Source organism: Pseudoliparis swirei, chromosome 15 (genome assembly GCF_029220125.1).
Source record: "Pseudoliparis swirei isolate HS2019 ecotype Mariana Trench chromosome 15, NWPU_hadal_v1, whole genome shotgun sequence".
NCBI classification, from domain to species: domain Eukaryota; kingdom Metazoa; phylum Chordata; class Actinopteri; order Perciformes; family Liparidae; genus Pseudoliparis; species Pseudoliparis swirei.
The window spans coordinates 15,093,802-15,237,980 of record NC_079402.1 but is presented as its reverse complement, the minus strand read 5'-3'; the positions used below and the strand labels follow the sequence as shown (position 1 = coordinate 15,237,980).

Here is a 144,179-nt window from a genome sequence, read left to right as displayed (position 1 = left end):
GCCATATGCCGTCACCGGAAGAGCCATATGTGGTAAGGGTTCCCGACCCCTGATCTAGGGGCTACTCTTATCAATACGCAGTCCTTCTACATGATTAAATAATTGTTTTGAAAAAAAGATGAATTATATTTATTTATAATTTAGATATAGCTAAATATTTTTTCTAGAACAGAAACAGTTATGTTTACAATAGTAAAAACATATCTGTCCACCTGGTTGCTTTGTCCTAGCCAGCAGAGTTTACAAAAAAGCATTTCTCTCGCTAGAGCCAGTGTCTGTTTTGTAAAAACATGTCGGTGCAAGATGGCGGCCTCCATGGAAGATGACCCGCTCCCTACGTAGATAAGTATGGCTTTTTCTAAGGTCAGGAAAATATAACGATTCTTAGTTTCAGCCATTTAACCCTTGTGTTGCCTTTGGGTCATTTTGACCCAATTCAATATTTAACCCTCCTGTCGCCTTCGGGTCAATTTGACCCGATTCAATGTTTAATGTCGGTGTTCTTTCGGGAGTCAACAAACAAACATAAAGTACCTCACACTTAAACTTGGAAAACAATATTAATTCTAATAATTTTCTGGAGATTTTAATAGCTGGGGTCATATTGACCTCAAGGGTAAAATATGTTAGTAAATATAAAGGCGACAGGAGGGTGAAACATTGAATCGGGTCAAATTGACCCGAAGGCGACAGGAGGGTGAAACATTGAATCGGGTCAAATTGACCCGAAGGCAACACAAGGGTTGAATATGGTTATGAATATTATATTTAATATCTGCCAATGAACCCCCCAAAATGATACACACTGTCCCTTTAAGTTATCCTGCAGACGAGTTAAATTGTGTGACCATCTCTTACTTTTGAGTTATTGAGTCTATAGATTTTTTCTTCAATGCCAATTTGGATCCTTACTCGAAGTAAACACCTTTTTTCTTCCAGTGACGTTCCTCTGGGCCCGGCATACAATTTCTACCACTAACAAGCATAAATTACATTGGGGACTGAAACACATTTGCCTCTTCATGAAATCTTGCTTTGGGATTTTTGAAAAGAGAAAATTGCAGAAGCATGTCTTTAGTCATTTTGCATTTTGAAAGGTAACACTCAAGGATGCCAGCTCTGTCGGCATGAAAAGACTGAGACTGTGAATGTTGAATAGTCACATATGAGACAAATCATTTCAATTCTGTATAAATGATGTGCGTAACATGACTGGTGTATAATTCTCCATCTTCTGGAAGTATTTCATGTGAAGACGCTGAGTCAGACGTAGCACTTAACCAATCCAGTGGCATGAGGAGGGAAAGAGGGGGAGGACGCAGGACAAAAAACAATAATAATAACAGCGTTAGAAAGTTGTGGGTCCACAAGTCAGGGCAAGTTTTGAATTCGCACATACATATTTTATGATTTCCTGTGTCGACAGGGAAAGAAACTCGATCATAACTTTTCAAATAAATCAAGAAATATAATCTCGATCATAACAAAATGCACATGCTTTTTTTATGGTATCTCTGAATCCATATGTTTGTGACAATTAACCACATATATTTTCTGAAACATAAAAACATTACTTGTCCAAACATTTTGTCTAATTTCTATGTCTCTAATCCAACATTCAGATCACGCCAGTGTTTCATCTCTGTTCCTCATCTTCCCGAAGGTATATCTTAATCCCTCAAAGCCTCTGTGCTACCTGTCTGCTAGGAAGGCAAATGTTCCATGATTTCCATCCTGTTTCACACACTTTGCAAGTACTGCAGTTACGTGTGCAGAATTGGAATTGTTGGATGAGGCTAGGGACATTAAATACTTAGCTATTATATACTGTATACTCAGTGGCGGGCCGTGCATTTTCTATCTAGGCCTTCAATGCCGTCTTACTACAGCTGAACAACCTAATGTAAGATATTAGTTCACCAGTGTTCCGGTGCGGGGCTTTTATTGTGAAGGAGCAGACGGAAAAAGATAAAATTGTCGTGTTTCTTGTGTTATTAAGTAACGTAAAACCCTCAGTTACACTGAGAATTCAGAGAATCGTATCGTACATGTATATGTATATTTCTATCGATGTATGTGTGTGTATTTAATAAATACACACACATACATCGATATAAATATGATGAAGATGAAAGTTCCTGTTTACCCAAACACATGACACAAGTAATGAGTCTTTTCAATATGTCCCTCTTGTTCTTCACCTGTTCATTGTGCAGCTCCGTTGCCGCTTGTTCGTTGATCTGTAGATCCGCTCCGTGTCCCCAAAAGTTGTCAAAGCACCGATGCTTGTAGGTGCCGAGTCGTACTCTAGTGTCTCGTTGCTGCCTCGGTTAGACAACTCAAGTTTGCAAAGCCAGTGTGGCTCCCAACACCAAATCGATCACTTGCAACAGGCATCCCCAGCAGTCCGGTGTGCAGAGCTTCTCGGAGCCTGAGCCATCGGTAGCGCTCGTAGTTGGAACTTTGAAAGTGGCGAACGAACCCCTGTCCCGCCTGTGACGTGCTTTGTAGCGTCGGCGTCGGTCTTAAAGTTCGTTGAGAATGGCCTTATAATTATATCCTCGACCAAATCGATATCTTCTCCTCCTTCCGCCATTGTGGGTTGAACAAACAGCTTAGTAGTACGCGAATTATTTCGTTTATCAAATTCATTTTCCTAGTTCTGAGGTTCTGCATCTACCTGCCCATAGGACCCGCCTCTCAATATTGGTAATCCAATCAAAAGACGTGCAGCACTCCGCCGGTTCCGGGGCCTTCTCGAAGGCCTAGAGGAGCCAACTCTAAAGCTGATTGGTTGACACAACATTGTCATTCCCATTCACTTGAAGCTACCAGCGCCCGCAATGTTGATTCTGAAGGCCTAAGGGCAGATGTTAGCCCCCTGGCAACACACGATGGCTGAATATGATTGGATAAAAGATCTAAGATAAAGACCAGCCCTCCAAATCTCAACCTGGCGCTGGCAGCAGCGCAACCAAGAGGAACGCTATGAAATTAAGAGAAAAACTCTTACTCTGGGAAATAATTGAATACATATTTGTGGGCAAATATATTTAGAAAAAAATATATATTCTGATGATGTTTAGGCCAGCAGAGAAGGCCTTGCTGGCCCTGACGGCCCGCCACTGTGTATACTATACCGCGGCAACGATTTAACATATTTCCCAAATTCCATTGAAATCTCTGCATATTGGTCAATTTTGTTGTCCTTATTCACCATTTACTTTTTTTAAAGAAAATTGCAACGATTGAATTTTAGAATACATATTAAACAAAGGAAAAGGACTATACTGAGGACTGAAACAGGATTTACTTCTTTTTAATATTTTTTAAAATGATAGATAGAATCAAAGAGGTAGCTGTGAATCATGATTCACTGCTACAATAAAAGTTTACAGCTCCAGGTTTATTACAGGTTTATTAATGTCAGGGGTCAATTCCATCTCCAAGCCCCAATTAAATACCTCGATGCTCAAATGACAGACCCTTAGTCCACATAGTAAGCACACTGCAGTGCAGCGCAGATTGCTCGTTGTTGTTGAATAGACCATGAGGGAGATGGCTTTTCCTCGATGACTCACCAGAGCTTGTGTTGTTTCTCTCTGCATCCTTAACAATGCATCTGTTATAAGCCATCCATGTGGACCAGGACACTCAGGGGCAGTCAGTTAGACAGGCTTCCTGTACTGTGGCGCACACCGGCGCCTTCTTCAATGTAACCCCCTCCTCCACCTGCCATAGATTACATTATAGTCTGCCAAAAGGCGTAATATATCTGACAGTGTTCAACTATGACATGAAATGTTGTTTTGCCATTCATTTGATTTGTGCATTTATGCAAAATGGCATAGCATCGCATGCCCAATTCTATCTGCAGTGTGGCGTTTGTGTACCCCTTTTTTTTTAGGCACAATGCCACTGGCAATGCTTTGGTCAATTTTAAAGAGATTTCTCACCTTCAGATTTCTTTGTGTTTTCCAGTCTGCATTTTGCAATCAGACAGTGTTGCCTTCATCTTGTTAAAAGTGCACAACTTTGAACTTACAGAATCCACAGTCTCACTGACCGTCTGTCATTCTGCAGTTTATTTCATCAGAGATCCCCAAACTCAATCCTCCAAACAATATTGGTTTTCTTTTGCCGTTTTCATTTTCAGAGGTTTCAGCCTCCCATCCAGTAATGTTGCATTTATTCTGTCTGCACTCAAATCTTTATTTCAAATGTGCAGTTCGGCTGATTGTCTTCATGCTGTGATTTTGAAATGACACACACGGTGTACATGGTGCTTTGTAATTCTCGGAGTATGCACAGGTACACAGAGACAGGGAATTGAGAATATATCTTTTACTTAAAAGACAAGGCAAACACTGGGGGAAAAAAAATCTTCTAACACCTTAATATATGTGGGATCATGTGCTAAACTTCTGCCAGGCTTAGGCATCTGCAAGCTCTCCTTTTGGTTTGGGTGATTAAAATATCATCACAGCTTGAATAAGCACTTCATTAGCAAAAACAGTTATTTCACAATGGAGCAACCAGAACAGGAATATACAGGGTTTTAGCAAATGAAAGAGCAGGGCATGAAATGAAATGTCGAAATGATTAAATGAATTTGAAAACAAAGTGCCACAAGTGTAGCCGAATATTGTAATATGGTTTAGAAAGTTCCCAGAGCTGAGACATGCACAGTGCTATGTAGAATGATGAGTGGGCTCACACATGAAAAAGGCAGAGAAGCAACATATATTCTGAAAAGGATTGAAAGCATGTAGATATATAGTTATAGGGAGAAAGGGAACACCAGGGACAGTCGGAGTAGCTGTCAAGTGGAAAATGGAAAAGTGGGAGGCATGACATTTCCTCCCTGCTGGCTACAATAATGCATATTTTAAGAATTGAGAGCTTCAGCCCAGTCCACATCATGCCACCGAGCCCATCAGACAGCCTTTGGCCACATCCTAATCACTGTTTAATTATTTAGACTGAACAACTCCTCTCAAGGCTCTTTCTTTTCTTTTCCAAAGCAATCATATCGCATACGTTTATCCTCTTCTTCTGTCTGGGACGAGAAACAAACAAAGCCCACATTATGTGTTTAAATTACATTGTTTGCCAGGAGCAATGAGAAAGGAGCGAACTCTCAGGAGTCAGCAGTCGCAAGGTTTCGATTCTTCCTTAATTTGGTGCACGTTTCTTCGGGAGATTCTATGTGATAATAGCTGTCTTGCATTATGTCGGTAAATGAATGGTTGACATTACAACAGGAGGCATTATGGAGTGTGTCTTAATCGCAAAATAACTTCACTGACAGATGTAGCACCTGAAACATTTTTGTATTATTATTATTTTTACACCATTTATAGAGGGTTCATAGGGCTGATTCGATGATACAAACACATACATACTTCCCTTCTTAAAATAGATTTTTACCGAAATTACAGAAAAATAGTTTTGGGAAATATACTATGCACTGTAATAATGAGTTATGGCCGTTTCAAATATACACATATATATAACTTATACATATTTAAATACGATTATGTAAAGACTTCCTGTGTGGATGAACATGGTGTATATAGCTTCTTTCAGTCAGTGTTTTTGAATGGAATGAGACAATGGAATAGTTTCCCCAATGAACATGTTTTTTTCCTGCTGAATGTTTACAATTCACTTTTACCACCTATTGCCAAAAGCAGGGTCATCCAGCAAAAAAAGTTTAACTGATTCAGCTTCTGCCAGAAAACATCCCGGAAGAATACTTTTCAAAGCACGACGTACACTACCTGGTTTTATGATTTAGCATTTGTACTTCATATTGTGAACGATCTCTCACTTTTACAGAAGACAAGGGGATGTGATGATACGGCCAGACAACACTTTGTTGGTGAAGTGTTAATGAATCCTAAGAAGAAATATTCCAGAGAACAAGTACTCTCCTCAGTTAAGTGTCATTCAAAAACACCGAGCCAGGTTGTTGGATCTCGCGAAGGTACTCAAGAATGTTTTCAAAGACAGCCTCAAACTGTTTTTATGCTCTCTGAAGCATTGTGATTCGGTGTGCACCCTCTTTCTGCTTTATCCTTTTTCTTTTGTGCCATATGGGCAATTAGAAATATGGTTACTGCATGCTGAGCAGCCACCCACGCGCTGTCTGCAACATTGCCACGTGTGGTGAGATTACCTGTAATACAGCTCATATTGTATACCCCATTCAAACTCCTTGTCACTAAGCTTAAAATGTGCATTGCCAATCGAAAAGCACAGCGGACATCTGTCACAGGTTTAGTTAATTCACAACATCGAAAAGTCTTAAAATGCTGCCACAAATTATTCCTACTGTCACTATGTCATTGTACTTAAACTGGAAAATGTATTCCTCTTTGATGTACATTTTAAGAAGCATATTTGATTAAAACTAATTTACAATAATCTTTAAAGGGGGTGTATTTAACAATGAGAGCATTAATATGGCAGCCAACAACTATTTGCTATGTAAAGATAGAGAGTAGGAATATCTACCAGAGCAGCGAACTAGGTCACTCTCCCTCTGTGTGTGTCGTTATCCAAGCTTTTATTTACTTTGTTGACGTAGCCGTCCGGCCGTGCTTTTAGTGCACGTGACCTTGCCTCACTGGTTAGCTTGTCTCTTATAGCCTATATGTCGGTTACAGCTGATAATGCTTCCTGACAGAAGTGTTCCCCACCGAATAAACATGATTAGCACTGTTAGCACTTCACCGTAGTTTGCACTGTTAGTGCTGTTAGCACTTTTAGCGCCGTTAGATAAGACCCGCCTGAAAAGCCGTCAACATGTTTCGGGCTGTTCAGAGGCAATTGAAATTCTCCCCACCTGCACATTTGAACATGGCTTCTCATTTATATTGGCCGTTTTTCCATCTCTTTGTAGGAAAAGCATCTACTCTGAAGGCGGCACAGGTTCTGGTCCAGGCGCTCGTCATTTCACGCCTAGACTACTGTTACTCCCTCCTGGCAGGTCTACCTGCTAAACCACCCGACCTCTGCAGCTCATCCAGAATGCTCCCTATATTCACCCACACTACTCTGCTCCTCCGCTCTCTTCACTGGTTACCAGTTGCCGCCCGTATCCGCTTTAAAACATTGGTTCTTGTTTACCGTGCTGCAAACAGATCGGGCCCCGTCTACACTTTCGGGATATGGTCAAGCCTTACACCCAGCCCGTTCACTCCGCTCAGCAACAGCCAATCGACTTGTGACTTCGTCACTTCGAGCTAATCACTCGAAATCCAGACTGTTTGCTGTCCTGGCTCCTCAGTGGTGGAACGAGCTCCCCACTGGCATCAGGACAGCAGAAAGTCTCTACATATTCCACCGGAAACTAAAAACACATTTCCGACTATATCGAGAATAAAAAAAGAGTTGCACTTCAGTGGCACTTGAATGGCACTTAATTATGGTATTACTTATGGTACTTTTGTAGTTTTACTTTCTTGAAGAAATATTACTTTCTTGATTCTTGTTGTTCTGAGTTTGTACTCATGGCTGAATCCACATTGGAAATCACTTTGGATAAAAGCGTCAGCAAAAGGACATGTAATGTAATGTAATGTAAGCTCCCCTCCCTCTTTTTCTGTAGGTACCGTCGTCCCCAGAAGGATGACGTCATCCGTCGTTTGAGCAATTCCCTGCGAAATGACTGAAGTTTATGTTCGAGGGAAAAAGTCTTCTAACCGGAACAGTAATTATGATGGAGCGAAGGTGGAAATAAGTGACCTTATTAAAGACTGACAAAGACTGTTGAGAGAATATGTCAGTGTTGATAGATGGGTCAATAAAATGTCTGATTTTTAACACGGGAGACAGCTGTTTGTTTCCCATTACCAACCGATAGTCAGAATTAAACATCTTTTTTTTAACGAAAGCATCCCCCAAATTTCTCAACCCATAGTATTTCAGTATCCCAAATATAACAGCACTAGCCATGTTTACTGCATCACATACTTTGTAAGGCGAGCTGCAGTACGTGATAAAAGTGAATATAATAAGTCTGTGATTTACACTTAGGAACACATCCTAAGTGCCTGTTTTATCCCGCATAATAACCTTCTCCTAATGCTAGTTTTCTTTGTGCTTAAAACCTAACCAAACGTTTACCATAGTGTTGTCAGATCGTAATACCAGCATGACTATTTCAAGAGTGATTTTGAGCGCTAGAGACAAATGATGTGGAATTGCGGTTCCGGCTGTCACATCAGAAAATGCTCATGATGTTCCACAGTGCAAAGACAAATGCCCTATTTTGTCCTTTATTTATTTGGAGGAATCTTGCCATTTTTCTTGGTCTTTTCTTGCCTTTACACTAATTGCATGAATCTAATTTAGCTGCATTTTTAAAGCATTGATCAACAAATACACTGAACCATGTCAATATAGCTTGCAGAAATGTTAAATGTTTGTTTTTCCTAATACTCAGGAGACTTCAATTAGCTTGAATGAGGTGGCCTCGATGTTTGGGAAATACTTAACATATTTAAAAATACTTTCAAGTTATTCTTTCTATGTTTAGATCTAGTGGGCTGGCTGTCACGTTATGCAAATAAAATACCTAAAAATGAGTGAGTTTTTCATTAGAGTAGCAGACTAGAATGGTGTCATCTTCATTCATCTGTATCTCCCCCACTTGACCCTCCTTCCCTCACCCTGCAAAAGAAAACATCCTCATGACTGATGGACCTGCTGCCTATTTAGACATCTGTCTCCTTCATAGCCCTGGCAGGGAGAGGTCTGGGTACAGTGTGACAGGCTTTCACAGCAGCGTGTACTAAGACCAGGTAGTAAGTATCTCCGTGGCCAAAGCCTCAGAGATCAGCCATTAGTAGGCTGTCAATCTAGCAAGCACTAACAGTCTTCTGGGCAGGTAGGAGGGAGATTCAGGCCATGACTTCCAACAAGGAGGTATATGTGAGATCATTACATTCCAGACAAATGTAACTCCTGGAAGGGCTCATGGTGCTGAATATGGCACAATTATTGTAGTTATGTGGATAATGGAGTCAAATCTGCACAGTGTAACAGTATATATATATATATATATATATATATATATATATATATTGAATTGACAGGGCTATTCCCAGAAGGCTGTAAGTTATAAACTTGGGTCATATTTGACATTAACGAACACATTCTCACCAATTATGAGATTCTGAATGGCATGCATGTTCGACTATTGCTCCTTAATTCTCTTTTTTAGGATGTTGATGCACATTTATAGTCGGATGTGTGGCTACTAAGGTGTTACACCTTACTATCTGAAAAACTAACACTCTGATGTACCTTGAAAAAAGACTTTCTAAAATTAGCAGAGCACTAAAAGTAAACAAAGAGCTGTTAGTTAATTAATGATAACTTTAAATACAGTCACGGAAACACCTCCATTTTTTTTCTCAATTATATTACACCATGTTACGTATGAGCAGTTAAGGCTTGTTTTTTGCCTCTTTGGGATGAACTCTAAAGTTTTCCTTTGGCAAAGTATCTCTTTACATGTTGTATGTTGTGTTTCTATAGTTCTAAGACTTGATTGCAAATAAAGTCAAAACATCTTAGATCAAAAATTGTTTTAATATCTTTTTTTACTGAAAGAAAGAGAAATAAGCAGTGTTACTGTAGAATAAAGAGGTCACCATTAAGTATCTAGTATGTGAATAGTTGCACTTCATATTTAAAGCTGATCAATAACCTACAGCTGACTACATCATAGTTATCAAGCCATATCGAAATAATTCTCAGGAAGTATGTCTTGGAAGCATTCACACATTATTAAAAAATAATTCGACTATAAGTAACCTCTATAAGTTGGACTATAACAGTTTGATGTGTGTCTTAATTGTATTTATTCAACTTTTATACATCTGCAAAACTGCTGTCTAGTGGCCTGTGTTTGGGGCACACAGTCCCTGAACTTAATAGTCTGTAGGATTATAAACGAATCAGAACAAGAGAACACCTTATTTGATCTTTAATATCCAATTTGGCAAATGCCCAAGAAGTTAGTTTGCTCTGCAGTCAAACAAGTGGACGTTGCACATTGTCTGTCGACTGTGGTCTTGAAACCTCAAGAGCTTTTTGTCCGTTGCCATCTTGTTCTTTTGCCGTCGACATCTTGATTTTTGCAACTAGAAGTGAGAGAAGAGAGTGAAGCTAAGTTACTGTAAATGGTAAAATGTGAACGTTTGAACACAGACAACACTCAGACCAGACAACGCCGCTGTGGCAACCTGTCAATCACAAGGTAACCACATCATAAAGCATACCCTGCTTCATGGTCTATTTGACTCTATATGGGACCATCATTTACTAAAAGAACATCACAGTGTATTGAAGAAGACTTACAACTAGCCATTGAGATCATACAAGTGTGTCTACAATATTTACTGATGAATAAAGTACAAACTAGGGTCATTTTCTCAGACTTATTAAAAAATCATAGATATTTTTCCAACCAGATGAGCTGCCCCCTTCTGGCTATTTGAATGAATAGAAGTTTAAGACACTCACCTATTGCGTTTACTTTTCAGACTCGGAGGTGGTGCCTGGACATCACCAGCGATCGAGGAAGCACAAACGATTAAGATATAGTGAGCTTGTAATCTGTAGTTACCTGTTTAGAATGTGCTTGGTGGTCTTGTAATACAGGATATTTGGTTTAGATTTGATTGTGTGTTACACAATAGATGTCGGGTATAATTAAAAGACCTCCATATAGAATTTTTTTTGTGTATTTCTAGTGCTTTTAAGGCTCCTCTTTTCTTTGAGTTTGTCAACAGTACCTTACCTACACTTTCCCTCTGGAGATAGGACATTTCAAATATGCATTCTATCAACACGCAGCTTGTTATCACCCACACATAGTCATACTCAATGCTGCACATGCCATCAGACCGGTGTACCCAGTGCAACAGTGGTATTGATGGTTCCCTGTGACATTCTTGGCTAGCATGCTCATAACACATCTATATATTTTTCTATTCCCGGTACTTCTGCACCAGCTTCAAGAAAGAAAGATGACCTAAATACAGTATATACACAAAGTACTCAGCTTGCTTTGGTGTGCTTGATGAAGCTTTGACAGACATACAGAACAAATTCAAGTAAGTTTACAATTTCAGTCTGAATGGAAATCCAGTTATACCTCATATACTGTCGTAGCTTATTTATCATAGACTGACAATGACTGTTTTAAGGGTCAATTAAGCTTCGATAAAAGGTGTGAATAAGTCTCAGAAAATGTTTATGAACAAATTTGAAGGGACGTTTCTAATTAACAGCTATGACCAATAGAATTATAGAAAGTAAAGCCTTCAATGATCCCTGGAGTATTTTATTGCAACGGCAACTTGTCATGTGTCAGCACCACTTCCATGTTAATGACTCTGTAATGGCCCCATTTTTCCATTTAGCCTCATTGAGTTATCTGCAATGCTGGTCCCGCCAGGTTCTTTGCCTGTTGGTGGATGCTTCTAACACCTGACAGCAAGTGGACCATTGGAGAGCCAGTGGAGTTGAAAAGCTGTCTGGCCTGCAGTCGATGTAGTGGTGTCAAAATCGATTAAAAAGTTAGCGTTAATACATACTTGTTCTTTGAGCTACGATGAAGATTTGTAAATGAACTTGGCTGCTGTCAAATATGCTTGTGTACTTTTTTTTAATGGGAAACTTACAAGGGATTACATTATGTTCCCTTAATAACTTTCATTGTGATGATAATTAATGTTAAGTTGCATTGAAATGTTTGTTTCATATTATTGTGTTATATCATGCCAGAATATATATTACTGTACATTTAAAGAGGAAGAGAAACAATGAATGGTGGGTTCAATTAATTTAAACTGACGTAGTGACACTCATCCATTGCTCATCAGGTTATAGTGTGCTGTGTGTTAATGAGCATGAAGCCTCCAAAGGCAAAGGAACAAACGCCACTAAGTTCAGGCTTAGAGGAATATAATCACCTAACTATCACAACTTGTCACGTTTTACTATAATACTGAAGTATATATGTAATGACAAGTGACAGTTTGCACTCGTATTCATAATTTTTATATACTAAGGAGGGTAACAATCTGCAAACAAAATCCAAACCACATCCAAAATGTGTTATCAGCGTCCTATAGATGCGTCACAGTTTGTCCAAACTAAATGGATTCAAAGTCCATATCGTCATTAAAGGTCCTGAGGACTCCATGTTCCCACCAAAGAGCAACCCATAAATATAGATTGGGGATGTCTGGACACACACATCCAATTTGATTACCTGCAAATAAAAGTGGTGAAAATCTGTCTTCAAGATCTGATTTGAGAAAATTGTATTTGCTAGTTAGTAATTGTCTGCTGCATTGTAATACTTTTACAAAAGGTGACATTTAAGAATAGTAATATCCACAGTGTGTGGGCTTTCCCAATGTGTCACTTTAGACAGTTCACAGTAATTTTACTCCCACAAGAACTGAAATTGCCGGGTCTCTTGTTTAGTTTTGCTTGATATGGATTTCAATATATTTTAACTGTAATCACAGCAAAAACATCTTACTTAGAAAATTGCCACCTTGCAAGCTGCACATCATGTAAACCAAGTGGTAAGCTAGTACCACGCATATGATTAGGCAAGACATGAATAATGGATGTATGATTCATAAATTGCTTCAATTATGACAGGTGTTCAACTAACTTAATAATATAAGATTCCAGGCTGTCACATCATTATTGTTTTCAAGATTCTGCTGTTTTTGGAAAATCTGATATCAGTTTTCTTGAGCGCCCCTAGGTAATCTACAATTTTTCTCAGATATTAATTGACATGTAAAGGGGTATTTTCTGTTGAATAAGTATGTTTCCCAAGCCTTCCCTTCAATGCCCAAAACATAATGGTGAAACATTTTTGTGTTCCTTCTATTTTATATTCAATTGTATTTATGTATTTCCAAAAGGAAAATATTTAAGAGTTTGTACTCTAGTAATATTGAATCACAACTTAAAATCTCACGAAAATATATGTACCTGTATAAGGCATATTTCAAATTGGATGAACCCCCCCAATTTCAAAAAACAATATAAATGCTATGGCCCTGTCATTGGTAAATGGACTTTGAAAGGGGATTTTTATTGAGCCATGAGCCTTATAGACTTCCTCCCATCCAAAGCGCTATACAGTACATGTCAGCATTCATTCACATACACATTCATACACAGGCGACCTTTTCTGCTTGTAGATTGACGTAACATCGTTTCAGCGCCATGGACAGCAACCAACAGTGCCTAACTTCAGCGGTGTTCTCGGATCACAGCAACGACACGAACTGTACCCTCTGGTTGTGTTTCAGCACCATGGACAGCAACAGACAGACATTCAGCCTTTGGTTGTGTTTCAGAAACCAGCATTGCTTCCATTCACTTTTAGCTGGAGTTATTCAGACTCCACAGCACCTGGTATTTTTTTTTTTTAAAGAGCGTTTCACAGAGTCATTCCAAGTTTACAATAACGTGATACAGTCACGTTGTATTTTATGCAAAGTACACAGCCTACACCGTGTAGGCTGTGTACTTTATTGTAGGCTACACGTGGCATATGCGTGGCACCTTCTGTGCCGTTCACCGCCTTCACTTTATTTTTTTTCGTTTTCCACAAAATCTCTCACGCCTAAATCATGAAGCGTATCTTTCCCCCATTTGGCCCCATTGATTAGTCACGGTCAAGCTGCTTTATGGCGGTCAACCTGCAGCCTTGGTGTTTACCCATCATCAAAGAAAAGTCACGACACGGCTTCTTATCCTTATCCACCCTCACTTCCCTCGCCTTCCGCCTCATCCAGTCCAGACCCACCCCCTTACTGTCTGCCATGACCGTCCTCTACAATACGAGACTGTATTCGTTGTACCTCCCCTTTCTCGCCCTCAGTCTGTGCATCCAGCCTCCCTTCCTAGATATCCATCCCACACCTCTCCACCCGCAAACGGCTCCTACGGGGAGAACAAAAAAGGAGAGAACAGAACAGTTTGAAACACGTCGGCATAAATCTCACACCCAGAGCTCCCTTTTCTCCTTCCCCTCCTGACGGACTTCATTACTTTATTCCTCTGCGCGCCAATGCCCGAGACCACGCCGAAACGAAGGATTTTTTTCCCTTGAGCATGAAAAGGATTGCCAAATCATCCGCAATCCAACATCACCGACTGAGCCACCAGCATGAGCACTGGATACATATGCTCCAGCAGAAGTTGTTGGCTAGAGAACTAACACATCTTGGACCACAAATACAGCTAAGAGGGGAGAGTCAGTTTTAGGTGAGTACGGTTATCCCGTCTTGGACCTCTAACATAGTATGAGGGTATATTTTATGTATACGGTGTGCATATATATTAATAAATATCATATATTATTGTTTTTGTTCATCACAGACCACGAGGTAGTTGTCGGGTAGGCAGGGCTATATTGTGGAACAATTATGGCGATGTTGCGTGGTCAGCGTGTTACTGATGTGGCCGGTGTCCTTTTCAGGATGGAAGCAATTTGTTCCTCTCACTGTGCGGCTACCTTTGAAATAGTCGGTGTGCAAGTCCTCTCAAGCTCCGCCCGGGCCGAATGTCGACGGAGCGTTCACAGGCTATTACACATAATACCATGGCTCAAGTAATCTTATAAACCCATCATCTCCAAACATTATGCAAATTCGTTATTCTCTTGATTATGTGCACCCGACTGCGTTCTCTCCGCTCGTTGTGAGACCCGCATCTTCCCGCCGTGGTGGTGGTGGTGGCGCAGAAGTGTGGATGAAAAGGAGCATTTTAAAAACACCGGGAGAAACAATGATCCCACAATTTTGAAGGGTTTCGCATTTTACAGAGACCTGTCCAGTGAGTGGCATTACCGACATTACAATTAGAGTGAAGGAGCATGAGCAGGCCTTCAGATCCCCGTGCACTCAGCATCAATAGTTGTATTCAAGCTAATTCCGTTTGCAGTCCACTCGTGGCTTTTTACACCAACGTTGATCAATTCATCCCGGAAACGGCATGGTCCATTAACAAAAAAAAGTGTCATCCCAGCCGGGATATCGGATATGGAATGAGTTGCGGTCACGCTTCCCGTTCTTGTTTTCATTATTTCTGTACATTGCGTGTTTTTGGTTGAATCACTGTCTGTAATGAATTCAGTGAAAGCAGATCTAGTCAGCTGTGTCAGTGTACGTGCCGATCCATGTTGAGTGCGCGTGCAAGAAAGCAAGAGCGTACATGCTTGCTTTCTTGTATAAGTGCGTGCGTGCTCGCTTGCACGCGCGTGTGTCACCAGTGAGGTAAAGTTGCCGTTCCGTGTTCCCTCAAGTTGTTTTGATTGCTGTTCCACTGACTAACTGCGAGGGGAGCTCATGCTCTTTTACACTAGATGTCATAATGTGGCTAAAGGCAAGATAACTATGATGCTGATATCCAACTCTATGAAATTAGAGACCCGGCTTCTGTTTGAAATGAGTCCGGAAGCATTTATCTGCACTTCCATGCAGATGCCACTGCAGTTTTTTTTGTTTGTCATTGTTTCTCTTTGGGAGTCCTAATTAGCTTCATTCATGTAGTATTTAGATATGTATGCAGACAAATGAGACTTGGCGCATTTATGATTGCAAGGTTCAGAGCACAAGATATCATTCTGTTGTGCACCGACAGATATGCTAGAGAGGTTCAGGTCATTTATGTTCGCTTTCTCTCATTCCAGGCTTCCTGATTGTTTTCACCTGTCATCACACCTGTCTCCTATGCTCATCAGTGTCAGCCCCGCCCCTGATTGGTCCCACCTGTGTCTTGTTACCATGTGCTTAAATTCCCCTGTCTCCCAGTGTTCCTTGTCAGTTCGTCTGGTCTTTTGCCATGATCAGGTCGGGTTATGTTGTGCTCTTGAAAAGTTTTTGATCCCTCACTACGTGAGCGCTTTCATTTTGTTCACTGCAGAACCGAAAAATAAAGTACTTACAAATACTTTATCTCTGTCTCCCGGGTCGTGCAATTGGGTCCTACTTCCTAAGTGTCTGAGATCGTAACAGAACGAACTGACCAGTCAAAAGGAGGGCGCTGGTGAGCAAGTTTCCCGCAGACTTCCCTTCTCGACCTGTTACTCAGGTAGACATTTGTATTAACAATCAGACCATTGACCAGGGTGTGTTAATAGACTCAGGGGCTGACGAAAGCCTTATAGACTGGGGCCTAGTCAAACAGCTAAAACTGTCTCCCGCTATAACTCCCCGCTATCTCATCCTGTTAGTGCCAGTGCCTTAGACGGCCGCTTGTTGTTCACAGTTACCCATTGCACTGAGCCCATACAGATTACTATAAATAAGGACCATACCGAGAGCATGCAATTTCATATTTTTGAGTCGACTCAGCACCCGATTATTTTGGGGTTTCCTTGGTTGAAGATCCACAATCCTCACATAGACTGGCCTTCAGGAAAGTTAAGGAATGGGGAGGATGTAAAAAGGCAGTAAAACTTTCGCAACCTGTTAATGCACCAACAGACTCTAGTAGGATCATTATAGATCACCCTGACTATCCTGATCTACACAAGGTACCTTCCTGTTACCATGATTTAAAGAAGCGTTTAACAAGTCTAAAGCCTTGTCGCTACCTCCTCACCGAGATTTTGACTGTCCCATTGATCTCTACGGGAGCCCCATTCCCAAGGGGAGACCTGAGAGAACAGCAATGGATGAATACATCTCCTCTTCACTCAAATCAGGGATTATCCGTTCTCATCGCTCAGCCGGGCGGGATTCTTTGTGGGAAAGAAAGACGGGTCTCTGAGACCTTGCATAGACTACAGTCCACTAAATGACATTACGGTGAAGAACCGCTATCCTCTGCCACTCATGTCATCTGCTTTTGAACTGCTTCAAACGGCCAAGATATTCACCAAGTTGGATTTAAGAAATGCATATCACTTGGTTAGAATAAAACAAGGGATGAGTGGAAGACTGGATTCAACACTCAGAATGGTCACTATGAGTACTTGGTAATGCCTTTTGGACTGTGCAATGCACCGCTGTTTTTCAAGCTTTTGTGAATGAGGTTTTGCGGGAATTCTTGAATATTTCAGTGTTTGTGTATCTGGATGACATACTGATTTTCTCCCCAGACGCTAAATCTCATGTTAACCATGTCCGCCAAGTTTTGCAGAAACTACTGGATAATCAGCTATATGTCAAGGCAGAGAAGTGCGAGTTCCACACAGAAGAGGTGTCTTTCTTAGGATACATAGTCTCACCTAATCATATCCAAATGGATCCTGAAAAGTCGTGCAGTATCCCAGTGGCCCACACCAGACTCCAGGAAAAAGGTTCAGCAGTTCCTAGATTTGCTAACTCTATAGGAAGTTTATTAGGAATTTCAGTTCTGTTGCTGCTCCTCTGCATGTTCTGACTTCTCCTAAGGTTCCAAAGTGGACCCCCAGGCGGATCTTGCTTTCAAACTTCTCAGAGATAGATTCACATCAGCTCCCATACTCACCATTCCAGATCCCCAGCGCCAGTTTATGGTCGAGGTGGATGCTTCCAATGAGGGAATTGGAGGAGTACTGTCTCAACGTTCTGCAGAAGACAACAAGATGCATCCATGTGCTTACCTGTCGCGGAAGTTGACAACGCGAGAGCGAATTTATGACGGGAAACAAGGAATTGTTAGCTGTAAAAGCTGCCCTCGAGGAATGGAGACACTGGCTGGAGGGCCCGTTTTAGTCTGGACAGATCACAAGAATCTAGAATATATAAGAAGGCTAGCGTCTCAACTCCCGTCAGGCCAGGTGGACACTTTTCTTTAGTAGATTCAACTCACACTCTCTTTTCGTCCGGGTCTCAGAATCAAAACCCGATGCTTTGTCTCGTCTTTACGATCCCGAACCACTTGCGTGTAGAGCCCAAGACCATCCTTCCACTTAACCGGGTGATCGGAGCCTTTTCCTGGCAAGTGGAGTCAGACGTTAAAGAGGCAAATGTCATGAATCCAGCGCCTAGCGAGTGTCCCAACAATCTGCTGTTTGTTCCTGAGGCTCTTCACTCCAAGGTCATCCACTGGGCTCACTCATCTGTGCTTTCGCATATCCGGGAGTAGCAAGAACAATGTTCAGGATTCAACAACGTTTCTGGTGGCCATCCATGAAGAAAAATGTGGCAGTATGTAGTGCTTGTGTCGGTGTGTGCGTGTAATAAGACCTCATCTCAAGTTAAGATGGGCTTGCTCCAGCCGCTGCCGATTCCCCATCGTCCTTGGTCACACATTTCGATGGATTTTGTGACAGGATTTCTCATCCAGAGGCAAGACTACGGTTCTAACAGTGGTTGATCGATTTTCAAAATGGCTCACTTCATCCCATTGACCAAGCTTCCTCTGCCAAAGTCACCGCAGAGGTCATGATGAATCACGTATTCAGGATCCATGGATTCCCTAATGACATTGTTTCCATCATTTCCGCCTTCTGGAAAGAGTTTGTCGACTCATAGGTGCCACCGTCAGCCTGTCATCAGGATATCACCCTCAGTCTAATGGACAGTCCGAGCGTCTGAACCAAGAAATAGAAACTACGCTACGGTCTCTCGTCTCCCGGAACCAGACCACCTGGAGTGACCACCTCACATGGGTCGAGGTTGCCCACAATACCTGCCTACGGCGGCCACAGGTCTCTCTCCATTCCATTGTGTCAATGGTTTCCAGCCTCCACTTTTCCCTAACAACGAGGAAGAGGTGATGGTTCCATCGGCACATGCCATGATCAGACGTTGTCGCAGAGTTTGGGCTGGTGTCGCCAGTCTCTTCTCCAAGTTCAGCTCGGATGAAGGCTGTGCGACGACGCTCATCGAGGGGTCTCCCTCCTACAGTCCAGGCCAAAAGGTTTGGCTCTCTACCAAAGACTTACCACTCCATGTCGCCTCAAAGAAACTGGCTCCGAGATTTGTGGGTCCGTTTCCAGTGTCCAGAGTCATCAACCTGCAACTCGCGGGACGCTTGCAACTCCCAGGACCTTGAGAGTGCACCCAACGTTTCACGTTAGTAGAATCAAGCCGGTGTGTGAGAGCACACTTGTTCCCGCCTCAAGCCCCTCCACCGCCCCAGTTCTTTGAAGGACGGCGTTTTACAAGGTCCGTTAGTTAGTGGAGGTCCGAAAAAGGGGGAGGGGCAAGCAATTCCTGGTAGACTGGAAGGGTTACGGTCCTGAGGCTAGAAGCTGGATAGCTGCTTCATTTATCGTAGACAAGACTCTTATCCACGACTTTTACAATCAGCCTGGGCCATCAGGAGTTGGCCCTAGAGGGGGTACTGTTGTGCACCGACAGATATGCTAGAGAGGTTCAGGTCATTTATGTTCGCTTTCTCTCATTCCAGGCTTCCTGATTGTTTTCACCTGTCATCACACCTGTCTCCTATGCTCATCAGTGTCAGCCCGCACCTGATTGGTCCCACCTGTGTCTTGTTACCATGTGCTTAAATTCCCCTGTCTCCCAGTGTTCCTTGTCAGTTCGTCTGGTCTTTTGCCATGATCAGGTCGGGTTATGTTGTGCTCTTGAAAAGTTTTTGATCCCTCACTACGTGAGCGCTTTCATTTTGTTCACTGCAGAACCGAAAAATAAAGTACTTACAAATACTTTATCTCTGTCTCCCGGGTCGTGCAATTGGGTCCTACTTCCTAAGTGTCTGAGATCGTAACACATTCTCATTTTCAAAGTTATTAATAGGTCAACTGAAACACCGTGGAGCTTTACCTTTAAAACAAGAAGTTGAAAATTATCTTTGTGGCACTCAACTCATATAATCATCCGGCATACAGAATTTCAAATGAAAGTGAAACTTTAATGGTTTAAATCGATATTATATTGACATCATGTCAATACATACTGCAGTGTTGTTCTGCCTTTGTCTCTATGTGCAGAAAATTGCATTAGCAGCGGAAATAGCAGAATAAAAGTTCCCTTTTTCAGTATGCCTCATTCCATCTTGTGGCCTTTTCAATGGCAAAAAGCCTGGCAACATGTAATCATGTTCTGAGGGAAGGCATTCCACATCACATTGCCAGAATGAAAATGCCAGAAGTAGCTTAAAGCTATATTTGTGTCATGGCTTAAGATGACCTAATGTTAATGATGCTTTCAAGGACCGGACAAACAGCATTCAGCAGCGGAGGTCTTTTTACAGACCTTGACATTGCAACTTACTGATGAAATATCTCTAAAGCATGTGGCATTGATTCTTGAATGGCGAGGAAAAAAAGTATAATCAAAAGGAATGGCTGATACAATATAAGCGTTTGCTGCTCACAGTGTACGTAGATAAGATATTATTTACACACGGTCTTTGTATTGGAGAGCAGTACCAGTTTTGTACTGGCAGAATCCACTAGGGCATTCTCTCACTGCCTTTTTATTATTCTAGTTTTGGCATTAAATGGTTTTGATGGGGGGGGGGGGGAAGGCCGCCTCCCAAGACGTTTGAAACTGTAAAAAAAGCTAAAAAAAGACCAAAAAACAGGGTTCCAGTAGGACAAGAGGCAACATCTTACAGAAATACTGGTGTGCTTACAATATTTTGGAGTGACAGCTGATCATTTGAGCTCTGTGAGGGGCTCCCTAACCTATGTGCTGCTGCTCTCAGTCCCGCCAGACCGCATGGAGCCGAACTACCCTCGTAAAGGAATGATGTTCCAAATGAATGATCGCGCGGTATAGGCTCACAATTAAAGTGTTGGTATTGATCAAGTGGTTAATTACATTCTTAAACGGCAGGAAATGCAAACCATGTTAAGCCTTGATTAACAATTTCAGAAGAAAATGTTGTCTTTTTTTTTTAACAATGGCCTTTAAAAAGTTAATCTAAATTTCAGCCCTTCACCCCATGCAAATATCATAAAGTGCATGAAAACACAGCCCGAAGGCAACCAATGATTTAAAATGCATTGTTGCATCTACCGCATCTTCGCCATCTTCGTTAGTTACTGGAGCCACACACAGTGGGCTCTTTGTGAAGCCTCGGGAAGCTGAAAGCACAGAGAGTTAATTGTATTGTTAGAAACTATTTTGGCATTCAACACACACAATTCATCATTTGAATGGAGTGGCTTCGGTCCAGTCTCTTGCGTCTCCCTCTTTCTCTTCCTTCACAGCAGGGGACTGCAGTCTGATTGTGTAAGCAAACAAAAACACCATTTTATGATACAATCAAGAAATCAATTGCAAGCAAATTTCAATTATCTGTCAGATAAATATGTACATCCATTTTTAGTTCCTGGAATTAAAGCCTATCCTGACTTGCCTTTTTCTTCACTGCTGATGAACATGAATATGATGTTACCTAAACAAACATTAATTATAAAGTCAATTTGCAGGAGCCACATTTTCTTGTCGATTGAGTTTAGCAGTGGTCATAAAAAAGAGGATTATCAGTATGAACTGGAATAATATATCTGGTATCTATCAGCAGTGGTTGCTAAATGTTTGAGTAAAACCAGAAAATCCTCCTACTTGTTCCTTAGATTTCTATTTTTCAAATGTGCACAAGCAGACCCACGTATATTTGCTTAAACACACAGTCCTCTGCAAATTATTCATATTGACCTTACATTTGGAGGTCGTCAGGTAGGAGACACTGGATAGAAAAGTGCTGCTAAATTCAGCCCGTACAAACCGGACCCCTGTGTCATCAAGCGCTGCCACAGTGCTCCGTTATTACTCTTTAAAATATGCCAACTCTGACAACACAATAATAACTAGAGTCATTTATCCTAATTGACACAGCCTCTGTCTCTGCTGGCTTGGTGATAGCTGTGGTTGCACATCCATTAGTCTTGTCTGCCCAGTGATCCTGAGTGGGAGAGGGAGAGATATGTTTTGATTTGCTGTGGTCTTTCACATCGCTGAGCAATAGAAGATTGCACTGGCCAGCGATTAAACTTAAAACCTTTTAACTTCATTTACTTCACTGTTGCCTCCCACATTCTCTCCAGCCATGTAATGTGATCTGCTCCAGTCTAGAAGGTCTGTCTGAGATATTCTAGAGTGCAACTTCCTCAGTCGTCAAATATCATCGGGCCTCAATTTGTATGGAGCTGAAATGCAGCTGCAAATCGGTTGTCGAGATTTTCTTTTACACCCTGCATCTGTTTGGTAAATCTTTGGGTTAACACAATATAATACACTGTGGATTATGTTGTATATCGGTGGATCATGTTGCTTCATCATACATGTTGAATACATCTCCAAAACGTTCACACATTCATCATATGTTACTATTCACTTAAAAAAAATGTCAGCGATATATCGATCCACTCATATCCAATTGAGGTAACTAAAGCAGGAGGACGATATTGTTAAAGCTGCTTCAACCATGAGCTATATAATAACAATGGGAGAAATTAATACCAATAATGTGAAAGGGGTCGTTGGTTGGGATGAACCCACAGAGACTTACCACCATTCTCTCCAGCTCCCCTCAGCTTTACGGGGCTCATTGTTTGGGTTTTAGGGCCGGCAGCTTTACTGTTTCTGTTCAGTCTAAAATAATAATAGTAATAAAAGATGAGCACTAAATGACACTGTATGCTATCTGCACCAACACAACGAACTGGGAAACAAAGTAAGACCACATGTCTGCTCATTGCAAAAAATATGTTTTTTCCAAATGAACCTTCTTCAATTCAATTCAGTTTATCTTGTATAGCCCAATATCACAAATTATGAATTTTCCTCAGAAGCTTTACAATCTGTACACATATGACATCCCTGTCCCAGGACCTCACATCAGATCAGGAACAACTCCCAAGAAATAGAAAAAAAACTTTCACGTGGAAAAAAGGGAAGAAACCTTCAGGAGAGCAACCGAGGAGGATCCCTCTCCCCGCTTATGAGACCTTGTGGAGTCCCAGTCCCTCTCGGCCATCCCGTTTGGCCCACTAGAAGTGTGAGGGGTCTTTGGTGCATTCATGGAAAACAAACTATAAGCAACAAAACAATGCCAGCGCTGCAACAGTACTGGATGAGTCTTTGTTTTTCATATTTGGTTCGGGTCCCTTTGGACGGACAAGGCTGTGATGGGGATTTCACATCTAAAGAAAGTTGAGCTTTCCTTAAAAACATATTTGCAGGTTTGAATGCCAATGAACAATTGTCCGTGTGTTGTAGTAGAGAACACACTTTTAAATCGAATAAAGGGGTTGAAAAGATTCGATTGGAACATAAATGACCAAATAATTGTCCTTTTTATGGATATGTTGAAGTGCACGAAACCCTCAAACTTGCCCCGGATCTCAAGTTTTGTTTCATGAAAAATAAACACTAAAATGTAACTTTTAGGCTGTCTTGTCTTCATGACTGAAGCACACAAACTGAAAATATATTTTTTGTTATACTTATTTGTATTGATTGCAGATTGTGACTAATCCTGAACTTAAACATGTACTGCTAACATTTGTAAACAACTCTAATGCACTACTTATTTCTACGAGTCAGCTAAATGTCTGCCAGTGTAAAAAGCCTCAATTTGGGATGTGAACAATCATGGGATGATAATCTTTCTGAGGAATTTAAATGAGGCTTCTCACAGAGCAGGTTTAATCTTTTCCAATCATCCTCGTGCTGTATAGGAAGCGAGAAGAACTCCATGCTGAAACATTTTAAGTACCTCCAATTATTCCTTAAGAAATGGGAAACATTTGCTAAAACATTTCAAAATCGTCTGGGATTCCTAATATGATGCCTGGATGGAGATGAGAAGCGTCTATTTTGAGTACAAACGCCGTGTCTCAATTTTGAACAACTCAACAGCTGAGCAGTCATTTGGGCGAGAGGGTGGATTCATAGACTGACCAATGTGATGCTGGTGAGTCAATGCACCGTTGGCTAATGCCAGTCGCTCTCAGCCTCAGTGACCTATATTGCAGCTCAGAGCAGCAGCCTACAATGCGGCAAATGACTGATCAGATTTGATTATTTAAATTGGACTAAAATCATGTTGTGAGCGTGATCGTCAACGCTTTCTTATCCAGCAAAGCTGCTGGGGATGGATACATTAACTCCACAATTGGAGCTTTCTTTGATACTCTTATTGCAGAGAAACTGCCATTGGATCAGCATGTTTAAACTGTTTTTTGTTTTTGTCTATTAGTGGCAATTTGTGACCTCACTTCTAATCCAATTTTAGATCAGTAATGTACCCTGACGCACTGATTACGACAAAGATGAACCCAAATGATGATCTTTCCTTCAACCTGACCAAGTTAGTTCTTAAACTTCACCAAAGCAGTCACAATAGTGTTGTCATGTCATACAAAACAATAAAGAAAATGAACAGTGAGGGTGATTGAACTTGGAGAAAGAATGTATTTTGTTTTATTTGGAGGAGTTGTTTCTTAGGATCATGAATGTTATTGTCACTGTGTGTCATCTGAAAGACCAAAAGGCATCACAAGTTTAAACATGATCACTGTCTGTTTACAATATTAAAGAAGTGGTTTTAGCTGATCAAACATAATAATCCTCAATCTGACGTTAACCATTCTCCATTTGCGCGATAATTTCGGCTCCATCTTTTAAAGCCACTGGTCGTGAATGGTGTTCAGTACAATACGGAGCTAAACCTTTTGCCTGAAAACATAATCCAAGCAGCGATGCGTCTCTTTTTAAATGCGACCGTAAAGTTGATTCGGGCTGCACTCTTTGTCTATTGCTGTAAAAGGCTACCGACGACAGAAGTAGCACACGAATGGCCTGACACAGCACTTTCACGGAAGTACCAACCTATAGATTTTTCCTTGTACCTGACCTTGCTTTGTCTCCGTATGTATGTGTCTCTTGCACTTTGTGAATCGTTTGAGTGGCTGAGGCTGAACATCTGCCATGGCAGCAGACATGTATATAAATAAGTATTTAAACATACATCCGTCATGTTCACTAATGTCAACGTTGCATGTCCCACTGGATGAAGTTTTACGACATTTGCTCTCCTCGTTGTGTGTGTTACTGCCTGAGCACGGCATCCTGTCACACGTAGCCTGAGGAACACGGACAAGAGATCCAAACATATTTGTTACCATTCGGCTTTGCCTTCAGGTGTGTTGCTATGGTAACTATTATTACCTTGCACCGTGTCTTTAACTGGTGCTTGTGTGTTTGATCAGCTTAATTTCCACTTATCATTCATGCAATCATTATTATATGTTCACCCAGTCAAAAAAAAATCTCAAGTGGATTTCATAATGACCTTTCTTTTCAAATGATGTGGATCTACGGCTTTAATTGTTTTTTTCTTTAAGAGGCACATTCACACCTGACGGCTTAAATATTGTTTCATACATTTTTTTATATAAATTGTATTTGCCTAAGGATAAAGAATATAATTAAAAGATAATAAATAATACATTACATCCAGGCCTGTACATGTTACTGTTATGGCTTGTCCTCGAGATATTCTGTATGTTTTGGAAACTATTTGAAAGTATTGTTATGTACGCAGAAGATGAAAGAAGCAAGTTGATAGAACTGTGCATCTTCAGCAAACTCTGAGAGATCTATTTAAAATCTACAGATTACAGAACTAAAGATTTTAATGTGAAATACATAAATGTAACAGTTACTTTCATTCCCCAATGAAATCAAAATAATGCTTGATCTTGGAAGAGAAACAGAGAAAAGCAGCCCAATCTTATTTTGGGACACTTGTGTATATAAAAGCTTTTCTTTTCTTTAAAATAAATAAATAAATGTGTTAAAAGTTTGTCGGAAATCGGGTTAGGTCAACTGTCAGCATGGTTTCTAAAAACAGGATCAAGCCATGCATATTTAAAAATAGGAAAGGAACTGTTGCCAGATAATTAGTAAAATATCAAATTATCTAGAAATGTATTAGAAGAATTTTCTGAGATGGATTGATGACTCAATGCCAGATTAAAAATTGGTTTTAAGGAACATTTAAATATGTTTTCTCACTATCAGATGGGCATCTTCACGTTGAATTGAATTGCACTAAAGGCAACAATGTACTTTGTTTTTGCTGCAAAGCAATTGAGGATAGTTAACGATGGTTTCAACACCCAAAATCACAAACATGTTGTTTGCATTATTAAACAATGTATATATGTTTCATACACACAGCACATGCGTGGTTGCAGATCTCTCAACCAGCGAACTCATCCTTTTTATCAGGCTAATACAATACAACCACATGGCCCATTTGTTAGCCTGGTTGAGCTCATCCATCCAAGATAAAGCTTTCTGGCACATGTATTACGCACAATATTTGCTTCATAGCTAGTCTGCTTGTGATGTTAATGCCCAGAGCCTCATCACCACCTGGTTGTGTGCTGACTCAAACTAAACATTCCAATTCTCCAATATCACCGCAGCCGAGGCGTTCATGCCCTGTTGGACTCCATTTGCCTCCTCTTTGGTTTCCATGAAGGATGTTGGGATTACTAATAAACAATGGCAGGGGGTTGCCACCTGGCGACATGTCGCGATTGCCTGCTGGAGGGAGGAGAGGAGACCCAACCAGCTGGCCATTCTTAACCACTGGTATCAGCCACTGTCGCTTACACTGCACCTGTGTAGTGTTCAGCGGAAAAGAAAGCGTGCTCTGTTGTTCATCCATCATCTGTGGGTTATAACCCTGTGTGAGACTGCAGGCAAGATGTATTCTGTATGTTGATAATCACAGTTTACCTGTGTTAGGTGGAGAGCATTGCATGGTAGAGTTATGTGCAGTGTAAACTGGGGCCATTGTGCTATGGCTACAGATGCCTTAAGTGAGTCTAGTCCAGAGTCCCTCTTCAAAGAGGGCTCCAAGTCAGTCAATTGGCCCTGAATTGCCCGAACTTACAGTAAGTGCAATATCAGCAGTACAAAAAAGTGGCTGGCGTGGTCAACTTTTCTCCTCACTGTAACTTGCTCAGCCCCTCACATTGACATTGAGGCCAGGTGGATAGGGAGGAAGTGGAAGGAGGAGGAGGGGTGGTGTGCTCGATTTATCAGTAATTACGGAGCGCTATTTTCTCGGTCTCCTATCTATGTCTGCTCCGTGAAGCAGTAGCCACATTCGTTAATCTTGACACCCGGTGATCATGTAACGAAAGGAAGTGGCTATTAGAGGTTGGAGAGAAATTGGAGGGGGCCTGTCTCCTGGTCCTCTTTTAGGGGAGTCGGATTGACGGAGATGATGGGGCATATGGGGATGCATGAGAGAGGGGAGAGGGTGAAAGGGGTTGACGTGAGATGAAGACCCAAGAGGTTTTGTGAGGTTGTGGAGTTAAGGGGGACGTATACGAAATCTTGAGCAAAAAATAAAACTTGCCAAAAGACATTATTATTTGATTTTGTAGATGAACTAAAACAACTGTAATAATGTGAAATTCAGTTGTAAAGCAGTGCAGGTCTTTATACTTCTCCCTCCGGGCTCACTTTGCACTGAGTCAAACGCAATCAAGGAAATGTCAGGGGTAATTATATTATGCTTTGGGATGGTTGTGTATCAGATAACATAAATCAGCTCATGGTGACGCAAGTGAGGCAAAAGGTTGTGTTTTAATACCCCTTTTGATTTAAGTTGTAAGATTATAATTGGCAGCCAAAACTGACTGAACACCTCATTAAAAAAGCATTTTTCACCGCAGATTTTTCATGGACATGCAACATCCAGAACCAAGAAGCCCAACAGATACAGTTCATTATGTCTTTGTTTATTGTATCTTCATTAGGTGAAACTGGATACTTCTACGAAATAAATCCATATGCAGGACATAATTCATAAAAATTATTCACAATTTGCTTCATTCAGAAACACGTCAGTGGGTGACTCATTTGTTGCCTTGAATCAAAACAGAAGAGGCATCGGAAATACATGTTGATTGTGTCTCAAAACATTAATAATTAAATTTTCTCACCCAAGTGCAATGTCGCCAGGGCTGTGCCAACCTGGCACCTCATTCCATTAACAGTCCTATTCTAATTTTGGAGTAATGTGAAATCGCTAAGTGGCAGGATTATTATGATCAGTATTATATGTTGTTCTTCACACAAATAAGACAGATGCAGACAGATCCTGGGTGTTTGAACTATGAATAAAGAATCACAAATCAGCACGCAGAGGGCCTATTTGTTACGGCGAGATGCTGTTTTATCATAAAAATCCTGCAAAATCTGACAAGCATGCCAAAGCCAGACAGAGAAATGATTTGTGTTCCAGTCAGATTTGTGTTTCAATTAAACTGCTCACAGTGTGCTGACTGGGAGAAGATGCACAGCGTGCGCTGTAAATACAGAGGCATCTTATATATGATTTAATAAGCCACTGTATAGTATGTTTGACTGTATTTGATTCCCAGCAAATTGATTATGGAATGAGTTATGGATGTTGATACAGTAGTGTGGGTAATCTGCATACTGGGATGTCAACAATACATCATCGCTTAATTCGTTGCTTGCAAGACGTTTATCGTGTGTTATGGTAACAAAAATACACTCTACTGCATGGCTGCCTTTATATGTTATTTGCACCTCTGTTTCTGAATTGGTATTTTTGGAGGCTGTTGACAATGCCCTCAAAACTAATAACTCAGTGTCGGAAAATAAATGGTTCAACTAAATCGATTAAAGGAGCTTTATTATTACGTAATAACCGTAGTTAAACATATGCATAGTCCATGCACTTAGAATTGTCCAAATTGTCATACTGGTACCTAATCTATGTGGTTTTGTTGAGCCTTCCGTAAAATATGACACATTACCAACGTGTGTTTCATTGATCCCGTTCATTGATCCTGTATCGCTACTTACCCAACCACATAAATACATATACAGCATGCAAACAGAAACAAACATTGATTGAACCTCAGAGGATAAGGACTAGCTCCCATGTACATATGCACGCACATGTTCACACACAAACACACACATACACACACACACACATATACAGTATACCATTCCCAAAGACCTCTGCGCTGCCTTTGCTGATGGAGCTGGGGTTGTTCATTTTAATGACGGAGAGGCCGGTCCAGGTGAAGCTAGCCCGAGCAGCATGCTCTTTGGTGTTTCTGCAGACTCAGCACACTAACATGACACCAATGTAGGGCAGAGAAGAGGCAACGCGGCAGATTCAAGTCACAGCGGTGATCACGGGGAAAAAAGTGCAATGGTGGTAACCTTTGGCTGGATATCCATCCGGCTAAATTGACGGAACAGAGAACAGACATTTAAAAGAGACGCATATAGTGACATCAGATAATGTTCCGCAAGCGGACTACTGAGCTCAGGACGGATGCCATAAAATGTGCTTCATATTTGATGCTTTGTTCCAATGCTCTTTTGTTCGATTGGTTCAACAATCGAGTCTTTTATCCTTGCCTAATGTCTCTAAAAAGGAAGACTACTTCATTTTTAATTTCTTTTACCTCTAGGCTACTCTTTCTTTCTTTACTCTTTCAACGCCACACCTCTTGGCTGCTTTCCATTTCATTCACACCTCCCTTCATCATCATATCACTTTACAATTCAAGAGGCAACCTCCTCTGAGTTCATCAACCAATCAAGTGTGCCTAAAATCACCTCCTCCTCTCTTACCGACATAGGAGCTAATCACTAACCAGTGCACTCCTTATTAACCCATTCACTTGCTTCAGGGTCACTGCTTGCTTCCTAGTGGCTTCAGTCGTCTTGTTGGCTCTTAAATGAAAACCCTCTCGCCACCCCCTTCAGGAGTTGTACCAGAGGGACAATGCACACAGACATCGTTCCACCAAGCCACAGCCTTTTTTCACAAAGGAGGAAATGGATTACAAAAGCTTATTTCCTGACCAGACAAAAATGGTTCTCTCGGTGGGAGCCACACTTAAGCATATTTTTTCAAAACAGCATAACATTACTGTGGAGCACATTATTTCTACATTTACTCTCTCGGAAAGCCACGTCTTTGATCTAGGAGGACCACCCTGAGCTAATACTCAAGAGAATGCAGAGAGACCAACTGCAGCCTAATAATGTATTAACAGAAAAGTAGGCCCACACACTGGCTTTCCAGCTTAAAAAGAAAATATTGACATTTAGATACTCACAGTAAGTAGATGTGATTTACTGTTGAATCAATCAGCTATGAATAGAACATGTGATGGGTGCCTCATTCAATTCAATTCAGTTTATTTTATATTGCCCAACATCACAAATTACAAATTTGCCTCAGAGGGTGTTACAATCTGTACACAAACGACATCCCTATCCCAGGACCTCACATCGGATCAGGAGAAACTCCCAAGAGATAGAAAAAACCCTTTCACAGGGAAAAAAGGGAAGAAACCTTCAGGAGAGCAACAGAGGAGGATCCCTCTCCCGGGATGGACAGACGAATAGATGTCATGTGTACAGAAGGAATCATTTCAGAGTTACAACACATTCAATGAGTATGACAGAGTGTTTGAATAGTTCGATCCAGACCTCCAAAATCCATCAGGCAGATGAAGGTAGAGAGGAGGAGTGGGCATGGCAGCAAGAAAAGTCTTCACAGCAACAACAACAACAACAACAGGCTAACACTTTAAATGTAATTCATATATGGCTTTAAGATATTAAAAATCAAACAGGAGATTTTCAGATGTGCCTGTAGGTATAAAACAGCATCTTCAGTAATTAAGTTTTCACATTGTTGGGAATGAATTCCAATCGCGAGCCTGTGCCTTGTTACAGAAATAAAAACGATCCACATTAATCTCTTTCTTTCATTTCTTGTAAAAAATTATTTAATATTTTTTTTAGACATTTGATCGAGTGAAAGAGTTCAGCAAACTTTAATATAGAGAGCTGAGTGGTTCTACTGTACATTTTGTAAAAAGCCCGTCTTTTTTAACATTACCACAGAGGGCCATCACATGTTTCATTCTACGTACAGTTATAGTGGCTTAAATGTGAAGGACATTAACATGCAGTAAGTGGTTCATACCCTGTAGCTATATAACCTAATTTTACTTTCAGTTTTTGAAGAGGCGCTCGCTGCCTTTATTAAAAAATAAACTTTTGGAGAAGATCTTAAAATACCCCATATGCTAATGTGGCTCAGCAAAAAATGTGAAAAATTATCTTTGGATTATTAAGCATCTGTGGGCATGTTGTTATTGGCGAATATTTGACCTAATGACTATATAAGGACATTGCTTTTTATGTAGCTTATGACTGTTTACTTCTGTCTAAGGAACGAGGCCACAGAAACGCTGAAACATGGGAAATGAAAACGTTAGCCTTGAGGCAAAAGCCTCTAAGCTACAGGATGAAAAGAGGACAGCTTAGTGGAGGAATACAGCGACAGTAGAATTCCAAAGGCAAGAGGTCAAGAGCCCTCTATTTTCAATCTTAACATGGGGAATGGGTACAAGCCGGCTGATATAACCCATATCAAGGGCACATTTTTGCAAACGATAACCTCCCAAGTAGAGGAGACGAAATGTGCAAAAATTCCCAATACTGAGTCATATCGGGCCTGAAAATGTCCGCTCAGGATGCTTTTGCACACGTGGATCTACAGTATATACTGGACTATGTGAGCGAGCTTGTGTATGTGACAGAGCATCCCCCCCAAAAGCAGCTTCGATTTCAATACGTCTCTCCTGTAAGGTACAGTGAGGCACATAACATGACATAACATGAACCATATAAAAAAGATTGTATTGAAAAGAACTGTGGCTCTAATTTGTTTCCTGGATACATTTTACAGATCGTAATTGGCTCATCATATTTGCATCTGCAATGTGACAGTAACAAACTCACAAATACATCCAAATGAACTATTTCCATTCCTTCTGACTTAGTTGTCTTCGTCCTTGGCATTGCAGAAGTATCACTAAAAATGCTCCAAGGGCTAAAATGCAAACTCATCCAATTCATCTGGAAACTGCAAGCAAATAAAACAGCCCATCCTTCAAACACTCATTTTTTATACATCTTTTATTATATATGGAGTGCACTTTGAATATAAAAAGCCAAATATAGAGGCACTTTATGTCATTCTGGTAGAAAATTGCGAGTGACATACTGTCGGTTAATAGATGACACTAAATTGAAGTTGACAGAGTAAGTTCATTCTAACTGTGAGGGAGATTGAGCCAGGCACTGAACACAAACACCCTTAGAATATTGATATTTATGCACAGCTCTGACACGAGGCATACGTAATACAGAGCAGTTCAGATTTCCATTGCTTAATCCTAGGAATTGAGATGGGAGCACTTTTTGTATTTCTATTTCCACCATCTGCTCTACGTCTCTGCGGATTTTGCTGATTTATGGAACCCACTGAGTCTTTGCAAGCTCTTCTGCTTTCCTTCCATTTTCACAAATTTATGGCTGTGAATTAGGAAGAATTGGAGCAGTGACCATCAGTTTAACACCCCCCGTTCCTTCTGTTGCTGGAAAGCAAGACGGTGTGTCAGATAGGGAACTCTTCTTCGACAAAGTCTCCTGATTTGGCGATTTGTCTGCGGGCGAATTGTAAAGTAAAGATCCAATTGGTGAACGAGGTCAATAAATACAGGTACGGCATTGCATCAGAGTGCTCGGAGAAAACGGGGGTAGCAAAGGCGAACGGAAATAACTCACTGCAGCTGGACAAAATCTCTCTCTACACAAAGCCAGTGGTCATGGTCTCCTGAGACGGCAGCAGCTGTTATGTATTTCTTTCACAGAACCCTCCCTAAAAAAAAAAGGTGCAAAAATAGAAGGTTGCTGTGAAAAGGTTAGGTGAAGCAGCATTAACACTCAGAAATGTGCTGGCCAAACATTTTACTTCATCTTTCCTTTTTTTCTGGGAAATATATATATAAACATCTAGCAGCAGAAATGCATCAAGCATGACGGTCGTTAGGAGTGGAAGTGGAGAATGACGAGTTTTAGTAAAACACTTGGTTTTTTTCAAGCCTCATCTTGTGCACACGCTGATAAAATCCATGATGAGAAAATGAGTAACATTTATTTTCCCTACCGGAGTCCTGTGCCTCGGTGACTGAAATAAGACGAGCAAATCATGCTCGCCCTGATGAGGCGATACTTCTCTCACATATGTCAGTAAAATAAAATGCAGCCCTGCAATCCAATTGCAGTCGCACAGTTGCCTCGCAACAACACTTCATCACACTCTGCCCCCTCGCACTGATAGTGAGATGTGAATACAAAATTTCAGACGCAACCATTTATGACAGATCAGTCACAGGAGGAAGGAGTATCTGCTTTTTAATTCTGCTGGTAATTACACTGCCAAAAAGGAAGAAAAAAAAGCATATTACCGGGGCCTGAGGTGACCTTAACAGCAGCTTTATTAAATGGCTGTTATACTGACGTTGTTGTGTTTCAGCTGAATGCACATTTGCAAATGCGACAAATACAAATAAATGTGTACATGCAGACACTTTAGTGAAAAGCAGCACCTTGGGTGCATTTATATTAGACGTGTACTTATCTTACATGTGCTCTCTTGGGTATAAATACATTTAAATACCCTCTGAGACATTATTATTCTCCCTGTTCATTCTTTCCTTTGGTGAAAACCTTTTTTAGTCCATTCAGAAGAAACCATACAGTGGAAAACATCACTTGACATGTACATGAATGGGCGAAGTAGGTCTGCCGTGCGAACAGTGTCATTTACATCCTTAACTCTGATTCAGGCTCTCAGGGGCTCCTCTGGGTGCATTTGGAGTGTGACCAGCTCAGGGAATGGAATTTTTTTCTGGCCTTTTTTCCCTTTAATCTCACACACATTGTTCAGTGGAACATTAGAACAAGAGCTAGCATGCAAAATATGTTCAGCATTGTGCCTCGTTTTATTTGCTCCACAAATGCCTTTGGAGAAGAAGTTAGGAAACAACATATTCAAAACAATGACGGGACCCAGTGAGGTAAATCGAAGGAAAGCATTCAGTTGTTTCTCATCAATAAAACCACAGCAATTAGAAAAAAAACACTTGAAAGCCAATTTGCTAGTTGACAAATAATCAATCTTCATCTGTAACGCAGCCACAGTAGCATGCAGCAGCAGTGGTAGATGTGGCGACAGATGGCTTTCCTGTTCCAGCTCGCATCTCATTCTCTTTGGTGAAAGACTCTGGTTCTGGCTAAAGGAGAAGAAGACGTCTGCTTTTCCGATCAGTGGAAAACACCTTCTCCTGGAATGAGATGAACACAAGAGCAAATCACTACTGTTATGCTCTTTTTAGTTTGAAGGGATCGTTCAGATTTTTTTAAACGTCAGGCTCTGTGAGGTACTTATTCATAGCCGGTGTATACCTACAGCATGGCGGTCGGCTCGCCATCAGCCTAGAGAAGCAGAAAGTAGTGACCACACTGGAGCGAATAATGTACTGCTGTGAGCTGGGGCAGCATCTACACATATTGTAGCCACCTAAAAGAAAGGTCCACCTCAAAAAAATCTAATCTTTAGGTGTCCAATATATTTTCACTTCTTTAACTTGCTGTCAGACAGACGTTTACAACGGAGAACGGAAGCTGCAACTGTATCTATACTCTCTTCAAAGTCCAAAGTCACCGCACTTGTTTGACAACATTTTTTAATTTTACCACAAAGAACAAAGGAGTCGCTACCTCAATCACTACGTTTGTTTGTGTTCTTGTGTAACTTTAGTGTTTCACAGGCTTAGTTTGGGATCACCAAAGTCACACAGTATCACTAACTAACTAACCAATCTGGGCAGCTTGGTGACTTTGAATAGATAACCACTTAAGTTCCCTGTCAGAAAGGCCTCTTTGATGGCAAGATAAAGCAGTGAAAATAATAAAAAGAAAGCATACGCTGATATTGATTTTGTGCAAACTGGGGAGATGCCGTATGGAAACTACTGTTATCCGACTCCATACTAATGTGAGATATCCGTTGAATGTGCTAAAGATACGTATAGATAGATAGATAGATATATACTTTATTAATCCCCAAGGGGAAATTTGTCGTAGCAGTAGCAGCACCAATAAACCAAACACACATGAATAAAAAATTAAAAATGAAATATAAAAACAGGGATGAAAGATATAGAAGCATACAAAGCAAAATATAAAATAAAATATATATGTATATATACAACATATATGCATACACAATACACAATACTAATGACAATTAAACTAAATATAAAAACACCAATATAGACAGTGTGCAAAATGCAAAGTGTGTGTATGTGTGTAGTGCAAATGAAATGTGTGTGTATGTGTCGTGTAAATAAAATAAATGAAATGTGTGAAGTGCAGATCAACATAGTGTATGCTACTGATAATCGTTTCAGCTGTCCTATTCAAAGCGCTAATGAAAAGGTGAGTGCTGTGGAATAAAATAACATATTGAAGGGGAAAACTTGCCTGGGGCAAAAAAATAATCCAGGTGTCCCATGGTTCTTATTTCCATTGCTGCAGAATTCTTCATGAAGCAAATCAAATAAATCTGTTTTTTATGCTAAATGCAATTGCCCGTTGGCTAGCGAATGATTTATCTAAGTCACATGCCCAAAAACCGTATACCTTTACCATCCACAGTGTTTGAGACTCTGAGACCTTATTAATTAGTTTGTTTTATGACATAGACAGTGCCTGTTTAAAAAGCGTGTTATAAACCGCCCCCGCATCGCTGCTGTTCAACTAAGCAGCTATCAAATAACCCTTGCAGCACACTCCTTCCACTGCTTCACATCACAGATGCACCCAGCTCCCCAATGCCGCTCCTCCTTTTCTCGGCCTGCATTGATCCTCCCTGAATAGATTTGGACACAATAATTCAGGAAGCAGGTAAATTGGAATAACTCTGACCATTAGGGAATTAGTTTGCTCTTCAAAATTAGCAATTGATCCTCGAGCTGAGCTGATTGGTTGCAACTGACCAACCAGAGAATTTAATTATCAAACAGAGTGTTGCTTGCTCAGCCATGTTTTCTGAAGGTCAGGGTGCCTCTGCAGTTCTTTTGGAAAATAAACGACAGCAGCAAGGCGAGAGATTTTGTAGGGAGAAGGAATCCACTACAAACCAAGTTAGCCACGGCCAGCCTTCCCAATTGCTCTGTTGCTTCCCAGAAATTGCAACTGGCAGACCATTACCACGCCTCTCCAGACATGGCTGTGAGCTGTGCAAAACATAATTATCAGAATTCATATGACACTGGTTTGGCATATTTAGATGCAACTCTGCTCGATCCCTCCACATTCTGTTATTTCCGGGCTTCAGTCTCACATAACTCTTGAGTCTCATTGAGGTCATGTTAATATAACCCAGAGGAGTATACAAATGCATTTTTAGGCTGCATTTTTAGGATGCCAACCGTCCATAACCTTAAGTCAAAGGTTTTACTTCACTACCTGCATTATACCTGTATCACTGGAAGTGAGAAATCTCGGAGGCAGTCATGCTGATAACAGTTAAGAGAGAGCTCCATCAGCTTGTATCCATCCATACAGTTCAAACTACAAAAAAAATATTTTTCTAAAAGGAATTTAGAAAATCAATATTAGATATTGGTGTCCAGGAGTCATGCAGGACCATTGGATGGATGGATTGTGCAGGAATACATTATATCTGCTCTAATTCCCTAGACTCTACCTGCTTCCTCACAAAAGGCTTCATTCTACCCTGATCTCTTGCCTCACTGGGATATAGAATACAAATAAGGAGGACAAGCCTCGCCATTCTTATGAAGTTTATAGAATAAAGAGGGACACTTAGGCCCCCTCACAGGGGAGGGAGGAATTGATTGGCAAAGCTAGTGATGAGACCAGGATGGAGATTGAATCTCCCTGAATGAACCAGAATGGAGGAGGAGTTGCGGCATGAATGAGGCTGTTTAAAAAGGGGATGAAGAAAACAAGCCTCCCTTGTCCAGTCTTGTGATTTCCTGAAGCAGACATCCTCCCCGTTTTACCCTGCTTATTCAAGGGTAAATGTGATCCACTCTCTCTCTTCCTCTCTCCGTTTCACTAATCCACTCTTCAAATAAACACAATTTGCAAATAACACCAGATAAAGAATATTCCTGACGGACTGATAAACAAACAAATATGTGGAACCGAGATGTGAGATGTGGGATCTGTGTGGGTTATGATGTCATGCACCAACAGGACACAAATATCTTAAAATGGAGAGGGTTTGAAAAATATTAATTTGCCATCAAGTTGATGGATCTGTGTGCAGAACATTTGATGAATTCTTTAAAAATATATATTTATAAATAATGAAACAGGCACTGTCGAAATGTGAAAAAAGTGTAATTTGCTAGCAATAACACATTAGAATGGATTGATTGGAACAGCCCTGCAAATTAAGGCCCTTAACATCAGGGTCGATTTGTCAATGCATTTAATTTATGCACACGGTTACAATGACTGTTTTCTTACCAAATGCTACATTTTTATGCATGGAATAAAATAGAATTTGCATTGCATGGGATGGTTCAGTAATTACGGCAATCTAAAACAATTAAAATAATCTCTCTCTCTCTCTCTCTCTCTCTATATATATATATATGTCTATATATGTCTATATATGCATATATAGACATAAATATAATAGGTCTTTTGGAAATATTCAGAAATTCTCCTTTTCGTTCGATGTCTGTGAGTGAATGACAGCAGCTGACAGAAACACCGAAGGGAAGGAGAGACAAACCTGCCCTGAAACTCACTTGTCATGGGCAGACAGTATTTCGTGGTATTGAAGAGTAAGGACCACATCAGCATCTTACCGGACACCCAAGTGACACTTGCAGATATGTTAATTAGCTATCGAGTGCACTTTTTTGTGGTGAATCTTTTTTTTAGTGGCTCGTTGAACTAGCTGAGGTGCCGGACAAGGAGTGTGTTCATGTTTTAGAATTAGATAAGAAGGAGACTTTAGCAGGAAAAGCTATTGAGTCCGTGTAAGCGTCTGCCCTGCCATTGACAGAACACTGATGTTACTGCTTCGTTTAAGATGTGATTGGTTGGATCTTTTAAAAAAAAGGAAAACAAGATGAGTGATTTAGAGAACAAATGTGTATGCTGTAGCAGATGAAAACAATATGCAATGTAGTATTAGTTAGAATGTAAGCATCACTCTCAAGGAAGCAGTGTCCTTTTTCAACAAATAATATGCACTACATTGGAGATCAGGGAAGAGCAGATCACTATCATCCTTTCAATGCAGCCATGCTCAATGTGTCCAATGTCAGTACAATTGAATAAAATCTCATTAAATCCAGGATGTTTTTTATGTTTCAAGTTTATATTTGTTCGAGAGGGACAATGTACATTGATGAACACATTAAAATGTAAATGCACCCAATTACAGCCGCAAGGATGTTTTCTATTGTCTGTCCCCCCGCCAGAATGTACAGGCTGAGTGTCTTATAGGAAAAGGTCATGCCAAAGTGCAGTAGTAATAAACTACAATCAATTATAGTTTATAGCTAATAATACACAGCAGTTCGGTAATAAAAAGTTAACAATGGATACAAAAAGAATCACATACATATATATAAAAGAAACAAGAGAAAATATAACAGTGTAAGGAAGACTTTTCACATGCATCATATTGTAAATAGATATATTGCACATAGGGGCATTAGATAATGAGCACATTTTAAGGTTTCATTCATTCATATCACATAAATCCCATATCCCTGAGAGTACTACTATCTACGAGCACAGGTTTGGGTGGACAGCAGCCATCCCTTCATGTGCTTTATAAAAGTGCTGAAGGTTGGGCACTCCCTTATGCCGCGTTCACACCAAAAGCTTTCCTCGCGTACGTTTACTCGCTCATCCATTTGCCGTGTTGACACCAAAAGCGTTGCGAAGCTCGCAAGGGGCGGGGCTTATCTCTGTGGCTTTGCTTCATGAAAACCGTTATATTTTCCTTCATCCACCACGGAAGAACTAACCACTAGTTCTGCTTTATACTTGTTGTGGACATCCCACAAACGTCGGAACATCTAACGCCCTTGTGTTTGGGTTCATGACATCACCCGGAGGGTCACACAGCTCGGTCACTTTCACCGATTAAGTGAATTGTTATGTCTGAAAGATTTCAGTTTCCAGCGCTACAAGAGCGGAACATCTAACGCCCTCATGTTTGGGTTCATTACATTAATATCACATATATTTATCTTTATACATAACATCACCCGGGGCTGATTTATTCTCTGCGCGTCCGGTACTCATAAGAGGTATTAAAGAGCTCCGGCTGCCCACAAACCGCAACGATGACTGTGTCCTCCATCTTGTTCTGATTCAACAACAGCGGGACAGTGATGACGCGCGGAGCAACTAAAGGGCTGATTGGCTTGAGTTGCAAAGTTTTCGGCAAAAGTGGAATTTTTTCAACTAGAGGTGACATTTTACAACGCCCAAAATTCTTAATAGCCTGGCGGAATTATCGCAACCACACGCGTCTGTACGTTGACTTTGCATGGGATCTCGTTGTGCGAAAATTTTACGGCGCTTTTAGTGTGAACACACCATAGCAGAGGATGGGAATGTGTTCCAGAGTTTGCCGCCTTTGACAGACAGAACCGTCCGACCAAAGGTGGAGCGCCTGTGTGGGATGGCACAGTCCCCTCTGGAGGAGGCTCTGGTGACTCAAGGGTCGCAGACAGGTCTCTATTTGATGTACTCGTTCAGCGGAGGAGGTGCCAGACCATTTATCACCTCAAAGATACAATCTCTGATTTTGTTAATGGCACTCATAGGTCCCCAGATTTCATCCCAATTTGAGCTCTGTGTGCAGAAGCATTCATATCATCAGTACCAGTGAGGGAATGGCTATAGTGGATGGCCCCATACAGTTGTTAAACTGTCCCCGTGGTTTTTTTCCACCAAATGATTTGGCTCTCCTTGAGATGTCATTGAACTGTTTTCAACAGTTATCGTATGACCTGGGCAGCAATTATTAACCAAATGTTTTACCACCCCTCATTTAACATAATCTGCCCTCAGTTGCTTATCTACAGTGCCGCATATTTGCTTTTGGTGAGTCAGCACTTTATGCAAGTGAACCGATTATTCCTAAGATAATTTATTTTTGTTTTTTGTTTAAAGGCTCCCGACTGTTCTCTGTGGCTTCCATATTTAAGCTGAAAAAGCAGCGTGGTGTAGAGTCGGCATATTATAAATGGAAGAATACTGTAAGAGTGCACTGCACCACATGGCTCCAACCCCCTAATCACCCCACCCCATGTAGACAGTGTTTTTGCCAGAGTGAATTGATTCAGTGGGGCCTTCATATTGTGATGGGGGCATGCAGCACGTTCATTTTGATCAAGCCTATCTTCTAGTTATGAGTTTTTAATTGCAGTACGAAAAGAACATTCCTCACAATTTTCGCCATAACCTTCGGTCTTCATGGGATTGTTTCTTTATCACAATACCGCTTTTCACAATACTTATTTTCACCAAGACGAATGAGATCTTTTAAATACTGAGAAAATATCCAACATAACATATAGATGACAACATCATCATCAACGTCATATCATTATGACAGCTTAGTTGTCACGATGACACATATTTGTCCACGGTTCCTTTTTATCACTGTTTTATGGCAGTAGAAGAAAGGCAGATCTTAGCATGACAATAGAAACCATCGGTGGCATTACAGAAAAATAGCACTCAGAATGACTTGCATCATGTGGCCGTATGAATGTCAATGTTCTCACTGCGGGAGGGAGGGTTCAGGGATTCAGACAGAAATGACACCTCAGGTGATCGAATTGACGAAGCCTCCGGGTCAACGGCAGAATAGATTTTTATGGTGATGGGGCAATGAAGAGCACACAATAAAGCCAGGGGTTAAGGTTCTGTATGGGATGTAAAAGTGAAGATCAGAGTTAGGGTTATAGAAATGATTTGCTCAAGGGCAAGCAAACCATAAAATAAAATGTGTGTCTGTTCAGTGACCTAATGTGTTTGGTGCTGCCTCAAAGTACAAAATAAAATCCCTGTTCACTGTGCATCACTGTTAAAGGTTTGTGGTTCACCGTAAAGCCACCGGAAAGTCAAATGATACATAACGTATAGTTGAAGTATTAAAGCTAGAAATTTATAAAAATAAATGAAAATACACCAACTTACTTAAATTATACTGTCCAAGATTGTGTTAACTTTATAGTCACTTGGTCTGTGAAACATCTATTAACTCACTGACACATTTCTCATACATGTTTTGTTTTCTCACTCACTTTTTTTTGTCTTTGCACAAAGGCATAATGACATCCATTCCCTGCTAAGCATCGTCCCTCCCGATCAGATTATGTATTGTTTTGTTTTGACAGCCAAGCTCAAATTAGTTTTACATAATTAGCCTAAAATGGGCCTGTTCATGAAACTGTCATATGTTGTTATTGCTACTGAGTATCTGGTTGATAGGGTGAAAGAAAGGCTTGTTTTCCTCCTGTCAGATGTGCAATTATAACTGAAATACAGAATGATCTGTTGATAGCTGAGATTTCATTACAATCAGTCCTAAGGACTGAGAACAGTGTTATACTATAATAAATAGGCAGTATAATGATAATATAGTTAGTTAATAGTGTTTGATAGAATACTCAAATAGTTCCAGATTGATTCTGATCCTGTGGTGAATAATGAAACACTGAATTAGTTTAAGGTGTCAGAAGAAATGGACACACTTATTTTACCCGTGATAAAACACACAATTTCCCCTCAAGTATGCCACTGGGATTTCTTTAACTTTTGCAATCAAGTAGTTCATCATCTATTTAACAGGAAAAGATTAGGACCATTAAATTTGCCCAGCTCTTTTATGATGCGTTATTGTTAATAACCCATGAAAGGGGGACGATTTTTTGCACACAGTAGCACTTGACAGCTCACTTTTGGGTACTTCAAGGCCAGGGGCCAAAGTTCTTTAATGTAATTACTGATGAAAATTATTTCTTTATCAGTAAGCAAGAGACATCATTCTACTTCCGAGTGGATAATAATGTTCTCAGCCAATGCAAAATGGGGAAATGGATCATTTTAATGTTCTTTCTGAAATTGTAAAATTGTTTTAAGATTTTTTTTTTCAATTTCTTCCATTAAACAGGATGTAATGGAGCTGTAACATTTTACTTTCAGATCAATGCAACAGGAAATACATAGGAGATGATTATGTACTGTTCAATACATGTAAGAATAGTATTCATGAGTTGCCCCACACGGACAATGTTAGGTGTAGCCTGTATTCTCTGCTGCCTCAACCATTAAAAAGATAAACACCACAATCAGGCCACATTTGAATCTGTTTTTACAAAACCCGTCCTAGCTACTTTGCTGATCTGTGCCCAGTTTAAAAAATGAAAAGCATTGTTTATAGAACCTAAAGTCACATTTTGTATGTTCATGATATTTTGTAAAGCTAGGATAATAATCCAACTGCAATAACCACCCTTAGCAGCTTTAGTGGAACCAAATTAAGTTTGATGAAAAAGGCAATATTGTGTATCACATTAGTTTTAACAATTCATGAAGTCACAAGTCAATAGTCGAACATTTACTCCAGCAGTAATTGACACCACTGGGTAAAGGGAGATGTTCTTTCACATTAGCGGGTGGGTGTCATAACATATCATAAAGTAGTCTTCTAACCTTGTCAGAAGTTATCATGACACCAATTATTTGTATGGAAAAATATATAAAAATAACAAAGGACAGCCACACAGATGAGGTTGTGCTTCATGCTCATATGCAAAGGGAGGCGGAACAATCTATATGGCTCTCTGAAAAACCCCAGGGATCCATGAAGGGTGAACAATCTGAGAAAGAGCAGAAAAATAAATACTCATCACGCCACAGTAAAGTGACGACGACAAGGGCACTTTCTTACGTGTTCAGTACAACACAATTAACCCAACTCTATGACATCTTCTTGTACTGCTAAAATAGACTTTGTCATTTAACAGCTCTCTATTTCTGTGTCTCTCCCCCCCCCCCTCCCTCTCTCCCTCCCTCCTCTTTTCTCTCCCATCAGGTCTCCACATAATGGAGCGAGAATGAACAGAGAACGGCTTAAGAAAAAGCATGAACTGGAGGTTTACTGAGGTCATCTGCTTCCTGTTTATATGGAACCATATAACAGTTCAGTCTTCCCGCCAGGATCCGTTGGCCACTGAACAACATGTCACCAAGCAATATGACTGGCTCATCTCTGACCGTGGACCTTTCCACCACTCTCGGAGTTATCTGTCCTTTGTGGAAAGATTCCGCCAAGGATTTACGACCAGATATAAAATGTATAGGTGAGTTCACTTTCAGCCTGTGTACTGATGCCAGCCAGGCTTTTTAAGAATCTGTCTGTTTCAATGGTGTTTCTATTTCATTTCTATTTTGGTTGCAAAAAAGCTTTACTGTGTACATTTTTAACCGATGAAGTGTGCATCTTTTATACTGACTTGCAACCACTCTCAGCACTGTGAACTTATTTTTCTAATATGAAGGTACTCTGTTTGGACTTTCACGCCACTTTAAGTCACTGATCACAATCCCAAAATACTGGATCCTACACTTTGCATTCTCCAGTTTAAAAGTGTCACATGCATAACGGAGACTTTGGTTATACATTTTTATCCCTCAAGCCCAATCCAAGACTACACCGATGACATCACCAGAGTTATTTTTCATCCTTTAGAAAAACACAAAATAACTGTTTTTACAGGCAATTAATCACAATGTTGAATAATAATATACTACGCTAGCTTTGATGTGTCAAACAGTTGTTTTCACATTAACAATTAGGACACCCCTGACCATTGTAACTGGCTATTGATAGACCAAATATTAGTTTGACACGTAAACACATTAGAACATGCATACATTATTCACTACCAACAAAGTAAAAAAAGGATCAGTGCCTAAAACAAAAAGTAAGTTAAATCATATTGAATGGGTATTCTGATTCATCAATTCCTCTACTTGCACACATATCACAACAAATAATATGAACCAAATATACTAATAGTTCTGAATTGTTTATGCTAACAATAGCTCTATCCTGTATTAGAAGCATTATAAATACATTTATCTTTCAACCATTGATCTGATGAGTGCTCAACGGTTATATTCATATAGCTTAAATATTTATTTTCATTACACATCCTTTGTTGCGCACAGAGGAAGTGGTAGAGAAATTAAATAGAAAGCCTCTTCCTCAGAAAGACGTTCCCTAGCCTTCTCGCTCAGAAGTGTGGAAAGACGAAGAGAGTAAGAGAGTCGTTTGCTGCATTCCTTTGGCAGTTACTTCACCGGGTTTGTTCACTGTCTTTCTTGGTAGCGTGCCACAGCCCCGGGTCCCCACTGGCTTCCTTGCCTTGATATTGTCACATGAACAGTAAACATGCATTTGCATAATGTGTAACTTGACAGAGCGGAATGTCGCACAGAGACATTAATCTCCGAGGCAAAACTTCTAAGGCCGTTTTCCACAGACGCTGCTCAACCGTCGAGTGCTGACTGCGATGCTGCAGTGATTTATTAAAATACAGAGTGTGTGTTTGCCAGTTAGGCCTGATGGGAATGTTCCTGAGCCCTGGTGGCTTCTGTTTCTTAATAAACCATCGGTGGCGTCAGATTCCACCACATATCCTTTTCTTTATGGCATTACAATTACACTTCTTGTTAAGAGTGTGACGGATTTGATGTTAACCATCCACATTCACATCTGTCAGACATCTGTAGACCTGTAAAGTGTGTAAATGTCAAGTTTAATTGATTCCACTTGTTCTGAGTGATCGTCCATATATAAAGCCTTTAACCCTCCTGTCGCCTTCGGGTCAATTTGACCCGATTCAATGTTTAATAATGTTTGTCTTTGTTTCTTCAACAAACAAACAAACATACCTCACAACACTTAAAAAAAAAAAAAAAAATTATAATTTTAATAATTTTTTTTTTTTTTGGGGTGTATATGATACCTCAAAGGTAAAAAAAAAAGTAATATAAATAAAGGTAACAGGAGGGTGAAACATTGAATCGGGTCAAATTGACCCGAAGGCAACACAAGGGTTAAACATACCTATTACTTTACCATACAATTTACATGGTACAATACAGTGTAGTGTACTTTACTGCTGTATTGGTGAATTAAATAAAAGATGCTTTTGAACATGGAATGCATACTTAGTAAATAATCAAATACAGTATTAAGGTCAAAGATGTGAAACATTTTCTCAGAGTTCCAAGTGTTTAATCCCAACCTGGACCAACAGTTAATTTCAATGTTTAGTACATCTTCAACCAGAGAGCAGGGGTGACATCAGGGACATCAGCTGGTGCTAGTGTTTGCTTGGAATGAAATCATACATACTCTCGGTCCTCCTTGGCACATGATTGCCCAGCCGTGCTCTACTCTAACCAGCAATGAGAACTGAATCGCTTTGTAAATTTCCCCGGGGAGCTTCTCTGCCTCGACGATTTAGTGGTGGAAAGTGGTTGAATCAGATTTGCCGATAGACAAAGCATCCATTCCTTTCGGGTTCTCTTATCAAGAGAGATTACCCCGGAGGCACGCTGCGCGGACAATGCCAACCTGATCACCAACAAACAAATCTGCCCCGTCTTTAATGACATGGGCATTGCGCCTAATTTGAAGGATAAACAGAGATTTCGAGAGTGCCAGTGCACTGAAAAGGTCACTGTTACTTGAAGGGGAAATACACACCACAAGGCACCAATTATCCTTTCCCTCTAGGCGTATGTCTCCTAAAGAAATGATTGGAGTGTGCTTTGCATCAGTAATCGTTCCCACTATGTCACTGCTGATTGTAGTTTTCAAACTGAATCCCTTCCTTTTTGCCCCCTTCCCTGTTATCATATGCATAAGTGTACATTTCCTATACGTTATTTATCAGTCACCAGAAAGCCACTTTCACTGCTGGCTGCCTTCTGCTGCTGTATCAGACCTGCAGTCAAATTATGTGTGTCAATGTGTGCGTCAGTTAGTGGTGAAACTGGCAGGCCTGTTTTGCTCACACTAGCATCTCTCTTTCTGTTGCTTGTACTCTATTATGGGGTCGAATGTGTCTCAGATAATGCGTGTTCTCTCTTTGGTCTTTGTTCGCAGAGCTCCATCTCAGGTTCTTGTGTGCCTGGGTGAAAAACCAATATAAATGCAAATCTGGTGGCCATTAATGCATTTTAAAGGCCTCAAATCAGCATTGCTCTGTAATAAAAGAAGCAAGATTGGGGTTGTTATTTGGAGTCGAAATATTTATAAAAATGAATAGTTCTGATTGTTCATACTTTGAAAAGACATGCTGAAGTGAATAAACAGAGAAAGTTGATAGAGCCACTCTTGTCATTGGACCAGGGCTCATGAAAACCTCCAAAATTGAACAAAACCTTGTAATGTCCTGTTGATAAGTGATACTTGAAAATTAAATGAAAACATGTTCATCGTAATTACAAAAGACCGACAGAATCAGTTAAAAATGCTACGCTCTATGAGTATGATAATGAAAGTGTCACACACAGTCATCAAAAACGAAATGTAGCTATTGTATGTTTTACTGCACTGATTAAGATAATTGCAAAGCCAGTATGATATGTTTTATATCTATTCTCCATTACTGACTTACAGTATGTTACCAAAATGGTTGAAGCTCTTCTCAAAGAGAATTTTAGTTTTTTGTTTTATATTGATAATTCTCGTCAAATGTCTACCTCTCCTCATCTGAGAGGAATTATATTTTAGCTTCTGAAATACAGTTTATTTATTTCAGCTGCTCTGTATTTGTGTCTCACTTTATTTAATGTTCCTCTATTAATAGAACTGTGTTTAAAATGACAACATTTGAACACTACAGGACAACAAAGTGTTTAATATTTCCGTAAATACAAGTATTATATAGCTTTAATAAAGTATGATATAAAGTAGATCCTTTTTATATTTAGAAATGATCAATATTATGACTTTTTCAAAATATGCCAATTTGGCGCTTTTTTGCTGGGTTGACATTTTTTGAAACGGACATTTTGGGTCACCTCTCATGAATATAAAGCTACTGTAGCTATATATACTGTCCAAAGGTATACACAACAAACAGTGAGCACCCATCATTAAATTGTATGTTACTATGGTTACGGTGCTGAATGTAGAGGCAGCTACCGGTAGCTCCCATGAACTTTTCTCTATTTTTCTTCCTATTTCTTGTCTTTTTGTGTGTATTACTGGAGCATGTATGGCCTAATGGAAGATATATGTTCATCAACATTGGAAAAGGAAGCATATGGATTGGATAAAGTGCAATGGACCTTGAGACAATCATCGCCCACGGCATCTTTCACCCAGCCGGACCAGCCAGACTGAACGAAGTCCATCACCCCAGGATGAGAGCCAAGAAGGAAGCTAAGCCAACCCAGAAAGTTCCAGAGGCCATTTCACTTTTCAGCCTACTCCTGGCTAATGTCCAGTTGCTGAAATCTAAAATGGATGAACTGAGACTTCATGCTAGCCCAGCGAAGGAAGCTGGTGATTGTTGTGCCCACATCTTTACATAGACCTTGCTCCGTCAGGGGAACCTCGGATTAAACTGCACTTGCTGGATGCGGTGGGAGGAGAGGAGGTGCAGGTGCTTGGATGCTTGGTTCTCAAACAAATTCAAAGTTTATGTATATGTTTGCTTAATGTTGATTTTTTTTTAAATATTAAGACGCTGGCCCTAAGAACTACCCAGAGATTATGACAAGCGGTGTGACAAAAAGGAAGTTGTCAAATGTTGTAAATGTTAAGTTCTAAGAAAATGAGGGCAACCTTTTATTTTTTATTTTTTTATAATGGTTTATTTAATAAGGGACAGAGCACATTGATAAAAACTTTGCAGTAAATGTGCCAGAGTTAGCCAAGAGGCTATTTTTCATCTGTAGTCCCTTTGCCTGGAAAAAAATCAAGATTATAATTACAAACTGAAATATTCACTACTTGGCACAACATATGTGCCTTATTTACACAATGTTTGCTGACAAGCAGGCTACAAACTATGTTAGCCTGTTAATACACCCACAGTGTTCACGTAGAAGTGGCAGAAGTGGTTTCTCCACTACCGATTGGTCTCCACCATGAGGACATATACATTAATATAACTGTGTCCTTTGAGGTTAAAACATTCATTCTTTCGCACTCAGCTCTAATACCAAGTTTGACAAGCACAGCATGGTTATATTAAATTCAAGCACATTATGCATATCTCCTACTGAACATTTCCTTCATAATATTAATTATTCCTAACTATAATCAGTCCACAGGCAACCGCTTGATCAGCACTTGATTCAGTCTCTAACTTAAACTGTTCAGCAAACAGATAGCCCTGCAACCCCTCCTGTTACCTTAGGGTCAATTTGACCCCATTCAATGTTTAATGTCGGTGTTCTTTCGGGTCAATTTGACCCCAGGCTGTTTTTCACTGTGTCAAACATATAAGAAATATCAACTTTTTTATATATTTAAAGGGCTATTTAGGTAGTCAACAAACAAACATAAAGTAGCTCACACTTAAACTTGGAAAACAATATTAATTCTAATAATTTTCTGGAGGTTTTAATTGCTGGGGTCAAATTGACCCCAAGGGTAAAATATGTCAGCAAATATAAAGGTAACAGGAGGGTTAAACATTGAATGGGGTCAAATTGACCCTAAGGTAACAGGAGGGTTCAAGACTCACTCATTTTTTTGTTTAATCCCCATTTTCCTTTAATGTTATATTAGCGTAGCATCATATGTTGCCTACTTTGTAAAAGCTCTCTGATGAGCAGTGACAAAAGGCACTTTTCATGAGCTTCCTCTTTGTGTTCCGTGTGGGTGCATCTGTCACTGTTGATCTGGGCCCCATTTGTTTTAAACAGAAACAAGGTGTAACATTTGTCCGAATCAGGTCTGGAATTAGTTTGGATGAGCCATCTGTAATTGGATAGAGCGAGAGAAGGCGGATTTGATGTAGTCGGCAGATTTGCTGAGAGAGGCTGCAGTAATGTTTAATTCAGCAGGCAGTAGCCAAAGGAAGAGAAGGAGGGAGGCAGTCAGGAAGTCAGGAGAGATGAAACAGACTGTAGAAAGCGGACCGAGATGGGGTCTGAGATGCATCGGCAGTGAGACAGGAAGGTGCTAAAAGTGTGTGATAACGAGAATGTATATAAGTGCTTGAGACAATAAAGGCGCTTGGCTGAGTTCATTGACAAAACAAGGATTCGGAAAGCAGACAGGTTTGCTGGCAGAGAGGTCATTGTCAAGGTGATGAAGAACTGCCTCAGAAGCCTTTGAGTAGCTCAGATGACTCATGTACTCAGGTGCACCTCTTTCTCTCAAACCAAAAACTACAACGATTTTATTATTACCTTCACTGTACGTCATAATAGCTGTGGCTGAATCTCATGTTTATCATCTGTCAACATGATTTCATCCATATCCAGGACATGGACAGGGGATGCTGGGCAAAACAGGAAAATTGCCTACTTTTAACTTTTTCTATTCATCCATGCACTTATTTACCAATGCTCAGTGGATGACACACATTCATTTTATATATGTATAACTTTGTCATATTATCTTCATTACTATTATTTTTCATAAACAGTTTCTTTAGGACTAACACTTTGGTGGAATAATAGAGGCGATGACACAAATGCAACTAGATGTATAAAAGTAGAAACAAAATAGCTTCGTACATTTTCTTCTTCTACCAATCTACAATAAAACTGTTCTATGTAAATTGAAGGAAAAAAAGCACCAAAAAATATAAAAAAGTAATTTACTTTAAATAAAAAACATTAAGTTATTTCCCTTCAAAAAGTGTAAATAGTTTATACTCAACAAACTATTTCTCATGTATGAAACACTTTTCAGCATTTCAACTTCCAGGACGAGAGGTCTTCCCTCCAGTTCTTGAAAGCAGCACACAACACAATTTCTGTGAAATAAATACATTTGGTGGAGTTTCTAAGTGACGCTATTACGAGGCGATCATCCTTTTCATCTTAGATGACTCATGAAGATGCCGTCACCATAGAAAATGTTGGCTGTCACCTCACACTTTGGCAGCAGACGTGAGTTTTTATTTGCTGACTAAAGCAGTAACCACTTTCAACCACCACTGGGCTCAGCCAATCAGACAGGCTGAAATTCCAGCACAGCTTGTCACTTTTGAGTTTTTTCTTTTTCTTTCCAAAACAAAAAATGTGAGTTCCAAACAGTGTCAGTGTTGTTTACTGTGGAGCGCGGGAAATGTCACGGACTGAGACACATGAGGATCAACTCAAACTTTATTATTGTAAGACCAAGTGTGCAAGATGATGAAATTGCTTCACATAGAAATACAATGTTTTATTTCCCTCTGTCTCTTCTATTACACACATGGAAAACAGACACACGTAGAACATGCTATCCTTGGGCTGCACTGCAATTTCAATCACTTGAGCAGTGCTGGTATTTGGTGCTAATCTGCATTTCTCAGCTTTATAAATTTGGGAGACTCAACATAGGCTGATCAAGGGAGTAACTCTGTGCCACTTCCCTTTTAATACCTAGTGGTAAAAAGCCCCCGCTGTGGGACGACTTAATTACTGGCAAGGAATGGATGGTAATTAGAGGAGAAACAGGAGGCTAGAAGAAACTGTCAGGGTTAAGCACTGACTAATTCACTGCGTGGGACGCCTGTGCAGCTCTCCCTTGAGAATGGCATTGCAACATCACCAAGTGCAACAAGCTCTGAAGAGATGCAACTGGAGCAGCCATGTCTCATATTACAATTTCTGTGATACAGTGAACCAAGTTGGAAATTCTATCAAATAGTCTAAAATAAGGCCTGCAATTTAAGAGAAAATATGAAAGGTTAATAATATAATGATAAAAAAGACGAAGGAATACAAGCAATTCAGTGACTACACTCTGCAGTTGTTCACGTTTAATCCACATGAGTAAAGTCCAAGGAATCACCCCATGTGTTGGTTCATTTTTAGTGTAGACCACGTAGACATGCTCAGGTGGAGTTCAGATCAGGTGGAGTTTAGATCCCCTAGCTCTATCAGAATCAGAATCAGAATCAGTTTTATTGGCCAAGTAAGTTTGCACAAACAAGGAATTTGACAAGGTAAAGTGTCTCTCAGTGCTTACACAAAATATACATTACAACACAATACAATACAGAACAAACGAAACAAAACAGTGCAACGGTCTAAGAAGTTTAAGAATATTATATTTTCAACATAATCAAAAGTGTTATTGTTGACCTATAAGAGGGATACTAAAACTAATATTGAAAGGCCGGGGAGATGTCAGTCAAGCATTATGTCTAGAAAATGGTCAAACTAACTGAAAGCTATGTAGATGCTTTAAGACAGAAAAGTAGGCAGATATACTATTAATCTAATTCTAAAATATATGGGCGAATATATATATGCGGTGTTAGAACACTTAGCTGTGGAGAGGGACGTCTGGAATTCCCAACTAAGTTTGCTGCCCCGGCAAACCACTAGCTATGGAATGGATGGATAGACACTTGTTAGGCTATGACAATGAGAGGTTGGTCATTATGCGGTTTTTTTGTGGTTTTAGTCAGAGACACTTGCAACAAAGCATTGACCATGAATAGAAAATGGATATAAAGTTAGATTTGGTCGGAAGGGCTCTGCTTTTAGTAATCTGCAAGGAGAGCTAATTTCCTTTAATCCACACATGTATAAAACTAAGTTTAGTCAACAATTTGATGCAACATGATAAATTGGGTGTTGTGGAGGGAGCTCATGCACCAAACAACTTTGGTTTGATTGCCAGGGGCGGCCCTAGGACATTTGGCGCTCTAGGCGAGCTTCACTCGTGGCGCCCCCCCCCCTGGGCGCATTTTTTTGCGCCCCTCTCTGAATGGCACCCTAGGCGGCCGCCTATACCGCCTGTAGGAAAAAACCCCCCTGTTGATCGCATTCATCAGGGTAATGGGACTTTTATTTATTGCACACGTAATTAAAGGATTCCTTGCTATCACAAGTCAATCTGAAAAAGAAAATCCATCACAAATGTGGGTTGAGATATTTACAAATTCCCAAATAATCTTTACAAGTCTAAAAATATACCCGCTCGGAATATGTACTGTCCCAGCGTCAATGTTGCACACACAGCATCTCTGCTGAACACCTCGTTAGACATTTTTATTACTCTCCGTCCTACCACCAGTACACAGCTTTGGAGGTTTGTGTGACCTAAACAAAAACACTGATCTTTATTCTCGGCGTCAGTTCACTTCAAGCGAAAGACTTGAAACCTTTTCGGAATGTTATCCCAAACACTTTTAGGACAAAGTCTCCTATACTGTTGAAATTCAGTAAAGTTACCTATCCAAATTTAATTAAAGGTGATATCTCCCATTTGAGATTGTTGGATAAATTGAGATTGAATTGAAAATCCCCAAAATCAACTGAGGTCTTTGACATTGAGCATTCATCATAACTCCAACAGAATGTGGCGTCCTTGTTTTTCTGAGAGGTCAGTATAGCTTTAAAATAACTTTCCAATGAATAACACTTACAATGGGTGTCAAGGATTTGACCTGCATTCATTTGCCGCATTTATTTGCAACATGACAAAACATTTAGATTGTACTTGTTTTTCTGTTTTGACACCAGACAAAGTACCAGTCTTATGACACCACAGAAGTCTTTTAGGTCTCCCTGAAGACACTGAAGTTAATTTTAAGAAGCTTTGTTTTGGGTAGATACAGAGATAATGGGATTAGTGAATTGACAGAGATGACACTTATTGTACGTGTTACACAAACAATAAATACAGTTCATAGAAATCATCGACATAATGCTGTTTTATTTTCGTTATGACTTGCTGTTATTATGGGGCAAATTGAGTTCAGCGGAATATAGATGGGATACAATGAGCAGCATCTAGGGCGCTGGCAATAGGAGTTGTTTCTTTTTATTACATGAATGCCTTGACCTTGGTAGGTTTCGTGTTTTATGTAGATTGGGAAAGCATCGTTGGTGATTTCATTACAGGATGCAGAAGGTGATGGAGTTTTTCATCAGCTGTGAACTGTAGAGAGGAGGACTGAGATAGAAGTATATGGGAAAAAATGAAACCATTTCCTGAATTGCACTGCATTTTATGAATGCTCTGTCATTAAATATTTTTCTATTTGTTGCGCGGGTCCTGGGCTCATTATTTCTATTCAGTCTTTGCCCATATAGTCGGACTAGTTCATCAAATTACACAGTTAATTAGATTTAAACACATGCTCATGTCACTCACCCCTGCATTCACTTCTGGCACCATTTCCCATCAAATTCTTGAGATCAAAGTGCATTAAGAGATTGTTTTTGATTAGATCCATTTTCGTTTCATTGCCTCCTCACAATTACAGAGTGCACTAACAAAGCTATTATGCCGGCAATCATATTCCATCCAGGCAATTACGTTCCATTTCCTGAGATGCTCCATAATGGGTAATAATTAAGAAACTTACATCTAGTAAGAAAGAGGAAGTAGGAATTTTCGGTATCGAGTTAATCTCTCGAACAATTTTCAGTTGTAGTACAGAAGTTATTTTGGGAACGACTTTCACTGTTTAAATAAGAATCTGAAACAAATAGCAGCTTTGAGAATAAAAAGGAGAGACAATTACATTGACTGTCAATCTGGCGGTAAGTCAAATAGATTTATGCTGTTTATTTCCCCTTCGCCTTCACTTAAGTCTATCGAGTATTTCTTGTCAACATTTTGCAGACAGAACATTAAATGAGATGATGAACTATCCCAATTATGTTAAGAACACGTATTACAAATACCAGTGCAGTTAATGAAAAGACAATTGAATTACAGATTAAATTCTTTGGGCAGGTGTTTTTATTTCATTCTCTTCAGGTCTCTCTATCTCTGGTTAGACCTCACCACTAACTTTACTGAATGAGTTCAACCTTATAAAAGAGAAACTGCTCATACAAAAGTTGGCAAAAGAAATAACAATTCTACACAAACTCAGCCCACACACTGCGAGATTCATGGCAGCCTTATTTATTTATGTGTGTCGGTTTTGTACATTACAGTAACCTTGAAATAATCCTGAATACGCAAGTGATTACCCCTCTCTCTCTCTCTCTCTCTCTCTCTGTATATTGTTTCTTCCGTTCCTCTGGAAAGAAAACAGCATCGGCCAAATGCCACCATTTTACACAGATGGACTCTGCAGGCATCATGTTACATGATCTGATGACTTTGAAAGATGTTGCAATTTGCAAATTAAACAAATGTGGGGGTGTGGGGGTGGTGTGTGTGGGGGGGGGGGGAGGGGCTATGTTCTTGAAATGTTGGTTTCCAGTGAAATGTAAAAATAACTGCAGTTCAGTCCATCAAGCATGTTGTACTTTAAAGGCCTTCTAACTCAAGACTATTACAAAATATATCATATAGAATATGTCATTATCGGAAGTCATTATGTACTACATCATTTCAAGTGCATGAAAGGACACTTTTCAAGCATGTCTGTTGCCTGAGTGAATGTTTCTAAATTTGATGAAAGATATGCAGCTATCTCTGTTAGACTGTATACTGTATGATCATTATGTTGACATACATGTGGGAACGTTGACAGTGTGTCTGACACGATTTACTGTTGGCACGCACCTCGTTGTATCTAAACCCATCATCTTGGAACAGCCACTTGGATATTTGTACATAGCCTTTCTGCTGATGTATTGACTTTTTTTAGCAGCACTATAGCAGAATTTCAAAATGGCCCCTTGGATTTCCTGCAGTATTTACAGTGCTGTTTTTAGAAATCAGGCCCGTGCCAGTATTGAAGTGAAAATAAATAAAAACAAGCACAAACAAACAGCTCACGCCATCCAAAATATCATCCCACCTCTTTCTGCTTCAGTGTGCACTGGTGCATAGGATTAAGATTCATTCTATAAACCTTGAATGGTTCTTGGTGGTTGAAATTCATACAGGATTTCAATTGTATCTCTGTCTGTTTGATTTATTACTGGACCTTGCCTCCTTATTACCATGAAAGTCTCAGCATTTTCTTCTCTCTTTCATTCCTTCAAGATGCAGCATAATACTGAGGCGGTACAGGAACACGGCTTCTATGGTCTCAGATCGAGGAGGCCTTCCCCAAATAAATAACTGTAGATTAGTTAGCATATTAATACTTCCCATTGAGGGCTATAGAATGATGTTATATATTTCTGCATAGCCGCCTTGCTATGTAGCTAATTCCATAAAAATGTGAAATAGAAAAACAACGAGACAAAAATAGTAACAAGCATGGATGGCATAGAAAAATAACTATTCTCATTTAAATAAAAATATAACTGCTTTAAGGAATTACTGCTGCAACTTCCATGTTAGCCAGAAATTATGTTGGCAAGGCACATAAATCCCTCTCCTGATTGGTTTTGGTAAAACATTTAATAGTATTCCCCTAGCAACCATATTAATAAACTAATTCACAAGTAAATGTCAGACTAAATCAGAGATGAAATGGAAATTCTGTCAAACGATCAGGCTCAAAAAAGTCTGCATACAATAGGAATGTAATCTTTTCAGTGATCTGTTGGTGTTATTTATGAGCTCTTCACAGACTAGTTATAGCTAGCAAGATACCAAAGCATATACTGTTGCAAACTGTGTAAATGTCACGCTAGATATATTTAGAATGGAAACCTTAATGTCATCCACATATTAAAATTCAAAGAAAGATAATGTACACTAAGAGACCAATTGATGAACACAACAAATTAAACATTAATTCAATAAAGTCCAACAGAGGCTGTTCCCCATTCAGTGTGTTTACATGATGGTATAATTTGAATCTTGCTTTCGTCGGACTATGCTATCTTTTGGGGGATCTGCTATTATCCCAATATACATGGCAGTGAGTAATTCGAATCATTGGCCGAAAGCATGTCATATCCGATACGATAGGTGGCGCTGTTTTCATTACAACTCGTGGTGATACAGCCATTTCCGCTTGACCTCTTCACCACTACCAACAACAACCAACAACAACAAGCATGAATTCTGTCTGCTCTTCGGTCCAGAAATGTGTGGTGGCTCTTGTGTTCTCAGCGTTGTTTGTTTGTTTTCTGCCGGCCAGTGACAACTTATCGTCTCTTTCGACTTCCGGGTCACGACATGGGAGGGAGGGGGGAGGAGGGCGGCGGGATCTCAAGCATGCGCAAAGACGCAAAGTCCAGTTCCTAATCCAATTCACCGTTACATGCCGCGATAGTCGAATTATCAACTGGATCGGATCGAGTTATCCAGGGGTGTTAATCGGATCGTAGTCGGACCGCACATAGTCGAACAAAGGTGTTTACATGAAACGGATAATTCGTTTTCAGTCCGACTAAGCCAGTTATTCGAATGCATGTAAACACGGTCATTGTAAGGGACTATCTTCGGCAAAATCTGCTTTCAAGAACTATTATTTTGACAAATGGGTCAACACAACCCTTTCCAATGACTTGTAAGGAAATGTATAGATATGTTATAATAAGTTTATTATAATGATTTGTTTTTAAATACAAGCAGTGCATTCTCTGTTTATCTTACTGTACTAAGCAAGGCTCAATAGTATGCCATTTGTTACAGCATTTCCCTGTTAGGTTAAGGGCAGTCTTAATTAGGTTTTGTTTACCATGTGTTTGCCCTCATGTGTTCATCTATTACTGGCACATACCATGAACTGGATAAATGAAAAAAGCTCCTGGAACATGATAATCATGAAAGCTGCTTGTTGGTAGCCATGACAAGTTTTTCTTCACAGGAGGCAGTTTCCGAAATGCAACGCGTATGGTTATTCATAAACCCTTCTGGGCCACATGGTGATGCAGATGTAACAACATTTACTCAAATCCCTGAAAATATATGTTATTCAAGTCGATGAGATCATGCAGCACTGTTTCTGTGTGGGAACACCATGTCCAGAATGAAAGGGAATACGTCAATACTGTGTGGGAAGACAACATCGCTTCACAAAGTCATTCATGGGGGAATTTCCATTATTGGATCAAAGTCTCCCCCAGTCTTTGCAGCTTGCAAGCATTTTTCTATTGAGGCCATGGTGGTGCACCACCATCAGTCAGCTAAGTATGGCTCCACAAAGAGCAGTGTGGCAAAGATTCAATCAATGATGTCTCAGGAATGTTTCATGGTCTTTTGTAAATAATGTAGAATGCTAGATTGCAAAATCTCAATGTGTAAGATCATTTGCTAATTCCTTTTAACAAGATAGTCTAATGGCCGTAGACAAATGAGATCATCATGGATGATCCCCCCCATCCACAACATTTAGTTTACAAATAGTTTTGGTCAAGGGTTATTTGTGACCACACATCTATCCCATTATTGTGAACATGATATTTCAGGAATGGCAGGAAAATAATTCTTCAAATATGGTAAAAACATACTCTTTGAGCCGAAGGCAGGAAGGAGGCATACAACCGTAAAGCGTACAGGAATTAGACTTCCTCACCTTTCTTTCACACACACACACATGTAAGAAAGTGGAGTGAACAATATACTGTATACAAGACGGGAGCTTATACGATGCATTTGCACCACTATAAACTACACTCTTGCACTGATTACGCTTCCATTATCTGCTATTTCTATTGCTGTTCTTCTTTTTTAATGGTTGTTTTGATCGATCATTATGTTAATGTCAATCATAGCAATAGTGCATTAGCATAAGCACAGCTTGTGTGTCACAATGTTATGTTACAATGTAGCTTTACAAGTAAATAAAATAATTCCGATATTTTGAATTTATAAATGACCTTGCAGAACTGTAAGCAAGCCTACAATTTGTTTTACTTGTGTCAAATTGGGGTCATGTTAGCATGAAGCTGCCCTGTGTACAATCCCAAACTCAGCTGAAGCTGATTTACAGTTTCCAGGATGGGAGTAGAGCGACAGCGGTTAATGTGTCCATTCCTTTGATTGGTTGTTTGCAATGGACTTTTACCCTCTCCAGTGTTTTGTTTTCTGACAGTAAATTTGACTAAAGTAGATCAAAATGATGTTGTGGTTTTGTATCATTTTCAACCAGCAATTGAAGTATTAGTCAAGTCATCCCGAACGAACGAGTCGTGGAACAAATGACTACAAATGAAAGGTGTATTCTTCATCAAAACAATACAATTGATGCTTTCTTCTCAGTGGCACCAAATACTTGCAGTTTATTGCTTGAAGTTGTGTATTACACAGGCACCATGAAAACAAAAGAAATATTAAATATATAAATAATAAACAAGTTTAATTTGAAAAACAATCTTAATTTAAGTTTTTGTTTCAGATACAGCTGTTGTAATGTCTGCTCCAGTCCAACATTACACTATTTTGTATCACTTCAATAAATAACAACTTGTCATAGAGAGCATCCTGTCCATGCTTCCATTTCTGGTTTTTATGAGTTTATATTATTAGTTTTCAGATACAGGTAAAGCCAAGTTGATACACAAACATTGTTGTTCTCCAATTTAGTCCTTTCATCCAAATAAGTATCATGGGAATATGGGCAAGAATAGAACAACACACTTAGAACTAGATCCGACACATGTCGCGAGTGAAAGGTGAAGACTTCTAGAATTCTACTTGTTGTATCTATATTTATAAATCCAAACCTTGAAACGGAGAAAAAAAAACGTCTTATGGGGTATTCTTTGCATAAGAAGGATTTAAGATATATATTTATGTATTTTAGAACATTAAGACACATTTCATGAGTCACACTAATCTATGAATAATCATAAACCAACAGACTCTCTGTCTCACAAATTTTAAATTCACAATATGTAGTGTCATTTTTAAAAACATAATTAACAAAGTGTTTGAACTAAGTCAAACATGTGCTTACATTTTTCCTCACTCGTTGAATATGTAAACATATTGGTGTGACTTTGTGTCCCTGATAAGTTCATTCAGATTTGGTTTTACTGAATGCAAACATTATTGCATTATAGCATCAATGCAATCGTATTACATATTTAAAGCAAATGCTACATACAATGTACAAAAATAATCCTTGTACTAAATAACACTTGCCTGTGACAAGCTTCCAATAAATCATGTAGCCAACACTAAAACATACTGTAAGTCAGTTCAACATGAACATAAACTGCAGCGACAGAAATTATAATTGAATTACCACCTCTCTTACATGATGATCATTATGAACTCACATGTGGATCATAAACAGATGTTGATTTGTTTACTGTAACACTGGGGATCACACATTGTATTTTTCTGAAAATAGTACTTTAGACCTGCCGATAAATGACCTCAAACTATTTTAGCGCAATTTTATTTACAATTTTATTGACAATTTTATTTACAATTTTATTTACAATGTTATTTACAATTTTATTTACTATTTTATAAAATGTGTATATACATTTGTATTCACAATTGTATTTAAATTTTAAAAACATTTTTGAATAATATTTGAGCTCAGTAATTAGCCAAAATGTTCATCAATTTAAAGAAATGTGCAATTATCCAAGATACATTATTTGTCTTTTACAAGATAAAGCACCTGAAATAAAAATATTAATAAATAAGTGCATATTATTATACAATATCTTTGAATATTTTCTATGTAATTAAGTGTATGTTCATTGCATTAGATGCCCCCAAAACAAAACATGTAAATATACATTGCCAAAATAATTATTTTGGCCGTTCTTTGTTCATACATAATATTTTGTAGAGGCTACAGCCGGTGCATCCATTACATTTTCCTTGTAAAATGCTCGGTGCCACACTGTTGCCCTTTATGACAGCATCTTGTCTGCTTCAAATAAATTCAGCGTGTTTCGATAACACTGACATGTTTATTGCAAGGTGTGACAACTACATTTAGTTTTTTCATCATAAAGACGTGTTTGTGTGCCTTTCAGAAAATGACACATGCTTTTTGACAAGATATTCATGTTTCTTACCACAAGCTGACAAAGGTCAAGCTGTATCTGAACAACATTGCCTTCTGAATATTTATTTTATTTAACTGTGAGGACTTTGATTCAGTATGAAAGGAGGACATAGGTGAACAAGAAGCCAAGTTCGGTAATTTACAAAATGTACTTACACGCCTGCTTTTATTGTTTTCTGGTGTCATTTCTGACGCATCCAAGAACATGTTGTCTCTGCTCAGCCAGTTTCCCACTCAATTAGTTAGAGATTGTCTTTCAACAAAACTGGCCTGCTCTTTCCTCTGGGCGGCCACACTACCACTTTGAATGCCTGTCATGCCCTCTCAAGGTTTTTAATCTGGGCTTTAGTGCTAGGATCAACAAAGTGCCTGTGGTGACACACTGTATGATGGTCGTTTCCTGCTCCTGACAGAGCTGTAGGGAATATTCACTCAAAGTCAATACTACCCAATTCTTATTGAAGCAGACAATATGCTGCTTGGAAGGTGTGATGACATGCCATGGCAACACTTTACAGCCAATGTGGTTACACAGAGCCCCGTGATATTCATAACACCTTGTAGGATGAGTCAAATAATTGCTGTCTTAGCAATCATGCTCAACTTAGAAAAGTATTGTGATCATATTTGCCATATCTTGGAACTGTTGTTATAAGACATCGTTGTCAGTTTTATACGGATGTATTCACTACAATGCTGTATGTATGAAAATTTGCTTTGTATTGTTATATGATGTGTTATACATTTTGTTTTATATAGGGGACTTCATGCATGGCAGATTTGTTTGTATTTGGGAGATGATATTTTTCTGAATGACTAAGAATGATGAAAGGATTTTAGGTAGTTTTAAATATGCAGTACTGTGGATTCTCTGGTTTAAAGTGTAACGTGATGGTTAGGTGATTTGGCAGACATAGATATTTCTAGCTGATTTCTCAATAATGCAAGAGAAGAACAACTTTGCCACCAGTGGATGCGTCACGTCAGCCAAAACAATCAGCCTTTTTTTCATGTAACAGCTTAATGTGACTTGGTCCATCTTGCTCCATTACTAGCTGCAATATTTCAAACTGCATTGGATTTGTTGCACAATAACATAACAAAAACACCTTGTGTTACCCAGTTGAAAGCTTTTAATGTGAAGCAGTGCCATTAGGAGGTGGATTTATTCATGTGACAGAGCTAAAGTGTTAGGGGACCGGACAGTAATGCTGGACTTACATTCTTAATCCAGTAATATCATAGTAGCAATACAATACAAAATACTATACAGAGAGGTAAATACTGACTTTAGATTAAAATGGCTATTTCAGAAGCAAGGACAACCAAATACTAACTAAAACATGTTTCAATCAGATGATTACAACTTCAATGTTTCGCAGCACAGTTTGTATCTCCTGGTTATCAGCATGAACAACAATTTGAATTGGCAAATAGTTGAGTTCAAAGCAATTCAGATTAATTACTGATGTCAGAATAGTTTGTCTTGTTCATGTCTTTTAGCAGAGTGGTGCAGTTGAATTGTCAGAATTTACAGTTGGTGAAGAATGATTTGTTACACCCCTGACATTATTTTTATTCTGCCAATCCTAGTTATACATCGCATTTTTACATTCAGTTCATTCTCAAAAAAATCCCTTTCAAGTAATTTGGCTCAGCAAGATGTTTTTTCTCGATTAAAGTGATTTATTTCCTAGCAACCCCTGTCCATGTTTATTGGACTCAACTGGGCTGAGATGAACATTTGAAAGGAATCAAATGCAATGGTGGTTTAAGTGAGAGCACAGGGGGATTTAACCAGAAGAAAAACAAACTCCTGTAGCATCGAGGAAACTCTAAATACGCGAATGTCTGTGGGGTCGATGACTGCATATTACAAGAATAATTAAGGAGTGTACAGTATGTCTTATGGGCCTCCCCAACCATTACATGTTCAGCAGATGTAAAAGGATGACAGTACCATTTACAGTAAGTGTTTGTGAATTAATTACATATTTATTTAAGGCCCTTCATGTCCATATAATGTATTCTGTATTTTCTGTAACTCATAGACACTTCCAGAAGGAAATGTAATGTGCCCAACCTCCCACACAAGTTACTTGACCACCATAAAGCAATAATCACCCAGGTTTCCATTTTGCTCCTATGCAGCTGCAATGCAATTTATCTCCTCTTAACTTCCCTTGAAAGGTCATTAAACCGGTCTTGGAGCTGTGAAGTAAGGCAGTGAATCATGTTCCAGCTTCCATCTTCTGGCATGCCTAATCTGGGGCAGAAGGGCTCAAGTACATATGGCATGGCATATGAAGTTTCATATTTAAATTGGCAGTGACGAAGCCATGAGGAGGATTGAAAATGAATAGATGTCCAAGAGAGGGACATGGCAGCACAAGGATACCTTGAGGGAGCTGGGCGAAGGACGGAGAGGGAGACATTTTAGTACATCTGCTGCAAATCTGACAGTGTCTCTTGAACGTTTGCTCCAGATTTCAGAAATACCTTCTTTCCAAAGTGTAGTTTCCATGAAGCAAGATCAGGGAATACCCCCCCCCCCCCCCCCCCACACACACACACACACACACTGGATGGGAACTTGTGTCTTTGCCATGTTGAGGAATTGCAAATCTCTCAAAGGTATAGCATTGGGTCAATCGCTTGATAATGTAAATGTGTACATTTCCCTCTTCTTTAAAAGAAGCTGTCATGATATTACCTTTGAAATGTTGGTTACTTTATGAAGTTGTGTAATCACGCAATGGCCGACTGACCAAGAGAAATGAAACTTTCAATGCTAATAAAGTGTGCTGAATAAAGCATTAACAAGTGCTGCCGTCAAGCCGTGCGCAGGCAGACTGACACAGTGCTGACTGCATGTGAAAGAATTCAAATTAAGTAACTGATGATCTATTTGATATTTAATAGAAGCTTGACATGTATGGCACTGTATGCGGCTGAACCAGCTCCTAAAACGCATCTATTAACATGACCTCTATGTTTCTTGGTTTGTTTTGATGCAATCAGGACGGTGTGGATCATGGGATCCTTTTTTTCTACATAAATCAGAACAACTATTGCTCTTTACAGTGCAGAGAAATATGGCAACAAATAAATGAATTACGCAGACATTGAATCTGAAAAAAAAATTGGTTCGCAACAGATATTTACTTATTCAGTTTACTAGTTCAAGGAATTAATCTCATTCAACTTGAAGTTGTAGACTTCCTTTTAACATCATTTCTGTATATTCTTTAAAATGTTTCCCTGAAACATCAGTTTTTATCACAAGAAAGGATGTCAGAGCTTTGGAAGGGGATGCAGGATGTGTGCACAAAAACAACCTTGAGGGTCTATCTCAAAAAGGCATTCGCTTCTATTTACATACTGATAACAAGGCAAGTAAAATAAATTTTTCGCTTTATGTATTGTTCCGGTTTATTGGTGGAATGAAAAAGTGGAAAAGTGGAAAGCAAGCAAAACCCCATTGGAGATTGTAATGTTCTCTTGCATTATCAAAAAAGTCAAAAGAATAGCTAACATCTTTTAAACATGGACGGTTTGTATTGTAGACTGTGTGTGCGTGTGTGTGTGTTTACAAAAAAAGATTCTATATGCATTCATTAAACAGAAATGAGATTTCAATTAGAGCTGGCTTTTAGGGTGAATTTATCGAGATGATAAAGGTTTTTGTTTGTGCATCAAGCACAAAAAAAACGTATTCTCTTGATGGATCTTTTATTGCACTTTAAATCACACACTCACTGTAATCGGGCTCATCGTTCATCGAAAGTCTGCATCATTAAACCTATCTAAATTCAATCTAAATCCAATTTTGAGGAAATGCTTTTCAAAGTAAGTTTGGAAATTACATTTCCACCCATCTAAAAACTATGCAGTCTCAGCAGTGTGGAGAGTGTACACCATACTATGCGTTTGACATCTGAATGTTTACATTACACTTTTCAGATAAAAGTGTGCACATAGTTATCACACATCCAACCCCAATAAGAGATCAGCATGCACATACTCATGTTTGATAGTGCTGTGTGAGAATGTGCACAGTCCATATGGAAATAGATACATTTCTGTGATTGTCAGAAAGAACAGATGGTGATACAAATTGCAGTTTCCAACCTAATTTGCATTAAATGATGCCTCTTTTGACTGAACCAATACATCAGAAATCCTCTTCTGTTGTGTCTCACACATCTATAAAAAGATGTATTGAATGACATCTAAGAATGTTTGTTTTTTAATAACAATAACACAATTTGTATGAAACTCTCTCACAAACAGACACCTACTTGCATGTATACCTAATCGCTGGCTTTCAGTACCTGGGTATGCCAGACATTAGCCACTGATTCAATAACAGCCCAACAAAACCCTAAGGATGAGGATATGTGTTTCTTTCTGGACCCCACAGTGAAACTGAGATGCCTTTAACATCTGTCAGTGGGAATATTTAGTTGATATATGTCTCAGCGAAAATGAAGCAAATATCATGAACATCAACACAAATATTTCCAGTACACTGCAAAGTGCATCTTAAGCTGCAGCAGTAAAGAACAAGACTGGAATGATGCGCAGTTCAGCAGATTATACTGTTGGCTCAAGTAAGAGCGTTATACAGAGCAAAAGACCTTGAGAATATTAAACAAAAACCAATAAACATCACAGAACATATAATCCATTATATATATATATATATATATATATATATATATATATAATCAGAGTTTAGTGAGCACAGCTGAATGCAAAGCTTCTGCATCACCAGATTCATGACAGATGTGTGCCATTTTGCTTTAAAGGAGCTTTATTGTGATTTTTTAGATCTGGGATTTCTTAACTGCTCAATATATTATTGAATAACTCCAGTCTTTATTTTCATTACTTCATGGTATTCATTATTGTTCGATTAGACCATTTTCACAACCAGATGTGTATTGTTTTCCCTTCAAATGCATTTGGTGGGATGTGGTCAGGCGAATTGTGGGACCACTCTACTACCATTGTTGAAAGTGTGGTTTTACTTTGTTTTGGTGTGAACAGTTGTTTTTCTCATCGACAGGGAATTTGCACGTTGGAAGGTGAGGAACACAGCAATCGAGAGAAGGGACCTGATCCGGAACCCCGTGCCACTCATGCCCGAGTTCCAGCACAGCGTTCGCTTGCTGGGCCGCAGACCCACGACTCAACAGTTCATCGACACCATTATTAAAAAATATGGAACCCACATTCTCATCTCAGCCACTCTTGGAGGTAAGAGAGGTTTCGTTTGTTCACATCCATGTTTGATTAACTGCTTTTTTGCACACGGTTTTAAATCAATCCCACACATGGGTTGTGGGCTGCTCACACGTTTCATGAATACATAAAAACAAAAACAAGACAGAACCCTTTCAACGAGTTAAGAAAGAAATATGTCTATCTTCATTTGTACAAAAGAATATCCCCCTTCAATGACCCCCATATGATGATTCTTTGAAACTGCAACGTCACGGTGTTCTGGATTGTTCATCTGCCTGTTTGCAACAAAGTCAAAACAGCTCGGTCAAGCAGTTTGGGGCCATGTTTCTCTCCAGGGTGATGGAAAACCTCTCCCACAGCAAATATTCAGCTACTTTACAAGAGGGCAGGACAAAGCATACTCGAAACATTTTCACGGACCAAATGACTTTTTCTTCTCAGCAAGATTAGGGCAATTTAAAGTGACCGCAGTTAAAGATTGGTTGAACCATTTCATGAGACATATTTGCACCAGTGCAGTACTTGCATCCATAAAACAAAGCCAAATGAACTGCATTGATGAATGGGTAGCAGCTTCCGATCCATTTACTGGATGATAAAGTGAGTCTGAAAGTTGTGCACCGGGCAAAACGATAACAAGATTTAAAAGCTACAATTTAAGTCAGATTCACGTTTGTAAAGCTGATAGTAATGGTATAGTTAATGTGATGAGTCTGCTTCATGATATATTAAAGCAACAAGCGTATACGACCTGCATTTGAATATGTAGTGATGGCTACAGACAGGTGTGTGGATTTGTCAACTGTTCAAGGGTGGTGACTTGCACAGGATCGACTCCGCTCTGACCGAAGTGAAGCACAACTCTATGCTGAACACGTACTCCATCTGATCTGGTTTAAGTGGATTTTACAGCAGGACAGTGACCTGAAACTAGCATGAAAGCTATGACAGGACTATCATAATTCCACAGTCACTAAACTCCCTCCCCACTGAACACGCAAGGATATTTGAACAGCGAAAAGGCAACAAAAAATTGGACAGCAGAGAAATAATGTGATTTCTCACAAACATAAATAATGTGGAAGCAAGGTGTCGCTGCCAGATAGAGGACTCACAATGTGTGAGAAATGATCAGTATGTATCTCAGACAATACATGCATCTTATTCATCGCCGTATTTACTGCTCCAGCAACATTGAATGCAGATAAGAGCATAATGAAATTAGTAGTTTTTACATTTACATGTTGTGCATATTTGTTAGAAAGACCAAGTGTGATAACAAAATGCTGAATCCAGGATGCATTAGAAATAATTTTTTGGAATCAGCTCTCTAAATGCAAGACACAGCTTTTCTTCCATTCGCAAAAAAAACCCAAGACCATTATAGTCATACATAATACCGGAGGATAATCCACTTCAGTAGTTACAGAGCTTTCAGGTAGATGGGAGAGGATGATTATTATATGTTTTACTCTGATTAATCTACAAGCACTGACTCATTAGAGAAGAATAGCAGAGCACATTTCATATTAGGGAAGAAGCACTTTCAGAAACTAACGTGTACAGATACACTGTTTTTTAATCAGAGAAACATGATTCTTTAATGTTATGAAGCCTTGTTAGATGTGCTCCTGTTCCACCAGGCAGATGTATATCAGTCCATCCCATTCATGTGAAAGCAACATCCCAGAATATCTACAAAATTGCGCAAACTATCCATTTGGATTAATGGTTGAACTAATTAGATCCGGGTGGTCAATTGTCAATGTGACCTCAACAAACACGTTTTTGGCCAGAACTGCAAAAGTTCATATGCTAATAATGACAATTTCCCAAAACTGCCGAAGAGGGTAAAACTCTGAAGTGATGACATTTTGGACGTACATAGATTTAAAATACTACTTGACCAGAATTAATAAACCACCACAACCAAAAACCCTGCAACTGTTGGGAAATATAGTTCAGTCAAATTACTAAGTACCAAAACTCTCTGTGGAAAGATAAATTAATGCCTCTAATTGATGATTTCAGTATTTTGGATATGCTTCCCAAAATAAAAGTAAAGCACCCCTGCTGTCGAAGTCTAAATATAAATGGCTTCTCCCTCGAATCTCGTATCTTATCTTAAGCTCTGAGGGACATATGAAGGCAACTAACTGTGATTTCTTTGCCAATTGCATTGGAAAGATATAATAAGAATGATTATTTTCTGTTTTAGTCAAACTTCTTCTCCTTAGTATACAACTGTACAGAGCATTATTGGAACTTGGAAACACATGCAATTTAAATGTGTCACCTCTAAGAAGGGCTTGAATCGCTTTTTGAGTGCTGTAACTGGAACAATATCACTGTTATTGGATCAATATCACTGTAAGTAATACAAATAATAAAGTTATACAAGTAAAAAAAAAAAAAAAATTGTAATAAAAAGTAATTAAAAACTAATACAAAATTAAAAAAGGATTTGGAAAGTAAAAAAGTAATTAAAAGTAAAAGAGTAATGTAAAAGTACAAAAGTAATAAAAAGTACAAAAGTAATGACAAGTACAAAAGTAATAAAGTAAAAAAAAGTAATGAAAAGTACAAAAGCGATAAAAAAGTACAAAAGTAATAACAAAGTAATAAAGTAATTAAAGTAAAAAAGTAATAAAGTAATTAAAAAGTATAAAAATAATAAAGAGTACAAAAGTAATGAAAAAGTACAAAAGTACTGAAAACTACAAAAGTAATACAAACTACAAAAGTAATGAAAAGGTAAAAAAGTAATTAAAAAGTAATAACAAAGTAATAAAGTAATTAAAGTAAAAAAGTAATTAAATAATTAAATAATTAAAGTACAAAAGTAATAAACAGTACAAAAGTAATGAAAGTACAAAAGTAATAAAAAATGCAAAGGTAATGAAAAAGTACAAAAGTAATAAAAAGTTATGAAAGTAATAAAAAAGTACAAAAGTAATGAAAAGTACAGAAAGTAATAAAAAAGTAAAAAAGTAATAAAAAGTACAAAAGTTATAAAAATGTACAAAAGTAATAAACAGTACAAAAGTAATGAAAAAGTACAAAAGTAATTTAAAATTACCAAAGTAATTAAAAAGTACAAAAGTAATAAAAAGTAAAAAAGTAATGACAAAGTAATAAAGTAATAAAAAGTAAAAAAGTAATAAACAGTACACAAGTAATGAAAGTACAAAAGTAATATAAAGTACAAAGGTATTGAAGTAATACAGTCTTAAAAAAGTAAAAAAAGTAATAAAAAGTATAAAAGTAATTAAATAGTAAAAAAGTAATTAAAACGTGTTTAAAAAGTAAAAAAGTAATACAAATTAATAAAGCAATACAAAGCAAGAAAGTAATACATAGTAATAAAAATAAGGGGAAAAGGTAATACAGTACCAAGCTTCATTCTAAACTACTATTAAAAACAAATACAGTTACTAACCAAGTAATTCAGTTGGTATGAGTCTGTGTTTATCTTGCTGCATCTGGTCAGGTCACAGTCAGGAGAAAAGGTGGAAAGACGACAGAGAGCATGAGATCTGGCACATGTCCAAAGGATAGTCCCCAATTAAACACATTTATTTGGGATTGATATGCACACCATCTAACCTAAATAAATCTAATGAATGAGAAGGTATTCCGACACCTTGTGTTACACCCATTAAATATAAATATCTTCATTTGTGTAATTGATTTAATTAAATGTATCGAACCATATTTAATTGGGATATCTTTGTTTCAGCAGTTAGCACGAAATATCATTTCAGCTTAGTAATGAGTGTGGAAACTATGGTTACTTGTGAAGACCTTTTTTAAACATAAATATATGGATATCCTTTGTATTAAGAAAATAGTCAGTCATAATTGTCCGGTTCTCTTTATGAATAAGTACAGAAAAAATTAAAACAGGTATTCTATGTTGACCTATACCTGGATACCCAGAACCATTGATGCTAAAACTGTTGGAAGAGAAAATAAATTCAGAAGGACACATTTATTTTATTTAAAAATCTTGCAATCTGCTTAATGTCAGACAAGGTGTAAATAATTTAGCTAAACGGTGCAGAGGAATATCAGGTTTGAAGGGTTAGAGTTGCAATGTCATATCCACTTCTCTGGAAGGTAATTCATACGAAGATACTCATTTTGGAAATTGGAAATACAATATTGGTCTGAAAGATTACATGGAGGTAAAATGTAATTAAGTGTGTCTCAGTTAGGGAGGATGCCACTGCCACAGAATACAACAATGGGACAAATGAGCCAAACAAATGATCCCAGTATTGTTTTCCACCACAGCATCCTTCTTGATATCATCATATTCCATCACCTTATATTTGTCCTCTTTTTCTTTTCATGTTTTGCCTTTCATTTAGTTTTAACCTCTGCCTCCTCTTCTCTGTCTCTGAGTTATCACCATATTATCTACAACCTTGAGGCCATCTTGTTTGAAGTTATGGGTCAGTACACTCTTATCTCAATCTTGGGATTGCCCATTAAAGAACACAGTTATATGAAGCAGTGAATGTGCACACCCGTCTCATGATAAAGTAAGAAGAAGAGGCTAATTCTCTCTTTAGCGACCTACACATTTGAGTCTCTAGATCCATTATAAACTCGAGAGGAAAGAATTGAATGCTCCCTTTCCCATCCAACATAGAGTTGAGTGGTCAAGTGTGAAGAGCCCCATTAAAGGTGTCCTCCTCTGAACTGAGTGGAAATTGTTGTTCCGAAATCCTTTTTTCTTTTCTTTTTTTTTGCCTAATGTTTTTTGCAATACAGCTGATGTGCATTATTGTGGGGATGGTAGTTTTCTTTAAGTGCCACATCTTGATTTAACTGAGTGAAATACTACTGACTGAGCTCATAAGCTCTTATACATATGAATTGTTATTGTCATATTTGGGAAGGCATCATATCAAGATAAAAGCTGCCATCTTATCTTGCACTCTAGCTTGTTATATTGTATTCTATTGTAGACTGCCATATATCACTTGGATAGTTTGCTGTTGATATATGATTGATACTAAAGTGACAAATGTAACACCCCAACAGTTTAAGGTATTGTGTGGAATAATTAACCAGTAGTAGTGGTATGGAGCAATGTTTTTGTACTGTGCATGCACACACACAAATATACCACAGTCTCCTGTGTTCATGTCATGCACTTTTTACGTGCAACCATCAATCTCTTTCCTTTTCCATGAGACTGCGACAGTAAAACTTGTCACTTCCTTTGCAATTGCATTGACCAACAGCTGACCAGTACTGTGGTTTATGGACGAGAATACTCAAATTTAACCCGTTCCACTGATTATTTAACCCCCGTCCCTGAGTCCATTTTTATACCTAAAGCCTTTAAGTTCAGAGGAGTATTATTTTTGGATTCGACAAGTAGAGTGTTACCTTTTTCAATGAATCTTTTTGTTTGTATTAATTGTTTGTTGGCTTCTTTTCAAATCACAAACAATGCTTTATGTGGAGTCTGTAAGCTCTGGACTCCATCACACCGTGCTCAGAGAACATACAAACTATTTCTGACAAACCTTTTGTTTATGTCTTGATTCATGCAGATACTCTTTACTGAATATATAGGTTTGGATATATTTAGTCTGCATTAAATATTAAACATGATTATATCTGATGTATATACAATTATAAAAACACAAACAATAATAACACCAGATTTAGCTTTAATTAGTAAATTGGACTATATTAATTCAAAACTATCTTTTGGAGTTATTAAATGTGTGTAAATAAAAAAAAATGGTTGTAATGTCAGGGAAAGGAAGATCAGGATATACTTTCTCTTGACACTACTGACTGACAGCATCTGCTAAGGATGTTTGATGAAATAATTAGAAATCGCCTGCTGCCTTACAGCTGTCTGAACATGTTAACTACCTCATTGTCAGGTCTCTGGCATATGTGGTGTCTTTGGGCATTAGGGATGTGTTTTCTGAAGTGCGACATAGAAACTCACTGCGACCTGGGTTCACGTTGTGAATGGAAAACTGAAAGCTCTGCTGTCTATAAATACTAGAGGAAGGAAGGTACTGACTGCATAGGAAGAAAATTGTGAAGGGCAGATTTGCATTTTTGCTAAAGTTATGAGAGACCTATTTCACCACATCTGTCATCCTCTCTCCTTCTTATGTTGGACATGTTTACAGTTTTACACTTGGAGTGAGACTACTGCTGTTGGTATTTATAGAGAGGGGCCAGAGCATTTGGGTCGAGAGAGAGGGAGGAGATGCAAATGTGTAGGAAGAAAAATAAGCTATTAAAGCCACTGGAATTTTGAAAAGGCCATATATATATTTATATATATCCCCTCTGGTTGACACTGAAAGCTCTGTCATCACTATATCACTATTGGCTTATATTTGCTCTGTTAGCATTGTTAGCTGCTATCCACCAGCTCAACCGTCTCCATGTTGAGAGCCTTTTGGATGCACAATAAATGCTCTCGACTCATAATTTACCACCTCTAGGTCAGGCAGACCTGAACCACAACTAACCGATTAGATTGAGATTTCACATGGAGGAGGGGCTGTCTTGGCTGGGAGAACTGAGTCGCCCTCGTCCTCCACAGTGAATACACATTCTTTATGGCTGGATCGGAGACCTTTCCCCTGCAACAGTCTCATATGTTTAGCATTGAAGAGGAAGAAGTAGTTTATTGAAATGCCCTGTGTCCACTGAAGGCTGAAGCTGGGGTTCATGCAGAGCACTGGCTGTGCCTCGGGATGTGGTGGAAAGCTGTCAATGATACCTCCTTGCCCGGAACTTTAGTAGTTTCTGTTGTTCTGCTGCCAACATAAAAAGCACAGGGCACATTTGGGCACTGAGAGCGTTTCTATCTCAAATCAACAGCCCCACTTTTAGAATATCTCTTTGCATAAAGCAAGAACAATCGTATTATAGTCGAGTAGAAAATTCATGATAATAATTTCTCTACACGTTTGAATGTGTATGTGCAGTTATTATGTGGACTTGAGAAAGTATATCCGCCTGTGTTTAAGGAGAAATGATTACATCAATTAGTGGTCATTTATCTGTGATGTTTATCATATGTTTTCTCTTTAAACGTAAGAACAATACATTTATATATTCTATATATTGCCCTGCTCGGGTTTTATTGCTCTCTACCGGGTCTGTTCTGAAACACACGTTCCTCATATCTAAAACAGACACAGTTTATTTGCATAAAATAATAAAGCAGGATATGTTGTAACATTCAATTTGATCTGTATATTCATGCTATGAATGTGGCTTCTAAGGGTATTATAAAAATACTAATAAAAAAAGAAAAATTCAATTAGCTACTTTCCCCTGAACAAAATAAAACAGTGTAGTTTTACCACTGTCCATAAAGTGACCCACACATGTACCATTAATACCATATGTAGCACTCCCAGCAATTCCATTACTTTAAAACCCTACTTGCCCTCCTAACCTGACATCCACCTGCACACGCACACTACAATGGAAAAAAATAACAAGTAGATGCGTAGGAGATGCCTTTTCACACATCCTCCTTTGAGGTGAAACAGTCCGTTATTTTTAAATACCTCTCCGCCTCAAACACTGAATCTCAGCGTGAGCTGATTTATTCTGGCAGAGTGCCAGCAAGGCGCCCCGTATTAATGTCAAACAATGTATTACTTACAGAAAGGTGCACGCAGATTATTTTTTTAAAGCCACAGAGGTCATGGTTTTGCCTGACCAGCAGCAGTAACCACTTAGTATTTATGTACAGAGGACCTCCTTAATACCACACTAATTTTCAATGGAGATTTTAGAAAAGGGGGCAGAACAAGGGCCTAATGTAGGAGTGTTACTACTGTCCAACAGTGTAAGTCAAGTGTGTGTAAGAAACTTTGCCAACCCTTGAGGGGGAGAGAGTATAGTATCATCAGAGAATGGGGACTCGTCCCCTCAGTGCTTGTATTCTAACTAGGCATGAGACATTGGCCCCAACTGCCACCCACCCCTTGTCCCGGCCACCACAAGTTAAGTGACCAATTCCAATGCAATGCTGGGGGCCAAATAACCATTCACATCACTAGAAAACTGAACATATGTGACATGCTCTTGAATGAGTTCCAGGCATATGGTTTGCCATTTGAACAGTAATCTTCAAAGGCACATTTGTGTGAGCTTGCGGCAGTAAATTGGTGTTTGCTTGTTTGCTTTTTATGCGTCAGTTTTTGCTTGTCGGAATGAGAGATGTGAAAAATATGATGTGTAAATGATGAGCAGCTCAACCCTTATAAACGAGTCAACAAACACATGATATGCAAATCAGGGGGATTATCTGGTTCTCTGTAAATATTTGGCCCATTTACTGATTCGAGTGTCCTTTTGTGGTAGACACTTACAGAAAGGTCAGTGGTTCATTCTAATACAATCTCCCTCACACTGTTTTCTTGTGGACATTCAAACTTGACATACAATACATACTGTGCACAAATACAGTGAGGGTGTGTGCTATGTGCTTTCATTTCTCACTCCTCAAATATTAATGCTGGGCATAGTGCTGAATTTATAGGGAGAAATTAGAGACATGCTGATTTTGTGTGTGCATTCACAGTAGTTGTGACCTTTTGACAGGGGAGATGATTTTTAATATCACTTCACACCAGAGGTGGTAGCACGGCTTCCTTACCTCAGCAAATGAGTATGAAATTACACTCCCAAATCTACAGCAAACTATCTCAGAAATCACAGCAACAACAACAACAACAACAACAACAAGAATAATGACTCAGTCATTGGCTTAAGTCTGGCAGATAATTATACCAGCAAGACACCAAACAGATGGTTGTTGATTTAAGGGACAACAGCTTTGCTATGTGGAGTATTCCTCTGTGGTTTAAATGCATTGTTGGAAAGAATAGAAGCAGAAGTATTCAGTACAAAACAGTGAGAAAAATAAAATAAAAACATGTTCTAACACCTCTCTAGGCAGTGTTAGTATCACAAGACAGGGTCACTAATTTAATTAAATCATGCATGGGTAATTCCTTTTTTTTCATCTCGTAGAAAGAAAGAAAAAACAGTTGGACTCTGATAATCAGGGAACATGCCACAAAATGCCACAGGAGATAAAAACAGGTGTGAACCTCCTTTAGTAGCTTAACACCAGCCTCCTGTACTCATTCAGATGATACTAATTTTATCTGCACTAATTAAATATCTGCAATCAGCAAAGTTAATATGTATTTGTGTTTTCATAACAAATTTGACTTTTCCTTGCCCGGAGTCGCTGAAAAAAAGGAAAATACCGGATGTGATATATTTGTTCTTCACGGGATACAATTCCTGTGGTATTGAGTTCAGAATCCTATACCCCTAGACCTCTCCTGGAAATAATGCCATCCCAATAGGGGTGAAACCGGGGACATTTCCGGGGATGGTGTTAGAGTTGGAAAGCGACACACCACCTGGACGACACTCACTGGAAGAAACTTCGAGCAGACTTACATCTATAAGCGTTTTATTCAGAAATCAGGATACAAGTAGACATCATGCATGGACCCTTCTCCAGAGCTCTGACCAGTGGCCTCAGCCCTGGAGAAAAAAAGACCACGACTTAGAGTATGCGGCCATTTTAAATAGCCGAAAGGAACAGTTCTGATTCGTCAGGAGATAAGGGGGCGGTGTCTTCTCATTGGTTCTTGTTGCCAGCTCCCGCCTCTGCCGCTCCTTCATTGGTTCTTCTCGTCTGCCAATGAGTTCACATGTTGTGAAAAGGTGGGGGAAGAGGAGATAGTTGATTTAATAAACCCTCTCTTGTAAGAAGACTTCCCGGGCCTTATCTCTTCAGGGATGAGGCCTGGATCTTCTCAAGGTCGTCCACACACGGGGGCTTCTTCCCACGTGTGAGTGTGTGCGTGTGAGGGGAATAGGTGAAGGGGGGCCAGTGAGGAGAGACAGTGAGGGTTTAAAGTGTCTAAGAAGGAGAATAAATGGCCCCATCTGGACCCTTGTTATCTATCCTCCTGACGAGGTAAGGACTGTGATTGCTCTTTCTAAACAATGAATACAATGAGCTCTTTCTCTAGTCATCTTCTTTGATGAGTGCAGTGCAGAAGGGTTTACATCAACATTCCTTAGGTGTCACTGTTATCTTTCTTTAGATCAGCTCAGACACCAGAGTGCTCCGCTGGAGGTTTTAACTTCCATTCAGTGTTTTCCATCTTACACATAATCTATATGCAAACAATACTAAGCTATGCTAAACTATAATATATATTCTTTAACAATCCCTCTTTTCACATCTGCTGGATGTGAACCCTTTCTCTGGGAATATTTATTTCCCTTTCCATGCCAGATCTTCATCTTGGCCTGGCGGCGCACTATGTGTTCTGGTCTCCTCGTCCTGTCTTAGCTCTGTCATTTGACGTGAATGAGTCTCCTGAAATATAATCTTTCTTTGCCTAGATTAAGGTCCCATAAGACCTGTAAGATACCTATTTCTCGGGGAGAGAGTCTCTCTCTGTTAGGGATGGGAATAGGGGCGTGGTTTCTGTCATGTGGTACTCCGATCCACCCTCTTAGATCTTTCATCCTAGGGAAGTCAGTATGTCTGTGTGCGTTAAATCTGTAGTGTGCAGGTGTCGAAGGAAAGAGGTGAAATTGAGAGTGGTCAGGCAGGGGGGGGGTCTTGCATCCTAGCGGCTGGTGAGTAGCAGGTTGGCATCCTGATAACCAGTTGACGATCCGGTCCCCGCTGCAACTTATCTGCTTCATCCTGGTCTGGTCTGCGTCATCTGCTTCATCCTGGTCTGGGTCCTGGAAGTCCCTCTGGTCCTCTGCTCCTCTGCTGTCGATGGGGTCTTTATCCGGTGGTCTTGAACTTGATTTCGTCTGGATCGTCCTGGTCAGGCTTGTTGTTCTTCTTCCACTGGTGTCGCATGGGCCCTGGATTCGACATGACTCCCATGTGCAGCATCGTGCTCTTCATTGGCTCCCCTGCTCCCTGAGCCGGGTGATGATGGTGTCCGATGCTCCTGTGGGCAGCTCCTCATGGCAGGTCCTCTCAGCAGGCAGTCAGCACACGATGGAGGTCGATGCTGGAGCGTCAGGTGTAGCTGTTGAAGAGAATGAGAAAACACAACACAACAGCCACTAGGCTGGATCTATACAGAATGTGACACTTGACTATGAAAAATTGTATTTTAATTTCCATATTTAATAAGTATCTAATACTTTCTAGGCTTGAATTCGCAATCTTTAACTGAGTCGGAGGAACAGCTTCTCACCCCGTGTGGGAGGAATCATCTATTAAATGGCCATCCGTCGTCCAACAGAGTCTTAATTACTTATCCAATCCAATCTAACTTTATTTATCTTTACTGGTTATGATAAATGCAATTGATCCTATCTGTGGCCCTTGACTAGGGCATAGAAATATTCAAATCCTACTAGGATCTGATAGCAGGCAGGTATTCGTCCAGCACCCTCCTCTCGTGCTCGAACCCTAAAACAGTTTATGGGAAAAACAAAACCTTTGCACATCGAGGTGCCATTAATGACAGGAGACGGTGAGCAGTGAGAGTCAATGTTGTCTGCACACATCTTCCTATGTTGCAGTCCTAACTCTCGCCTAATGTCTCAGGCAGAAATGTGGAAGTGACCTCACATCTGTTAGTCAGAATTATCCTGATGAGGCAACTATTCAGCGGCTGGTTGTGATTCTCCGGCTGATCTGCAAATGTACAATGTGTTATACGGTGCTCCTCTTGGTGAAGCCTCTCACCTGAGGCGCCAGAAGTCCTATGACTTCAAAACACCCTGTCCACCTGGGCTCAGTCCACTTCCCATGTGAACCTCGAGTCTTACCCAGTCACCTGGTTCCACTGATGACTCATCAGCTGGCTCCTAGTGGGCTTCAGCAACCTACTTGGAGAAAACTTAGATCTGGTCAGTTATTATTATTATTTTTTCTCTCAGAATATTCTCTGAAATATGTCAAGTCTAGGACTGTCTCCTAACTCTGTAGACCCGCATGGGTCTTCATGTCAATAACTCATGGGAGAGATGTTCTCCTCCTTTGAGGATAACTTAGCCATCATTGTCTCAATTGCTTCAATTGTTGATTAGCTCGCGACTATCACCTGTGATTGGGCAATAGACTGCTCCGTGTGAATGTGCTCTCTAGAAATATTTCTCAACTTCTTGTAGGTGTTGGTTTGCAAAATGTGTGCCATTGTCAGATCTGATTCTCCTTTATCACCATATCTCAGTATCAGTTTCTTCTTTAGACAATTCACCACTGTCTTTGGATCTTCTGTCTGCATGAGCTTGATGTCCTCCAATGCAAGTCTGTCATCTGTTTAACCCAGCTGCTGCTCTCTCCTCTGAGAGGTCAGCTACTTTATTGCCTCTGGCGACTGTGGTCTGTAAGTTATGGTGTCTCTTCATGACTGTTGCTTCTTCATGGTTCCAGGACGACTCTTGGTAGCTGCTTCAATTGGCTGAGTGATTAGGTGAGTGTGTTTTGAAATGCCAAGTGTCTTGTTTAAGCCTTTTCAATGTAGTCTAATTTCAGCTGCAGTACATTAGCGATCTCCTTTACAGCATATCAGCATCTCAGTTCTACTCCCTCCTCCTTATTTCTGAAGCAAATTCCATTTGATTCATAAACAAGAACTCAACACAGCCATCACTGGTCATTGTCACGTTTGTTGTCTCAGCATTCAGCACCTGCAAACCTCTGGTGGTGGTTGGGGACATCCTGTTTGAAACCTCTTCTTTCTGTTAGAAGTTTCTCATTCAGGATGCTTCTTCATTGGCTCCTCTGCTTCCTCAGCCTTCCAGCATCGAGATATCTGTTGATGAGACTGCCATCTCTAATCCCCAGAGTCTTAGACTCAAAATCAGCCAATCCTCACTCAAAGGTGAGTCCAGCCTTTAACACCTAGTGATTAGTTCAAAGTTCCGCTAGAACAATGGAGGGGTCAAATGTCACTAACCCATGGTCAAAACGCTACTCCGGTCAAGTCGCTTAACCAAGTATTTTCACAATAAGAGTCTTATTTCTCTCTCTTTTCTGTCTAGTTCTTCTCTCATTTGTCTCTCTCTGTCTCCTTCTTGTCTCCTTTCTGTCTCCTTTCTTTCCAACCTTTCTTTGCCTGTCTTTCCTACTTTTCTTTTCCTTCATGTAATTCAACTGGCTTCAATCTATAATATTAACATACAGTCACTCTCAGGCAACATACATTAATAACAATATTCTCCCTAATCTTTTCTATTATAATGTCTTTTTGGCAGGTTCTTCTCTAACCCTCAAATGAATAATCCTACGATAGTGACAAGAGTCAGTCCCATGACTATTAGAACAGTTTGTCTGACTTCCAGCTGTTCCTATAGTGGTTCAGGGGACCTTCTAGCTGGGCTATCAGGATCCCCGACACACCCACGGAACGACCTCTGTGGCATCAACATCTTTAGATCTGATTGTGTTTCTGTCAATGTCCCTGTTGGACAGGTGGCTGGGGCACAATGTGTCAGGTGGTGTCAAGGTGCCTCTGCCTTACCCTTGACCTGGACCATGTGTGAAGTAACCTCCTCCACTTCGTACAGACCAGTCCACCTAGGCTCAGTCCACTTCCTCTTGTGAACCCTGACCCTGACCCAGTCACCTACTTTTACTTTGGTTGGCTCTGCTGCCTCCTGCTCGATCGTCTGGGCTCGAACAACCTGGTTTGAGAGAGCTTTGGTGAGAGAGAAATTAGAGCTGTTATGTATTCTGACAATTCAATTTTACAGACATCCAGAGGTGGCATATGACCTCCATCTCTGGGTGGCTCACATACTTCTTCCTGTTAACAACTCACTTGGTGACGTCTTCCCTGGTACTGCTCTCATGGTCATCAGTACCTAGTGGGCGCTTCAAGACATTTTCCTTTTAATAATTTGATTGGCTCTCTCGACCAATCCTTGAGACTGAGGGTGATATATATACCCAAACTTGTAGGTTATGCCCAGTGCATATCAACTTTCCCCAGCAGTTTGTTAAAATGTGTTCCGTTGTCGGACCTGATGCGTCTTGTAACTCTGTACCTTGAGTGTGTGCATGTGTGCACTATATGGGGTGTGATCAAACACTCGCAAGTTATGTGTACAGGAGTGGCGGCTCTTCTTCGAATCTGTCGACGTTGAACCCCATCTACTATCACCACAACTATGGAAGGAACACAAATAAGATTACATCTTTTCATTTATCAAGCATATTTATGATTTCAAAAATTATTTTTTATGATTCTCTGGGGTCCCTGATTCTAAACCTGCTGCTATCTGATCTATTAGTCTGTACTTGTCTGGCCCTCCTCTTAATAGTCTGTCCTCAACATAGATTGTTATCCCTCTTTTGAAATAGGATGGAATTCCTAAATCCGTCCTTTTCAATAATAATAATCTTAATAAACAGTCAACCTCTAGAAGAAAAGAGAGAAATAAAATAAAACTTTAGCATCAGACAAATAGGTGTCAGTTTCTTAACAGCTCATGAGAAATCCAGACGTCCAACGGACGACTGTAATAATAACCACTGTTTTTCCAAAAAACAGTAAACCCAAAACTATCCTTTGAAACCGACTAAAATAAAAATAAAACCTCAGTTTTTTTAAACGGTGATGAGAAATCAATTACTCGTACGCCTAACGGCATTACTGTAATAATAACCACTGTCTTTTCCCAAGAAAAAACAGTAAACCCAACACTATTCTCTAAAACTGTCAATCAAAAAACAAAAACAAAAAGATAAACAAATAAAAACTCAGTACTGAAATAGTGATGGGAAATCAATTATCCTAACGGCATTACTGTAATAATGACCACTATTGTTTATCAGAAATCAATAGTACCCCAACACTATATCTTCAACACTGACACTACAATCGAAACAGTCAACTTCTAGAAGAAAGGAGAGAAATAAAATAAAAACTTTATGCCTGTCAAATCAATGCAGGAGAACCATGTCTTGTCTGAACTCAATCATTGTGCTTGGGTAAGGAATGTCATAATAAGTCGGCCTAATTATTAAAGAACGGGTTACACATTTATTTATTGGCCCCAAATCAAGGCCCATTTTCCAAGTTTGAAATTTAATTAATTAATGTATTCCAGGCCCCTCGTCCTCTCCAGTACACCTGCCTATAACAACCATTCTATGATTTAAAAAATATCTAGTCTGTTCCATCCTTAAGGGATGCTGGTGATGATTAAATTGAACAATTTAGTTTTAACTCTATGGGAGCTATCAGAATCAGTCACACATCAGTTCACCCTTTAGTCCTAAAAGTGTCTGGAAATAAGTTTCGCATGTTGTCAGTGTCCCCATGATCAGTGTTCTCTCTACTATGTGTGCATGTGTCTCTAATACTAACTGGACCTCCGATGTGTGTGCAGTTCTTTACATATCCTCAAATGTGGAGTAATGCAAGTGTTAATTTTGTTTGTGCACCCAGTCCGTAGCCTCAACCTCTGCTTTCACCATTGTTCTTCTCTGTGCCTCCACTCTGGACAAACACTGTGATGTGGAGCTGTCAACAACTGCATTCAATCTGCAACTCTGGTGTTCATTCACCCGCTGCTACTCCTTGTTCAGTGCATAGATCTCCAAGCCTCCACAGTTGGGTCTTCATGAACCTCAATCTCGTGTTGCAGGCAGTCCCTCAGGATCTCAGATCTCATCTTGTATCAAGGAGGACAATGTCTTTGGTCCCCTGGTGGCGAGTAGGGATGCAGGACTTTGAACCAAAGTCTCCACTGCTGGCTGTTGTCATGCAGAGGTGTGATGTCATCATCATCTACTCTGTCCCACCGGACACTTTGCTTCCTGTTCAGTGTCTCTTTAGTCTCCAGTTGAATCATTGGGTGACTAGTGGGTGTGGCACATTTCTGTTCAGTGAGTACAGTTCGCTGTCAGCTGTTGGATCTGGGCACGCCTAATTTTGTGTCTCTGGTCCGGGCCTGGTGCCGTGGATCACTGTTACCTTGTGGCTGTGGCTATGTGTTGGGTGCTTGTTGTGGCGGGGTTAGACATTATGAGAGTACTGGAGTGGTTCTGACTGAGACTGCTAACCCTGTGGTGGATAAGGACAAAAATTAGCCCAATATCCAGCCTGACTATAATTAAAACTTTATTAATACTCGTCTAAAGCCTCCGTTGCCCCAGTTGTTACTCCTCTTACTCCTGAACGGGCTTCTTTTATGCATATTCTCTCTCTGTTGTGGGCCCCATTCATGGGCTGCTGACCCACCTGTTGCGGAACATAAGGTTTGAGGGAACTAAGCTTGAAGCGGTGCAAACGTGGCTTGCTGTGGCTGTTGATAGATCAGTGCTTATGGATTTGGAGGAGGGGCTGGATACAGACTATGATGTATTGTGGTTGTGCTGCTGTCTGCTGCAGAGGGGGGGGCTGTTGTGTGGAAGTCTGCTGTTGTGGCTGCTGCAGGAAGGGGGGCTGTTGTTGTTGAACAGGGGCTCCCTGGGGTCCATTATAACCTCCAGGTCCTTCATAACATCCTCCTCTGTATCTTCCTCTTCCTCCTCTTCCTCTGCCACCTCTTCCATAATAGTTACTTTTTGGCCTCTTACAGTTCTTGGCAAAATGCCCTGGCTCATCACAGTTGTAGCAATAGTACGGGCCTATTGTCCTGTCCTCTACCAGGTATATAGTTGGAGTCGTTATGGTGTCGTGTGTCGTCAGTCTGTCCGTACCACCCGTTATTCAACGGCTGGGGATTCATCTTTGGGGACCGTGTGGGTTGGGGAGGGTAGACGGGAGGAAGGGGGCTAATTGTTGTTGTTGTGTTCTTTTATATTTTATCTGAACTGCAAATGTCCGTTTTCTGTTAATATTATATTAAAAAAAATACGTATTTATTAAAAACTATGTTTCAGACAGAAAGCTGATGGTCACACACTCTATCAATTAATAGTTATCTTCAAAAAGAATTCTTCAGTCACTGTTCTGCTCTGTTATTGTCTCGCTCTGAGTGGCTGCCAGGTGAAAAGCGGCGCGCGCAGCTATGTGGGGAAGGGGGGGCTACTCTGTTCTGTGAAGGCGCGTGCCGCGCAGCAGCTTGTCTCCTCCTCCTGTGTTTACGTTTTCTGCTCTTGTTAAGCGGAGTTTCCTCGTTGTTTCTCAGTATCTCAAACTCGTACCTGCTTTTAAACGTAGTACATAATCGCCATACAATGTGTTCTTTACTCGGCAGCGTGCCTTTCAAAACAATAAATCCTCATTTATCACTCGTGCAATTCAACAGACTAGAGCTTGCGTTGACACCGTGAGGTTTCGACTCTGCTTTGTTGATTCCACTTTGACAACATGTATTCACCACCGGTATTCAACATTCATTCACAGTTTATGCATTACACATGTGTTTAATTTCACGCCCCGGTTTCTTTCAGGGTTCGACTCTCCAGCGTTATTCGCCGGCCTCACTTCTTTTAGAGGGCTTTAAACTACGCGACCCCGGTTCCTTTCGGGGCCGACTCTCCAACGTTACCCGCCGGCCTCTCTTCTGTTAGAGGGCTTTAAACCACGCGACCCGGTTCCTTTCGGGCCGACTCTCCAACGTTACCCGGCCTCACTTCTTTTAGAGGGCTTTAAACCACGCGACCCGGTTCCTTTCGGGCCGACTCTCTGCACGGCCTCACTTCTTTAGAGGGCTTTAAACAGGCCGGTTACTTAGGTTCGTTCTTCTCAGCGTTATCCGCGGCCACGTTTTTCTAGGGTTCGACTTCCAGCGTTATTCGCCGCCTCACTTTAGAGGGCTTTAAACGTTTCTTTCAGGGTTTACAACCATTGCTCTGCTACCATTTGTTAGAGTTGGAAAGCGACACACCACCTGGACGACACTCACTGGAAGAAAGAGCGGTAGACTTCTACGTTACATCTATAAGCGTTTTATTCAGAAATCAGGATACAAGTAGACATCATGCATGGACCCTTCTCCAGAGCTCTGACCAGTGGCCTCAGCCCTGGAGAAAAAAGACCACGACTTAGAGTGTGGCCATTTTAAATAGCCGAAAGGAACAGTTCTGATTCGTCAGGAGATAAGGCGGTGTCTTCTCATTGGTTCTTGTTGCCAGCTCCGCCTCTGCCGCTCCTTCATTGGTTCTTCTCGTCTGCCAATGAGTTCACATGTTGTGAAAAGGTGGGGAAGAGGAGATAGTTGATTTAATAAACCTCTCTTGTAAGAAGACTTCCTTCGGCCTTATCTCTTCAGGGATGAGGCCTGGATCTTCTCCAAGGTCGTCCACACCGGGGGCTTCTTCCCACGTGTGAGTGTGTGCGTGTGGGGGATCGGTGAAGGGGGGGGGTCAGTGAGGAGAGACAGTGAGGGTTTAAAGTGTCTAAGAAGGAGAATAAATGGCCCCATCTGGACCCTTGTTATCTATCCTCCCGACGAGGTAAGGACTGTGATTGCTCTTTCTAAACAATGAATACAATGAGCTCTTTCTCTAGTCATCTTCTTTGATGAGTGCAGTGCAGAAGGGGGTTTACATCAACATTCCTTAGGTGTCACTGTTATCTTTCTTTAGATCAGCTCAGACACCAGAGTGCTCCGCTGGAGGTTTTAACTTCCATTCAGTGTTTTCCATCTTACACATAATCTATATGCAAACAATACTAAGCTATGCTAAACTATAATATATATTCTTTAACAATGGTGCCAGCTGGGGATGAAGCAGTGAATACAGACACTGTTCCTGGAAAACTGGGGCATCTGGTTTCTCAAGCTAAAACTGCTTGCCTTGGCATTTAGACCTCTGACTTATCCTTCCTGTTCAGAGCTCCATTGGCTGCTGAGATACCGGACATTTCTCAGATATCGACATTACACTCACATTATTTATTCACTGAACCTAAATCCAGATCATTTCTTCAATTGAGACCGTAAGTACCTTCTTTTTCCAAGGTAGTAAGTATGTATCATCCTAATCATATTTACATGTCATTGTGCTACCTGTAGGAGAGGAGGCACTGACTATGTACCTGGCCAAAAACAAGCTGGACAGGAAGCTTGTCAACGCTACTCAGAACGTGGAAGCCCTTCACCAACTGGCCTCATCCTACTTCATTGACCGTGACGGCACGATGAGGAAGCTGCATGAGATCCAAATTTCCACCAATGCCATCAAGGTCAGTGCGTATTGAACATGTCCACGCATATACAAACACATGTATTGAGAAATTACTGTATGTATGAGGAAACAAAGACCTGTATAGATTACACTTGTTATCATATGCAGGGTATTCATTTAGCAAATTGTATTCAGTCAATTATATACATACACCTGAAAACTGGATTTCAGAATAAATATAAATACGTAATATTTTTTTCGACAGTAAAATGTAATATTATCATAGATTACCTTTTTCTAGATTCTTTGCTATTTCACCTTAGTTAGACAAAACAGCACATTAGGTTTCTCTGAAGGCAAACTGTGCACATAATAAGTCTAAGAAAAAAATAGGTATTTCCGGCTTTGCCACCTTTGTGAAAAGGTTTTAGGCACGGAAAGAACATTGTGTCTCGTAAACTGTGGTCATTTAAAGTATTGACTTTGTATGCCCAACCTTTCTCATGAAGACTTTTTGCTACAGTATAGAGCGACTTCCACTTTTACTGATGAGAGACTCAGAAAATAGACAGACTTTCTTTTCTGTAAAATAAAAACAGTGAACGGAGACCACTCGAAAACAACTATGTGATTTGAGAGTCAGATAAACATCTGTCTTTCACTTCCTCCAGAGACAGATGGTAGACTATATAAAACAAATAAATGAAACTGCAAAACAGCAATATCTTAAAAAAAAGGATCCCTATGAATCTATACGTTGTGAGGTAACCTAGTTTTTATACACAAACTCATATAATTAACACACAAAAGTACTTGAGTAGAGGAGTAGGTGTGATGAAAAGAAACCGATGCTTTCACAGGATGTGCAGGATATGCAGGATATGAGCAGTTGGATTGCAATCCATTGATGTACAGAGTAGACTGAGTGACACATCCTTCCTGTATATGAATGCATCACATCCCGGGGTCATATGAGTGCAGATAAAAAAAAATGCCAATAGAAGTTTCTGAAATAAGTATACCGTGAACATAGACAACAGTAACCGGGACATCATTTTAGGTTTTAAACAAATAATTGTTTTTGTTTTTTTACTTTCTGTTCTGGCTGTCAGACGACTTTGAAAAAAGAATAATGCTACGCTGCGTGAGAGTACTATCTGCGACTGCCTGCCAGTTGCGGTCATTCACATGCTCATTCACCCAGGGACAGCAAGGTGAGGGGGCCAGGGAAAGTAATTGTACAGTATAAATAACATCAAGTAAAACCACACAGGTCACAGTTTTGGAGTACCCCCTCTCTTGTGACCGTGTTCCAGTAATTAGCCGAATGTTAATTATTGTCTCAGGTGATGAGGGAGGTGGGATCAGCTTGGAATAAGGTTTGGCTTTAAGACTCATGCAAATACAGAACTGAGTACAAAACAACTCTCTATATGGATTAATTATTTGCAAAAAAAATCATAACATTTAAAATAATAACACTGCATTGAGCTCGGCTTGACATTCTACCTCCTGCCAACTGGACTTTCCCTTGTTATCACATTATGAAATGGCAAGTAAACACACAACTATAGCTGCAAGCTAATTATTACAGCCACTCTCATAATGTCAGAATGTAATTACTTATTTATCATATCTACCTTACGTTTCGTCAAATGCTTGCTGAAATAAAAGCATTTTGAGATAGTATTATTATTATTTAATGAAAAACAAGGTACTAAAACAAAGCACGGCCACAACAACCAAGGCCCCACATAGCTCCTGACACTGAATCACTCCTTTACCAAACTGGCAGGGATACGCATTATGATTCCATATGTGTACCTGTATGAGAAATAAATAATACAAGCCGGGACAACATTCCCTGTCTGCTTTGACCTTGCTCGTATGAACCTAGTTCGCAAGGCAATACATGTGCCGGAATGAAAGTTGGAGTGAACCTTGGTGTGCAGCTCTGCTTCTGGGATGATTTGTTGTGTCAAGATGTCAACTTGATTAACAAGTCAGGAGCTCAGCAGCAGGGACTGTTTGCTTCCATTATGCTCCCAGTATAGCTCGAGGAACCCAGATAACCCAGAGGAAGCATGCGTTGATTATTGACTGTATCGGTCTATTTCTGGTGTTATTCTACCAAAGTATGTTAACTTAGAAGCAAACATCACACCTACAATGGAACAGTTGAACGCATACCACTTCATACATGTCACTCTACCTTACAATCAGAAACACAAAACACAGGAATGGACAACAGGTCTGTTGTGCAGCATAAAATATTTTTAAATGAGTAAGCGGGAGAAAATACCTAAAATAACACACGGTGGAACCCTCAGTACCAGAGAAGCTTCTTGTTGAGATGGAAACAGAATCAGAGAAACCCAGAAGGCATGCTGCTCCAAGTGGAATTGTGTTACCTGCCACATTTAAATTTCACATAGACTGAGTGAGTTAGCTGATGTGTATTTCAAGCCCTGGTGAGCATGTGTATTTGGTGGTTTTCTTCTCCGAGTCTCCAATCACACATTTCCTAGCGTAAAGCAGATTGCAGGAGCAAAATAGGATGCACCACAGATAAATTGGAACGCGACAGGATTGTAAAAACTGACATTGTGCAGCAGTGCATCACCTCCTGTAAATATAGCAGGAATAGTGCATCCCCTTCTGTAAATATCCCAATGACAGTACATCACCTCCGGTGCTATAAATATCGCAATAAAGAAAGATAATTTGAACTTTACTCCTTAAGTCTTGCTTCAGACTTTTTCCAAAGGGTGCCCTGTAATGTGACAGAAAAGTTTGGGCTCAATTACATTTTGACATGTGATTAAATATCTGTGGATTTATTTAGACACATCTGATCTGAGGACTGGGAGTTTTATATAATGGGTTTGGTGCAGGAAAAGAACGTTGGTATTTTTCACACATTTTACACTGTTAGCATCAACTTCAAAATACCAATTGCATGTGCAATAATGCCAATAACGTCTCAGCTCAGCACTTGTTATGGACAATACTATTGCACAATCACCATCCAAACTGCGTAGTTATTCCACCCAAACTGCTACTTTTTTGTAGTGCACATCAGCAAGAAAACAGGCTTCCTGGAGCACTACAATGATCCATGAAAACTAATTTAAACGTATCTCTTCCCTCTACATCACCAAACATCCTCAGGACTGCCCAATCTGCCATTCCTCATTCCATGTCTTCATCCAGGACAACAGCTCCATTCCTGGTGCCCTTATTGCCAGTGAGTCTGGCAAAGTAGCATTAATAACATTTATTTAATATTTTTTTGAATTACAGTGAGAAGAAAAACATTGATTAAATGTTTTAACTGCATTTGAAAGCAATGGAATGGTTAACGTGTGACTGACAGTTATTTGCTCAACTGTTAAAAAGTATGAGAAAAAGAAGTATACGGTAGACACAAAGTTAAAGTTGAGCTTTTGATTTTCTTTCATTACTCAATTTTTTTTAACCTGTTAAGTATTAGGCAACTTGTTGCTGACATGATAGGATGATGCCTTATATGTATTTGGAAATGTTTACTGGCTTCCTCTTGGTATAGTTTTTGAATAGTGTTGATATTTTCCATAAGTTTGAAACTCACAGCTGCTGCCATGCACCTGTGCATGACCACATGGCCACACACAAACCTCCATCCAAGTCTCCAATACACCCAACAATGCTCTACCTCCCTGTCTCCATTCAAGGAGCACCTTCCTAGCTTTAAGTTGTTGTGAGTGACAAGTGGATTAAGGTGCTCTGGCAGATGAGAGTCCAGGTAGCAGGAAGTCAACCATGAAAAAAAATTAAGCAGACCTGACAGTGAGTGCTGAGTCAGTTTCTGAGAAAAGGAAGGCGGGAGGTGTTGAGAGGAGAGTGTATCCATACAACACACCCACACACACACACACACACACACACAAAGGTCACTGCAAAGCTGAATGGACTGGATGTCTGCTGATCAGGGCAGATGGAACTAAAGCAGATGTCAAGAGGTAAAGCGTTGCCTGAGTTTGTAAAACAGGCGGGGAATGGATTGGTAATTTAGTCAATTAGTGATTTATTTCATGGGAATGCGGGCATGTATATCATCCTCTGTGAGTTAGTAAAGACTGGTTTGAAACTCACAATTACTTTCTCTTCTAACAGGAATAAATAGAAATGTAATGGGTTGGCTCTATCAAGCAAAACAAACATGACTGTGTACACATATGGCATAGAGGAGGTGCACAGTAGAAAGAGTTGCACACAAAGCCACTTAACTTAGCTTTGTGTCTTCCATTTTTCCGCAGAGGAGGATGTGATGTTGGCCTATAAATTAAATTGACTTGACACAGAAAACCTATGAATAAATTGGATTAAGAATACATGATGATACTGATGCAAATGTTGATGAGGTCTCTTACATTGAATTACATTTTTCCCCAATTTCTGTCTTTAACAATGCACAGTTTCAGTCTCAATTACTGACTAATTCAAGGAGCCAACTGACCTATGCATGGTCCCTGAAAGCTCTAGGTTCATTATGTGTAATTATTTTGTTGCTATTTCTTTTTTTTCTTTCTTTTTTGTAGCCCTTGACCAGCCTTTCTTTATGACAGTCATGAACATACACTCCATTTATGAGTGATTGTCAATGCAGTATTGTATTCAAATTAAATGCAGTTGATATTTGTGCAGGTTGGCCTGGACAATAGATGAGTTGTGATGGTGCTTGAGGGAGTCAGGTGCAGCCTTGAAAAAGGGCAATGCATTGGGGCCAATGGTTCTTTCATGCAGCCTTGATTGCATGGCAGAGATGTCTGAATTGAGAATACTAACTAGCTAGACCCAACCCGGGCTCTCCATTAATATAAATTGTACATCGTGAGTCACTGTAGTGCCAGAATACAATATATCCTTGGACGTAAGGGTGCACACATACCTTGGTGACTACAGGCAGAATACTAACGTGAAAAATAGGGGAACGGGTGAAATAGGGATAAAAACATTGTTCAGGAATAAATTATCCAAGAATAGAGTTGGCATAACCTTCAGTAATGGCCAATCACATTAACTCTTCTCATCTCATTTAAAAGCAACAGACAGTTTTGTAATACGCAGAGATTAGAGTCCAGGGCACCTCCTCTCAAAATAAAACTCTCCCCTATCCTCTCCATTATAATTTGCATTGGTTAAAACATGAGAGCCAAATGCTTAGCAAAATATGACAATTTTGATGTTTTCAAAATGTCTTTGGCTAGGCTGGTTTTATTAGATGATTTCAATGTACGTCTATAATTGTGACGCAATTATGCCACATTTAAAATATGTAATCATCACAACCTTCAAATTACAGTCACTTCATTGATGTACATTCTGTGCAATCATTATGTCTTCAGAAAGCATCATTATGAGAATTTAAATAACACAACATATTGATAAAATGAGAGTTGATACAATAAACAGTCGCGGCAGATCATATGTTCAGATATATAACATATCTTCAATTTGATTTAATTTTAGATTAAATGTGCATACAAAATGTTCTCATTCTGAACTTACATTCTCATATCTGTCAACTGTAAATAATGGCAGCATGAATTGCAGTTCTCCGGTCACGTCTCCGGCAGACAGACAGCGATCAGAATGTGCAGAGGAGGCAAAGTCCAGCAAAAGGCATGGAACTATGAACACAGAACAGGGGCTTTGCTCCTCCAATATTGATTCAGTATGGATGTGAGACTTGCTTTGGAGTGCAAACTTACAATCAGGATAAAACACATGTGTCAATACAGCAGAAATGGTTTATACATTTGGATGTTAAAAGTCAGCGCCACTTTGTTCACTGAAATATGATGTGAGGCCAGTGTAACTTTGGCCTCACGGTGAGCGCTTTTACCAGCTCCTCAACCACTTTGCTTATTCATTTGATTTTTAGACAACAATGTTCATGAAACAGTTTGGAATAGCATCATGATATTCGGAAAAATTAACATGTTTCATTTAGGAGTATTACATTCAATACATTTACTGTAGTAGTAAATATGTTATCAATAATATACTCCTGAATGAATGCGACAGAGAGGGCTCTGCACTACCGCACCTGTAATTGATGGTCTTATAATGATGATGTGACTTGTAGGCTATTTGATGCCGCAACAGTGAAACAATGACACTTTAGTCATGAGTGATTGTTGATTTATATTAAGCATGGCTTATGTTCTGGTTGGATGGAGCAATAGTTGAATTGTGATGGTGCATGGGGGAGTGGACTAGGACAGGGGTAGAACATGTCAGATCTTCGCGGTTCTCTAATGTGCAGAGATATCCGCTCAAATAAAAATGCCCAGACCTGTCCTGTAATACCATTGCTTCTACCTCAAGATGTGACAGTGAGTCACTGTAGCAACCAGTCTGCACCCAGTTGGGGAAGCCTCAGAAGTAGAGCTGCCCCAAGGGCGTATCAATAATGTTGAAGGTACAAGGTCCTTGTACAGTTTCTTTATTGGATCAATCCAGAAAGTGGCAGGAACAGAAAACTTGTTTCTTACTTCCCACCATCAGGAGAATACTTTAGCACGAGGAGGGTGGGCAGTGGCTCCAGGAGAACAAAACCGCCCAACTCCCCACCAGAAAATCATGTCAACAATTCAAATGTTCTCCTTTTACTTCGTTATAGTAATTTATAGTGTTTTATTCATAAAAACATACAATTGAAATTATAAGAAAATAAAAGATTGTATTTTTATTATTTAAAATCAATATTGTAATTAATATTTTTAATGATGTATTTCAAAGATGTTTAGAGCTATAAACAGCTCTTAATAAATCTCTAATCTCTATATGTATCACGATCGACAGTGGTCACGATCGACAGTGGTCCGGTACGCCACCTTTTATTATAGTTATTTGGACCATCTTTTTGAAATGTAGCAGTTTGGTCAAATTGTGCGTGTTCTTGTTCGTTAGTAGATGTCTCTTTTCTTTAACTACTACTACTACTACTACCACTACTACTACTACTACTACTATTACTACTATTACTACAACTACTTACGTACATTTTATTGTATGTAGTAGAGGGGAAATGCTGCCCAGTGTTTGTTTGGAGCGTGTGGTCAGATCATTCTCATTGCGCCTATACATAAAAATGTTTTAAAACCTTTATGCAATACAATTTTTGCAAGCATTATTTGATTAACTGTCGGTATCAGACTACTAATGAAGCAGCCGAACAGTACGTGAACATCAGGGCAACCAGCAGGACATATAACAATCAGTCTTTGATGACATCAGACATCTGTGCAGGCAGTAATGCCAAGTGTTCTCATTATAAACTCAGTCGTCTTTTCATCAGTGAGAAATACAAACAATAGTGTGATTGTTATTGGACTCCTACAAGTTTCACATGCTGTGCAAGCTGCAATGGTTTGAATACTGAAAACACATTTATAGAGTGCTACATATAAAATTGGTCCATAAGGAGGTCTGACTTTATTGCGAAAGAAAATTCATTAGGAATCAAAATCAGTTATTTGCGAAATGTCATACATGAAATATGCTTTGAACAGAAAAGAATAGCTTTCTCTACGTGTGCATATCCTTTGCTTGCCACGAAATGTGTGCGCTGAGAGGCTACGTGCATAGTAGCTGGCTGAATATATCAAACCTTTCATCCTTGATATTCTGTTCTGTCTCCCTGAGTCTTTGCACTACTTAAGTGGTCTTAGCTAAATGTGAACATTAATCAAAACCAAGACATATCCCCATTTTGCTGCTGGTGCCATCAGCAGAATCTTAGCCTTGTTATTTACCTGAAACCCACCTATCCAGAAAAAGATTGTCTGAAAGAAATGCCTTTTGTATACCACTTTTGGATACAAATATTAACCTAAACCGCATCTGTGTAATGAAGACTAAATGAAAGTCAAAAGTAGAGCAAATATACATTTTACCAAAATATAACTAACACATTATGTACATCATTTATTTATGAATGTATTGGAGCTCTTTTATTTGAAAGAAAAAAATATATAACCCATTAACATAGGGATATTATCCTTACTTACTGATTCATAACGATTCATCACTCTTCAGTTCCCCGTGGTGTTAAAAAATGCATACACCAGTTCCATCAATTCTGTTCCAGATACAACTAACCACTGGGCTGCACATCTCTGATGATTTTCCCACAAGTGTACCCATTTTTACTTGTGCCTTCATTTTGAAAATCTTGAGTAAACATAAATAAATAATATGGACATGGTCCTCCACTTTGCATCAGTAGGGATCTCAAACATAAAAAGAAAGAGTATTGTCGATACAAAGCGAGGTCCCTTCCCACTGAGAACAATATCATACCTTGCTGATAGAAATAAATGGCATGTGGTTGTTTTACTTTGTGTGGCTGAACATGATTGCTGCAAGCAAAGACTCAGGGGGGGGAGGGTCATTAGTGATTGAAAATAAGATACCCGACGGGGTGTTTTAATGGAAAAATTAAATAAAAAAATTATGAGAGCGTGCCTTCCTGTGGAAATATATAAGATCAAGTACCATTTTGAATGTTGTATAACAGATTGAATGATATCACAGCTGCACATGAGTCTGCATGTGGCGTGTGAACTGTATATTCAGTCATGCATGAAGTGTGCAAGTGTCCATTCCTATTGGGGAGTGTGCGCACTGGATCCCTCGCAAGGTCACCTATCCATACAGTTACTTTGATTTACACCCGCGCACAATATGCGTTTTTTCCTGATGATGCTGCAGTGCTGTGGGTAGTGTAGCTGCCACAGCCACACTATCCTATTCCTTGTTTCGCAGTCCAGTCAAGTGTGCCTCATGTGAAAGGGAAATTTAACATTTATATGACCCAGATTTGTGTCGACTGCTGTAGCCAGGTTTGGAGTAGTCTACATCTAATTTTCATTTGCCACAAGCAAGAATGACATGCGGTGTTGCTTCAATCGTGCTTTTGAGAGTGCCACAGTTATTCAAAATGCCCCTAAAGTTGCTCATTTTCTTACTATCATTCAAAACAAATGATTTAAATAAGAAATGGCTTCTCCAAAGAATGCCAAATTACAAGAAAGGCTATAGAAATATCAGAGCAATGAGATATTCTATGTGTTCCTCAAATATGTTTGCTTTATCCCTCTAATGGATCTTATAGTATCACTGTCGCCATATATATAATATGAACAAGGCAGACAAAATGTCCTCAGAGATATTCTTCTATCAGCCTTTGAGAATAACTGAGGAGCACGTCTCTTCATTTCTACGTATCCAGAAATAGCAAGTCATTAAGAGAATGGCAGGTGATGTGCGTATTAGGAGGGCTCAGCAGAGGCAATCTGTAATGAAGACAGTTCAACCTTACAGTATTCTTGCCCGTCATACTCACACTTCGTATTCCCTTCATCCATTGTTTTTTTTATCTCACATAGCTTCACACCACCTTTTTATTCTCTCGGTGTTTCAAGTTGAAATGCAACTTGGGCATGCGGTATAATGTGAGGTTTGATGGCTGGGAGATGCAGTGTACTCCTCTCAGTATGGCTGGAAAATCAGAAATGAGGAGACACTGCTCCCATCACAAGTTGCAGGAATTCTAGAAATAATGAGAGCTCCATATGCTGTGATATTTTGAATGAACTTTATGAAAATTGGTTTTATTGCACAACTGAGACAGTTAATACACTTCCAAGGGGAATTTCTAACGGATACACTTTCTCCTTCTCCATTCTCAAAGTGCTGCGATACTTTAGTTTCTAGAAATGGAGAACCTTTTTCTTATACATTATAGTACAATGTTTTTTAATTTAGTCTCTATTACTGAGTTTATTTATTCTGACATGGGTATATGTATCCAAATGTGTAAAGACTTGCATAAGACTTCCATGACACATAGTACATTTTGTGATTTGGAAATTGTTGGGAATATTTTAATTAAGGGACATTTGTCTCACAATTTATGTTTCGAGAGGCCGACAAATATCCCAATAATTCACAGTGCTCCAAGATAATCTACCATAAATCTATTTTGCGATAACTCTGTTAGCATATTTGCATTGCTTGGTCTAGCAACAGCTTGTGTTTTATCTGTCATAAGTCAACCTTTGCCTCCCACGTTGGCTGTTGAAAGTTCTAAACTCTGCATTTAACTAGCTATAAATAGTCAAACTCCAGGATTCAAATGAGATTTTTAATTGCCGTTTTACTAAAGGCAGTTGCATCGTAAAGGTCATCCATACAAGTGAATAGAACTGTGTGCTAAAACACATTCACAGCCCTGGCATCAATTGTAAGATGAATATAGTATATGGTGCATTACATATGCTAGTGGGTTTCTAATGAGACTGGATCGACTAAGCCACTTTGAATAACTTGAAGTGATGAACATTTCTACTCCTCTTATAGGATATTTATAATGAGAAAAGTGGAAATATGCCTAGCTTGTGTACTTCTACTACTGTACTACTGACGATGTACGTAACTGACATGCTCATATATGATTAATTTTCATATATAAATGTCCCAAACTCACATCTTCCCCCTAGACACCACTGCAGCTATATAGCGTGTGTGTCACTAGGGTGAATTTTGCATTTTGAAAAACAAAGAAGTTATCCCAGAACGGAGAAACTTAGTTTTTCAACATTTGGCGTTTGGGGAATCATCAATTTGGTTGGCAACAGAAAATATAGAAACAGGAGAATCGCAGGACCTCATGTGCATCATCTCTTATTTACTTACTTAGATGATTTTCTTCATGACAGATGACAATTAGAGAGGATGTTCCAGAACCGTGCTTTCTGACTGTGGGCTGTGATACAGTCTGGGCCCACTGGGATTCCGCTGTTATGTTCTGCTTAATAATCCAAATCCTCTAAATCCCCCTCGGCCCACTTCAGTCCTTTGATTGCTCCTTGTATTTTTATTGCGTTATACTCCATTTTCATAATCTGGTGCACAGCACTCTTGGTATGTGCTGGAGAGAATAAAAAGTTGGAGCCGAACAAGCATTGCATACTGCCCTCCTAAAGTCATTCAGATTACAAGGGTCAGTCTCTAATCCATAAAGCTGGGGATGTCTGCTCCCAACTTAGAATAATAATTCTTGGAGAAATATTACTGTATGGTAAACTGACTCTAGCAAGCTGCACTCATGTTTATGCACATCCCTTTCAGTGTGTGATTTGTGTGCAACGGCTAATGTGGTTTGTGAGTACGCCTGCTTTGCCACCTGGAAAAATGTCCGATGGTGACAGAGGACAGATAGTCACTTGTCTCAGTCCCCATGGATCATGCAACACAATCTCTAGATGGAAGCAATTCATTTGGCGATAAGCACAACAAAAATGGAGGAAAAAGAGCACCGTCAGCAGCCATCAAGATGGTAGAGTGTGATAGGCAAGTCTAGCTCTGTAATCAATCTGCACATGCACTTTATGCAAGGCCATGCAGTGCATCTCAAAGTTCATTACTTGGCTGGAAAGAAATAAAGAAGGGAACATGGAACGTGTTGACTAGTTGATCTAGTGAAAAATACAATAACATATTCATTAATGTCTTATTATACAGTTCTCAGTCAAATGCGATGAACTAGTTGTCAAGAAATATTTCCCAATAGTTGTTCTAAAACCAGGAAGATATGTCCTTTTATTTGAGTCAAATTGCTTATTTATATAGGCCTGTTTGTGCTGACAAAGTTTTATCGACAAATGAATATAGTCTATTAATTCAGTGGGTATTGTCTTTTATTGCATCAGGGAAACTTTATTAAAGAGCACTTGTTGCATAAAGACATTACACTGACTTTGACATATAATATTGTTTTCTAGTGTATAACATTACATGAGTATTGACAAATAGTTATATAACTTCTGTGGCACTAAAATAAAGATCACACAGTACATACAGCAATCATGTTACAGCATTGTCATGTGAATATTATGTGTCTGTGGATGATGAACATTAGATGAATTTATTCTTGAAACTAAGACTGTAACATTCTCCTATGAATTTGTCTCAACATGATTTTGCTTTCCCGCCAACAGCCTGATGTCACGGGTAATATATACATCTGTCTAATTTCGTGCTTGTCAGCCCACCATCTGGTGCAGAATCAACATTAAAGATAGTTGGAACAATTGTGTCACACTGTCACTCCCACCCACACACACACTGGTGTATAATTATCAAGTTACAGAGGCCATAGGAAGTGGACATCTTACTCACACTGGTCATTTTGGTTTACCTATCAACGTGATGTTTTTGTCAGGTCAAAGCCTGAGATGTGAAGCCTTTTCTCAAGACACCAATGAAGTATTTCACAGATTTCGGTAATTAGTTTCAAGTACAAGTAGCTGGTCAATTGTCAGTGTTGGTGTCAATGGTTGCTCTAATAGCTGATGTACTGAGAGCCCAATGGTTTACATTAAGTAAATAAGTAGTATTATTCAAGAAGTATAAAACCATGGTCTGTGTAAGAAATAGCCCCACTCCCCTCTTTTGGATGTGTTTGGAACACTTTCTCGATCTGTCGCGCCCCGCTTCAAAGGAAGAACATTTTTTACGCCCCACCGCCCCAACATATTTGTCACTAAATGCTCTATGCTGAATTTTTATTGAAATAGCAACTTTTTGTGACTCCTCCATCTGTGCTTTTTTCAAATAATAGAATAAAGAAAATTTCAATCACTTTTAATTAAACCAGAATGCTCCATCAGACAAAAAAAATAAAAAGTGCAATCCCTTTGTGAGAACAATAGCACAATTATTGAGCAAATAGCTTATTGTGGCTGCAATAAAAAAATTGTCATTGAATATCTTTTCAAGATAATAACAATAAAGTGCAACCTTTGAAAATCTAACCAAAACAAGTTCAAATATTTGGCAATAAAGAGTTTTACTGAGTTTTTCACTAAATGTATTTTCAGAACAATAACGTGGAACCAATGCAAAACTAAATTAGTGCAGATATGTGTGAGCCATCAAGTTGTATCAGTATTAGTTCAAATTCACTCAGATTCTCAAAGGAATCAATATTCCCTTGATCGAGTCGCCTGACCCACATCTCAGCTTCAGTGAAACCTAATCTGTCTGAAGCTGAGGAAGGTGCTGCTCTCTGCCTCGAAGATAAAGATTGAATTCATTCAGTTTTCCAAATATATCACTGAGATTTCATCAGCAAACTTGCCTGCAAATTAATAATTAGAATTGAATTATTACATTTGACTCCAAAAAGTATATTAAAGATCAAATAAATGATAAACTGAGTCCACCTCCTCTTTGCAGAATAATGTGCATGGATAATATGTGTACAATTTCAATTGTATTTTACTCTCATGCATATGATGGATGTTTAATATCTCTGAGCTCAAAGACTCACGACCACACGTTTCCTCCATAGAGCCACCGAGCTTCATGTGAAACAGCTGAAGGCTCCGTCTCCTCAGAGTGAAAATAGTGGTGCTTTCAGGGACCTTGTTTTTTTTAAATTGACCACGCTGATAGCATCGGTCAAAACCTTGTTTAGTTCACGGCACATCTAGCGCTTCTCTGTGTATGACAGTGTGTCCATTGCACATATAAAGAGACCCTCTTTACCAGCGCCTACAAGAACTTCCTTTCCCCTAAAATGGTCTGCGCACCATCTGTGCAGAAACACACACAATTCTCCTGTTTCAGCCGTGTTGTCAGGTAACTGTCCAGAAGCCTAAAGAGCTCATCAGCTGATGCCACTTTTACAAAGTGATTTGCCTGCATGCGGTAATCACCAAGTTTCTTCTGAAAGAACTCCCGTGGCTTATCCACGTGAGAGAGGTGTAATGTCGCCAATACATAAATCACAAACTGGTCTCTCCTTATCTGCATCGCCTGCAGTTGATTTTATCGGGTTTTCTTGTCAAATGTCTCTTCGTTGTGTACACTACTGAGCTACAAGTGAGTCATACACGTACTTTTGTAATATGTAAAGTTCTCCGCACTGTCCCCCGCGCCCCACCTATAATATCTTGGCGCCCCATAGTTTGAGAACCACTGCTCTAACTACAGCCAAGCCCTGTAATCATATTATTGTAATGGTAATTTCCTAAAGAAACCTTAAAACATATATTTTAGGAACATTAGTACAGGTCTAAGGGGAGATATGAATGTTAACACCTATCTGTACAGTTCTGTACGGTCAAAGCAACGCCTTTCAGCTAATTGGTTTTATTACCTTCGCATTGAAAATGCGGAAGATTATGTTTTGATCGCCGTGTATTTGTATGCGTGCGTGCGTGTTATTCGTATAAGTAAAAAAGTATTAAACAGAATCGCATGACATTTGGTGGGATGATTGGTTGTTATCCGGGGACCATTTGATTCGATTTTGGATCGCTCGGGTCAAAGGTCAAGGTCAAGGTCATGAAAAGGTCAACATCTTCTTTGAATCGCATGAAATTTAGTGGGTTGATTGGTTATTATCCAGGGACCATTTGATTAGATTTTGGGATCGATCGGGTCAAAGGTCAAGGTCATGAAAAGGTCAAAATCTTATTTTTATCCAATTGGCATGCAACTAATGCCAAAATGTTCATAATTCAATGCCCAATCTTGTGATAAGCGAAGGTATGCGCTCTACCGAGTGCCCGTTCTAGTTTTAACTGTTTTCTTTTTATTGAAAAGCTATGAAAAAAACACAATATATAGAGGGGGTAACAGGTGTACGGCATGAGACAGTAATGAGACAAGAGTGGCTGAGGGCAGGTGCAGGGAATTAACCAATCAAGGAGAAAGAGGAGACACAGAGAAGAAACAGAGGAGACACGGAACAGGGCATTACAATATGTTAGTTACTGGAAAACAAAAACAGCAAAAATATGACTTAATTTTAGACTTTCATAGAAAAAAATACTCTAAATGGATGATAATGCTGCTAACAAATTCACCATATCAATCTAAAAGGTAAACTCGGTAGAGCACATAACTTCGCATATCACATGATTGGGCATTGAATTATGAACATGTTGGCATTAGTTGCATGCCAATTGGATACAAATTGACCGTGCTCTAGTAAAAAGAAGATGTTGACCTGTCCATGACATTGACCTTGACCTTTGACCCGATTGATCCCAAAATCGAATCAAATGGTCATCGGATAATAACCAATCATCCCACCAAATTTAATGCGATTCTAATTTATACTTTTTGTGTTATGCGAGTAACACGCATACAAGTAAATAAATAAATACACGGCGATCAAAACATAACCTTCCGCATTTTCAATGCGAAGGTAATGATAACACAGAATGTCAAAAATGTGATAACATCTTGTTTTCGCTGCCCCCAAGTGGCCAAGAAAATCAGTTTGAACTCCCGAGCCTTCCCGGCAGATCACACATTATTTAGCTCATGAGCCACCGTGTGTCGACAGTACGAAATACAATGCAATATAATACTAAAGAAACTTCTCATTGCTATTATAAACACAATATGTATGTCTGTACTTAAAACATAAACAAAACAGCTGTCAAGAAAATGTCTGCTGGCACATTAAAATTATAGGTCTGTGACTTAACAATGGCATTTATTTATTTTTGGTCCACATGCATGAATTCCTTGAGGCTTTTTGTGAGATTCATTCAGTATCTTCCTTAATCTCCTTTGCTGATCTCTTTAAGCTTTTTGGAACCTTGTAAAAGTATTATTCGGAGCTACAAATTAATGAGCAGAGGCAACTGAAAAGAGGAGATGTTTCTCTCTTTTCAAGCACAATCTTTTCAAGGTATCAAATGTGGGAGCTGTACATTTTAAAGTGGCATCTTCTCAACTGAATAGCATAATTTTTTCTTTTGACAGAGTTCTGTAAACGGGGAAGAGGAACCACTGCTGTAGTCCTAGGCCTGATGTTTGGAACAGATCAAGGACATAGTTATTTTTTCTCCTTCAATAATAAGTAGTTTAAAGTGTCTCAAAAAAATAACATCTTTGCAACACGTTGTAAATGTGACCAGCCGCTACATTACAGGTCTAGTGTGTACGATCTGGCGCCGTCTAGCAGTGAGGTTGCAGATTGCAACCAAATGAAACTTCTCTCACAGGCGTGTCGTAGAGATATGGTGGTCAAATACACAACAACTACTCAGGCTAGGTTTGTCCATTCTGGGCTACTGTAGAAACATGCGGGCCGGCTCAGTGAAGAAGGCACACTCCGTATGTAGATATACAGCTCATTCTAGATTAACGAAAAAACACTGCTTTTTATTTTCAGGTGATACACTAAATAATATGATCTTCTATTTCTGCCAATAGATCCCTCTGAAAGCCATAAACTGTATCTTTAATGGTGCGTCATGTAAAAACACATGTTGTATTAAAGTGTAGTGTGCAGAAGACTGTGAAGACTGAAACGGGAAAATGTGTCCACCTCTATATACACATAATGTGCATGCAGATACTTGCATTCTCAAACACACACACACACACACACACATATTGGAACAAATGGCACACGTGTATTTGTTCGCTTCAAATGGTCATACATTTAATATTATTCTTAATTATATTGCAGGTGACTGAGACACGGACGGGACCACTGGGATGCAGTAGCTATGACAATTTGGACTCAGTCAGCTCTATCCTCCTGCAGAGCTCTGAGAGCAAGATTCATCTGCAAGGTAAACAATCCCAGCATATCAATATTGTCCACATGCGGCCGAGGGTGCTATTGGACATAACAAGGCAGCAGGGGTCAAATTTCCATTTTATCCTCAAAAAGTAAAGGGCATCTATAGTCATACATAGATTACTCTTAGTTCCTCAAAATAAATGTGTGCCTTCACAAAAATGAATGGGAGTGCATTATTTTTAATTGGTCCTGGGACAGATGTGTTCCTCAATCCTCTGAGGACTGCAACTCAATAATCTGTGGTTATAGATATTTGCTGTCTTAATCGTTTTCTTAAGTCTCTCTTCAAGCTTTGTTCAAAGCCCAGCCTAAAAACAAAGCAGTTGCATGAACTGTGCAAACCATTAAGACATAAGCGCAGAAACCTACACTCTCCATCAAGGTAAAATGTATTTTAAAAGGTATAGCGATATTGAACTCTGATATTCTTAGTCCACCAGAATATATCTCAAGAATGTCTTCAAAGCAAATAGCAATTTTTACACATTAGTGGTAATGTTCTTTGAAGAGAAAATGTCTTCAACATTAATACAACGAAGAATTAGCATAAGAGAAGCATGCTTGCAGTGACAGTCGCCCAGTGGAAAAAGGAATGATGAAAGCCTCTGTAACTGAGGTCAAGTGATTGAATAAAGTGATACTTTCTTTTATTTATTGGAGTTTACGCAGGTTATTAAAACCAGTCTGCAAATCACAGAGGCTTATTTTATCATCTGCCCGCCTCTATTTCTTCTCTTTTGTCCTCTAAAATCAGAGAACTAAGAGGTTTGTCAAAGAAACACTTTTAAGTCTTCCGCCGCCACTAACTCGAGGGACTCGATAGGTTTTGGGAAAAGCTTTATTGTCACGCACCAAACGAAATACCCTTCTGCTTTGAAGCCTGTTTTGACACCCAATTGATAGATGACAGGCCTGGAAAAAAATCTTTCTTTTGGCTTGATAATAACCCCAATGTAATGGAAAAGCTTTTTTGATTGGCTTCTGGCTTGGAGTTTTGCAATAGGTTCAAACATATTATTGTGTGTTTATGCATTTTGAATGTGGGCGAAGTGTTATATGAGGTTTTCTCCTGAAAATACATTCTTTCAAGAGCAATTATCGTTTCTGCTTTTAATTAGAAAGAAAACTTATGATGTACATTTTGTAACAATCATAGGGCTCTTCACAGCGATAGCACTTCACACAGCTACGAGAGGCATCGTAATGGAAATATTTTAGCATTAATTCATAATGAGATTCAATCATTTTATTTACCTAAGTTCAAGTGTAACATTCAGTCTTATTTCATCCCTGGATGAACACTGTTCTCCTCTCAGATCAAACCACTCATGTGCATGTATAAAGAATGTGTCCTCCTACGCCTGTAAAATTGTTTAAGATTAAACATTTTGATTCAGTCAGGTCACCAGCTCTGGTCTCAATTGAGTCCCAATTGTGTAGGATTTATGCTGATGTTGTCTATTGTTAACATATATTTCAGTCAGATTCAAAATAGTACTTAATAATACTTGGAAGTGCAATATACAACCAGCACATATTATTCTAGATATTTTCTTTATTTTTAAAGCTGAAAAATTGCCATTTTTCATCTGAACCAAGAAACACAAGTAGATATGACACTGATATGGTCTTTACTTTATCATGTCTGTACTATCGGAATCATTGGATGTTTAATATGTTATGCAATTGAAAGCTTTCCATTATAAAACATTGGTGGAGTTGTTCATATTGATGAAGAAATTATTTTATAAAGTAGTGAAAGGTCAATTTGTTTTAACAACAAAAAGGAATACTGTATAAGATTTTTTTCTTTTCTTGAAGTAAAGTATATTTGTTGTTGTAAGATATTTAAATTACCGTTGCATCAAAATTCAAGTAATGCATGCATGGCCACTAGGCTGTTGGCAGGTATGTTCTTGCTGTTTAGGTTAATTGCAAGGTTGATAGCAGTTGGTTATGGTGATGTGAATGTTTGGTTGGACCTGCTTTGATGGTAGATCGGGTGTTTGATGCAGGGTGCTGACATCCCCAGTTTTTATTAGCTGTTATTCGTTGTTATTAGTGAATTGTTAAGAGGTTGCTGCCATCTAATCTTTGATTGTAGGGCTTTTTAGAGTTAGAACTGTTGTGTGATTAGAAAAAAAAACATACTCTCCACAGCAGAATGGTATAAAGCATCATTATAACAGCATGTGTTTAAATGTTGTTTTTCTTAATTAGCTAAATGCTAACTTTTGTCATTTAAACTGTGGGGAGAAGTCAAATCGGGCCAATCTAGAAAAGCACATATCTATGGCAGCAGTATTGTATAGAAAAATCATGGAACATTTCAGTTAAAATATAATTTCAGCCTAAAGAAAAAGATGTGTTTTCTATATTTTCATCTTCTTACAAAGGTTCAAATAAACCAACACTGAACGTGTGTGCCACGACTCCCTAGTGCTCAACCAACTCATTATGTTTAATATTTGGTGGGTTCAATAAATACAGAAGTGAAGTGCACAACTATTCTTGTTAGGTAATGGTTCAAAGGTAGACATCAGAGGAAGGAGGAGAGAGATGAACCACTTTGAATTCTGATGCAATTTTATCTGTCAACTCTTCTGCGAATGTATTTTTTTGGGATAAAAAACCTCTGCTCTTCTGAGTATGTAGTGCGTAGGAAGGGTGCATACAAGCAGTGTGATCACAGGGCACTCAGCATAACAGTCGAGATGGATTAGTTAGAAAGGTTAATCAGATAATAAAATCACGATGTGGAAAAAAAGAGGCATGCCTGCCTTTAAAATGTTGAATCATGGATGCTTTTTAATGGAGATGCATTCATTTATTTATTCATTTTATTTTAAATGACTGCTTCATTTAAATGTTTTTCTTCTTTGTCTTTTTATTTTTTCGTATTTATTATTTAATTTTCTACAATGTTGACTTGTAAGATGCCTGTCCTGAATTATCATTGTAATAATTATGAACACTACATCTGTGTTCATTTTGATTGCACTGTGAGCTCACAGATTTGAATCACTGCAACACAATACATATCTCCGCTGTCCCATGAAACCCATGCATATCCACATTTGGCAATCAAACTAAAAATGTGTGCGCAAACTTCCCCTACGGCGCTCATGTGATCACATTCATGTGTTCATGTGTTCATGAATCAATAACGAATATAATGATGCTATATATCAATGTGAAGCCAGCAACCTACGCATACAGACTGTACCTTTTAATCTTTTCTCAGATAAAGCATTAGCACAATGTCATCTAACCTAACATTTTTCATTTTTTACAAGAATGTACAGAAGAGTTGTCGACCTTGTGATGAAAAACTGAGCTATCGGCTTATCCACACGCGCCATGTTGTTGTCTACATGTGAGTCTAACTTCTTGTTGACCCCTGAAATGTCGTGGCATCAGTGCTGTCAGTATCATTTGGATGGTTTAACCCTTGTGTTGCCTTAGGGTCATTTTGACCCGAATCAATATTACACCCTCCCCCCGCCTTAGGATTAATTTGACCCCATTCAATGTTTAATGTCGGTGTTCTTTCGGTAGTCAACAAACAAACATAAAGTGCCTCACACTTAAACTTGGAAAACAATATTAATTCTAATAATTTTCTGGAGGTTTTAATTGCTGGCGTCAAATTGAACCCAAAGGGTAAAATATGTTAGTAAATATAAAGGTAACAGGAGGGTGAAACATTGAATCGGGTCAAAATGACCCAAAGGCGGGGGGAGGGTGTAATATTGATTCGGGTCAAAATGACCCTAAGGCAACACAAGGGTTAAGACCCATAGGCTCGCACGATTAAAAGGAGGGGTTCGACTGAAATCGTAAAAAAAATTATCTAGAAATGTTTTACTTGAGTTTATCAAAGTCAAACATTGCAGAGAGACTGTTAATATGCTGTCCAATGATATAGCATATGTTTAAAAAGCTTAGCTGCGCCATTTATTTTTGTTCCATTTTTTATTTATTTTTTATGAATCTTTCTGTGTATTATCATCAACCACTTCAAACCAGTAACACATATACTTCTATATACACATCTTAAATAACCAAACAAGTGTTTTCTTTATAAAATACCATTGAAATTATTCTAATAGCCCTTGTGGTTGTGGTATTGTCTGTAAACAAGGCTCTTTTTCCATCGCTCATGAAATGTTGACGTCTTGGAATTACATGGTTTCCACAGGAGAGCGACAATATGTCACCCGGATGATTTGTAGTTTTCTTCCAGAGAATGAAAAATGTCGATTCATAGAACCTGAAATACCAAAATTGCACCGAAGCTTTGAAGATGCATCTCTGTCTCTCTGCTCTTGTGTGTTTACGCTTTGTACTCATACACTCGGTTGAAAGGTTTGGAATTCTTGGTTTCCTCATTCATCAGCACAGGGAAAAGAATGCAGCACAATGGCTCCAGCTTTCAGCCAGAGGACTTAATCAGGTTAATCCAAACTAAAATATTCACTTGCACTAACAAGAGATTTTTAAATGTAGTTTGAACACGACAGAGTGAGAATCACCAAGAATCAAGTGCCATCAGACTGATAAACTGAGTGACTTAAATGTGTGTCCTGATAAATTAATTCTGGGAAAAAGGAATAACAAAAATGACAATTTGTCCAGTACTTTTTTATCTTCTTCTTTATCATCTTCATCCAGTTTTTCTATCTTTCTAAAATTGTTTTTTTACACACATCCACCACGTTGCTTTATCTTTCCCTTCCTCCGCCCATTTGTCTTTTGATATTCTGTTTTTCCACTCTACTCTATCTTCACTGAACTGAGACAGATTTGTCTATATTATGATCAGATCCTAGTCACTCTGAACATGTTTTTTTTATGATTGCCTTTAAAAAAGTCCATGTCTCCTATGTATAGTTCAATTTTTTGGAAATGAATAAATTCATAAAAAACTTAATCTAGCTATTTTAAAATGTTATAAATTTAATAAGGGGATAATATTTGTATGTTCAATCAAGGATGCAGTAATAGAAAACCCGCTCCATTTCCTTTCTCTAATTAAACTTTTAATCATGTCTTTTTCATTCCCATTTGTATTTCATTTGCTCTAAACCTCAGCACTTTATCTCCCTTGAGGCGCAAGTGCAACTGCAAAACTTTATTGGAAAATATATACAAGAACATTATTTAAAACCTGTCATCAAACACTAACTCCTTTTTGAGCAAATCACTTTGTTGGAATTAGTTTTAGAAGTCTGAGAGAGTATTCTGGTTTAAATTATCACACCAGTTAATTAAGATGTGGTCAAATCTTCCTGGGGACACTTTGCACTAACTCCCTGAAAAAACTGAATTCTCAAAAGGGAATTTTTTTCCCCCCCTCTCCTCCAACCCCCATTCTGGTCTTTGTGAGCTGGCAGGACTTTGAGCCACAGATAATACAATGCAGATATGACACTCCCTCGATAATTCCTCTGCTTTCTCTTAGATTGAGATTCAAATGATGTTGTAGAATATCATCTCAAGAGAGCTACCTATCAGTCCCCTTTTCTCCCACAGTTTTTCTGTGTGAAATGTGTTGGTAGTTTAACCCTCCCTCCCCTCTCCCTCTTTTTTCTCCTTATCCACCGACAATCATTAGAATTAGAGAGGTCACTCGAAAAAAAATTAGCAAAGCTTTGATTTACAAACTGTGATTTCAGTTCTACATTTCTGCATGTTTAATGCCAAAGCGCATTCTATATGCATAACTTTATTGCAGCTAAACACTGTAAAAGAAAGGATCATAATACAGTATATTACTAGCAGAGACTATTTGTTGCCATGCAAGAGGAAATCATTATTATTGACCCCGTCTTCCTCTGTCACATAACATACATTGTATTAGAACCTTCCACACAGTTATTTCTCTGAACATTATGATATCAATCTGTTTTGCATTTTAAATTATTGTCTGGTTCAAAAGCATGTTATGCATATGTAGCAAAAACCCATGAATGTGAACACACTAACATTTCTTTTATGGATTTTGTGATTTATTAGAACAATGACATTTTTAAAAGAACTATTTTCCTCTTCATTCTCTTCAATTAAATCGCAATGAAAGATTCACACTATTTAGCTTTACTACAATTGGGATTTAAATACACTTCTGTCCTCCCACATGAATGTGTTAGTTGTTTGTCCTCTCTCCAGGCTAACGCTTAGTAACCCGATGATATTCGTTTTGGCTGGATTCTCACTTTCTGCTTCCACTGGGACCTGCAAGCAAAAACAGCTTATTGACTTGTGAGAGTAAAATGAAAGAGGATATTAGCATGTGGTAGACACATTGTGTGGATTGACATTGTTTACTTGAACTCTTATGAAACAGTAGGTTTCTGGTTGCAGGGAGAACGTCGTCGCCCATTTTTATTTTCTCATAACACCATAATTTCATCCATCTGTTAGTATTCATCATTGATTATCTAATTAGAATCGGGGGTTATTTCTGTACAGCAAAACAGCAGGGGCTTTCAGATCCTTGGTGTAATCTGATAGCCAACACAGGAAAAGAAAACACACACTGGTGATGGAATAAAAGAATGATTACATATTTTAACTGGGCCAAACAAAGGCTCTGTAACCTCCACAGGGCATTACCTTGTAAGGACCCAATCACTGTCACAAATTAGCACCAAAACAAAAGCAAACTAATTTGCTTCTTTCAATCACCAGCACACGCTGTCTCTCTTTTCTTTTTCTCCAGTTTCCTCAACAGCCTATCTTAGAAGAGCCATGAGCCTATCTTGGAAGATTTATGAATATGTTAGAATAGCCTGAGCCAACAGTTTTCAAAGTGGTGAAGTGAAAATAAATTAAACTGGCCCTGCAGGCAAGTCGTGCGGAGAGTGATGAATTAGATACTCATTGCTCGGTCGCTCGATGCCTGTCCCTCTTTTCAAGTGAAAGCGCTGCAAACATTAAGGGGAAGACAAACAAACATACGAATCAATTAAGATGTTTTTGATGACATATTTGTTAAAATTATTGGAAGACTAAGGTATATTAGTAAATGCAATTTCCTTGGTTACCATATAATTATTTCCTGGAAAACACGGAGAGCAAATGATGGTCGAGCGCCACGGTAAACACACAGAGGCATTTTCATCATCTTCTCTTTTGCTCAGTCTCTCCCTCCCTTAATCTCCACATGCGTCTATACACAGACACAGATCACAGTCTGCTCTTTACGATTCATCTTTTGTAATCCTCTTACCGTAGTTATTTGGACTGAGAGATCAGGGTCAGCTTGTGCTTTATCTCATGTCACAGTGGTGGTCAGAGGTATTGACCCAGCTCCTGGACACGCGCATGCACGAGGCCGAGGCAACCGTTTCCTTGATGAAAGCATGCCTCCTTTTGCCCGTAGAAATGATAACACTGGATCATTTCCATCAAGATGGATTGCAGGACATATTTTTTCAATTCTCTCGAACATTTGGAAAAACCCAGTTTAATCCTCCCATGCTGACCTGGAGGTCAGCTTTCAATTGGAAGTGGTCAATCAAGAGTGAGTTTCTATTTGAACCAGCGTAACCATAAATCTTCACTTCCAGCCACTCGTGCTGCAGGGTGCCATTTCAGCATTTCAGTTTTTCCACTCAGTCTTTTTTCTCTCTCTGACAGACTCTGTTTCATCAATTGTTTGGGGGTTTCTTTACTTTATTCCCCTTTTCATTCAAAAGGGCACACTTGCAGTGTTCAACTTTTTCTTTTTTTTTAACACTTTGTGTTGCACTTTACTTCAATTGTTGTCACAAAAAATGATGATTATGTTTTTAAAAAAAAAGTCTATAACAAATAGTACTTTCAGGTATAATGGTGCCATTATTATCTCCGCCAGGTGTAAGCCTGGGGAGAGTTTACGTGTTTGTTTGATTGTGTGTGTGTGTGTGACTCTCAGTCCGTTTGCCCGTGACTGAGTGTGTGTTTGTCCTCGGCTAATCCCGCATTTTGCTGCAGCAAACTGCATAATATTTCTGGTGCCCATTTATGGCTGCATGCTCAAGGACTTCAAGTGTTTGCCGCGTCTCACGCTTTCTCGAAACACCTTTTATTAGCTGTTTCATAACGCCATTGACTGCCTGCTTACTCCTCACGCACCACTTTTATCTACGACCGACCGGCCGCTACTCTGCAACCAGAGAAACAGTGTGTCGGAAACAGTCTGCACGTTGTTATTGTTTGGGATAGAGCTAGCGTACGCACTTCTGAGCACCTCTCTATGGCTACTTTGCGGTCACTTTTATTTCAAATCTTTTTGGAAGAAATGTTTGGCTAACAGTTAACATCTAACAGAACTACCAGTGCACATGCCCAGTACCAGGCAGACAGCTGGGAGAGTCTACCTTTGTGTCTTGGCATGATTCTATGAAGTGTAATATATGAAGACTTTGAGCCCATTACTTGATGTTCAATGATTGCTTTTGAGTTTGAATAAAGTCACTTTGTTTCCATTCAATCTCCCAATACAGCAGTGGACGTTGCAGAATGTAGTTTTCTAGGTAGAAATCTATTCACCACTAATTAAATTATTTACAGTAGACTCACAAAATATAATATATCTGCATTATAATAGTTTCAGATGTCAGAGGTAGTTGAAATTATGATATGTACCATACCTTTGTATATTGTTAAATATTCAAATAGCATAACAGATAACACACATAAGCTTTTACTTTTGGCTTACTGTACAACAGTTTCTGCAAAGTCGAGGGTAAATATGCGACTCCCAATAGAAATAAATTAACATTTCTGTATTTAGGGATGCTTGATGTCATTTCTGTGATAAGTCTGGGCTTCTGATCAGAGACGTTTAAACTGACACTTTGAGGACAGTTGTATCTTTTATAGCAGAAATGGAAATGTCAGAGCTTGTCATACGTCTCTGCGCTCTCTCTCCGGGGTCCTTGTAAAACATGTGATTTCTGCAAGAGCCTGCAAAGAGTGTGTACATGTGCTCAGACGTGTATCTCTCTTTCTGTGTGTGCATGCATGCATTTGAAAGTGACACCAGTATATCTCACCAGCCGAGGCCCTACTCATACTGCTGTGCGGGGACACACGGTAGCACATGACAGAACAGCTTGAACTGTGCAACTGTAGAGCAGAAGCAGCCAACAGAAACCACAAGACATATTTTGAAACACGGCCAATATTTGTGTATTTTGTTGCTTCAAAACTAAATTACATTCTATACATAAATTGCAATAGTTTGAGGGCATACTTGCTCCAAAAAAAGAAAAGAATATATCAATTTGCAGTTGCCGAATTTTTATCCTGCACACAGCCAAAAGAGAAGAGAAATCATCACCAGCTTACTTATACTCTGAATCAACTTGTGTGCCTGTGTCCAGTCAGTCAGTGTACAGCCAACTACCAATAATTTAGCACCATGGACATATCCTGCCTGCCCTTCTCAACCCAGCAATTGTTCCAATGTGCACTTTCAGCAATTCCATATTTTCAAGAGGCTGAAGCGGCAAGCACTAAATACCAAATCCATTTTTAAATGTAATTCATGCATTTACAGTGATTCCTGAACCTTCATCCATGGTGCTTTTCTGTGTTAACAATGCGAAGAAGTGGGTTTATTCTAAGCTAACGTCACATAGAGGCATTGTGTGGAAAGCATTGTGTTATCCAATTCGTTATGTTCCACATAGATACAGCAGTATGTATCACATAAGGATTCGCAAGCACGTGTATGTGAATATGTTCAGAAAATAGGATTTTACACTTCTCTGTTTTGCATTTTCAAATATATGCATGCCTAAAGAGTAATGCACCATAAAAACTCCACATGCCACAGTGGAGAACTCAGGGATGAAAAAAAAACTAAAAGCATTCTTTGTTCTGCACTTTGGACATATTTGAGATGGAAATATTGATTAAATTGTCCTGTGCAATTATTCCCACACACAAATACTTACAGTAGGATTGTACAACAAAATCGTCGACAGTCCTGTTTGAAAACACAGGCTGCTGCCTTCTAGTGTGCTGGGACCATTTATGGTAATCTACAATAATCTACTCAGCACAGACACAGCAACATATTTTCCATTTGAATGCTAAGTACATCTCATTCACAACTTTAAAAAATGCTAACATATTCTGAGTGCTGAAAATAGCTCCAGTGGAACGTGTTATCCCTGTTAGGCCCAACACACACACTGTCAGAGACCTCAAGCGCTTTATGTAAAGAGATGAAAAGTGGATAATAGCTGCTTTAGCTGCACCTTTACCTTATAGTTGTACAAGAACAGCTCGCTTATGAAATGGGCCCACACAGCAAATCACAAGGCTGTGTGCCCCTTCTGTTTTAAGCATTTTGGGTTCGGCAGGGCAGACTAGGCAGACCTGGACTGAAGAGAAACAGACAATCATCCAGTTCAGAGGTCTTTGCTTTTGTAACACGGCTGCAACGATAACCTCCAATGGTAATTTAATGCCACCATTCAAGTAATGCACTTTATTGCACCAGTGGATTAAGTAATGATTATTTTGCGAAATTGCGGCCACACAATGGTCAATTAATCTTTAATGAAACTGAAACTCATGAGGCGGAGCGTGGCATTGCAATAAGCAGACAACTGCTTGCCAAGGCAGTTACGAGCCTCAGTTGTGGCCTACACTCCCCATCTATCAGCATGTAGAAAAAGAGCATTCTCGAAAGAGACACAATAAGAAGGAAAAGTCACAGATGCAGAGTCTCCGTTTTAAGCATTCATGGAATGTGTGAAGGCCTATATCCTCCAACGTACGTGAAGGAAATATATCAGCCTCTGATGTATGCAGTTAGATTAACTGCCATTTTGAGGTGCTATTTATTTAGAGCAAGTCAGGCATACTGGTTGCAGGGAATTATTTGCACTGACAGAGCATGAAGTTGGAGGTTATCAAATGGCTGCATGGGAATTCCAATATGCACCTATTCATTTATTCAGTAACTCCTTCATGATGGTAAGTGTAACTCTTTGCTCCCAAATCCAGTGTTTTCCTCAACAAATACTTGCATCGGAGCCATATACACTGGAGCTTTACTGCCCAATCATTCTCAATGTGCCCACATGCTCCTGCACCAACACGGCAAAGCCAGGAAAGTCACAAAGATAAATGTTTTTCTCTGATTAGTTTCTCATTTCATTTTTGGCCCTAGGGCTCCAATTCTCTTACTCATTCCCCACTGCACTAACAAATGTTGATTGATTTGCTTTTATGGCATGACATCATTTCTACACTGCAGTGGGAGGACAAGACAGATAAAATGTCCAATACGTGAATACGTGCTCGGTGGGAGAACGTAGAGCAGAGCAGGAGAGGTGAAGAAACAGGAATGAGGAGAGTGATTGATTGAGTGAATGGGAGCCAAAGGATGATGGGGGACGAGTCAAGGGGCATGTGCATGAGTGTGGCGGGAGTAAGAGTGAGTGTAATGAAGTAAGACAGAGGAGATGTGTACGGAGACAGAGTACGAGGTAGAGAGAGCGAGACATGGAAGCAGAAGGACCAGAAACATCGAGGGGAAAAGAAAGTGGAAAACAATAGATCGCAAGACTGATAGTGCTGTACTCAATGTCAGCATCCCAAACGATTCCCTTTGCAATGTGCCGGTACCAACACAATGAAACGAGAGGAAACGCGCGCGTGCGTGTGTGTGTGTATGTGCGGCGGGGGGTTTAGGGTATGGGGTATGGTCCGACAGCAGTGGGAAAGAGGGAGGGCTGAAGCACTCGGCGTTATTGTGCACCCGGCCGCTGGCATCAGCACTGTCAGTGAGCAGCGTTGATCCGTGAACTTGCCATCTGGATTCTCCCACAAATCACATTAAAGTTTCAAACCCAGGAATACATCAAGCAAAATGAATATTGGATCCAGGGGCCGCAGACAGGCTTGATGGAGGAAAAGCCCAATGCAACCCAACTCTTTTGTGGTCAGACATGATCCATCCATCCCTTTTTACGCCCTTCATCCCTCCCTCCTTCTGTTCTCTTCAGTCCTGATGGGCTGTGGTCCTGCTGAGGCTCTTTAGAGGAGTAGGGAACCGACTGATATCCATAAAAAGAGGTACACAAGTACAGGTTGTTTAGAAAAAAAAGTAGTTGAAAGTGGTTTTTTTTTAGTTCTTCTTAGAACTAACATCATGATTGTACACAAATATACATAACCATCTTGGAATTAAATCTCCAAATGGGACAAGAGGCTTAAAGTCCATTTGATATCTTCCTTCGTTCAAACTCAGCCTTCATTTTAATCTGAACTACACACCTTTAATGTCTGATAAATGTGTCTCACACAGTTCCGACAACACCAGCATATTTACCATCCCTGGTAAATATGGCCGCACTATTAGCATCATTAATTGGCCGATATAATTGACTATCTAAACACATCCAAACTGCAGGATGTGTTTGGATAATTAATGCAGCAATGCGTTTCAAAAGGTATCACCATGACGATGAATCTGGAAGTTGTCCTTGATGTCAGACGCACATCTTGGCATATATTAAGATCTTTATTTGCTTCCAAATCACACTCAGTTTTTATTCTAGCGTGTGTTGTGGGTGACAATAAGGAAAGTTAATTGCCACATGCATATGCACAATAAGAAATACCATTCAACTGTATGACAATACCCCCAAGATGATTCATGTGTACAATACACAATTGTAGGCTTATTCTCCCTTTCATTTCAGCGAGATCATGTTGATTTTGCATAAATGGATTCCTATTTTCACCCAAAGGTGAAAATAATACAATCCTTCATCATTCAATAACGTGTTATGTTCTAGGTTCCGGGTAGCCTATTTTCTGCTGAAGCATTTTTTTTGCTCAAGTAAAACCTTTAAAAAAAATATTGCCTACCCATAATGCCGTGTCCTACAAGAAGGGAGAAATCTATTTCGTTATTTTCCAATTCAGTGGCTCGTGTAGCTTGGGGTTTTCTTTCCCGGGCCTGGACTGAAGAAAAAGGCTTCACTGTTAGCTAATCAAGCTCCAGTTCTATGAGACACCCAGGGTGAGAAAGGGATTGTCTCGCAGTCTAACAAGTAGAAATATCACGTTCATGGTGAGAGTGAAGAGGTGCTTTCAGCTTCAGCAATAAATTGGCCTCAAGATTATAAATGATACTTCAATTCATGTATAATAAGCAAAACGCTGCAAAGTTGGATTTGTAAACTACAATAAAATACAAATGGAAACACTTCTTGAACAGAGGAATGCATGGGATAGAAAAGGCCAACGAAGTGAAATTGTGTGATAAAAAACAACAACACATACAGGCATCAATCATTGTTGAAAATTGTCACGTCCCGAGTGATCAGCCCCAGAACAGGCAGCTCAAGTTGAAAATAGTCGATCTTTGAAGCACATCTTTCCAAAAAATAAATGAGCGCTTGTGACACAAAGGAATCCTTGAAGGGCAGTCATCCATGCAGCTTTTCCCACTCTTTTTTTCACTTTTTTCCCATAGATATCTGTATATTGAACAGTATGGGTTTCATGCATTTACAGTGTTATACAATAACTCTCATTTTTCCATTTCAGTTCTTACTCTGAACACAAGTATGCATTTGATTACAAAATGCTAAACGAATGATTCATGTCCCTTTTTAAATGAATGTTGTAACATTTTGTATTGAGCTCTTCTTATTATTGTGTTTGGGCCACTGGTGTGTCAAGGAAAAGCATGAAAGCTGCACATTCCAGGTTTTGCCCAAATGCTTCACCGATTTACAACACAATGGGGTCCCTTAAGGGAAATGTACGTACCCATCTGAGAAACCTTGGTGTAATATTTGATCAGTCGATGCTTTTAGAAAAACATGTAATATCCCTCACCCGCTCATGTTTCTTCCACCTAAGAAATATAGCAAAACTCAGGTCCATTATATCCCATGCGGAACTAGAAATGTCTGTACATGCCTTTATTTCATCCAGACTAGACTACTGTAACTCATTGTTCACCTGCCTCAATAAATCATCCGTCAATAAATTACAACTGGTCCAAAATGCCGCTGCCAGGCTGCTTACCAGGTCTAGGAGGTCTTGCCAAATCACCCCCATCCTTGCCGCACTGCACTGGCTTCCAGTGCATCTCAGGATTAATTTTAAAGTTTTAGTAGTCACCCACAGAGCCATCCACGGTCAAGCCCCTGCTTATATCTGTGATCTCATTCAACCACACTCCTCTAGTCGGTCTCTGAGGTCATCCACCCAGGAACTTCTGCAGATACCCAGGACCAGACTTAAAACCAAAGGTGACCGAGCTTTTGGGGCGGTAGCCCCAAGGCTCTGGAATGCTCTCCCCCTGGCCCTGAAATCATTGCCTTCCGAGAGCATGTTTAAAAGTAATTTAAAGACTCTTTTGTTCAGGCAGGCGTTTGGATATTTATAGACACTTTCAGCGTCTGGTCCTTTTAATTGTTGCTCCCTGTGCGTGTTCTATGTTCTGATTTTAAATCGTAAATGATCTGTTTGATGTTATTTTATTTTATTTTATTATTTTATTTTATTATTTTATTATTTTTATCTTACCTATTTTAAGGATGTGAAGCACTTTGTACATTCGTGTTGTGAAGGGTGCTATACAAATAAAGATTTACTTAATTACTTACTTACAAAGAAAATTGAACAAGGACTGTCATATATATATATATATATTTTTTTCTTGAATTGTACTTTGTCATTTTCAGTTTTTTTCCATATTCTGTTTAATTTATACACTCATTTTCTCGTTTCAGGTCTTCAGGTCATTTTCCCAGATTACCTGCAGGAGAAATTTGTCCAGTCAGCCCTAAGCTACATCATGTGCAATGGAGAGGGGGAGTACGTGTGCAGTCACAACCTGTGCATCTGTCAGTGTGCCGACGATTACCCCCAATGCAACTGTCCCATCACCGACATCCAGATCATGGAGAACACCCTGTTGGGGATGTCTGAGTCTTGGGTTTCCTCTTATAAAGACTTTGAGAACTCTGGTAAGTTGGGAAATCATGTTATAAATGCATTTATGTTAATGCTGTATAGTATGTATTGTACTATTTTGAAAGGGAATACTTCCTGAAATATTTAGCCATCGTAAATCTGAAGAGCGTTTTCATGGACAATACAGAATTAAGGAAATTAACGTAATCTCATAATCTCTCAATTATCTTGTTGCTCGAAGATCTTTAAAAAATATATTTAATACTTTGGCAGAATTAGTCCTTCCTTATTCACTGCCAAATATACATGAAAAATTAAAAAACTATGTTTTTTTGAATGTTCACTGCAGAAAGTAATGTGACACCTTCATCATGCTATAGAAAGGTTGTAGCTAACGGATAGTCGGACAATATGACTTTCTTTTTCTGATACCAAAGACCGGTGTTTGCTCCCTGTCTCCAACAAATGGGATATCTTTTATTTCCTATTACCATCACAGTGGGCTTTTTGTAACTGTAACCAATCATTTGACATACAATACATGAAAAAACAACAATATGGGACTTAGAAATGACACTATTTTTACTGCAATACACATGTGAACGTGATGGAAAAGGCACATAATAACTGTATCTGGCCGCAGAACAGCAGCTGCGGTGATGCAGTCAGCTGTGTGTTTAGTTCTGTTGGCTGTTAGCTGACAGCCAAACACATTGTCCAACACAATAAAAGTGAGAAAGCTGACATATAGTCTATGGTCCCCCCCGCCCCCCCACACTGTGTCTCTGGCCCCAGTGTAGCAGCTGGGGTTTGGGTATGCACTTAGCTGTGGGATCACTCGTGGCCCTTACCGGCCGGGGGCAAAATAAGAGAAGCGAATGAGAAGTCAGCAGGGTGTCAATATCAGTATAAAACAGGCAATACAAGTGTGAGTCACCGTCACCACAAGAGGTCTTTAAACATGCAGGCATAGTTGCCCTCCCAAAATATTTGCTGCTGCATAATGCAAGGTTAGCAGTGGGCAACACAGAGATGCACAGTCACTCATTCATGGACGGACGCACACACACACACACACGCAAGCTCGCACACATGAAAGGGACGCATGATACGCAGATATAATAATCACAATTTAGTTACTTTATTATTTGTTATACATAAGGAATGAATGGCAACAACATTACAACTGTTGAAGGTCATGGCAATTAATATTCTCTCGTATACAAATGTCTCAGTTTTTATTGATTGCAAATGCAGACCTAAAAGATGGACACTAAAATATTAGACACACACAGCTAGTTCCAAGCTGTTACATTGCAAGTCACCATGTTTATCTATTATTGATATAATATAAAAGTGTCCCAATATAACCTGCTTGCTGCAGATAAATATATTTATGTACCATAGAAGAAAGTTATTGTGAGTCACTGAGTGAGTGCAGCAAGTCTGTGACAAGGAAAGTACACAAGAAAAGGGCACAGATATCCAAGATATAGGGAGATGTACTGTCCCAGAAAACAAAATGCCTTCCACACACTCAACAATGGAAGACAATAAGGAATCAATAACATTTGCAGGGTGTGTAACATTTGTCAAAAATGGTCACTTCTTTGTCCCAAAAAGGGATTAAACAGACATATTGTATAATGTACTGCAGATAATCATAACGGGGAACAATAAGTGTCTCATAACAGTACAAATAATATGATGATACATACAAAATGTACCTATTCCCAAAGTAAAAAGCTGAGCAAATGAGAAACATTCTCGATGCGTATTGCAATTATATCCAGCACATGCTCTACAAAGACGTGTTTCTACTTGGGAGAATCTTTTTTGTCTCAACAGTTGCCTGAAAGGAAAATAGGGGATTTGATTAATGACAAATTGTATCATTATCTAAGGCTCCGACAGATAATATGTTTTATACTATCAATATTGCTTCACTTGAGCATCTATCCTAAAAGTGATCCCGTCAGCTAGACATGTACACATTTACTTATCAAAGTTTGGAATAGCTAATACAAGAATATGCGCTAGTTTAATACATACACCTAACTGAGGTTATACAAATGTTGCATGCAATTTCTGAATGCAGAATTTTTAGTTTTTACATCAAATACATTTGTGATTCGATATCCTGGACCCAACACATTGAGATGTAATGGCACCAGAGGTGAAGTGGGGTTACATTCTGAGAGCTGTAATCTCTAGATAAGGTGCTGTGTGACTTGAGATGAGAGTCATTCGAGGGACTAGGGCTCTTTGGAAGCTGTATCAAGGAAGAGATCCTTGATGGCTTTGAAGCCTGTGAAGAAGGACTTGGCAACGGCTAAACTGGCATGAACGGATGACGAGATAATCATTTGGTTGAGGAATGCAGACAATTTTAAATATTGGATGCTGGAGACACCCAGCTTTTCTCGGAAAAAGGCGAGGTATGTGCCTGACATCTGAGTGGGGGCATATGGCAATTTTTAAAAAAGAGTGCAGAGGAAATCTTGTGTCTTTGAAGAAAAGGGGGGAATGAAGCTCTGACATGCCTGGGAGGAGAGTGGAGGAAGCGCTGAGATTTCTCGGCTGTGCCTCAAAAAGAGCTCTCAACTCTAATGCTGCTAAACTGTCTTTAAGGTATAGCAGGTGACTGGCTTACTGCCCAGGTCTTGAATATGGGGATCTTTTCTTTTTAGATTTGAGTGTGGAGAAGCGTGTTACTTTATTTCTCTCGAAAAATATAGTTTAGCACCGCAGATTTCTGCTATATCAAGAGCATTAGATTGTATTACTGTCAACATTGCTAAGGAGACATTGTATGCATTCAATTGTTAACTCTATTATTTATATTGATGTGCTAACATTTATCTTCAGGGATAATAATATGCTACTCTGAGTCATTTTACTCAATATTTTGTTAATTAGCACACCAAATAAATGATTCACTGCCCTTATGTTTTTGCTGCTGGAGTCTGAGTAACATCAGCATGCCCCTTGTTGCTATAAAATAATACGTTGGAGTTAGTATTAAACAAGGTCACGGGTGTGTGCGGAGGAGAAAAGCAATACATATCAGAAGCAGCAGCAGGAACATAAGGGCAATAATCAAGACTGTTGGACACAAATTTGTTTGGGCAGTGCCTTTCCTCGAAAGTGTGTGTGAACAGAGTAAAAGGGTGTTTACTGAACTTGGTTTCAATGATCTGTAAATGCTCCAAACAGAAGCAATCCAAAAGTAAAACAAATAAATCCAACCACATATGAAACGGAAGATGTTTTTTGCACGTCAATTTCTCAAAACGTTGTGACAGGGTGCCAGATTGGAAGTACTCCTCTAGGTGACAAAATATCGTACACAACACCGAAATAAACTCAAAAAATAATAATAATTCATTCTGAACAATGTTTTGTGTCCTAAAAGGGACTTGAGAAATACAGCAGATTCAAGAGTTTTGTAAATCCCCGGTATGAATCCTCCGTACTGTCGGCTGCTTACTGTTGCTATTTGTAATTCTACCCAGGATGCTAGCTGGATTTGGTTGAACAAATAAGGTTTTGTAAAACAAACCCACATGCCAACATTGTTAGCATTCTTATCATTTATTTGAAAACCCACCGGTTGTTTCTCTGATAGGATTCTTTGAATACATATTTTTGGATTTCACTATTACAACCAAGTGGAACAAATGGCTGAAATGTAATCTCATGTTAGTCAGTGTAGTTTCCTGCTGCTTACCTGTGTACCTTATTTGAGAATAGAATGCAGGACAATACAACAATTATACAATATCTAACTCAGCACTTTGGAAGCAATCAAGACAGAATGTTTCTTCCACTAATTCCTATTTTTTTCTTCATATTGTCTCTCCACTCATCTCTGTTTTGCAATCTGCTCTCCCCCCCCTCCCTCTCTGTCATCCAGATGAGTTCAAGTCCTTCCTGAAGAGGCTGCCCTCCACTCACTTCCTGCCCATGAGCAGTGTGCATCTCCTGTGGGGCAGCGACTGGGACCTTCAGGCCCGCTACAGGCTCCTGCAGAGTTCCCTGGAGATCCAGCGGCTCAAGATCCAGCGCACCGCTAGCAAGCTCTTTGGCCTCAGCATCCGTTGTCACCACAACGCCAACCACCAGATGCCTAGGGAGAGGTGGGTAGATATACGACCTCCACATCGTAGTGGAAATGAGGTGTGGATTTAATCAGCAACATGCAGCAATGGTGCTGTTTGGCGCTGATATTGTTGGATATTTGCTTTTCCAATTTCAGGAAAAGCAAAGAGATGTGGAAATGTATGACGTCATGAGATATGTAATGATATATTTCAGGGAAATGTCTCCTTTGAGATGACGTTGAGGTTTTATTTGGATTGTTTCTTCTTGAAGCTTGCGCAGTAAGGATGTCATCCATTATACATTTCAACTTATGGCTCTGTTGTTTCTGTCCATCAAGCCAACTTAGTGCTGAGGTTTGCACATGCCCAAAGTACTTTTGCTCACTCTTGTATTTCACATTGCAGTCTGAAAAGAAAATGTTGCTCTGGGAGTTTTTTCGATAGGTCATTGCACACATCTGTCACCAACTACTGCAGTTGAAGCTTAAGAGCCTTGCTGCAGATGTGCCATGGTGTCAGCATTCCCTGAGATGCTAGGAACGTCCCCCTCCGCCTGGCAAATATAAGAAAAACACTATGGAAAATATGCTAAGTTCCCAGGTGCCACATGAAACAGCCTGCAAACTGTTCCATGTAGGGAATGTCGCCAAACAAATTGTAACAGAATCCATGAAATATTTATTTAAGTGGTCTGAAAATGAGCTGTTGTCAACTGTCACTGACAGAAAAGGAACACACGGCCTGTGTGCGTGTGTGTGTGTGTGAGAGTTGGCAAAGGTTTGTTGTGAAGTGTTATCAAAGAGACACAGGAGATGCGCCTCCTCTTCCATGGAGTATGCATCAAGGGTGCCTGATGGCACTGGAAACAAGAGCAGCGTGTTTATTTGCTTCCTTGTATGAGACAGGTGTGCATCAGATGGAGGAGTTGTTTGTTTTTGTCACGTCTGTTTGTGTGTGCGTGTGTGCTTTGCATATATGCAAGTGCATTTGTGTGGTATAGCTCATCCAGGGGTTCTGAACACTGTTATGTTTTCATTTTAGTATTAACTGTTGGACAAAAAAATATAAATTTTTCTTTTAACCCATCAATTCCATATATTGTCTAATGTTAACATTTAATGAAAACTATCAACTGTTTTAACAGTATTTAACTAAGTTAAACAGGCATATTTGTGGGGGTTGTCCCATGCCTGTGTCTAGTCAGTGTCGTGCCGATAAGGTATCCTACGTTTCCCCAATTGAAGGAATGTGCCCCCATCACCAACAGGGACTCTAACCTTCTCCATGCCCATAAACCATCAGCCCAAGTGTTTGCAAGGTGTGTGCCAACCACCTCAGGGAGGCCTTCCAGCACATCCTCCACCTGTCACTAAAGCTACAGAGAGTGCTGATGATGATGTGAAAGACATCCTGCCTGGCCCCGGTGGCCAAGAATGAGCACACCAGGACTCGAGATGACAGCAGGCCAGATCCTTTCCGAGGGACCGTTTAGATTCCCTCCAGATCCTACATAAGGCCCACGATGGGGAGGATGATAGTGTCAACCACCTGCTACTCTGTGCATACTTGGACAGGCACTGTAAGAATTATGTTCAATGACATCTCCTGTGGTTTTAACGCCAGCCAGGGTCCTCTGTTGGAGAATTTAACCGAGCTATGCATGTGGATTACTTGGAACACAGATCACCCCACCCATTAGAGATGTCAGTTTGCTTAATAACAAATAAGAGATGTCAGTTTGCTTAATAACAAATAATTAAAGCAAAATTACATGAATTACAAAGTTGAATGTCTTTTGCATGTCATGTAATTTCACTCAATGAGCTTTAGAGAGCATTTCAAATCACTATCTAATTAGAGGTGCTGACATTTTAATGTGTTGTGTCAAAAATCATTATTTTATTTTCTATTGGCTTTGCTGAAGTTTATTGCCATATTTTGATCAGGTCACAAGTACAATTCATCGGCCACTGACATTTTTTGATCAGTGTTTTAATAAAAGACCCATTAGATGACCTTCAGAATTTTTACATTTTAACATTTTTAATATTTGTATATTTGTGAATATTTTTCTCATGTGTCCTCTTTTTGTCTGCTCTTTGATTCGTTTTGAAAGCCACAGATCAGAACACACACAAACACACACGCTCCGCTGGGCCGCTAAATTACAAGTTTGGCTTTATTGAAGGCATGACTTGCACTACTGTGCCTCTGATTGGCTAGTCGTTGTTGCCTCTGTTGATTGGTTTGGTTAGGTTAAGGCATGAGGAGTGAGATTGGTTAGAGTAAGTATCAATTAAGTGTCAGTTAAGCCAATCGGAGGCAGGGTAGGGCGGATCAGAGGAGTAAAGCCTATCAAAGTACTCAAAGTAACCAGGATAAGAGAGACGGTGGGGAATTATTATTGGTTCATGAAATCATCCCCCAGATGTATTTACACTAATAAGAAAACTGGACTGCATACTGATATGCAAAACAAAGAGAGGACATAAGAACGTGAACTTCCTTAGAAGGCTGCGGCTGAAGTATGGCGCTTCAGGTGGCTCGCAGCCATTTGTAATGGGCTGAAAAGGCAAGACACAATTATTTGTGATGCTTTGTTGTCTTGGCATCCTAGCTACCAAAGAGTGTTCATTGATGGAGATGAGCTTCATTTTAAGTTAATGTTGTTTTGTATAATGGAAGGTGACCTCCGTACTATAGCTGCTCCATAAAGCATGATTATCATAAATGTTAATGTGAGTAAATGTATTGTATATTCATAGATAAGTTAAAAAAAGAGGTATTCATTCTCCAATAATGTAATGACTGACACTACAACACAGTGGAATGATGCATTCATAATGAACCAGCTCCTAGTTTCATTTTATTTCATAATTTTTACATGCTGTCTCTAAGCATTCATATTATTCCACTCCTAGTACGCTTTTAGTTTGATTAAATTATGGATGCAAAGTAAGGGCAAGTTACTTACTATAAATTGCAATTATTATAATGTAAAATTCATACAAACTTAAACCTTTCCAAAAAAGATTTAAAGTTGTAAATCATACTGCCCCTTCAACATTGCATATTGCAAAAGGTCAGTCAATAAACACATTTATATCAGCTAATGAAAGACAGGCATCAGATGCGTTGTTGCCTGGCCATAATTACAATTGCATATCACCAACTTCTAATTGTTCCAGGTTTACCTCACCGCAAGGCATCCATTGATTAAATGCATCGTAAATTTCTGTTGTGAACACCCAGACAAACTTATAGCTGGAATGTATTGGATTTGCTATTGCATTTCCTGTAATGAATATAGCAGCTTGCTTGAAGTAGAATAAACATAGCCGTTTGTCTTTGGTATAAATGATTAATAGTGACAGATATGAAGTAGTTTCTCTCCCAGCCAAATCATTTGCATCCAGGCTTTGCATTGGCTTTAATTATTCATGTCAAGTCAGGCATATTTACAAATATGAATGTGCTCTCCATGTGATGAATTACTTTTCCCTAATGTCTATTGATCTTGACATGACACTGCTTCTTAAGTTTTGCTTGAACATATTCAAATTAAATTTTGCATTCAGTTTGATACAACCTATATCCTGTCACTAGAAATCATAAAAGATCTCTCTCCTCTGGAGTTCCCTAACCCCCTTGTTCCCTTCCCCTCAATCCATAGCAACAGGAAGTGTGTTATGATACACTGCCAGTTTAGAATAATGCTCTGCAGGTACTCCAGAAAGAAGAGATGATATGAGACATTAAATTTAGCCTTCATCGCTCATTACTCCTTTGAAAAGGCCGAGCTCTGACAAGATACAGTGTACAGCTGCAGATGTGGTGGTTGAAGCTGTAGCTGAGGATATTTTAATTTTAATTGCTGACAGCGGCTGCTTTTGAGGTTTTCTTACTATGGTGCTTTGTTATATGTCTACACTTTGCCAAGAAAGCATAGCTAAGCCACATGGGATTGGAGCCCATTGTGCTAAATATCAGATATAACATATGTTACAAGCCACAAGAGTTCAGGAATCCAGGAGCTTCAAAGCTCAGACAGCACGGCAATTTTGATTCACTGCACACAGACAACTCCTGTATTCGTGTTACATCCATTAAACTGTGTCCACGTCATGATCATAACAGCCACAGCTCAGTCACGGCTCCAGCCACAATTACACTACATTATACATGATAATATATCATAATAGAACTCAACCTGTACCATTATCCATCGTTATTTGCCAATAACTTAATCAACAATAAATATATTGTTTTGATTTATTATACCTAAATCCAATAACCTACAAAAACACTAATTGAATTAGCTTTCAAACCGTTGCAACTCAAAGGTCTTCCTCGACAATGTGGGTACAATTTTTTTTTTTATCCTCCAAAGATGTGTTACTCAGTAATACGGTTGTGCTGCTATCATATTTAAATACTACGGTTATTGTGACCAATTAATCACTGAAAATGGCACTGTCCTGAAACACAACTATTAGGAATTAGAAAAAAATATTCCCACCTAGATTGTATGATTAGTTTATTTGTAGTGTATGGACCATTCATGTCTTTATACACATTATTATTTCATTTGGGTGTAAATAGTGAATGAATTATTGTTGCCAGCAATGGGCACAGGTGAAGCTCAAGTGTGAGGAAGAACAGAATGTGCGCAATTTTGAAGCAGTGAGTTTCCTTTGTAAAAGCCCAAATGCATGCACCAACACATTTTTGCACTTTTGATATCGTCAGGTGCTCTGCCCGCAATGCTGCAGATAGGTGCGCCCAATACACACTGCATTATTGAACATTTAGGCAGTAAGAACAAGTTGCATAAACACATAATCTTGCTCTAATTTAGTATTTAGGAAGTCATGGCCAAAGTAGCTTCAGCTTAGAGTTAAACAGACAAATCAAATAGCAAAGGTAGCTGGCCCTGCTGTGACTGCTCTCTAGCCCTTAGAGCTAATCAAAATATAACTGCGAACAAAGGCAGAAACGCTGTGTGTTTAGCCTGCCCTCTGAAAATAGCAATAATCGTAGTGTTGTTGATGGTAATATAAATTGTTGATTTCGCGTCAGAATGTGTCCATTCCATATTGTAAAACCAGTACCCTGGCACATCTCTGCTTGCAGGCTCTTTAGTATTCATACTGCGATGGACAGGAAAAACAAGCTGGAGGCAACTAACATGATACATTCATCTCTCTCAAAAACACTCCAAGCCAAACTGCAATACTACAGAGAGGCAGTGGAAAATGATATGAAAATCACAGAGGAAGTTTCTGCACCTGGAGATTAAGATGTCTTGTATAGGCAAAAACAGACATCAGCCCACTAGTGCACATAACACGCTAAAAAAAGACAGGGCACCTATTAAGTTTGCAATAGAACATGATCAGATGAGTTGCAGTGTTTGAAAGACCACGTTAATTTCTTTTTTCTTGCTTCTAATTTTCCTTCTAAAATACACAGGTCTTGAAATTATAAGCCAAAGAGTTAAAGGAAACTGATGATAGCTCATATCTGTAGGGGTCCCAAATTCTCACGATTGACGTGAAACTGAAGCTTTCCGACTCAGTTGTTATGTCATGTTGAAAACAACAACGACTGTATCCTGATTACACTTAATCTCAAAGAGCAATATGAATTTATATCAATATCTTTTTTCTTTTCTAAGAACTTTGATATTGAAACAATAAAATAAGTTCCTGAATTATATATACAGGACTGTCTCAGAAAATTAGAATATTGTGATAAAGTTCTTTATTTTCTGTAATGCAATTAAAAAAACAAAAATGTCATGCATTCTGGATTCATTACAAATCAACTGAAATATTGCAAGCCTTTTATTCTTTTAATATTGCTGATTATGGCTTACAGCTTAAGAAAACTCTAAATCCTATCTCATAATTTTAATATTTCCTCAGACCAAGTAAAAAAAAAGATTTATAACAGCTGAGTGTTTGTCAAGGCTCAGGAAACCCTTGCAGGTGTTTTGAGTTAATTAGACAATTCAAGTGATTTGTTTAATACCCTACTAGTATACTTTTTCATGATATTCTAATATTTAGAGATAGGATATTTGAGTTTTCTTAAGCTGTAAGCCATAATCAGCAATAAATCAGAATAAAAGGCTTGCAATATTTCAGTTGATTTGTAATGAATCCAGAATGCATGACATTTTTGTTTTTTTAATTGCATTACAGAAAATAAAGAACTTCATCACAATATTCTAATTTTCTGAGACAGTCCTGTATATATATAAGTTTAATAAAAGTTAAAACTGTATAGTTGAGTGTTTTACAATCCTTCATTAATTAGATAACTTTGTATCTGGTCTAAGATTATAAAATACATTATTTGAATGGAATCACTCAGCCAACCAGCTAATGAGCAGATGGGGTCCCTTCAGATGAGGTTGTCCCCTTTCCCTTCTCTTATTATTGCTTTTATTGAGCTACTTGTGATCTCTGGTCATGTAATGTATTTTCCAAAAATAAACAAAATGTTTAATTATATGCTGACGAGTTATTGTTTTACAGTACAAACTTTCAGAAAACATTTGATCCTATTGATTATGGTCAATTTCTTTTTATCTTTAAAGAGTTTGCCCAACACTAGACATCTTGCTACCTTTCTTGAACAATTTTAAACCATTTCAAATATTCAGGTGTTAGATGGGGCAGTGGATGAAAATAAGATAAAGGAAGATACTTGTGAATTAATTTTAAATTATAGTTTTCGGAAAAGCTCAAAGAAAATATTGAAATATAATTTTTAATACAAGCAATTATAATCAAAAGTCTAACCATTTACAGAATTTAATTTAAATTAATTTGAGCCTTTTAGTGACTAGTGAATATCTCAATGTTTTTGTGTGGGGGAAAAAGGGCAGATTCCTACATTTTTTGTTGATTCTTACATTTCGTAAAATGCAGGTCTGGGAATATAGAATAATTAATAGCATACCTATCACATTTTCAATTTGAAGTCAAAGTTAGTGGAATCAAGCGTTGTGCTTCCATTGTCCTCTATAGGTGATTTGTTCCTGGCTCGTTTTGGGTATAGCTTGGGGGCTTTATGGCCTGCTGAGAATGCATTGTCATCCATCAGAGTTAAGCCTTAACTTCATTAACATGTCAAGCTAACCTTCATGAGCCTGTCAGGATTCAGAATGCACCACCTATACTCAGAAAAGAAGTTCCAGTACTGTCAAGATGACAGGGAAAGATGCCTGAGGGGAAAAGAAGAGCCACGATGAGAATAGCAAGTAATGCCTTCCACCTGAGGGGAATAATGCAACTCCTCCCCCTTAAAGGGAATACATTATCCTAATCCCAAACTATCCTGACTAGATGATTTTCAATTGTACATTGCTGCCAACACTTTAACGAGGCATTTGATTGGCTGTTTCATTCTTGTATGTGTATCGTTGAGACATTGGTGTCCATTCATTTCACTAAGCTAAGTCAACTGACTACAAGGTACAAGCTTACTTGAGATACACTAATGCACCCCAGTTAACTTAATAATGGGTTTTGTTCCTAAATATGTCAATACTCATTGAATGTGTTGTAACTCTGTAAAGCTTCTTTCTGTACACATGACATCGGATGGACAGAAAAATGGATGTCTGTTGCTCTCCTAAAGGTGTCTTCCCTTTTTCCCTGTGAAATGGTTTTTTCGATTTCTTGGGAGTTTCTCCTGATCCGATGGGAGGTCCTGGGACAGGAATGTCGTATGTGTACAGCTTGTAAAGCCCTCTCAGGCAAATTTGTAATTTGTGATATTGGGCTATACAAAATAAACTGAATTGAAAGTACATTACTACCCAATTAAAAGATAATGAAACACAATTAAAACCAAACGTGATGTCCACAATAATATATATCAAATAAAGTTTCACATCGTTTGAAGTAGTTTGTTAGAATGTATAGAGATGAATGAAAGGTTTTCGGTAAAATTTTTGTAAATGGGATAACAAATAGTGCTGATATGACAAGCCTCTTTGAATCTGACCACTGTTCTTCTTTCTTGATTTTCTTTCTCCTTTCTCTGAAGATCTGTGATGCAGTGGCTCAACAGGGTCCAGTCCTTCCTCTACTGCAATGAGAATGGGTTCTGGGGGACCTTCCTGGAAAGCCAAAGGACATGCGTGTGCCACACAGGTGTCACCCTGTGCCAGCGACCCATCCCGTGTGTCATAGGGGGCAACAACAGCTGTGCCATGTGCAGCCTCGCAAACATCTCCCAATGTGGCTCCTGCAACAAGGGCTATAAGTTGTACCGTGGTCGCTGTGAGCCCCAGAATGTGGACTCAGAACGTAGTGAACAGTTCATCAGCTTTGAAACTGATCTGGACTTTCAAGACCTGGAACTCAAATACCTGTTACAGAAAATGGATTCCCGACTGTACATTCACACTACGTTCATCAGTAATGAGATACGACTTGAGACCTTCTTTGACCCTCGATGGCGTAAGCGCATGTCCCTGACTCTCAAGAGTAACAAAAACCGAATGGACTACCTCCACATGATAATCGGCCTATCGATGAAGATCTGCCAGATGCGAAATAGCAGCATTGACCCCATGTTCTTTGTTTATGTCAACCCATTCAGTGGTAGTCACTCAGAAGGCTGGAGCATGCCCTTTGGAGAACATGGTTACCCACGCTGGGAAAAAGTACGACTGCAGAACACCCAGTGCTTCAACTGGACTCTCCTGCTCGGGAACCGGTGGAAGACCTTCTTTGAGACGGTGCACATCTACATGCGTAGCCGTGCTAAGATCCCAACTGGCCTACGCAATGACACGAGTCAGGGTCCGGTGGATCTCGGAGACCCAAGCAAGCGCCAGATCTACATCAAAATATCTGATATTCAAGTGTTTGGCTACAGCCTGCGCTTTAATGCCGACCTGCTCCGTAGTGCTGTGCAGCAGGTTAACCAGTCGTACACACAAGGAACTCAGTTCTACTCATCCTCATCTGTCATGCTCCTGTTACTGGACATTCGGGATCGAATTAACCGCCTTGCTCCTCCGTCTGCACCTGGTAAACCCCAGCTGGACCTCTTCTCCTGTATGCTAAAGCATAGGCTCAAGCTCAACAACAGTGAGATGATTCGAGTAAATCATGCCTTGGACATGTACAGCACAGAGATTCTAAAACAATCAGATCACCTGACTGCGAAACTCTGTTGAACATAATAACATAAACACAAGGACAGCAAACAAACACCCAACAAATGAACTATGAGGGGAAATGAATCTTAATTTGTCTTTCTCTTTTTAATTTTTGGACCTTTTCTGCCTTTTGATGTAATATTAACTTTGTAAGCATAATTCTTAAAGAGATAAAGGAAAAAGGCATTGATGAAAAGCATTTCAGATAAGATAACGAAAATCTAAGGAACCACTATAAAGACTGTATCATATTTGTCCCAGCATGTCTGTCATTCCCTAAAATAACTTAAAAGAGTGAGAAAAAAAAGAGATATAAAATCTATGTACTGGTGAAAAAGAGGCCTTGATTTTATTCTGAGGGATCAAAGGTTTTATCTGAAACTGCCATTGTTTACTGAGAAAAACATTTTTAAAGGAATAATGATATAACACAAGGGCAGACCAGATATCCTTTTATTTCAGCTAATGTGCAAAATATTTCAGACATAATGGACAGTTTAATATTTAAAAAAAATGTTTATACATTGTAAGGATTAAATAGCCCTAGTGAGTAAGTAGTCAACACATTACTTATAGACTATTTCCTACATTTCAAACCCACAGCAAATCTGCATTGCTCTTTGTGAGTTATGAGGCACTCTGTCATAGTTCTGACACATAAGGCACACAGCAGGGCAGTAATGGAGAGTCATGTCAAATAACAAAAGCCAGCTGTTTATATATATACATATATATGTGGGTGAATGTATATGTGTGTGCGCGTGTACATTTTTTTGGCTTGATGCTTCTTGCTGTTCGTTAATTGAATGCGTCATTTGAGATTTGACTCCAGACTAAGCAACATTTTGCATTTGGAGCGCTTCTTCCCGTGTTTGAGATTCAAGCTGTGTTTTTCACAAGGCAGTACCTCCTGGTGCGTGAGTGCAATATTGTGGTCTGAAGATTTAACAATCAATGCTATTTTGTACAGCTTTGCAAAATGTACATGTTGTGACTGCTGATTTGTGGAGCTTTTCAGCACCAAGAGCAAAATGTAAACATTCATCATTCAGGCACATTTGCAAGACAACTTAAAGCCATACAGTTCCCTGAGGTAGACATACAGTAAGACACAAAGTTCATCCCCGTTTCAAAAAAAGTGCATACGTGAAAAAATTAAAAAAATGTTACATTTTTATGGTTTTATTTTCTCGGTTTTTAGATAAGAGCACAGCAAAAAGTGAGATGACAAGGGAAGGCATATTATGTTGGACAAGAATCGTGTTGTAAAGCCACTGCATTTCTCTGTTGTGCCACAGGAAAAGAAAAAAAAGAAATGGTTATATTAAAGCTTAAAATACCTTTTTGGCAGTGTTTAATCTGTAAGCTTTTTATGACCACATGTAAAGATTTTTCTCTCCAGATATGAAATTTAACCTTGTTTTGCATGTTGCTGGAAACATCAACAGAGCTGCAACTGTATTTAACACTAAACCATCAAACTGAAATATGAAACACTACCTATGTATTGTTGGTCACACTTTATTTGGGTAATCCAATGCTGAAACATTGCTAATGCTGATTAGTTTTTGTAGGTCCTGTCCATTACCGGCATGTTTGTTAACAACAACAAAGGCAAGGTCACTCCTGCCATACAACTCTGCTGTTCTAGCCATTGGTGGGGTTGAATTAAAAAAAAGAGGAGATTTCATATTTGCTGCGATGGCTCCCAAAATCTGGAAAATCCTTCCTCCCAGTGTAAAAGCTGCCGGACTAGTTGTAAGCATTTAGACTAACATCTAACACATTTTCTATTTTTCAGATCGTTTTATTGTTTTGATATGTCTGTTGGTCTCTTGTTGTAGCTGTACTTTGGTTCCTTTGCTACTTTTTGTTTAATTTCATCTTCTTCTAAAGAATTGATGTTATTTTACATTGTGATGTCACTCGTCTTGTGTAGTCAGTTGAAATCAGAGGCATGTAATATAGGAACAAACATGTTGAGTTGCATCACAAACATGAACCAGATTGTAATTTCTCAACTAATCCAATACGTCTTGAAAACAGTGGTCATATTTGGGGCATGAATTAATTAAGCAGGAAATTGCAGCAGCCCTGAAATGAAACCTGTTTCTGATTCTGATGGATGTATCTTTGTCAGCTGCAGATCTGACCACATCTACAATCACATATTTGATTTGCATTCTGGCCATGAAGTAACTGAGAAAATCATCCTGGCTTTGTGTGGCGATGATTATTCTTATAATTTTTTTTTACTGTGATCATTTCTTTTGTGACGCACTTTTGGCTGGTTAAGGATGACTGAGGCTCAGGTTGTCAGGCTCAGCTCTGTGTTCTCAAATTAGTCTCACAATACTTTTAGGCCTACTATCTATTTCCTTTATCAGGTCAATACCTGAACATCCGTTAAAGTGCATTTAGTGAGAAAAGGAAAGCAGCAGCAAGGGGAAAAAAGGCATCTGAACCAGGGGATACCTTTTACATGTATCGTATTCCATCTGTGACCAATCTGCTTGGGTGTAGATGGTCACTGTAAACCGTCTCAAAGCTTCTTGGTATTGTTGCTTATCAGGCCAAGTTATGAATTTTGATCTTATTTTCAGCATGCTAATGTTAATATGGTAGAGTTTACACTTTTGCAAATATGTCCATAGCATTGCCATTCTAACATGTGCATGTCTAACGGTATCTCCTAATGGGTCCTTTTAAGATGCCTGAGATGGCCACAAGCTTGCAGTCAATAGATATGCAGTAAATTGAGGACTTGATTGTTCAGCATTAACATTGGACTATCCAAATGAATTGTTACGTTATTATTGTCATTATTATTATTATTATTATTATTATTATTATTAAGTGCCTGTTATCTATCCCTTTAACACATTCAGAGCTGGAGAAAACTTTTAGATGTTACACAGACGAGTGACACTGAATTAGCTTCAGAATTTAAGACCATGAATGCTGATCTAATGAACACTTTTCATGTCCTCCTGAGATCTACCCCTTTCAGGAGGTTTGTGCATGTGGGGAAATCAACCACCAGACAGAGGGTCAAAGGATGACTTGAAGTTATGGTTGACATTTTTTTTCTCCCCTGTTGTACAATGTATCTGTAAATAATCACTCTGTTACAGTAGCAGCCTCTGCTACAGTAACATTATTATAACATATTACAGAATTGAAAGGGAATAAAAAGACTACTTTTTAAAAAAGCCCTCCATTTGAGTACATCAGCACAAAGAACAGGGCACTCATGTCTAATGTATCTAATTAGATTCATGACTATGTATGACTGTTTTTATTTTGTCAAAACATTCTGTACTTTATGATTTAGTTTTGAGCCACCGCAAGGTCCATACAACAAGCACATTTACTCGTATGGTATTATGCTACCACAGTGTTGCTTACATGTATCCATGGATATGTCTGAAGATTTTTACACCTAATACCTTGCCTATGTACTTTTTTGCTGTTCTGTTGACATCATTATATCAGCTTATTTCAAATGAATGTTTCATATAATAATCTATTTCTCATTAAAAGGCTATATTTAATAAGAAGAGCAAGGCTTGTTTGTACCATTTCCCATTCTAGAAAATATTATTAGTATTTTGTTCATATGGTAGCAAATGCTGCGTAGGATTCAGTGCACTAAACTGTTGTTTCAATATGATTTTGATGGCTAGTTTACGTAAGAAATCACATGACATATAATGTAAAAACAAAAATCAAATACTTACAAGTGTCTTATGAATTTTTAAAAGCATTATAGTTACTGTATGTTAATGATGCTCAGAGAACCAACAAGACCAGATGTTTCAGTGAGGAGACACAGGACAATCTATTGATTCACAATGATTACACCAATTATTTATAGATATTATAACATTATCATTCGTGGTGAACAGTCAAATTTAGCATTTGTATCTACATTATTTGTTTTAATTTCTACCAGTATTATATACAGTTTATTATTAGTGTTTATTGCTTATAAACAAAATGTAAATTGTAACATACTTTATATTCATACCACAAAGATTTTTAAGAACAGTAATTAAAAATAATTTTGTAACAGATTAGATAAAAGATGGAAATATTCGACATTAATATTAATCAACAGTGCTATCATATGCACTCTTTCCAACATCTAAGACGATACCGTGTCATTGAAGGAGTGTTCAGTAAATGTGTCGCGTGTCATTTGAATATTCCTCATCCTCTTTTTGCTCAAATGGTTCATGGGGAAATGGTCATATAAAATTGTGAGAAAAAATGGAGAAGAAAAAGAAACTGTCTTGCATTAGCATGAATAGCATTCCTGCATTTTTACAAGAATATGATTTTCTCTCAACCCTCACACGGAAATCCCAATGACAAAACCTGGACATCACTGTCATCCCCCAATGGCTTTCCACTAAATTCCACCAGTTGTGTTGGTTGAAATGCTGGGTCATGCCAAAGAAACCAGGAATTGAACCAGCAGATGTCTGTTGTGTTGTGCCACCTGGAAACGTATCAGCCTCTGTTTGTGTGTGGGCGTCCTGGATTTAGTACAAGCAGTTAAGTACAACAAAAAATGTCATATAAAATACTCAAAATGCTCTTGTGTATGTGATTATCACTTGTTACAATATGTGTCAAGTGATAGCACAAAAATATTAAAGCAAAATGTTATCATGAAAAAAAGTGTGACAGTAACAGTAGTATTTTTACCACATCATTACATTATTTGCAGACCACACATCGAGTAGCTTTTTTTGTAAATTTGCACTTAGAAAAGTAGAACTGAACTTCATATTCTTAAAGGAGAAAACTTGTATTATGATGGACACAAATTACTGCTTGGTTCCTCAGAGCTCCTTTTTTTCAAACAAAATGGGTCTGTCATCCCAGGCTGTGATTTATACTGAAGGGAGAAGTAAAAAAAAAAGATTGAGGTTGAGCTTTTAGGATAATTTGATTTTAATGCAATATAAATGAAGCAGCTATTCAAATCGCTACTTCACTGAAATGTACTTGACTGCCATCTTGTTAATTTACCACACTTGCAAAAACGATCCAGGTCCAGCTAAAAAAGGTACATTGTATAACTGACAGTGTTTGTCTGTTAACCTAATTTCCTTCATTATTCAACAGAAATTGAAAAACATGTACGGCATCCACTTTCTTTTCCTCTTGAACTCCAACTAAGATAATGAAATAGCTGAATAGCTATTGTAATCCCAGCATCTCAAGTAGGACACCAAACGCTTAGTAAATCTATAAACGCCTTGTTGGAGTACAGTGGCACCTTAACTAATGGTATCTGATGGGAGTTACTGAGCTTGGTCTTTAATTACTCTAGAGACTGAGCTTGGACTCTACAATTGGACAAATGAATTGTCCGTTGTCAGCAGTGAGGTTTCATGAATAAGTGATAAAAATGGAAAGTGTAAACCATTTCACTTGCACTGATCCATTACTAGCATCAGAGTTCTGTGGTTACTTTCAAAGATCCTGGTAGAATAGGACACACGTACATCCCCAGTCATTTAACATTTGCACAATTTATGTAAAGACCAAGGTTAGAAACTCAAAGAAAGACCAAAGAACATATACAGTATGTGAAACATAAATGACATACACAAACAGAACACAGGCAATAGAGACACAGTAGCTTGTTCTATTTTGTTATGATAATCTTTAGGTACCAGTTCTTTGGGATTGTTTTTGATTCCACATTTCTTTGCCCTTTAATAAACATCTACAATTAAATTAATCCATAATTGTAAAATCATTACTTCCAAGCACTAACTGTGGTGATAGAATAAGTAATTAAAATTGTCAGTTGTGTGTGCAAACAAGTGTTTGCCATACCTGACTGTGTGATGCATGTTGCAGCAGACAGAGGTGGTTTGAAGGGCAAATACCTCAATCATAAATGTGTCTCAGAGATGGACAAAGACAACAGCTTTGCTTAAAAATCAAAAGAATTAAAAGGTTTCATGAGGAGAGACAGACTTTCTGTTACCAGTGCAAAATGAAATCTATGATAAGACAGAGCAGAGAATGACTGCCTTGAAATTTGCCCTGTAATAAGAAGAGACCCCCCCCCCCCCCTCAACCCCCACCCCTCAGACTTCATGGGGAAATGATGCTCTTGGAGTAGTTAAAGGTTAGTCCACCTCTCTAAAGATTGGGACCAGTTCGGTAATCCTTTCAATTCCATTGAATCTGATCTTTTATCAATCAAAGGTCAAATGTCCCATCATTAGACTAAGGAGGCTAATTAGGCATGGGAGGCACAGAGCCCACACAAAGCATTGACAACACAAAGATAGCACTGAAGATACTGATAAAGGTGTTCAGCAGATTATGTTAGACATCACAGCACCAATACTCATCATGGTAGTGGTGGACGAAGGCTGTCTTAGACTCAGCTTTTCAAAGAAACAAGTAGGGGGAAGCTTCAAGGAAAGAAATGTTCAGAACCACTGCCCTAGAGGACACTGCATCACATTTTCTCTACATCTGGGATAGCGAAGCACAGGAACACAAAGACAAACGGAGACAGATGCCTCTTCCAGAGACGGAGGCTGCGGTCGGATAGTCTAACCCTAACCACTTCTCTTTGACCTTCTGTAACTGAAGTCAAATAAAAGAATGAAGGCGGCAACAACATATGTCACAGGGTTTGGTGGAGATCTAAACTATGATACATGCAATGTAAATATGAAGAGCAATATCAGACTTTGATCCCCATATTCAACGCACTTCATTTCACATACCCCCTCTGGCGTCTGATTCACAGTAACCGATTATGTTTTGAAGGACAGAATAGAGAAAAGACATATTTTTAGAAAATTTGACAAAACTCAGAGCCTGCAGGCATCAGGAAAGCCCACTAGAAAGATAGAAAGTGGGACAATGCCACCACACTCTCTTATATAATGAATAATTGGAGGCACCAATACAGCCTAAATTAAATACATGTCAAATAAATAAAGCCCATTAACAAGGAACTGTTGAACTTACTGTTATGTGTGTCCTTTCCCCTGGGCAGAAAACAGGTGAGAGGAATAAACACACTTGTTAGTGTACACTCCTGCCTTGCAAGGAATTAGCGACAACCTGGCAGGTAGCTCTCTTGATAATGGAAGATACTACACCGTAAACACCTCAAGGCTGTTGTTATTCTCGAATTGTGTGAACAGCTGTGGATGACAAACGTGTGTGAGTGCAAATGTTAAGGGCATTTTACATAGACATACAAAAATAACGGCATGAAGCATTTTAGGTACAAAATCTTGTCATTTGGCTCGCAGCTATAAAAAAAAAGACTTGAAACACCTGAATGCTGTTTTGTGCCATGCACTGTGAAAGCTAGTGGGGTTTGAGGATCTGTCTTGATATTATTATGTTTTGGGTGTATGAGTGGTGTTATTTATGATGGCCCTAAGGTGCCGAGGAAAATCACACATTTGCAGGAAAAACATAACATAATGAGTCAATGCAACATCAAAGCACAGCAACACAATACATCACTGACTAACACTGCTTTGTTGTTGTACAAACAATACAAAGACTAAAACAGTGTATCAGAAAATACAAAGTTGCACTCGAATTTAAAACCGGCGTCCTAAGATCACAGTTGTGATCTGTTTATTCTCCACTTGTCTTTTCTGGTGCAAAATGCATCTCTACATGCAAAACAGAAGCTATGGTTTGAGCACTGCAATTCCTCATTGAATGACCAAATAACAGTGTTTTATTATCTATTATTCAATATTTTGCTGCTGTGACTGAACAAGAAAAAAATATATATATCCTAGGGCGAGGAGTGTGTATATACACATATATATATATATATATAAATATATAGACTGTCTATATAAAGGGACATATATATAAATATATATATATATATATAAATATATAGACTGTCTATATAAAGGGACATATATATAAATATATATATATATATATATCCATACACACACACATATACACACATGTTTCTCTTCCATTGGCTTCATCTTACTATTGTTGAGCATTAAAATGAAATTCTCTCATGCTGTACCTCCTGTGGGATGTTATGTCCGGGGTGCTTTATGACGATGACACCACATGTGCAAAGGTAATGGAGTCAGGAGTCACATCTTCAAGTGTCGGGTAAATAATTAATCTAACAGCAGCCAGCATCATATACAGCTGCAAAACCTGACCACGATTTTAGAAAATCAATGTTTCTCCCCTTTTAGGTGCAGAATTAAGAAACAAGCTCTATTAAAACAGTAAAAGCTTTAGCCTTTGCATGCTAATTATAAATGTTTCTCTGTAACTGTAGGAATGATCCTTCTGGGTGGTGATAATTGCATGTGTTCTTATTGCTGTGATGTTACATCCGTTAATGTTCTAAGTTGTTAACATTTCCTTTCTTTTCTGCGGGAACAATTTGAATTCACTTGAAGCGGATAGTGAAAGATCTTTACAGAATGACCCATATGACGGCCTTATATGATCTACTCTTGTCCCAAATACACTATTTCTTTCATTGTGATGGTGTTCCTGACCATCTCAATTGCTGCTTGAAAATACATTTTGGGTTTGGAAGCACACCGTGGTAGTAATACATGGTTTCCGACTTGAACTACGAAGGTTATTGGACCCCGGGTGGTGTACATTTATATTGCATATTGAACATAACATTTGTTTCTGGAATAACTTCTATTGTTGTAGCCTTTCTAACCATATGATCCCATCATATTAGGAGTGTGATCCAAGTGGCTGACATAAGCGGGACATTGCACCGCAGGAACATAATGGTGGTAATGGAATTTAAAATTTCTATTTCATTGGAAGAGAACACTTTCCCATTGTTGCATATTGAACTCAGTGGTTCAATCCACGAAGCGCTCATTGGTGGTAAAGAAATGGAGACACGGATGATGTCTCCAGTGTTACTGCCGTGCAGCTAAGGAAACTTACTCTCTCTTTTTCTGAGCAGCCCCGAGTCTTGCTTAGCGAATGATTAATGGTGAAATATGTAGTATCATGTGCTGCCTCATGAAATTAGGATTAATTTTTAAAACAAAATAACACTGCTTACTACGTCTGACCGGTTACATAATGTCTTTATAGGACCTATATATGTTATTACCTTCGCATTGAAAATGCCGGAAGGTTATGTTTTGATCGCCGTGTATTTATTTATTTATTTATTTGTATGCGTGTTATTCACAAAACTCAAAAAGTATTGAACCGAATCGCTTGAAATTTGGTAGGATGATTGTTTATTATCCAGGGACCAGTTGATTAGATTTTGGGATCGATCGGGTCAAAGGTCAAGGTCAAAGGTCATGAACAGATCAAAATCTTTCGCAGAACTCAAAAAGTATTGAACCGAATCGCATGAAATTTGGTGGGATGATTGTTTATTATCCGGGGACCAGTTGATTAGATTTTGGGATCGATCGGGTCAAAGGTCAAGGTCAAAGGTCATGAACAGGTCAAATCTTCTTGAATCACATGGAATTTGGTGGGATGATTGGTTATTATCCTGGGACCATTTGATTAGATTTTGGGATCAATCGGGTCAAAGGTCAAGGTCAAGGTCATGGAAAGGTCAACATCTTTTTTTACCATAGCACGATACATTTTTGTCCAATTGGCATGCAACTAATGCCAAAATGTTCATAATTCAATGCCCAATCTTGTGATATGCGAAGGTATGCGCTCTACCGAGTGCCCGTTCTAGTTTGAATTGTTATACTCCTCTGTTTGGAGTTTGCCATTACAACTTTGTTCATCATTGCCATTTTACGTTAACAATAAGTTTGAGTTGATGAGAAATATAATGCCACCGAATGACATATTCAATGACTTTGTTAATCCACGTTTAAATAGTTCTTCCTCTCTATGCCCCTTGATCTCCACTTATCCTGAGTTGTATATTGCATTTCTTCTGATTTTCAAGCAACCTCTCAAAAAAAACCAGGTCATTCTTTGGAAGAATATCAGTGGGTCCATTGGGCTAGCATGGATTTTGTTTTATTTGTATGGGGTTAACAGAGTCTTAAGATCTTTGGCAAAAAACTATGAATGTATCGTTTAAAAAAAAAATGCTCACGCAATCGGATGACGGCCTCCACACCACAATGGTAACAGCAATAACCACGGTGAACGACATCGCTTGGATCACTTTCAGGGAGATTTAATGACCGATAGAATCACGGAGAGCCAATCAAAATTTCATCTGAATTTACGGGACCTCAAATCCCAAATGTCATGTTCAACATGGCAGATGAAACCGCAGATCATTGAGGTAAAAAAAAAACATTATTTTGTATTTCTTTATATTTCGCTGTGGTACTGTACAGCAGTAACTAGTCATCAATACCCGTTTTGGGGTGTCACCGTTTAACACATCGTTCTTCAGTGTGGAGGCTCACATCATTATCATTATAGAGAGCTTTCTTTTATGGACTGCCCTTAAAACAGGTTCAAAATATGGATGGTCAAATTATTTAACCATGTTGCTACTTCTATATGTGACTGCAAATAGTCCTAAGAGGTTGTTCATTAACTTAGGACCTCCAGTTTCACTGCCCTAGTTTCCCTCTCTGATTGACAGAATGGGGCAATTTATTTACATACTGATGACCGACAGCTTCACCTTCACCACTTAGTTCTTTGCTTGAAACTGCTAGCGGCTGTTTAGTCTCTGAGGCATCGGAATAACACACTCATCTTTTGTGAACTCTAACAAACTAGCTCTCCAGTCTGCTTGATCTAGACAGGCACTGGTGAGATTGATGGCTGTGACTTGAAAGCTGCATTTCAGAAACTGCCTGCACTCAAAGAAATGACTCATTGGATGAACTCAATTAAATTGTTGGCAGGTTTTCCATCCAATAATTATATGCAACTCCAACTCAAATTTAGCACATCAGTGCAATACAATGTAATTAAGTGAGACCAACTCATTTGTATCAAATACTTCTAAAATAAAATAACGATATTCATTAAATTAAATTAATTTGTGTTTGTCCAACTCAAAATATAAACTAACTAACTAACTAAGAAAATATGCAAACTCCACACAGAAGGAAAGCCCCGACTGGGAATTGAACCCACGGACCTCTGGCTTTGAGGCGACGGTGCTAGCCACTACACCACCGTATAGCCCTGAAAGTGTCTTCACCTTGTAAACAACTGATTTTCAGCTGTCGCATGCGCAAAGGGTAGTCCTCAATGAAACACATTTATTTTGAGTTGATATGCACACCATCTAACCTAAATAAATCTAATAAATGAAAGAATTCATACATTTTCTGTTCCACCCATTAAATATAAATATCTATTTTTGTAATTGATTTATTTAAATGTATCAAACAATATTTAAATGTGTCACCTCGAAGAAGGGCTTGAATCGTTTTTGTGAGTGTAACCTAAATAAATCTAATAAATGAAAGTATTCATACATTTTGTGTTACACCCATTCAAAATAAATATCTTCGTTTTGTAATTGATTTATTTAAATGTATCAAACAATATTTAAATGTGTCACCTCTAAGAAGGGCTTGAATCGTTTTTTTGAGTGTGCTCTCCCTTGACAATATTCTATAAACTGCTTCCTCTGGTAAATCTGGTGGCTCCCACTCCATCTGTCTCTGTCAGGGGGAGACATACACACACACACACACACACACATGCACGCACACACATGCACACGTTCTGTGATCACAGTTTTAAAACACAAGCCGGGAACACCTTTCTCGTCTTCTTCTACTCCTTTCTTGGGAGTGTAGTGGGATAGAGTCAGATAATATAGATACTTTCTAATGCACCCATTTATCAGTATCAGGGTGGCTGGGGTCAAAGACGAGAATCCAGCTATTGTCTTCTGGATGGGTCACTGTTCTACTTTTATTAAGGGCCTGCTTCTGTTTTAGGGACAAGCTCCTCCTGGGTGTTGAGGGGAACTCCGAGGGCTAAATGCCCAATTAACCTTGCCTGGCACAGGCACACTTTTAAATGGTTCCCAAATGGCAAAAGGTAATTAATTAATTTAATGGGACGACATGCTCACCTCATTGTTGAAAGGTGCTGAGTTCACACCACACTAATCAATGGAAATACCTTTGGCCTTATTTTGCATGCCACTGAGAGGAATTATTGGCAAAACAAATTATTATTTGTAGGACAAGTAATTAGTAGTGCTGTGAAAAATAACGCGTTAACTCAGTTAATTCAATTACAGGTTTAACTAGTTTTGTTTTTTTAACGCATTTAACGCATGCGCAGAATGAGCTTCCAATCCGTCTGTTGTTGGTCCTAGGGACGAAAAAAAAGTCACTTGCAAAATGAGCTTCCAATACACCACTTCAATCTGAACTCTGTCCGCTCTCATGCAGACGGTCGTGTTGTTCATCGGTAATGATCCTTCCGCAGGTTCACCTACGGAAACCTTGTTACGACTTTTACTTCCTGTAGATCAGGGTCTCAACACGTCGATCGCGACCTGCCAGTCGATCGCGGCGTAGTGTTGGTAGATCGCATGACATTAAAAAGATTGGCCCGCCCCCTGACATGTTCTCTAGAGCACGTCTTTGTTCTTTTATTAAACTAAACGTCTGTTGTTGATCGTATCTCCACAGCAGCATGTCATCTCTGTCTCTTCGCGTTGCGTTAACACTTATCGATCTCCGTCTCGCGCGCCACAGAGCTCCGTGCGCGTGCATCGGGACCGAGCAAAAAAAAGTCACTTGTCAATCTGTCCACCTGTCCGTGTCCGGTGAGGTTTCAGCTTTGCAGCGGTGTCCCCGCCGTCCCTTTCATCACGGCCCAGTTCATGAAGAAAACCCACACAGTCAGTTTGCCTCAGCAGCTGCTAGAGGAAGACTAGAGGCCTTTAGATTGTATCATGGTGGAGTTAATGGTTGACAAACAAGAGAAAAAATGTTCTGTTTAACCCTCCTGTTACCTTTACATTTACTAACATATTTTACCCTCGGGGTCAATTTGACCCCAGCAATTAAAACCTCCAGAAAATTATTAGAATTAATATTGCTTCCCAAGTTTAAGTGTGAGGTACTTTATGTTTGTTTGTTGACTACCTAAATAGCCCTTTAAATAAATAAAAAAGTTGATATTTCTTATATGTTTGACACAGTGAAAAACAGCCTGGGGTCAAATTGACCCCAAAGAACACCGACATTAAACATTGAATGGGGTCAAATGGACCCGAAAGGTAACAGGAGGGTTAAACATTCTGTTTAGGATGAAGATGTATTAATGTTCCATATGGAAGAAAACTGCTAAATAACAGCTGAGTTGCAGCACCATTGTATAGAAGAATGTATAAATGTATATATCCGTCTTTTGTCATAAATCTCTATGTTCTCACAAAATATACCGAGAATATCGGTAATATGTGATTAATCATGATTAATCCACAGAAACCTGTGATTAACCCGATTAAAAATGTTAATCGTTTCACAGCCCTAGTAATTAGTCAATGAGGATACCATTGTGAGACAATACGAAAATGTGTAATTTTTACATTTCAGTCCTGCTGACAATTGATATATCTAAAGAACAGCACAGAGGCATACACATGTGTATGCTTAATTCATTTCTATCTTATGCATGTTACTAAAATAAGTACTAGTAGTAGTAGTAGTAGTAGTAGTAGTAGTAGTAGTCAGTGTGCCCAAAGCATAACTCCTGCATGATGCCCCTCCTGAGATAGGAAAGGGACCCACGGCGAGCGGCGTCGACGGGGGCGGGGGGGGGGGGGCGGCTGAGCGATTAAACATCTCTCTTGTTGTGCCTGTTTTGTGATATACATGCCTAAAAGGTACCTAATATTTCTAGACTGAAATAACGTCGGCATTATAATTATTATAACTATGAGGATTTTTTTAGTTGCCTATTTTGTGGAGCCCCCTCAGGACTTGGTGCCCTACGCACAGCGCGTAGTGCGCTATGGGAGCGGCGGCGCTGGTAGTATAGTTCATAGCATGCCGCACAAACAACAATGAACTAGTGGAAGCGGCAAGGTGCTCAGTGTTGCCAGATTGGAAATGGTGAAGTATCGTACCAAAGGCTCAAAATGGTCGTATTTGGAGGATAATTATCGTGAATCTGGCAACACTGAGATCGGTCGACCAATGACTGTTCTCTCTACAGTCAGAGCTCGCACAAGAAGGTGGAACGTAAGGTAGATACCATTTCCAAAACTTGTAAGGGGTAAATACTAGTTTGTGAAAGACCCAGAGAAACACAAATATCCGACGAAGCAAAATCCCGGACGTTTTTGGAATCCCTGCCGGATGCATATTTTAGGTCTCAAAAAGAGGACATGTCCGGAGGAAAGAGGACGTCTGGTCACCCTAACTTAACCACTACTGCGGACTCTTTTGGTATCAAGACAAAACGGCTAACGTGACCACAACGTCAGTCTTAATTACAATGTGAAAATGAAATGACAATTCAATCTGATTGTCATCCTAGACAGTTTTTAGCTATGGTGTGGTGTTTTGCTCCTTTATGGGTGTTGCCTTTTAAGGCAGATCATTTATCATTTTGGATTCGCAAGAATAGTGATGTGCAATCCTGTGTGAAGGAATACTGGCTGGGAAGCTTGTTGTTTGGCTTTTAAATGTGATCTATGCAATATACTCATGCAGAATGTACTTCAGACAGCTTTCAATACAAACTCACACACCAGATGATTTGTTTGTTGCAGTTTTTTTAATGGAATTTAGTGAGGACCTTATTTAAAATATGAGAATTTGTTATAATAGTATATTCATCACCAATAATTAGACTGTACATCACACTTGTTATACTGGTCTAACTGTAGCTTTAGTTGAACATGATACTTTTTGGCGTGCTAATTTGTTGCATCTGTCTCCCTCTCTCTGCCTTCAATAGAAACGCATACTGATCAGAAACATGTC

The 144,179-nt window shown here is 39.2% G+C and overlaps 1 protein-coding gene across 1 annotated transcript; it reads left to right on the top strand.

Moving 5' to 3' along the window:
• Window positions 1-43,076: 43,076 nt before the first annotated feature.
• On the top strand, window positions 43,077-130,575 carry brinp1 (bone morphogenetic protein/retinoic acid inducible neural-specific 1). The gene is made up of 7 exons (XM_056432246.1): window positions 43,077-43,294; window positions 65,049-65,239; window positions 84,224-84,393; window positions 100,885-100,990; window positions 115,764-116,000; window positions 119,864-120,086; window positions 128,112-130,575. Exons 1-7 carry the CDS (start codon window positions 43,077-43,079, stop codon window positions 129,250-129,252), a joined length of 2,286 nt encoding a protein of 761 aa, XP_056288221.1. The 3' UTR covers window positions 129,253-130,575.
• Window positions 130,576-144,179: the final 13,604 nt, after the last annotated feature.

What these genes read in the sequence shown, in the direction of transcription:
- brinp1 (XM_056432246.1), top strand. Translation starts at nt 43,077, where the DNA reads ATGAACTGGAGGTTTACTGAGGTCATCTGCTTCCTGTTTATATGGAAC. An exon ending in CATCTCAGCCACTCTTGGAG is followed by an intron (nt 65,240 to 84,223) that starts GTAAGAGAGGTT and finishes TGCTACCTGTAG; the next exon opens with GAGAGGAGGCACTGACTATG. An exon ending in TTTCCACCAATGCCATCAAG is followed by an intron (nt 84,394 to 100,884) that starts GTCAGTGCGTAT and finishes ATTATATTGCAG; the next exon opens with GTGACTGAGACACGGACGGG.